General features: G+C 44.9%; 2 protein-coding genes and 1 long non-coding RNA gene across 8 annotated transcripts in view; 2 read left to right on the top strand and 1 right to left on the bottom strand.

Annotated features, from left to right (window-relative positions):
- Positions 1-17,194: 17,194 nt before the first annotated feature.
- LOC147103194 (uncharacterized) lies at positions 17,195-34,047 on the top strand. Its single transcript, XM_085962591.1, has 2 exons — positions 17,195-17,394; positions 29,234-34,047. Exon 2 carries the CDS (start codon positions 32,606-32,608, stop codon positions 33,821-33,823), a length of 1,218 nt encoding a protein of 405 aa, XP_085818717.1. The 5' UTR covers positions 17,195-17,394; positions 29,234-32,605; the 3' UTR covers positions 33,824-34,047.
- A 14,821-nt stretch (positions 34,048-48,868) lies between these two features.
- Positions 48,869-84,608, bottom strand: LOC147103195 (uncharacterized). Of its 4 annotated transcripts, none has more exons than XR_015072912.1 (3): positions 84,336-84,608; positions 49,949-51,054; positions 48,869-49,770 (listed from the first exon to the last, which is right to left on the bottom strand). It is a non-coding gene; the product is annotated as an uncharacterized LOC147103195 (long non-coding RNA). The 4 variants fall into 4 exon arrangements; XR_015072913.1 differs by lacking the exon at positions 84,336-84,608 and adding an exon at positions 52,166-52,685; XR_015072911.1 differs by lacking the exon at positions 84,336-84,608 and adding an exon at positions 51,570-52,159.
- Positions 84,609-100,703: 16,095 nt separating this feature from the next.
- adprs (ADP-ribosylserine hydrolase) overlaps positions 100,704-144,179 on the top strand; it is an 88,057-nt gene continuing 44,581 nt past the window's right edge. Inside the window, exons 1-3 of one of the 3 annotated variants that reach the window (XM_085962595.1) lie at positions 102,946-103,188; positions 104,557-104,649; positions 113,424-113,716. Coding sequence is in view for 1 of the 3 variants with exons in the window: in XM_085962594.1 (XP_085818720.1) it covers positions 104,640-104,649 (10 nt within the window). In the remaining 2 variants the exon portion in view is untranslated. Of the gene's footprint in view, positions 100,729-102,935; positions 103,189-104,556; positions 104,650-113,423; positions 113,717-144,179 lie in introns of those variants that run through there. The other 2 variants (XM_085962594.1, XM_085962596.1) reach the window with 2 other exon arrangements.

The raw sequence follows: 144,179 nt of genomic DNA on the forward strand, positions 1-144,179 counted from the left end.
CGGATGTTGCCTGACCTGCTGAGTTTTTCCAGCATTTTCTGTTGTTATTTCGGATTTCCAACATCTGCAGTATTTTGCTATCGTACTTGGATTTTAGAGTATTTATTTCTGAACCTTTTCCCCATTTTTCTCTTCTGAACTCCTCGGCCATGCACCACCTTTGGAGCAAGAGGATAAGCCAGTGGATGACTTGCCCTCAGCCCTCTGTCAGCGCTTCTCTGAACCAACCAGAGTGACTTGATGATGACTCTTTCCTTCACTGTTTTTCTCCCTCCTGAGGAGTGCCCGGCCTCTATTTGGTGCCTCTGACATTGCTCCGATCAGGAACTCAGCACAGTGAGAAAGTCAACCTGTGCCTCATTGCTTCTTGGTCCCACGTATTGGTGCTTCACTGCAATGTGCCGCCATGTTGCTATTTTGTCTTTGAGAAAGGACTGCTTTCTTTAACATTCTGATAATGGCACTGTTAATGGCTCCGTCACTCCCTGTCTGCCACTCCCGTTAACACTACTGTTTCAAATGGTTCCCTCACTCCCAATCCTGACATTACTATTGTAATAGAGCAATTTTGTAGCATATAGACAGGATGTTCTTTCTGCCTCACTGGCTTTCGGGTTAATACATGTTTTACATCAAGGAACATATTACAGGAAACTCTCGTTTAAATGGCACCTAAATATCCGGAATTCTCTATTAACCGGCAAAATTCTCACTAAGAAAACAACACCTCAATAACCGGCAATGTTGCCGAGTCCGAGTCTCCCGCGGTGGCCAAGTTAGTCAGTGGGGGTAGTTCTCCAAACTGCCACTACTCAGCTTCTTGGCGCTGTCGGAAGTCGGAACACCTCAATACCCTGTAACAGGAGTCTGACTCTCCCGCGCTGCCGGTAGTCTATTCTGATCTGCCATTTTACAGGGGTACTGTGTGTCTCCCACGCTGCTGGTAGTCATTGCATTGCATTACCCTCAACTGGCAGTACTGTACTTAATCAAGCATCTTCCACCATCCATTTAACACAATATTCTGTAGGTGAGTACCCAATTACTGTATACTGCACCTTTCTTGATTTTTAAATTTTTCTTTGTTAAAAATAGCCTCGGTAGATAACCCTCTCCGTCATCCGGAATTTTTGATCAACCAGCAACACGCCGGTCCCATCAGTGCCGGATACCAAAGAGTTTCCTGTATATAGTAAGTGTTTTTTATGGTTTCTCAATTTGTAAAGGTCATAACAATTGTGTTTTACTCAGGTTTGCGGTATATCGGGGGTGCTACAGTTAGGATTCTTTGTTAAATGAATGTAGATTTACAGCAAAGAAATACCCCAACTTTTCCCAACTGACTTTGATAAAAGTCCAGTCAGATTCTGTTTACAGTAACACCTGTGCCATTGTGTGCCGGGCTCTCCTCATCACATTTGGACTGCTTTTTGAATTAGTGCCAGCACAAACCCGCCTGCCGGGTACATCTGCTGCCATCTGGCACTCGCTTAACCTCCTTTAATCACAGGAGAGCGCTTTCAGAAATGCTGCTTGCTTTTTCGGCTTACATAACCAAATAAAAATGCCGGACGTTTTAATAATGATGGAATGCTTTGAAATTCCTTTGCAATGATTCGCTGTTAATTGCATGTTGTCATACATTTATCCACATCTAATGGTGATGTAATCATAATTGATATATGTTCAGCACTTACTTTCCAGAAACATCCATGCAACAGCAACAGCCAGACAATTAATCCTCTACGTGCAATCTCTTATCTGCTTCAGCGCCACGGTTTAAAAGTTCAAGTAAGAACTACTCCTTGACTATAACATCACTATCACTCCAGGTTAAAAACTTCACCCTTAATATTGGTTTGTATCTGAAAGAGTTAGATCCTGTAATTGAAATTGCAGATAAGATTATGGAGGGATTCTGACACAGTACAGGAAACCATCTGTGTGAATCAACGTTAACATCAAGCAGGGGCTAGCTCTTTAATCACAGTCAGCTACCTGCACTATACATTGGGCAGAAAGAGCTCGTAAGGCTGCAGTTATACTGTACAACTGGTCCAAGACCAGCAGATGGCAAGTGTGAAATTCGACTGGCACTGAAGTTATATTTGTAGCTATGAACTGCCTGGAGGGAACTCTGGGTTTGTATATCTGGGTTTGAACTCCACAGCTCTGGTGGGTGTTTTTTCATGTTAGGAGAGCATTGTTGCTAGACTCCACTGTCTCATTAAACTAAAAAGACTGCGCTGAATTTATAAAATCCACCTGAGACCACCTGATCACTTTTTAGACCCAGCATTACATCAGGTGCAGCAGGCGGTTAAGAAGGCAAATGGTAGCGAGAGGGTTTGAGTACAGGAACAAGAATGTCTTGTTGCAGTTGTACAGGGCCTTGGTGAGACCACACCTTGAGTATTGTGTGCAGTTTTGGTCACCTTATCTGAGGAAGGATGTTCTTGCCATGGAAGGAGTGCAGCGAAGATTCACCAGGCTGATACCTGGGATGGCAGGAATGACGTATGAGGAGAGATTGGGTCGATTGGGCTTGTACTCACTGGAGTTTAGAAGAATGAGAGGGGATCTCATCGAAACTTATAAAATTCTAACAGGACTAGACAGACTAGATGCTGGAAGGATGTTCCTGATGGTCGGGGAGTCCAGAACCAGGGGTCACAGTCTAAGGATAAGGGGTAAGCCATTTAGGACAGAGATGAGGAGGAATTTCTTCACCCAGAGAGTGGTGAACCTGTGGAATTCTCTACCAAAGAAGGCAGTAGAGGCCAATTCATTAAATATATTCAAGAAGGAGTTGGATATATTTCTTAAGGCTAAAGGGATCAAGGGGTATGGGGAGAAGGCAGGAACAGGGTACTGAATTTTGATGATCAGCCATGATCTCATTGAATGGTGGAGCAGGCTCGAGGGGCCGAATGGCCTACTCCTGCTCCTATCTTCTATGTTTCTGTGTTTCTATGTAGACCGGAGCTATGTTCCACATGGAGCGAGGCTGTTCAGGAGGCTGTCTCACACCGTTTGGTTTTAGTATATTCCAGTGTAAGATTGGGAACTGACTCCACAGTTATGCTACCACTTTTGCATCAATTTTGCATTCGAAATCCTTATGCATTAACGTGAAAGTGGCTGCAAAGCAGCGGCCTGAGAATATTTACTTTACATGAAAAAGAGCTGGGGCTTGAGGCTGTGTAGATCGCCAGTGCAGCATTCCCTCAGTTTTGTTTGATTGCTGCTTTTGTTCCTGAAGAAACCAAACTCCTGCTGAGATCGATTTTTAAAATGCAACTTGTTCTTATCAGTCGACCATGGGAGTTTAATTGCACGCATGGCACTTAGGACTCAGGTGACTCAAGGCTCCCCACAGATGTGTTCGTAAATACTGTGATACTCTGACCGGCTAGCAGTAATCTCCAGTCATTATCGTCACTAGTGAGCAGCATGTCATTAAATGGGGTGGAACAGGAAAAAGTTTGGGGTGTGTTAGTTGGCTAAATGTTGAAAGTGTCACCAAAATATATCAGAGTGATTGCTGAGACAAAGAGGACATTGGGTGTATAAGTAGATCCATCCATAGGGTATAAGTTCAGTGAGGACTGTTACTGACATTATCAAGTACTGCTAGACCACAGTTGATGTACTGTATCCAGTTTTGATCCCGATATTTACAAAAACACATAGATGTAGTGGAAAGGCTTCAAAGAAGGATAACATGGATGGTTCTGTATATTAGAATGTAGAAAGAGAGGCTAACGGGGAAAAAAAGAACTAGGTGGGCAGGAAATATGATTCATATCTTTAAATCATGTGGAGAAGTTTATGATGTAGAACCAGGAACCAATACTGTAACTTAAGGGAACCGCAACAAATTAAGAAGTAACTGCTTCGCATTTAAAGTAGTTGGCCTAGATTTTCCTGGGGATTTGCACATCTACGGTGTGGGGGCCCTTGAACAGCACAAAGGAAAGAGGAAATTATGGAGTGAGTGGCTTACGCCATTAATTATGCCACTCCACACTTTTGCACCACTCTGCCATTACCCTCGCCAAAAACAGTTAGAAAGTAATTATCATAGCTCCGCTCCCTCCCATTGAAATGCCGATCACCATTTTCCTGCATTTAAGCCAGATTTCATGCCATTGTCATTAAACCTAAAAACATCAACGCTGTAGGCCTTTTGCACAACAGTCTACCTTATGGCGGTGTCACCAGCATTGCCGATGTGGGAAACACTGGGCTATTAATTTACACAATAGAAAGTAAGTTTAAGCAGATTCATTTGAAATTTTCAAAGTGTGAATGAATAGAGTCCTGATTTAGGAAGTAGGAGGATACCAACTGGTACCAGGACAGAAGGGAGATAAAAACATCTATGTGGGCCCCGAGAAAGGATGTAACAGACAACGTGAACTGACCTTTTATCATTCCTACTTCCTTACGTTTTCTTGTTCTGAGTTACTCCACTGGATAAGTATGTAAGCAACGTATTTTTCCTAGGAAAGTGAAAAGTCTGGTTCATATCGTTAGAGATACGCAATTCTTTTAATGTTGATTTACCATGCCAACTAAGATTTAGCCAGACAATTGAAACAGACTGCTGTAATTCCACCATGATCCTTACCCTCAATTTAAATGTCCTGCACACTTCTTACCAGCACTTGCTTCAATCCCTGCCATTAATGAGTCATTGTGACCAGTCTGTGTAATCACACAGTGCTGAAACCTTTGTACATCAAGTTCCTAGTACTGCACAAATTCAAAACTATCTGTCAGTGACCTTGATATGCCTGAACTGTCTTAGGAATGAGACTAATAGAGGATTGCAATAGTCAAACTGAAGTAATTATCAAAAGGAAATATAAGTTCTAATTATGAACATTGCCATTGCAAAATCATGGTTAAAAGACCAAATTGTTTCAAGAACTGTCACTTTTTTTTCCCTTGGATTTACTGATGTGGAATGCTCTCCTGTTAAATTTTAAATGTTGGTAGCGTGTTAGCTTCTTTCACAACATTTTAACTTATTCAAAGCTATATTTAAAAAGAGCCAATGAATCGAAGTTGGTTGATGGGCAAGAAACAAGCTGTTAGGATTAAGGGTTGCTGCTCAGATTTGCAGAAGGGTTGGAATTGGCATTCCCCAGGAATCAGTGCTGGGTCCACTTTTGTTCTAAATATATATACTTGGTTTGGACTTGGGCACAGGGAGCACGGTATTGAGATTTGCTCATAGCACAAAAGTGGGGGGTTTGGCAAACAGTGAGGAGGACTGTAAAAGATTTCAGGAGGACATAAAGGATTGGGCAGACAGGTGGCAAATGCAATTTAATGTGGAGAAATGTGAAATAATACAATTTGGGAGAAAAAACAAGGAATGGGAAGGACAGGAAAATACATTGATATGAGGAGGCAGCAGGGCAGTGAGATTTGTTTTGGACTGCTCTAACAAAGAGGCAGCACAGACATGATGGGCTAAGTAGCCTCCTTTTGTGCTGTAAACATCTGTAGTTATGTGGTTCTATAGATTGCCTAGGAAGTTCTTAAATGTGGTTTTAATTGGCTGGAATTATACTACACCTGGTGCGCTGCCCAAATGATAATAAACTACCCACAAGTAGCGTTCTCACACCTCTTAGCTTTTTGATTTTCTTCTTAGGATGTGGGTGACTTTGGTAAACTTGCATTTATTGACTATCCCCAGTAGCCTGAGAAGGTGGTGGTGAACTTTCTTCTTGAACCGCTGCAGTCCTTGTGCTGGTGGTGCAGTAAAGATGATGTTAGTTAGGTTGTTGTATATATCAAACCAATTTGCCCTGATGTGAAAGTAAAGATAATGAGATGCCCCCCCCCCCGGCCTACATTTCCCCTTCTACCCAGTTTCCGATCATCCTCTATCCCCCAGCCTCCAATTGCCCTCCTCCATCCCTCGGCCCTCACTCACATGAGGGTTGCTGTGACACTAGCAGGAGCCCGATTGTCACTGACTCTTTATGCCATACCAGCTTGATGGAAATGAGGCCCGAGGCCCAATATCAGGGGTACCTCAGGCCTCACCATTCAGGCACAGGGAGTGTACCCTGAATCCCATACATGCTAAAAATGGCTGCGCCTGAATTTCTACTCCACAGAATTAATTTTGTTTATGTAATTGTTTATATTATTGTGTGCCATCAGCACAGGAGTGCAGTATTACACACTCTGAACATTCTTCAGTGTTCACATGGATTTAGTGACACTTGGAGTGGAATTTTAGAAATCACAGAAGAAAAATTATTACAATTGCACCAACTGGTTGCTTTGTTAGTTCAATATTTTATTAATCAATGGAAGATTAATTGACTGTTTCATTAGAGATGTCACTGCATGTAATAATTTTTAAGACCTATTGTAGTTATAATAATCCTTTTCCTATAGAATAATTGGGCTGACTATTGCATCAGTTATGCCCTGTGAGTGTCAGGTCACGGGGTGCATTGGATTAGAAAATGGGGCGGAGACTCAGAATGCAATGTCGCCACCCTCTTTGTGTATTTCCAGTGGGACTGGGGGTGGCAAGACACCAGAATAAGACCCAGTGAGCCAGATGTGATGTCATTACATCCTCTGTGTCTTTTTCTGGCCTTTACATTGCTGCAACATCACTGCCAAATCTCACCCTATGTAATGGACGCCCAGGGTTGCCAGGGGGTTAGCTGCAGGTAAAAGTTCATTTAAAGTGCCTAGGAAAGAAGATCCAGTTAACAGTTTTAAGGCCATTTCTGTACTGGTTTTCTCTTTTATTTTCTGCTGCATTTTCACTGAGCAGGCTGGGCCTCTTTTCTCTTGAAAAAAAGAAGGCTGAGGGGTGACCTAATAGAGGTCTTTAAAATTATGAAAGGTTTTGATAGAATAGATACAGAGAAAGTATTTCCACTTGTGGAGAAGAGCATAACTAGGGGCCATCAATATAAGAGAGTCACTAAGAAATCCAATAGGGAATTCAGAAGAAACTTCTTTACCCAGAGGGTGGTGAGAATGTGGAACTTGCTACCACAGAGAGTAGTTGAGGCGAATAATATGGATGCATTTAAGGGGAGGCTAGACAAGCATATGAGGGAGAAGGGAATAGAGGGTTATGCTGATAGATTTAGATGAGGAAAGACGGGAGGAGGCTCGAGTGGAGCATAAATGCTGGCATGGACTGGTTGGGCCGAATGGCCTGTTTCTGTGCCGTATATCCGATGTAATGTAATTTGTGGTAATAGTTGTGCTGCTTCTTTTTGCCTACAGCTCCATTGGTACCCAATGGGAGCACCATTACATGAACTTCTTGGAGGAGGAAGAGAAAGACCAGCAGAGGAATGCCAAGTAGGTCAGTAGGAATTCTGGCCTCACCCACTGGTACTCTCACACCCACATCTACAGAGAGAGCTGCACAATCCCTCATTTTGGCAGAGGATTAGTACATGCTGTGTTCCGGTTGTAATAGCAGCTCTGAAGCTACATCATGCCTAACCATATGCTGGGTGGTTCTTTATACGTCACAATTTCAGTGGTACTGCAAGAAAGAAGAAATTTCAGGTGATCAGCAGCCAACATAGCCTGATTGACCACACCAGCCAAGATGCCACTAACCAATCTGCAGGTATTGTCACAAGTACCTAGTAATGACCATCGGGAACTGTATTCCACAGGTTACAGATCAGCAGAGAGGCAAATGCAGAGCTGTGCCATCTGCTGCATGGATACCAGCAGCTAACATGCAGCATGGGACTGGCACAACAGATAATATTAATAGTCAGCTGCTGCTTCCATCTCCCTCCAGATATACTGCAATGCTGACCGATGGGGATGGTGTCAACAAATGGCAAACAGAACCACTTTCATCTCAAGCACATTATTCAACACCACCTCCAATTCAGCAGCCATCAAACAGGGAGTCAGGAGTTGGACTGTTGCATCATATGCCTACAGATTTCTGACTGTACCTCAGTTTTCATTTACCTTTATTTTTGATTGTCAGATCTTAGCCCTCTCCCTCTTCATCCTTGGTAAAGATTGCCAATGGGTTGAGATACCTTTAGAGCCTTTCCAAAGACTGCAAGAATTTTTGCCCCTGTATTCTACTGCTTCCCGTTAATTGTCTGTACCCCTTTAAATTTCACCTACATATGGCTTTCCAGCCCTATCATTAGTGTGCTTTGTGCACACATCTAAATCTACACCTGGAGCTGTAGTTTGCAAATGCATTGACCCATTACAATTGTGCGCTATTTGCACTTTATCATTTTTGCAAAATTAACACCAGTTCTTAACATAAGAACATAAGAACATAAGAAGTAGGAGCAGGAATAGGCCATATGGCCCCTCGGGCCTGCTCTGCCATTCAATAGGATCATGGCTGATCCGAACCTAGACTCACGTCCACTTCCCTGCCAGCTCCCCGTAACCCCTAATTCCCTTAACAGCTAGGAAACCAGTTAGAGCTGACTTATACCAGTACATGAAATTCAGCCCCATAGAATCAAAGAAGTTAAGAGTACAGAGGGAGGCCATTTGGCCCATTGGCCCATGTCAATGCCAACTCTTTAACTGGAGCTCTCCACTGTAATCCCATTTCGCTGCCTTTTTCCCATAATTATCTATTGTAATAACCATGGTTATTATGAGATGTCAGGAGAAAATGTAACCGTTTATCATTCTTAAAAGTACAATTTTATACCCAATATCATTTTTAGACAAAAAGATAGTTGAGTAAGTTGAGGAATAGAGGGAAAAATAAGAGGCAAATTAAGAGAAGTGGTTGTTAAACATAGAAATATAAGAAAATATTCTGGAAGTGCTGCTCCTGCTCTGCTCTGTGATTTTCACTCTGCTCCCAGTCTCCCCTGTGCTTGGTTAACTTGCCTTGTGGGGCTACATAACCTGACAGATTGGTCACATGACCGACTTCACCATCAGGGCTCGATACGAGAGTTTAAAGAGATAATGTACAACAAAGAATATCCTGTACTTTTTGGTGCCTTTCAAACCAACATCATTTTGTACTGAAAACCTTTTGTTGTTTGCTCCAGTTAACATGTAAAGTTCTTGTACGGAGGTACCCCTCAAAATTAAACCATCATAAAAACAGTACAGCTTTCAAGCTAAACGTAATTCTTTCCTAATACTTTTTATCTGCCACCCAAACAATGAAAACAGCAGTCGGGCTCAGTCAGATCATCAGCCTAGTAAACATGCTGATGAAAAGAGAATCATCCCAACAGCTCTACCATAATTCTGTTTCTTTGTCACATTGGGACCACCGCAATTATCATTAGAGGAGTAAGGTTAGTGAGTGAGTGCCATGTCCACTCTGATTGAATACATAATATTGGTTAGCGAGGAGTGGTATCACTCTAATTGCAGAAGTAATGTTAGTGACGAGTGGTAGTCCCTCTCTAATTGGAGCAGTAATGTTGGTTAGTGAGTATATATAAACAAGGCGAAAATATATTTATAAACTCAGGGATATACCTGTTTATACACTGTATGAATGGAACCGCGTTTATGTGTTCAACCATAAATGTATTTTGATGCTTTGGCAACATAAGATGTACCTTATCATGCCAATAAAGCGATTTGTATTGTATTATTGTATTATTATTGAGTGCCAGTCCCATTCTAATTACAGGAATGTTGGTTAGTGAGTGCCAGTCCACTGTAATGGGTTTTGCACAGTAACATAGACACCATACAGAATTAGCGCCACCTCAGTCAGATTGCATTTTAAAGCCAAGTCAGCAAAGTAATAAACTGAAGATCACAAATACAAATCACAAATACAAATCAATTGTTTTATTTTTGCAATATTGGCCTATGTTCAGAAGTGGGGCATTCCTGAAGTCTATTTTAATAAAAAAGTTGCCCAACTGATTAACAACGTAATGAACAGAAGAATTAACAGTCTTTTAACATTGATTATATCAAAAAAACTGCAAGTATCTGCAAGTGATTTCAAGGCAGGAGTTCAAGGCAGTAATCTCCTGAAGGGGTTCAGAAGGCATCATAAACCATGACAATGAATGTCAAGTACTCATATGACACATAATATGAAATGGTTGCCTTGAAATCATTATAGGGCATCAATTATTTTTTTACTGTTCATTTGATTGGTGGAATCAGATTCATTAGTAACTTTCAAAAAGGAATTGGGTATATACTTGAAAAGAAAAAACGTGCAGGGCTATGAGGAAAGAGCAGGGGAGTGGGACTCATTGGAGTGCTCTTTCAAAGGGCCGCACAGGCACGATGGGCCGAATGGCCTCCTTCTGTGCTGTAAGGCTCTATGATTGGGATTTGGGATTGATCAGTTTGGGCTATTGTGCCACCAGTTACTGTGAGTGCAGACATCGATTGTCAGTGTTCTCTGTGTCACTGGATAATGATGTGCTTGTCACGCCTTTAGTGGAACTTATCACAAAATGATTTCTACTCAATTACTTGGAAATTCTATATCTGATATATAATATAACCAATGAATTAGTACAGGTACGGATGGCCACTGGTATCATCAGTTTCATCAGGAATAAATTTACATTTAATACCAGGAACTCTAACTGGGCAAATATGTAAATAATATATATAGATTTGAAATTCAGCAACCAGAAAGGAAGTGTCGATTATAGTAAAATACAAAATTCAAAACAGCACTTTAGCTAATTTGAACAGTTAAAGATGCAAATTGAGAAGTGTGACAAATAATGTATGATTAGAGAGGGGATAGTGGACCACAATTTGCTGACAAAATAACGACGAGTTAAAACCCAGCAGTTTGTGGTGAGGAAGAGATATGCCGTGAGTTGTGAATCACCACAAATTGCCAGACAATTTGCGCCACTCCTCACAAAAACTGGAGCTCACCCTCAACCTCCCGTGAATGTCAAGAAATTGCTGCTGTCACACTCTACATACGAATTAAACTCACCGCAGAAAGTTAACGCTTTATGGGGGAGAAATTGGGTGAGTAGCACCACCTGTTAGCGCCTAAAGAGGCAGGCAGTGGCTGTAGCGCCACTGGCTGCGCCTCCCGCGATATTCAGGAGGGGCGCTAATGGTGGCGTTAGCCTGTTGCGCTGCGCCGCCACCGATGACATCATCGGTGTGCGCAGCGCCCCATTCGTGCCCCGTTCACGATATTTGGTAGCGAACGGCGCAGTTGCGCCGTTCACTACCCACGCCCGGTTCACGGGGCCTTACTGTGCTGGCAGTGGTGCAAGTTAAGGTGGAGGTGCGGGGCGGCTGCTTTTTCGGCGGCCGCCTGCCAGCACCTCCGTCCCCGGCCTCCTAACCTCCCCCCCCCGCGGCATTGCCAGCTGTTTCCCGAGAGCCTGGCACTTCTCCTTGGTGCCGGGCTCATTTGCCGGCACTCGCGAGCGGGGATCGCGCTGTTGCAGCCACCTCCCCCTTAACAGTGGGAGGAAGGCCTGCAGTACCGCAGCGTGCCGTGCCGCAGCGTGTGGCGCTGCGGCACGTTGCGCTGCGATAATCAGTTTCAGCGCCCTAAGAGGGACGCGGAGCGCCTCGAGCCTCGCCCTGTGTCCCTCGAGGGGCACTGAAACTGAATTTCTGGTGATCGGTATTACTCCGATCGCTGCGCTAAATCCTGCGCTCAGGCGACTTTTGCGTCACTTTGGCGCCCCAACCCAATTTCTAGGCCTATGTTCCTGCAATGCCACTCAACCTCTCTGGCCCAGAAAGGGAACAATTAAAACTGTGGAGTTTCACTCCTGCAGGTAGTAAATTGTTCCTAGAGGCTTTTGAAACGTTAAATTTTAAATTGTTTTTTCCTTTCTGTCTCTCTTAATCCAATCTTTCTTTCCCTCTCTTTATTGCAGTTTCTGTATCTAATTTGACTCTAATTCACCATCTTTAATTCTCCGTCATTCGCTCTGTTTCTTTCTCTATCCTTTAATATCATTGATAAAGGAGATAGACTATCGGTCCCATCATTCACCAAGTTCCCAGATGCCTTGTTGCCTTGCTGTGCTGTTATCAATTCGCACTTTCAGCAACTTGTGGCGGGAAAATTCATTGGAGCTGAACGGTGAGGAAAAAATCCAAATCACGGCACCAACTGCAAGATGCCCAGCTCCAGAAAATTCTGGGCCAATAAAGGCTTTTGTGCAGACACTCACTGGATCTGATTAAGTTACTTACAACACTGAAAAATATGTGAGCATTTCTTAAATTTGTAAGTTTCATACTGTAGTTCAACAGATTGGATTTTGTCTTCAGTGTTACATTGAACATAACCAGCACATCTCCAGAAATGGCTTCTCCTGTCTTCTTGCACTGTTACCTCCAGAGTCTCCCAAAGATCTTTGGAACCCTACTCTTCCTTATCAACATGCTGCCCCTGGGTGACATCATCCACAAGTATGGGATCAGCTTCCACATGTATAACAATGACCTCCAGCTCTACCTCACCACCACTTACCTCAACCTCACAACTGCCTCTGTGCTGCAGGGCTGGTTGTCTGACCTCTATTCTTGGATGAGTCTCAGCTTCCTGCAGCTCAGCGTGAGGAAGACCAAAGTCATCATCTTTGACCTCCATCGCAAACTCCCCTCTCTTGCCATCAATTCCGTTCCTGTCCTGGTCATCACCTTTGGCTCAACCAGATAGTCACTCAGTTTTGGATGCCAGATCCCTTCTGTCATCAAGATCTGCAGTGTTTCCTGCCTCCACCCCACCTCAGTGCTTTTGCTGTTGAAACATTCATACATGCCTTTGTCATAATCTGAACTTGATTACACCAATCATCTCCTTACAGGGCTACCATTGTTCACACTCCATAAATTCCAACTCGTCCAAAACTCTGCCACATGTCTCCTGCAATAGGTCGGGCTGATCTGGTAACCCTGTATTAATATTGGCTCCCAACCTCAGTGCACTAAATTTAAAATTCTCATCCCCATCTTTAAATCCCTCCATCGACTTGTTCCATCCTATCTTTGCAATGTCCTTTGGCCCTATATCTCCTGCCAAATACTCTATTCCTCGGACGCCTGCCTTTTCCCCTCCCTTTGATGCACAGCTGGCAGTGGGGCCTTCAGCCTCCAGTCCCACTCTCTAAACTTCTGACCTAAACTGTAATGATATCAGCAAATAGTGATGGTATTTGCCTGTTTGATTATTTATGCCTTACCAGCATATTTGCCTGATTGATTATTTATGCCTGACCAGCAGAGGGCATGTGAGAGACAAGCAGTTTAGTTTTAGTTTCGTTTTAGATGGATCTCTAAGATGGTGTCTCCTGTAATGCTGTTAAATTAGATGAACAGACTTTAGATTAAAAGACATTCTCTTTCAGGAATGTGTCGTCATTGAACCCACATACAAATCAATACACTAAACCTCTCCACCTCCCTCTCCTCCTTTAAAAACCTTCTAAAAATCATCCCCTCGACCAGGCTTTTGGTCACCTCTCCTAGTCTCTCCCTTCCTGGCTTGGTGTTAATTTTTCTTTTCTGCTATATGACTGCAAGTTGTTGTTGCAGGAAAAGGCTTGAACAGCCACAGGGAGTTAGACTAAGGATTACATTGTGGTCCGGCTGTGGTGAAATTAGAAACCCATTTATAAAGGACCCAATTATAAAGAACTGATTTATAAAGAACAGGTTTACGATTTCCCAAAACCTAGTGCACAGAGAAATATGTTGTCCATTGTCTCTTTGATCTTTCTTGCCATTTGAAATGCCCTTAGTTTTTAGAAAATGAGCAAGCTAACTTTCCTATCTTTTCATGAGGCTAAACTGAGTTGTCTATCGGTCAGTCATTAAATAAAATCCATGAAAGAAAGAACTTGCACTTATAAAGATCCTTTCACATCTCCAGGATATCCCAAAGCATTTCACACCTAGTGAATTACTTTTGAGTGCAGTCACTGATATTCTGTAGGCAAACACAGTGGCCAAAATGTGCTCAGCAAGGTCCCCCAAACAGTAAATGGGATGAATGACCAGTTAATCTGTTTTGGTGGTGTTCACTGAAGATAAATGTTGGTTCAGACACCCCTGCTCTTCTTCAGGTAGTACCATGGGATCTTTTACATTCATCTGAACAGGTAGATAGGGCCATGGCTTAATGTGTCATTCAAAAGATGACACATCTGGCAATACAGCTCTCCCTCGGTACTGGACTGAAGCGTCTGTCTAGATTATGTGCTCAAGTCCTGTAGTGGCTCAGAGGCATGAATTCTACCACTGAGCCAAGCTGACGCTGACTGGATAGCTAAATGTCCTAGCCCATGGAGTGGCACAACCTCCCTGTAACTGCTGGAGGTGGCATAGAGGTGAAATGCTTTTCTCAGAGAGGGAAAAGGACTGATTTTAGAAAGTGAAATCTCTTAATATCAAAGACTTCTTTCCAGAATATATTCCCACACAAGCCCTTCCTCAGAACTCAAACAGTTCCTAGCCCATCTATCTTGTCAGTTTAGTAAAAATATATGAACAGAGTTGTGCATCTTATACTGGATTCCCTGTATTTAATAAAAACAGAAAAGGCTGGAAACACACAGCAGCTCAGGCACCATCTGTGGAGAGAGAAGCCGATTTAAATGCCCCGATATTTACGGGGAGGCGGGGAGGGAGCGGGGGAGCGCAGTGGTGGTGGGGAAGTCCAGGCAAGGCCGGGGACATGGCAGTCCTGACGATATTAATGGCAGGTCCTCATTATAATTTTCTTTTTCCATTTCCTGCCAGGCAGCCAGCCAGATTGACAGGCTGGCCAGCTGCCGGGCTGGAAATCCAGTGGCCGGAGGCCGCTGCCGGGGACCACTGGGGATGGCCCCTGGCAATCGGGAAGGAGAAATCAGGGCTTGGTGGTGGGGGGAGGAGCCTGGCAATGGTGAGGGAGAGATTGGGGCTTGGGGAGGAGGGGAAGTCATGAGGAGAGGTCAAAATCAGCAGAATGGAGGCTGAAGGCTTCCCTGAAGTGGGCTCTAAAAAGCACTAACCAGCTGGAGTCGGCTGCTCTCGTCTCCATTTAGCTGCCAGGTTTCCCGAGCTCTGGGAACCCCGGGCGGCAGCTGTTAAATATGATAATGAAGTGTCCCGCCTCTACAAGACAGGACACACACATGCCATGGGACGCAACCCACCGGCGTAAAAATGGCGACAGGCGTGTACGCAACGGTTTGGAGACGCGTTCCCCCATTTTAAATTTTAAACCACCTCCATTGATCCTCTCCCGCCCATCATGAGGGTGGTTAATATCGAGGCCAACATTTCAGGTCGATAACCTTTCATCGGACAGCACGGTGGCATAGTGGTTAGCACTGTTGCCTCACAGCGCCAGGGACCCGGGTTCAAATCCGGCCTCGGGTGACTGTCTGTGTGGAGTTTGCACATTCTCCCCGTGTTTGCGTGGGTTTTCTCCGGGTGCTCTGGTTTCCTCCCACAGTCCAAAGATGTGTGGGTTAGGTTGATTGACCATGATAAAAAAATTGGCCCTTAGTGTTAGGGGGGATTAAATATGTGGGGTTACGGGGTTACGGGGATAGGGCTTGGGTGGGATGGCTGTCGGTGTAGGGATCGGGTGCTAGGGTTTGGATGATCAGCCATGATCTCGTTGAATGGCGGAGCAGGCTCGAAGGGCCAAATGGCCTACTCCTGCTCCTAGTTTCTATGTTTCTATGTAACCCTGTATGTAATGTTGGAGGTGGCCTTCCACAGATATTTTTAGTTATCTGCTAACACCACTGATGAAAAGCTGACCGGTTATGTACAGCACATGACATTTGGCCAGTTACCTTCCAAAAGTGCACAAGCTGGTGAGAAAAACCAAGTTCTGTGCTTGACTAAAAGTTTATGCAAGAGCGTTTTATGGCAATTGATGATCTCAAGATGAAGCCCCAGGTATCACATATCCTCCTAGGCTATTGAAAAGGCAGGTTAAATTAGTTTGATGGAAAATAGTTTCAGGAAATTACTTTAATCTCCAATTTTCTCCAATTTATGATTGTTGTTTTATTCACATTTGTGTCAACTTGCTTTTTATGTTTTGCTCATGGAATGACACATGGGAATGACACTTATTAGAAAGGATTGCTTTAGAGATAAAAGGCCAAGCTGCAGATATGTGGAATGCGATCTATTCAAACTTAAATTACATTACATGTTGGTAAAAGGGGATAAAATGTGCCCTATAATCTTACCACAGAAACACACATCCTGTAATGCATGCCTGCTACATAAGTACTTGAGACAGGTTAGTATGTTGTCCATTTTGACAATGTCCTGAAACAATCTTGACCAGTGCTCCTCATTCTTTGAAATACAGCCCATAAAGATGGCAACTCCATGCCCTCCCTCACTCACCATCCATCGGGTCTCACCCATAGCCGGCACAAGACCAGCATTTCATTAAATTACCTTGAAGATGATTTTCACTTAAAAGGCACTTACATTGTGCTAGTGTTTCAGAAGCCTTACCCTTGATCAAGCCTGCAGTATTTTGGAAAGAATGGAACATTTTTTAGTTGTATCCACCCAAGGTCAGCAAGCCGCACAACTCTGACGCACATCTAACTCCCCAGCATTCCAGTAACGTTATTTGGAACAATTCGGTCTGTCACTGGAGAAGATATATACAGCTGGCTCAGCTGTTACCTTGAATTCCAGAGGGAGTGGGTCTTTAACAGCCAAGGTTTTAACCCACCATGCCACCCAGATTCCTGAAGAATTTGTCAATTTAACAAAGTCTGAACTTCAACATTGAAGTATTTTACCGCAACACAATTTGGCTCGGTGTCTTGAATCTTGAGTCTGGAATGTCATATTTACTGTATGTCATTAAGGAGCCTGCAGTTACAAAGGGGCACCAGGACACAAGGAACCATAGGGCAGGACAACCGATTCAACTCCAACATTGGTAACATGAGCGTACTTGGCTTCAATTAAGCTAAATATGATGTGGAGGGGAGGAAGAAGAGATTTTGAAAATACATTTTAAACAGATTGCAAAGTCCAAACTGAAACCTGATAAAACAAATAAAATACATTGAAACTAATTGTTTTTAGAGAACAGTTCCCTGAGCAATACAATTCAGTAAAGTACTGAATTTCTCATTTTGTCACCTCCAGCTTTAAATCCCTCTTGTTGTCTTATAAGGCCCGTGGTTACCGTGCAACATTGCTACAGGGACACATCACCGGCCATTTTAAAAGAACAAGCATGTTGAAATCCTGCTGTTTATATTTATATCTTACAACAATACACAGTTAGCGCTGGAGTTACTGAGGTGCGTGCAATGGCCTCTCATTTTGCGCTGACTTTTCAGGCTTGTTGAAGATTCTGCTGCAGCTCGAGCGAGGAAAGAATACACTTTGTGGAGTAAGCAGAGAGGAGAAATTGAGGTGAGTGGTCAAAAATGTTGCAACCCGCAACGGTTTTTGTTTCAATATGGTAGCTTTGCAGTGAAACAGTAGTGCATTCATTACATGATAGGGCTTTGGAAAAAATTGTCTTACTTGTTCCCATTCAAAACAAAACCAGAAATTTTACTACTGAACAGGTGCAATTCTTCTTCAGTTTATATTCCCGATAAGCAAATATTCCCAAATGAATGGTTTCAATTTAGCAACTAATATGCCATTCTTTGAACAAGAACTGTGTATAGAAATTGTTTGCATTTCTAACAGAAATATTTTACATGTAATATGAGATAGTAGTAAAGTACAGTTTATGTTGTTATCTGTTAGATGTTCAAGGCAAAGTTATAGGTGTGGCCTTTAGCATAGTGAATTGAGTGTCCCTTTTTCCTGAACTCTCTGGAGGCATACATGCAAACATATTTCAGAATATAATGATACATTCATTGCAAATTAGTTAGATTTATTTCAGAAAATAACGTTTTGTGAAGCGTAGCATGTCTGGGATGTATGGTTCCCAAAGCTTTCTACTATTGGGGTTTTCCTTGCTTCATGTTTGGGCCTGTTGTAGACTTATTGATAGAGATTGATTGCTATGATTAGTCAGCAACTCCATTATAGTTGTATCATGTGATACCAGGATGGTGGAACGTGGATTAGATGGACCTTGGTGGTCTTTTATCATCTAATGACCCCTACGTTCCTACACAGCAGCAGGGAAGAAGCCTCGGCCTCTACTGCCCCCTTGGTCTCTGGTCCCTTTAGCAATGGGGGGTGTGAACATTTTAGTTTCATGCTTGTGGAATTTTGGTGTTTTGAATCTGATTTTGGTGATTAAACAAATAGACTGTAACTTAATAAAACATTAAATAAAACTTAACAAATTAAATTAAAATTTGATTGGCCGGGGTGATGATGCACTCTAGCCCACTGGTCATGGAAGGCCTCAAGCGTGCCGGCGGACACCGCGTGCTCCATCTCCAGGGCCACCCGGGCGCAAACATGGCCGCGGAAGAGAGGCAGGCAATCGGGCCGAACGACCCCCTCGACCGCCCGCTGCCTGGACCTGTTAATGGCTATTTTCGGCAGGCCCAGAAGCAGTCCTATGAGGAGGTCCTCCGATCTGCCCGCTCCCCTCCGCACCGAGTGACCAAAGGTCAGGAGCGTGGGACTGAAGTGCAGTCAAAAATCGAGGAGCAGCCCCTTCAAATAATGGAACAGGGGCTGCAACCTCTCACATTCTATATAAAAATGAAAAACAGACTCCTCCAGCCCGCAGAAAAGGCAGGCGGCCTGGGAGTCAGTGAACCTGTTTAAAACTTTATTGCACGGGACTGCTCAGTGCAACACCCTCCAGGCCAAGTCCCCAATAGATAAAGGGAGGATTCTCGCATAGAGAGCCCTCCATTGGGGACCTCCGCCTCCGCCAGATGGCAAGATGGTGTCCGGACGGCAGACGAAGATGGCAAAGTGGAGAGTGTGCAGAAGCAGCCCGTACAGGAAACCCCGCCGTGCAGAATGAAAAGGCACGGAGGGCATTTCCCCGAGACGGCTCAAGTTGTGAGGCACCGGTTCCCGAGAGGGGTTTCGGGGCCGGGCGCTAATGAGGAATTCCGTCTGAACGGGGGTCAGTTCGGACAAGATCGTCCCACGTGCTTGAGCCTCCTCGATACACCTAGTGGAGTCGGGACCCAGTGCCACTTTCAGCGACTCCATGACTTTGGTCGCGAGCCGGACGTTGGCCGTGTTTTGAGTCTGAATTGAAGATGAATGCCAGTGGGAAGAGAAAGAGTGGATACAAGCTCAGTGGATACAAGGGCAAGTAAGGTGGGCAAAGATTTTTAAAGTATTTTTAATACAATCCAAACACTGTGCGGCAGGCCTGGTCTACATGACTCGAGCCGTTTTGGGGAAGGAAGCTTTTCCTTAATTTAAAGGGTTCAAGAAAAAGAATCCAGAGTTAATAGAGCTTGTGTAAAACAGAACAATTACATTGAGCCTCTAATGACAGAGCAGCACAAGGCGAGCAGTGTAAATGCAGGCGGCTCGCATCACTTGGCCATTTTGTGTCAGGCGTGAAAGCACCTGGAGGAGACGATCTCGCACCGTTTCGCAATTTCACCCCCTGCAGAAACTGCAGCTGGTGCGAAGCAAAGCTGACTTTCTAAACTTTCAAGGTTAAATTAAAAAAGAGCTCGGGTGTCCCACTGAACAGCCTTTAGGTTTCTAATGTTAGAAAAGAGTCAATTCTTTTGTTTTAATCTCCCTCCTCTCCTGAAAGTGCTAACTCCAGCTGGCATATGATGCCCTGGGTGCAATGGACCTGTGGTGCCTCACTCCACTGGTCATTCTTCATATGTGAGTTTAGAATGAGGGTCAGCAGGCTGTTTGACCATGGAGGCCACCACAGCCAAGCCTGATCTTGTCCTCACCCAGGATGTACACGTGTAGCAGGAGTTACTGGATAACAATCAGGAGCAAGAACCCTGACTGATTGATTTTGTTCTTGTGTCCACTTCAAATTATTGAGGCCAACCATAGCACGCTGGCTGAGATGAACTCATGTAGCACAGGCCGGGGTTGAATCTGGGACCTTCTGGTCTGTTTCATTTTGTTCTGCTGGGCTTTTACCCATGAAACTGTAGTGATCAATAGCATGTCATTCTATAGTGGACACTAGGTGGAGCTGTAAATAGCTGTATGTTTAAGACTACATTACCCATGAGGCACTAGGCTACCCAGAAGGCAACAGTCAAGATGGCAGCCTGCACACAGGAGCACACATGGAAGCCTCTACAGATACTGTACCTAGAGAACGTGTACTGAATAAATAACTAGCTAGAAGCTAGCTGTGTTCATAATAAGAATGTCTAGTTATTAATGAACATAACATGGTACCAGGGTGGTGAAGATCTGCTGAAAATTATGAAAAGCGACATGGAGAATTTGAAGCCACCAGGAGGTTTGAATCTCGAGGGAAATGTCGACTACAATTGGCGGATTTTTAAACAACAATTCGAACTCTACATTGCAGCCATCAGATTCGGTACGAAGCCAGACGCAAGGAAGATAGCGTTGCTGCTACGGTTGCAGGCCCACAGGCGATAGAGGTATTTAATACATTTGTATTTAATCCAGCGGCGAACAGAGAAAAATTAGAAGATGTGCTAAAAAAATTTGATGCAGATTGCTCTCCCAAAAAGAATGAGACGTATGAAAGATACATCTTCCGTTCTCAGACACAGCAACAAAACGAGACTTTTGTTAGCTTTATAACTGATCTGAAACTGAAAGCACAGACATGTAATTTCTCTGAGCTCAAAGCATCCATGATTCGTGACCAGATTGTGTTTGGTATTCATGATAAAAAAGTCAGGGAACGTCTGTTGAGAGAAACCGAACTAAATTTGGAAAATGCAGTGAAAATATGCAAAGCCAGCGAGCTAGCTCGAAATCACGCGAAGACTTTCAGTGAAATCAATAATGATGCGAATGTAATGAGTGATAATGCTGCTGTCGGTGCTGTGTCCTACAAGGGGAAGAAACATGGGCAGAACAGAAATGAAAAGCAATCGGAGGATGAAATTTTTAATTGTAAACGCTATGGTTACAAACACCAGTTAAGACAATGCCCAGCGTTTGGAAAAATGTGCACAAAGTGTAATGGAAAGAATCACTTTGCCAAACAATGCTTTTCAAAAGTAAAAACGACGAAAGGGCAACAAGTTAATGTGATTGAGGACACTGATGTAAGTGAGACATTTTTTGTAGGAATGGTGTCATGTGACGATATCAAAAAAGATACAGAAAATGTGCAGCCCTCAGAAATAGACAATGCTGAACATAAAGTTAATGTAGTAAAAGAAGACAAATGGATGATCCCACTGCAGATAAATGGAGCATTAGTTACATTGAAACTGGACACTGGGGCAAAAGCAAACTTAATCAGTATGAGTGACATTAACAATATGAAAGAAAAGCCCAAAATACAGAAAAAGTCAGTACTACTGAAGGACTATAATGGACAGAAAATAGATAGCTTAGGTGTATGCAGACTTAAAGTGACAGCCAAAGACAAAGTGCATCATCTCATGTTTTCTGTTGTGGCTGAAAGGCTTGATTCACTACTGGGTGACAAAGCTTGTGAGGACTTAGAACTGGTCAAAAGAGTCTACCGTATAAACTGTGCCATAAGCAGACCAGATGACTTGGTGGATTCTGTAGTGAATAATTTCCAGGATGTGTTCAAAGGATTTGGAGTTCTACCATTCACTTACAAGATCCAGCTAAAGGAGGATGCTCAGCCAGTGGTACATGCTCCACGAAGAGTTCCAGCACCCCTGCGTGACCGGCTCAAGAATGAACTGGACAGAATGACCACACTAGGAGTCATCAGGAAAGTCGAAGAGCCAACAGACTGGGTTAACTCCATGGTATGTGTAAATAAAAAGAACAATGATCTAAGAATATGCATGTGGTAAACCACTGTTAACCTGTACATGCCTGTGTGGTAAACCACTGTTAACCCTGTTCAAGTCCAGGCATGTCTCAGCCCCTGGCTCCACCCCTAAGCCCGGGTATAAAGGTGACTCACCACCCTTCCCCCGGGAGCTCTTAGGATGGATTCACTAGCAGAGGCATGCTCTAGTTCTTAGTCAATAAAAGCTTACTTCATATAAGTCCATTTCGTAGTCTTTGGTATTGTTGATAGCGCATCAATTTTATTGACTAATTTTCAACATGGAGCAAATCTTGAAGCCGGAACGTTTAGACCTGGATCCTCAAGCAGCAGATGCAGCCAATAACTTTGAACACTGGCTGAGCTGTTTCGAAGCCTTCCTGGAGGCCTCCAGCACTACTGTCACTACAGATGACGCGAACGGCTTGTCTTGAACTCACGGGTGAGCCACCGAGTCTACTCGATCACCCGAGACGCCACTACTTACGCGGCCGCCATCGCGACGCTAAAGGAACAATACGTGAGGCCTGTTAACGAGGTCTACGCCAGACACCTCCTGGCTACCCGAAAACAGCGCCCCGGGGAATTGGGCGCTGAATATTTACTGGCACTGAGAGCCCTCGGCCGGGACTGTAATTGCAAAGCGGTGACGGCCAAGGAATGCACGGAAGACCTGATCCGAGACGCCTACGTAGCCGGCATCAGGTCCAACTATACTCGGCAGAGGCTGCTGGAACAGAGGGGGCTCGACCTGCAGAAGACGGTGGCCCTCGCTAACTCATTAGACGTGGCCCTCCAGAACATGGACGCCTACCCCCCTGACCGGATGGCCACGTGGATGCCACGGGAGCAGCCATCTTGGGACCCGGTAAGGCCACAAGCCGCCAGCAGCCCAACTACAGCTGCAATGACCAGAGGCCAGAAATGCTACTTCTGCAGCCAGGCCAAGCACCCCAGACAGCAATGCCCAGCAAAGGACGCGACCTGCTCCAAATGCGGTAAGAAAGGCCACTACGCGAGAGTGTGCAAGGCGAAATCGACCCCCAATTCCAGCAGCGCCGCGTGTGAACCGTACAGGCCGCCATTTTGGACCCCACCAACCACGTGTGAGCCGTGCGGGCCGCCATTTTGGACACCACCAGCCGAGGGGGAGCCGCCATCTTGGACACCATCTCGGGACCAGGCCCTCGGCGCGGGCGAATACTACAGTGACCCACCGACCTCGACGATGGCCTCCATCACCCTGAACCAATCTAGGCCCCATCAACTAGCCAGGTCCATGATGAACATAAAGGTAAATGGCCATGCCACAAATTGCCTTTTCGACTGCGGAAGCACGGAGAGCTTCATCCACCCCGACACGGTGCGACGCTACTCCCTATCGGTTATGCGCACACGCCACCAGGTCTTTATGGCCTCAAAGTCCCATACGGCGAACATCGGTGGCTACTGTGTAGCGACTCTGACAGTGAACGGCGTGGAGTACAGAGAGTTTAAATTCCTCGTCCTGCCACAGCTCTGCGCTCCCGTACTGCTAGGATTAGACTTCCAGTGCCATCTGGAGAGCGTCACGATGGCATATGGCGGGCCCCTGCCCCCACTTACAGTCTGCAGCCAGCAGAATTTAAACACGGCGCCGCGCAAAGTATGCAGCCTGTCCACCCTGAAGGTCAAACCCCCCCCGTTGTTCGCTAACCTCGCCAAAGACTGCAAGCCAATTGCTACTAAAAGCAGGCGGTACAGTGCCGGGGATAGGAGCTTTATTAAATCAGAAGTACAAAGACTCCTGAGGGAAGGGATTATCGAGGGCAGCACCAGCCCATGGCGAGCCCAAGTGGTGGTAGTAAAGACCGGCGAAAAACAGCGCCTGGTTATTGATTACAGCCAGACGATCAATCGATACACGCAATTAGACGCATACCCACTTCCCCGCATATCTGACATGGTCAACCAGATAGCACAATACCGGGTATTCTCGACGATTGATCTGAAGTCGGCATACCACCAGCTCCCCATCAGGCCTGAGGACCGCCAGTACATGGCCTTCGAGGCTGACGGTTGCCTCTACCACTTCCTCCGAGTCCCCTTCGGCGTCACCAACGGGGTCCCGGTCTTCCAAAGGGAGATGGACCGGATGGTTGACCAGAACGCGCTGCAGGCCACCTTCCCCTATCTAGACAAAGTCACCATCTGTGGCCATGACCGGCCGGACCACGACGCCAACCTAGAAAAATTCCTCCGTACGGCCCAACGGCTGAATCTGACATACAACAGAGAAAAATGTATGTTCCGCACCGCGCGCCTCGCTATTCTTGGCTGCGTGGTGGAAAACGGAGTCATCGGCCCCGACCCGACCGAATGCGCCCCCTCCTGGAACTACCCCCCCCCCACTGCCTAAAAGCCTTGAAGAGATGCCTAGGGTTCTTCTCTTACTACGCCCAGTGGGTGCCCAACTATGCGGACAAAGCCCGGCCCCTCATCAAGTCAACCTCCTTCCCCCTGACGGCAGAGGCCCGTGCGGCCTTCACCCTCATAAAAGAGGACATTGCGAAGGCCACAATGCACGCAGTGGATGAGTCCATCCCTTTCCAAGTGGAGAGCGATGCATCCGACTTCGCCCTAGCCGCAACCCTTAACCAGGCGGGGAGACCCGTGGCCTTCTTTTCACGGACCCTCCAGGGCCCCGAAATTCGACACTCCTCAGTCGAGAAGGAAGCCCAGGCGATAGTGGAGGCTGTACGGCACTGGAGGCATTACCTGGCCGGTAAACGTTTCACCCTGCTCACTGACCAACGGTCAGTAGCATTTATGTTTAACAACAGACAAAGGGGGAAAATCAAAAATGGTAAGATATTGCGGTGGAGGATCGAGTTATCCACCTACAACTACGATATCTTATACCGGCCCGGGAAACTTAATGAGCCCCCAGACGCCCTATCCCGTGGGACATGTGCCAACGTACAAGTCGATAGGCTACGGACCCTCCACAATGATCTCTGCCACCCGGGGGTCACCAGGTTCTTCCACTTTATTAAAGCTCGCAACCTGCCTTACTCCATCGAGGAGGTCAGGACCATGACCAGGAACTGCCAGGTCTGTGCCGAATGCAAACCGCATTTTTATAGGCCAGACAGGGCACACCTGATTAAAGCCACCTGCCCCTTCGAACGTCTCAGCGTCAATTTCAAGGGGCCCCTTCCCTCCTCTGACCGCAACACGTACTTCCTCAATATTATTGATGAGTACTCCCGTTTCCCCTTCGCCATCCCCTGCCCGGACATGACAAGCGCCACAGTCATCAGGTGCCTCCACGACCTGTTCGCCATATTTGGCTTCCCCAATTACATCCACAGCGACAGGGGCTCATCGTTCATGAGCGACGAGCTGTGCCAGTACCTGCTCGAGAAGGGCATAGCCACGAGCAGGACTACCAGCTACAACCCCCGGGGTAACGGACAGGTAGAGAGGGAGAACGCAACGGTGTGGAAGACCGCCATGCTCGCCCTAAAATCCAAGGGCTTCCCAATCTCCCACTGGCAAGATGTCCTCCCCGATGCGCTCCACTCCATACGATCACTGCTCTGTACTGCCACAAACGCCACCCCTCACGAGAAGATGTTCGTCTTCCCCAGGAAATCCACCTCGGGGACATCACTACCGCCATGGCTGACGTCTCCGGGACCAGTCCTGCTCAGGAAACACGTGAGGAGCCATAAGACGGACCCCCTGGTCGAAAAGGTTCACCTCCTCCACGCCAACCCACAGTACGCCTACGTGGCGTATCCTGACGGGCGGGAGGACACAGTCTCAATTCGAGACCTCGCACCCTCAGGTACCACCCGAAACACCATCGATCACCACCCACTACCTCCACCCACCACCACTACCCACGACGCACCACCGGGGTGTCTACCACGAACTGACGACATGCCGGTGCCATCCCTACCCCGAGAGGATGACACGCCAGTGCTCCGTCCCACGCGAGAAGCGGCCGCGGGCAAAGAACCGCCGCAACCGGCACCACGAAGATCATTACGGCAGACAAGACCCCCGGAGAGACTTTCGTATACGAACTTTTGAAACACTTCACCCCGCTGGACTCTTTTTTAAACGAGGGGTGAATGTGGTAAACCACTGTTAACCTGTACATGCCTGTGTGGTAAACCACTGTTAACCCTGTACAAGTCCAGGCATGTCTCAACCCCTGGCTCCACCCCTAAGCCTGGGTATAAAGGTGACTCACCACCCTTCCCCCGGGAGCTCTTAGGATGGATTCACTAGCAGAGGCATGCTCTAGTTCTTAGTCAATAAAAGCCTACTTCATATAAGTCCATTTCGTAGTCTTTGGTATTGTTGATAGCGCATTAATGCATGGATCCAAAGGACTTAAATGCAAACATAAAACGTGAACACTACCAGATTCCCAAGCGAGAAGAAATCACCAGTGAAATGTCAGGTGCCAGATACTTTACAAAGCTCGATGCCTCACAAGGATTTTGGCAACTAAAACTGGATGAAGAGAGCACCAAATACTGTACCTTCAACACACCATTTGGCAGGTATTGTTTCCTCAGAATGCCTTTCGGGATAATATCTGCATCTGAAATCTTTCATAGAGCGATGGAACACATAATTGAAGGTCTGGAAGGAGTTTGGGTCTATGTTGATGACATCATCATCTGGGACTCCACACTGAAAGAACACACTGAGAGACTGACTAAAGTGCTACAGAGCATACGCCAGAATGGACTGAAGCTCAACAAAGCCAAGTGTCAGTTTGGCGTCCAGGAAGTCACTTTCCTAGGAGATAATCTATCTGGTAAAGGAATAGAGCCAGATATGGAAAAAGTAAACGCCATACTCAAAATGCCCCGACCCACTGACAATAAAGGAGTGCTACGCATCATGGGGATGATAAACTTCATTGGAAAGTTCATTCCTAACTTGTCAGCCAAGACAGCCTGTCTGCGAGACCTGCTACATAAAACAAATGAGTTCGCATGGACAGAAAGACATGAACAAGAGTGGATAAACCTCAAAACAGTGCTGACAACCACACCTGTACTCACCTTCTTTGACCCAACCAAAAGAATCAAAGTGTCAACGGATGCATCAAAAGATAGCCTAGGTGCAGTCTTGCTACAAGCAGATGGTGAAGATTGGAAGCCTGTTGCCTATGCCTCCAGGTCTATGACTGATACTGAGTGTCGATACGCCCAGATTGAAAAGGAATGTCTAGGCTTGGTAGTTGGACTAGAAAAGTTTCATGGCTACATATATGGACTTCCCACCTTCACAGTTGAGACAGACCACAGCCCTCTGGTTGCCATCATAAAGAAAAACCTGAATGAGATGTCTCCAAGGATTCAACGACTCATGATAAAGCTGCAAAGATATGACTTTGAACTGTACTACACACCAGGCAAATACATAGTGTTAGCAGATGCACTATCCCGAGCACCCACAATAAGTCATGTGAGCTCTACTGAAGAAGACATGGATGTTCATGTGAGTATGGTCACTGCTGCGCTGCCCGTGTCAGACACAAAATCAAAGCAAATAGCAGAAGAAACAGTAAAGGATACAGTATTACAAACAGTAATAGAGAACATTCATCATGGTTGGCCAAAAGGTTCCTGTCCAAAATATTTTCACATAAGGTCAGAATTGAGTGTTGCAAGTGGACTATTACTAAAACAGAACAGAATAGTCATTCCACAGGCTCTACATCAAGACATGCTCAAAAGGATTCATGAGGGACACCTCGGAATTGAAAAATGCAAAAGGAGAGCAAGAGACACTGTTTATTGGCCTGGCATAAATAAGGACATTGAGAACATGATAGGCAAATGTGAGACATGTCAGAAACACCAAAGCAAACAAACAAAGGAACCAATGATAGTAGCTGACATACCAACAGCAGCATGGCAAAAGTTTGGTATGGACCTTTTTCATTTAAATGGTAAAGACTATCTAATAGTGATTGACTACTATTCTAACTATCCTGAGATGGCGCTGCTCTCAAGCACCACAGCAAGCAGTGTCATAATGCATGTGAAATTCATCTTCGCCAGACATGGAATTTCCAGGATTGCCGTTAGCGACAATGGTCCGTGCTTCAACTGTAAGGAGTGGCAACAGTTTGCAGCACATTATGACTTTCAGCACATCACATCCAGTCCTTTGTATGCTCAGTCAAATGGTAAGGCAGAGAAAGGTGTTCAAGTTTTCAAGCAGCTACTGAAGAAAGCGACAGAAAGCAAGTCTGATCCTTATCTCGCCCTGCTGAGCTACCGAGCCTCACCTTTAGACTGTGGTTCTTCACCTGCTGAACTACTAATGGGTCGCAAGTTGTGCACCACGCTACCCTGCTGTGCAAAAGAACAGCAAAGTGAGGAACTGAGACAGAGACTTCAACTGTTAAAGCTGAAACAGAAATCATACTATGACAAGTCATCCAAAACTCTAAAAGCATTGACAAAGGATGATATTGTCAGGATTGAGGATCCAGATGCATGGAACAGGAAAGCTACAGTTCTTGAGGAAGTCGGACCAAGGTCATACACTGTTAGAACTGAGGAAGGACAGATTCTCAGGAGGAACCGCCGTTCCCTCCTAAAAACACAAGAGACTATTCAAGACCAGATTGATGACAATGCCGCAACTGCATCTTGTCATTCACCGCCAGAACAATCTCATGAAGACACATCAGACTTACCCGTGTTGAGAAGATCCACACGTGAAGTAAAAGAGCCTGATAGACTTAATCTTTGAGTACAATGTAAAGCTTTGAAAATGTGTTGACTGTTTTGAAAATGTTTATGTTTATAGAGCACTAACAAAAGTGTTACTGATATTATCTTTATTGTTTTCTTGAAAGTTGATTGATATTGATTTTGTTAAACCTCAAAGAAAGGGGGATGTAGTGATCAATAGCATGTCATTCTATAGTGGACACTAGGTGGAGCTGTATATAGCTGTATGTTTAAGACTACATTACCCATGAGGCACTAGGCTACCCAGAAGGCAACAGTCAAGATGGCAGCCTGCACACAGGAGTACACATGGAAGCCTCTACAGATACTGTACCTGGAGAACGTGTACTGAATAAATAACTAGCTAGAAGCTAGCTGTGTTCATAATAAGAATGTCTAGTTATTAATGAACATAACAGAAACTAACAGGGGAACTGATCAGCTTTTTTCAAATATTAATTTCGCTGGCAGGCAGAGGCCAGTGAGTGGAAATCTGTGCGCACGTTTAAGAGCTGGCCACTCACGCAGCTCCAAGAACGGTACAGTAGTCCAAATGGAATTGCACTGTTAAAGGTAGATACTCATTGAACAGTTTTTGTTTTGTTCACAGAGTTTGGCTCAATTCCATGGCTGAAAGACACTCACACATCCTCAAGGCTCTATTAAGGAAGAGGAGATGGAGCACAGAACTGCGAAAATTGGCAAATACGGAAGATCAGGACAAGGACCCGGTCTTGTGTGGCTGCATGTTCCAAGTCAGGATTACAGGAAAGCGGGTTCTATATTAGATGCCAATCAGGAGCAAAAATCTTGGCCAATTCTCTTCCTTAGTCTAAGAACTCTGAGACCAGTTGTAATTGTCCGACTCCGAATGAGAGTGGCTCACTCAACACAGACCAGGGACTCTCCTGGCCCAAGTGGCTTAGTGCCACGACCCAGTACCTTTACCACCATGAGATCATTCACTCTTTTTCTCTCTCATCTCTTCCCCAAGTAAGCCATTGTCGCTCCCCTCCCACACAAGTACCGGAATGGATTGCATCAGTAAAGGGCATACCAGGCATGTTTATCAAGTCTCATTCATTTGAATTTTAAAATGTTATTTTAATATATGTCACTCTTTAAGAACATCATGTGGGTGATTTTTATCTGCTTACCATATTTTAACATGGAAAAACAGGCTGGGAGGCAGATGCAAATTTAAAAACCATTCTTACTGCCAACTGACTGCCTGAGGCTTGCCTGACTTGATTTTTGAGTTGGCCTTGAAATGGGCAAACAGCTCTCCTGTCCATACAGGCAGGAGCCTCAGTTCAATAGTTAACTCGGGGGTCCTATGCCGGTTGTAGAGCTCCAACACAATTTTCAGATATCTATGGCACGCTCTGGTATCATGCATAGAATGGCCTAACCAGTGGTCCTTAACGGGACCGCTGCAGATTGCTTTGAAAATGGGCTGAAAACCATGGTGCCACTGATAATTGTGGGGCCAGAAGGAGCAGGAATGCCCCACAGAAATCTTCCCACCTGCTGCGGCTGTTCAGTGACACACCTCTCCCTCTAAGGTTTAACTGTAGCTCGGCTCCACAGATGAATAACTGGATTCCTCCCACAAGCCTGTCAGAGCTTGTTGAGTGCCTGCAGCTCATTGAACAAGTTCCCATGTGGTCCGACCGTTTGAGCTGCTTACAAGCACCATCGGGCGGGAGATGTCATTGCATGTTCAAGTAGAAAGCAACCTGCTGGTCTCACTCTTAACCACCCAAGGGGCTCACTGCTGTGGCCAACAGTGGTGCCCCTACTGTCATCACAGCTGAGGTCAGATCATTTAGCATAGACAGGTGATCGAACCTGGGTAAGGACAGGTTTACTAACTCGCTGCCTATTCAAATGTAAAAGTACATCTAAATGTAAAAGCTTCTCTAAACTTTTCCATCCTTTCACATCGCGTTCTGTGAAATAGAAAGATCCGACAAGTGTCAAATTTAAACTGCATAAAATAATTTGCTGAGAGCAGCAGCACATGGTGACAGCAACCCTGCCGGAAACGCTGTGAAAATGGAGTCCCCACTGCTCCTTGAGAGTCTGTAACCATGAGGACCTTGTAGACAGAGTTAACATTTGCAGCAAATTCCACAGCAGTCAAATAGCAAAGTCCAAGAGCTATGACCTGTGGGGACAAGGGATCTCCCACTGTTTGAAATTGGGAGCACAAACACAGACAGCTGGATCTACCACTGGGCAGTTAAATCCATTGCGACAGAACTACCAACACTCAGGTGGGTCTTCTTTCTCTTCCGTGCCTAGTGGCACATGAAGCAACCCATCTCTTCCACATACTGCAGATCATACTTTGGATTGTTTCCGTAGCAAAGATACTTTCTAAGTGGACAGGTCATTAGCCTGTTTCACAAACCCCTCCCAGGAAGACTGGCTAGATACGATGGGGCCGGGGGTTGCGACTCCACTCCCATCAGACGTGAGTATCCCGCTGGAGACTGGGACACTCGTTTCCACTCGCCAAGGCTGTCTGGAGTGGGGCTCGAACCCATAACCTTCCGACTGTGAGGCAGAAATACTACCACTGAGCCAAGGCTCACTCCACTCAGGTGCTTCAGTGAAACCTAATTCACAGATTGGTGCTCACTAAAATCTCAGAATAGAATTAAATTCTTTCTGAGAAAAATTAACTGTAAGTATTAACATCAATACACTGAAGCAGAGCTTGAGATTAGCAATGAGTCATCAAATTAAGAACAGTAAATGTTAATACAGACCAGAGGTAGCTGGAAAGCCCAAACCAATAAATCGGCAAATAAAACAACTTGCATTAATATAAAGTGCTCCTCTATCAGAAAGATGTCCCAGAGCATTGCACTTATTGGAGATAAAATGGACACTGAGGGGGAGGGAAATGAATAGGCAAACTAGAGGTAAAGGAGTGAGGCCAAAAGATGGTTGAAGAGATTTTCTGGTACCCTTAGTAGATTTTGGAAGTAAAGAGAGAAGAAAGACATTTTGGGAAAGATGGCAAAAAATGGGTGCATAGTGACGAAAAAGCAATCGCCAATGTGGAGTGAAGAGCCGGGAACAAGGATTTGAACCATCAGGCAAGCAAGGGGTGTGAAAAGGAATGTACTGATAAAGATCAGTGAAGTTGGGTGGGGTAAGGCTGTGGAGGCATTTCAAGGTGAGGAGAAGGATCTTGAAATTGACCCACTGGAGTATCAATGAAGCTTTCAAAGCACCAAATGCAGAGTTATGAGCATGTAAGGACTTAGGCAGTGGCATTCCGAATGAGTTACAGTTTGGGGTGTGGAGACCAATTAGCAGAATATTAGAGAAATTGAGGCTTGAAGTAACAAAGTCCAAGAGCTTTGCCCTGCAGGGACAAGGGATCTCCCACTGTTTGAAGTTAGGAGCACAAACATAGACAGCTGGATCTACCAATGGGTGGCACAATGATTGGCGGTTAAATCCATTAAAGCTTCGGCGGGAGTGGGGGGAGAGTTTGGGGTGGGAGATGTCACAGAGGTGAATATGGACGGTCTCACAGATGAGCTGGATACGGGCGAGAGAAGCCAGCTCAGGATAAAGAAGGATGCCCAAGTTCCACACCAGCAGACTTAGTCTGAGGTAGCCTTTGGGAACCTTGACGCTGTTCAGGCCAGAATCACATAGGAGCTGATTGGAGCCAAAAAGGATGGATTCAGTATTGCCTACTGTGGTAAACCACTGTTATACCTGCCTGTGTGGGTGTTTGTATTCCACTGTGTACATGTCTGTACATGCCTCAGCTGACTCCTCCCACGAGTCCAGGTATAAAGGTGACTGCTCCACAGTCCCTCTGTATTCTGGACTGGTCGACCACTCGAGGCACACCTTCATTCTCTTGTTAATAAAAGCCTGTTAGTTACTCGCTTAACCTCAGTCTTTTGAGTAATTAATAGCGCATCAATTTTATTAACAAGATTTTTTTATAATGGAGAAGATCCTCACACCAGCATGCCTGGACTTAGACCATCGGGAGGCGGACGCATCCACCAAGTTTGCTCACTGGCTTAGGTGCTTTGAAAGATTCCTGATCGCCTCCGCTGCAACGGTCAAATCGGATGAGGATAAACTGGATGTCCTGACCTCCAAAGTGAACCACCGAGCGTACTCGGTCATCCAGGACGCGACCTCGTACACGGCTGCTCTCAAGCTCCTCAAGGACCAGTACACGCGCCCAGTGAACGAGGTGTACGCCAGGCACCTCCTGGGGAGTCGTAAACAACAACCTGGGGAATCGACCGAGGAATACCTTCAGGCACTGTCTGTGCTTGGCCGGGCCTGTGGTTGTAAGGATGTAAAGGCTGCCGTGTACACAGAGGAACTTATCCGGGACGCTTTTGTAGCGGGCCACAGGTCCAATTACACCCGACAGCGACTGTTGGAGCAGAGTGACCTCGACCTCAACAAGGCCTCTGAACTCGCATTATCATTGGACGCAGCCTACCGGGGCATGGATGCCTACTCCTCTGCACCGTGGACGCCGCGGGGAACGACAGCCTGGGACACGGTAGGACCGTCTCATAGCGCCGTGCCACCCCAGCCACATCCCAGCAACGGCCCAACTACCGCAGCAGTGTCCCAAGGCCAGAAATGCTACTTCTGTGGCCAGGCCAAACACCCCAGAGCGCGCTGCCCGGCGAAAAATGCGATCTGCTCGGGCTGCGGGAAGAAGGGACACTACGCCAGCGTCTGCAGGGCCAAAGCCACCCCGAACCCCAGCAGCGCCGTGTGTGGGCCGTGCGGGCCGCCATCTTGGGCCTCCCCAGCCATGTGCGAACCACCGGAACAGCAGCCATTTTGGGCGCCTCCAGCCACATGGGGATCATGGACGCCGCCATCTTGGACGCCAGCCGGGACGCAGCAGGCCCCCAACACCGCCTCATCTGATACCCGCAGCGACACACCGACCCCTACGCTGGCCTCCGTTACGCTGGACCAAGCGAGACCGCACCAACCGGCCCGGTCCACAATGGACATTAAGGTAAATGGTCACGAAACAACCTGCCTTTTTGACTCTGGGAGCACGGAGAGCTGCATCCACCCGACACGGTGCGGCGTTGCTCTCTCCCAGTCCTGCCTGCGCACCAGCGGATTTCTATGGCCTCCGAGTCCCAGTCGGCGGACATTGGCGGCTACTGCGTGGTGACACTCTTAGTAGACGGGACTGTGTACGATAATTTTAAACTTCTGGTCCTGCCCCACCTCTGCGCTGCCATTCTACTGGGGTTAGATTTTCAGTGCCACCTTAAAAGTGTTACGATGGCATACGGTGGACCCCTCCCCCACTCACAGTCCGCAGCCAGCAGCTTCCAAATTGCCCGCCGCGCACCAGGTGCAACCTCTCCACACTCAGAGTCACCCCCCCCCCACTGTTTGCTAACCTCACCCCCGACTGTAAGCCCATCGCCACAAAGAGCAGGCGATACAGTGCCGGGGACAGGGTTTTCATTAAAACCGAAGTGGAGCGGCTCCTGAAGGAGGGGATTATTGAGGGCAGCACCAGCCCCTGGCGAGCCCAGGTTGTGGTCGTTAAGACCGGCAAGAAGCAGCGCCTGGTCATCGACTACAGCCAGACAATAAATCGCTACACCCTGCTGGACGCTTACCCACTCCCCCGCATAGCTGATATGGTCAACCAGATCGCGCAGTACCGCGTCTTCGCGACCATTGACCTGAAATCAGCGTACCACCAGCTCCCTATCCGCCCTGAGGACCGCCAGTATACTGCCTTTGAGGCAAATGGCCGCCTCTATCACTTCCTTAGGGTTCCCTTTGGCGTCACCAACGGGGTCTCCGTCTTCCAAAGGGAGATGGACCGGATGGTCGATCAAAATGCGTTGCAGGCCACATTCCCATATCTGGACAATGTGACCATCTGCGGCCATGACTTGCAGGACCATGACGCAAACCTCGAAAAATTCCTCTGCACCGCCCAACTCCTGAACCTGACGTATAACAAGGAGAAGTGCATATTCCGCACAACCCGCCTCGCCATCCTTGGCTGTGTTGTGGAACACGGAGTCATCGGTCCCGACCCCGACTGGATGCGTCCCCTTATGGAACTCCCACTGCCCCACTGCCTCAAGGCCCTGAAGAGGTGCCTAGGGTTTTTCTCCTATTACGCCCAGTGGGTCCCCTACTATGCAGACAAGGCCCGTCCGCTGATCAAGTCCACCTCTTTTCCCTTGACGGCAGAGGCCCGCTTAGCCTTCCACCGTATCAAGGAAGACATTGCCAAAGCCACCATGCACGCAGTGGACGAATCCATCCCCTTCCAGGTGGAAAGTGACGCGTCCGACTTTGCCCTGGCCGCTACCCTTAATCAGGCGGGGAGACCCGTGGCCTTCTTTTCACGAACCCTCCAGGGCCCGGAGACCAGACACTCCGCTGTTGAGAAGGAGGCCCAGGCTATTGTGGAGGCTGTGCGTCATTGGAGGCACTACCTGGCCGGAAAACGATTTACCCTGCTCACTGACCAGCGTTCAGTTGCTTTTATGTTTAACAACAAGCAGAGGGGCAAAATCAAAAACGACAAGATCTTGAGGTGGAGAATCGAACTTTCCACCTACAATTACGAGATCTTGTACCGGCCCGGGAAGCTCAACGAACCCCCGGATGCTCTATCGCGTGGCACCTGCGCCAGCGCGCAGATCGATAGACTGTGGGCCCTCCACAATGACCTCTGCCACCCGGGGGTCACCAGGTTCTTCCACTTCATCAAGGCCCGCAACCTGCCTTACTCCATTGAGGAGGTCAGGACCATGACCAGGAACTGCCAAGTCTGCGCTGAGTGCAAACCGCACTTTTATAGACCAGACAGGGCTCACCTGATAAAAGCCACTCGCCCCTTCGAGCGCCTGAGCATTGATTTTAAAGGGCCTCTCCCCTCCTCCGACCGCAATGTGTACTTCCTCAACATTATTGATGAGTACTCCCGTTTCCCGTTCGCCATCCCCTGCCCGGACATGACCGGTGCCACGGTCATTAAATGTCTGAACGACCTCTTCACCCTGTTCGGTTTCCCCAGCTATATCCATAGCGACCGGGGCTCATCGTTTATGAGCAACGAACTCCACCAGTACCTGCTCGCTAGGGGTATTGCCACAAGCAGGACCACCAGTTACAACCCCCGGGGGAACGGACAGGTGGAAAGAGAGAATGCGGCAGTTTGGAAGGCCGCCCTGCTAGCCTTAAAGTCTAGGGGCCTTCCGACCTCCCGCTGGCAGGATGTGCTCCCCGATGCGCTCCACTCTATTCGGTCACTGCTCTGCACTGCCACTAACGCCACCCCTCATGAGAAAATGTTTGTCTTCCCAAGGAAGTCCACATCGGGGACATCGCTACCGCCATGGCTGATGTCCCCAGGGCCGGTCCTACTGAGAAGACACGTGAGGACCCATAAAATGGACCCCCTGGTCGAGAGGGTCGACCTCCTCCACGCCAACCCCCAGTATGCTTACATTGTGTACCCGGACGGGCGGGAGGACACAGTCTCCATACGAGACCTCGCACCCTCGGGGGCCCCAGTAACCCACTACCCACTACCACCCCCCCACGATCCAATATCCAACCCCAGCAGACGGCACGCCTGGGCCCCGCGACCCGCTCGACACCCACGAGGACTACACACCAGTGCCCCAGCCTACGCAGGACTCGACGCCAGAAGCTTCACTACCCCTGCCGTCACCACGTCGATCACAGCGGCAGACAAGACCTCCGGAGAGACTCCAATACACAAACTTTTAATACACTTCACCCCACTGGACTCATTTTTAAACAAGGGGTGAATGTGGTAAACCACTGTTATACCTGCCTGTGTGGGTGTTTGTATTCCACTGTGTACATGTCTGTACATGCCTCGGCTGATTCCTCCCACGAGTCCAGGTATAAAGGTGACTGCTCCACAGTCCCTCTGTATTCTGGACTGGTCGACCACTCGAGGCACACCTTCATTCTCTTGTTAATAAAAGCCTGTTAGTTACTCGCTTAACCTCAGCCTTTTGAGTAATTAATAGCGCATCACCTACATTAAGCTGGAGGAAAGGTTGACACTGTAGGAATCTACGTACTCCTAGCAAAAAATACTGAACTCGGAGAGGTTCAACAGAAAAGGTTTAATTGTTGAGGCTGCATGTTGAACACAAAATGGCGTCAGAGCCTACACCAAGTCCGACTGCCTTTCATCAGTCCACAGCTTCGACTGCTCCTCCCCCTCTCTGGGCTTAACTATGTTGCAGATCGAGTTTCTTAAAGGTGTGATCCTTCTTAAAGGCATGACGCCTGATTTATAGTCTACGGACCGAAAAGCGGATTGTGTCCTTTCTGTGATCGGTACGCCACACAGCTCCCCCAGAATCCGCTAGTAGGGAGTGTACGAACCAGCGTGGCGGCTTGATGGCACGGCCGGAACAGCTCTTGGCGGTTGGTGTCGGGAGCGGGGCGGTCGGACGCGTCGGGCTCTTAGGCGGTCTGCCCCGCGGTGGGGGTTGGCCCACTTGAATGGGTTCGTCGGGCTGTAGGTGCGCCAGCTTGAGCCGGTCGCCCGACACCTTGTCATGGTTACGCTTAGGAGTCGTCCTGAGCGTCGGGGTCACCAATGTAGGAGTCTACGTACTCCTAGCAAAAAATACTGAACTCGGAGAGGTTCAACAGAAAAGGTTTAATTGTTGAGACTGCATGTTGAACACAAAATGGCGTCAGAGCCTACACCAAGTCCGACTGCCTTTCATCAGTCCACAGCTTTGACTGCTCCTCCCCCGCTCTGGGCTTAACTATGTTGCAGATCGAGTTTCTTAAAGGTGTGATCCTTCTTAAAGGCATGACACCTGATTTATAGTCTACGGACCGAAAAGCGGAATGTGTCCTTTCTGTGATCGGTACGCCACACAACAACCTAATATCAGATAGTTTGAAGGGAACACAATCTAGAAAGGATTTACACTCACTGCACTGAGAGCGGGTATTTTACAAACTGCCTCTGTCAAAGATCTGTGTGGAAAAGTGAAGCAGAATGATGCTGTACAGGAGACTTTAACTACGACTTGTGGTGATGAGGACTTTATTTTAAATTGAGAAACCAAGGGCCAGGATTGAACAGAATAGAAGAAATAATAGTTAGGTGACACCTACGGTGTAGATTGCAGGACTGATGGTGATGAGGAGTTCCACAGTTTGGGCAATATGGGAAAGAATGGGGTAAAATGAGAGAGAAGATGATTTCAATACACTGAAGATGTATGGAGGATGAAGCGTGTGTAGGATGACATACTTGTGAAGAGATCGCAAAGTATCTGTTTGAAGAATGGACTCAGTCGAGAATATTTTTGTGGACTTTATGGGCTGAGGGTGTTTTCCCTGTGGTGGGATCGCCCTGTGCAAATGTGTGGGGGACTGGTTTGTTAAAACTCCAGAGAACGCATGGCAGTTGGCTGTGACAAAAGAACTGTCAGTCATCCAGAATGTATGGGTTCGCCCGACAGTCCTGGAAAAAGGAAGGGGGCCATTGAACTTGAAAAGGCCACTCTAATATGCAAAGCACTTCTCACCTCCATCTCAGAAGAGAAGCAGAACAATAAACCCACTGGCCTCAGCCAGCCGAAAAGGAGCCAGTTTTTTCCCCAACACAAAGACCGAAAGATATGTCCCAGACTTAGGGCCATTAATCCAATACGCATGGGTCCGAGGATGACCCATCACTGATTAAGCACCGGAGTGCTTAAAGAAAAAGCATTTTAAAAGATTGGCGGGAAAGATAGGGGAAGCCAGACTCCTACAAAAGATCGAGGGCTAGATTTTCAGTTGCTTGCGCCAGCAGTTAGCGCCTTAAGCGAAGTGATTTTCGGGCGCTATGCGTGTAGCGCCCGGGCGCAGCGCAGTTTGCGCCCCGCCCCAAATTAAGTTGCCCGTTAGCGCCGGCGCAAAGTTTAGCGGCCGCCCGGATGCGCGCGCAGAAAATGACGTCACATCCTCGTGCAACGCCCTTTGGCCGCCCGGAATCCAAACCGCCCCATTGTGCGGCTGGTGTCCAGAGCGTTTGTAAAATGGAACGCAACACACCCTGGGGAGCGCAAATTAAAGGGCACTCCTCCTGCACTATAAAAGGCAGTCTGCATGTGTTGTGTGGAAGGATCCAGTGTGTTGTTGTGAACGGTGTATTTATGTTTCCGGCCACCGCCACCGCCACCACCACCACCACCTCCACCTCCTCCTCCTCCTCCTCCTCGTCTTTTCCCCCCCCCCCCAGACTCTGCCTTTGAAAAAAACACATGCACCCTTCCCCTTTAAGAGCTCACTGGCACTAGAGTGTCTGCCGTGCGCTGCGCCCGAGCTCGGGTGTTGCGCTCTGCACCACCGGCTTAGCGCCTAAAGATAGTAGTGGAACGCCTCTTTTAGCACTCCACCAACCTCTTAGGGCGAAGCCACTGAATTTCCGACAACGGGGCGCTACTTTGGGGCGGGCGCTAACTTCGGGCGGGCGCTAAGGTTAGCGCCCCAAAACTGTCTATATTGAAAATCTAGCCCAGATTATTTTCCACCATTCTCTCTCTCTCTCTCTCGCTCCCTGCTCCAACAAGATCGAACTAACAAGAAGTACCAGAGAAGCCGACGAGCGGAGTGATCGAAACCGACTGCGTGAGGGCAAGCACAGTCTCGAGTGCCCCAAGCCGGTAACCCGTGAGCTGTAAGGGCTCAGAGTTTTCTCAGAAGTGAAGTTTTTGGGCTATTCCGAGGGTGGGAGCTTCATTTGGTTCAGCCAGGTGAAGGGGTTTATGTGACTGGGTAATTCGTTGGTAGGGGGGGAATTAGAGTCCACCATAGCAACATGGGAATTACTGCTTGTTATAGTCCCCAGTTTTGTACAGTATGTATGTTGTTTGTAACCTGGATGTTATTCTCCACAGAGACAGTGATTTTGTTTAGTAGTGCATGTTTTAGCCAGTGTATGTTAGACCAAATAAATATAAGTTTGATTTTTCACCGAAGCATTCCTGTCTGTGACTTATTTCATTTACACTCTGAATAATAATTCCCGGGTATAGAACTTTCGTAAGGCAGGGGCGATTCGAACCGTCCGTCTAGCAATTGGGCTAGGATCAAAAACCGCTTACACTTGGAGCGGAGGAGGAACAATTATTGTGGCTGCACTGGTCCAGGACTTGCTGTGCTGTTGCAGTACCTGATGTCATCCACTAGATGTTTTCAATGAGCAGTGGAAATACTCGAACGCCTTCTAGTGGCAGAAAGTTGGGCAATACAGTGAGGTGATGAGAGCCAAACAGAATGCAGGAGCTGAGGTGACTCAACTTTTGCTGCCTTTTCCAATATTTCAATTTCTTGGAATTTTGACCAATAGGGCAGGGCTGGCCCTTTACAAAGTACGTCAGGGCTGATTTCCTCTTTGTGCTTTGTGTAGCGAAAGCATACAAATTATTTTTTGTAAGCATGTTTATGATTTCACACACATAGTCCATAGCGGAAATCATCCCCCATACAGAACTTTGTACTTATCCAGCCGACATGACAGGTGGTAAACAAGAGCTGAGTTACAGCAAAAAGGTGGATCAGACTCGTCTCCTTTTATTCTTCCTTTACATTTTCAATTACACGCTAATGCTTAGGGGAAGGGGGAACAAGGGGAGCAGTGATTGGTGGAAGGTCAGCTGATCCCTGCCTATCCAGTGGGGAGTTCTCATATCCCTGTGTCATAATCAAAGGGTAGGTTTCATTTTCCCCAGTAATCTTAGTGTGTATATATAGATAGATATATATGTGTGTGTGTGTGTGTGTGTGTGTGTATATGTGATCGAGAGAGTGGGGAGAGTGTAGGGAGGGTCATTCCCTCACGGCCTACTGGAATAACACACACCTATTTTCTCTGCAGGTGCTGACTGGGCAGGAAGAGACCCAAACTCAATTCCCCAAGGTGCTGAGGTGAGCGGGTGGTGTAGTGGCGAGATACATCTCGTGTTCTCTGGTATCCTGGGGCAACCTTCAAAACGATTCTCCAAAATGGCCCTAAATGCTTTGTCCATATCCAACTCTAGAAAGAGACCTTAAGTCTCACTCTTACGACAAAGCAACAGAGTTCCCACTTGGGACTGGGTAGTGCATAGGTTAAAACTCTATCCTTTCACCTCTGGGATTTGGAGTTGAATCCAGCGCAGATTGATGGTATGAATGCTTCCTATTTGCTCACTGTAAAATTCCTAGATGGAATAAACATAGAAAATGCTGGAAATACACAGCAGGTCCATCAGCATCTGACAGAGAAAAGACAGGTTGGTGTTTTGGGTAGAGATTTTTTAGGATCGCATTGTAAAAATGCTCCAAGACTGCTAATCTCACCCAGAGAGGTCACAAAGGTGGCTGTTGTGAGAAATGGAAAATGGCACATTGGTGCATTAGGGGTGTTGCTGGGAAAGATTAAAGGGAACAGTGCTCTGGGTGTCTGGCTGTATCAGACCAGCCACAGGTGCCCACAATGGGATTGTGTTCCATTTCCCAGTATTACCATCTCTTCTTTTGTAAAGCATGAAGATTAACCAACCTAAAAAAATACAACTTTCTCATGCATTTCTGGGACTATAGTCTGATATTTTTGAAAGACAAGGATTCAGCCTTGGCTCAGTGGTAACACTCTTGCCTCTGAGTTAGAAGGTTGTGGGTACGAGCCCCACTCCACAGACCTAAACAGATTGGGGTAGAGTTTCCGCTTTGGACACAATCAGAAAATTGTGCGCAAAGTGCGCTAGAAATTGTGCTGGTTAGCTTACAGTTCAAGTTTCTGCTAACAATCATTTGCATAATCACAAAGGCAAAATCTTCCCTGAACCAATGCGATTGGGCAGCATAATCGTTTCTTTTTTTTTACTTTTCATTAAAAAGTATTCCTTGATGTATTTAAGAGTGGTAACCTGGTGCAGTTTTATTAACACAGCTGAAAATGGGTTTATCACCAAAAATAAGCATTTGAGTAGCCTGATTTAAAATCACTGAAAATGACTTAAAAACTATACTGCACTATTTAATAATTTCATTGGTATACACTGGTCAGTTTCTTAGTAAATTGAATATATTTTTTGATATGAAAAAACAATTAAAGCGTGCCTACAAGTGCCTGTGTGCCTAAGAAAATGAGCAGAATTTGAAGACCCCATGAAGACCCCAACCTCATGAGCCCTTATCTTGCGTAGCAACCTTTTATGTGGCACCTTATTGAATGCCTTTTGGAAGTCCAAATATATTACATCCATTTTCTAAGTGCCCCATTACCAAATCCATTATTAAGGAAGTGGTAACTTAGAAAATAATACAGGAAACTCTTTATTATCCGGCACCGACGGGACCGGCGTGGTGCCGGTTGTTCAAGAAGTCCGGATTACAGAGAGGTATACTTACCAAGGTACGAGAGCCCTGTACACAGCCACAGGTGCAGGAGTCCTGGTTACACGGCCACAGATCCAGGAGCCCTGGTTACATGGCCACAGATCCAGGAGCCCCGGTTACACGGCCACAGATCCAGGAGCCCCGGTTACACGGCCACAGATCCAGGAACCCCGGTTACACGGCCACAGATCCAGGAACCCCGGTTACACGGCCACAGATCCAGGAACCCCGGTTACACGGCCACAGATCCAGGAACCCCGGTTACACGGCCACAGATCCAGGAGCCCCGGTTACACGGCCACAGATCCAGGAACCCCGGTTACACGGCCACAGATCCAGGAACCCTGGTTACACGGCCACAGATCCAGGAGCCCCGGTTACATGGCCACAGATCCAGGAACCCCGGTTACACGGCCACAGATCCAGGGACCCCGGTTACACGGCCACAGATCCAGGAACCCCGGTTACACGGCCACAGATCCAGGAACCCCGGTTACACGGCCACAGATCCAGGAGCCCCGGTTACATGGCCACAGATCCAGGAACCCCGGTTACACGGCCACAGATCCAGGGACTCCGGTTACACGGCCACAGATCCAGGAACCCCGGTTACACGGCCACAGATCCAGGGACCCCGGTTACACGGCCACTAATATATAGTAAAATTACCTGAACCTACTCCTGAATTTTGCCGGTTAAGAGAGATTTCCAGAGATTGAGGCGCCGGTTAAAAGAGAGATTGGGCAGAGTCAACATGGTTTTATGAAAGGGAAATCATGTTTAACAAATTTATTGGAGTTCTTTGAGGGTGTAACTAGCAGAATAAATAAGGGGGAACCAGTGGAAATGTGAGGTTATTCACTTTGGGAGGAAGAATAGAAAAACTGAATATTTTTTAAATGGTGAGAAACTATTAAATGTTGGTGTTCAGAGAGATTTGGGTGTCCTCGTACAGGAAACACAGAAAGCTAGCCTGCAGGTACAGCAAGCAATAAGGAAGGCAAATGGCATGTTGGCCTTTATTGCAAGGGGGTTGGAGTATAAGAGTAAGGAAGTCTTGCTACAATTGTACAGGGCTTTGGTGAGACCACACCTGGAGCACTGTGCACAGTTCTGGTCTCCTTGTCTGAGAAAGGACATACTTGCCTTAGAGACGGTGCAACGAAGGTTCACTGGATTGATTCCTGGGATGAGAGGGCTGTCCTATGAGGAGAGATTGTGTAGAATGGGCCTATACTCTCTGGAGTTTAGAAGAATGAGAGGTGATCTCATTGAAACATACAAGATTCTGAGGGGGATTGACAGGGTAGATGCTGAGAGGTTGTTTCCCCTGGTTGGAGTGTCTAGAACCAGGGGGCATAGTCTTCGGATAAGGGGTCGGACATTTAAGACTGAGATGAGGAGGAATTTCCACTCAGAGAATTGTGAATCTTTGGCATTCTCTACTCTAAAGGACTGTGGATGCTGAATCATTGAGTATATTCAAGGCTGAGATCGATAGATTTTTGGACTCTAAGGGAATCAAGGGATATGGGGATCGGGCGAGAAAGTGGAGTTGAGGTCGAAGATCAGCCATGATCTTATTGAATGGCGGAGCAGGCTCGAGGGGCCGCATGGCCTACTCCTGCTCCCAATTCTTATGTTCTTAAGAGCCTTCCCGAACCAGCGCAATCGCCGGAATCTCACAATTCTGACCTGGGGACGTGGCCAGTTTTGTGGGCAGGGCCTGAATTGGGCAAATTGAACCTTGAACCAGCGCAAAAGGTCATGGAAAACTCATGGGCTTAACTCATGTATGTTCAAAACTCCCCGATCTTTTGCGCTGGTGCGGCTGATTCTGCTCGGATTGTGCTGATATAACTTATGGAAACAAAATGAAACTCGACCACATAATCTAGGCTGACAGTACTGAGGGAGTGCTGCATTGTTGGAGGCTCTATCTTTCAGGTGCGGGCCCTGTCTGCTCTCTGAGGTGGATGTTAAAGGTCCCATGGCACTATTTGAAGAACAGGGTAATTCTCCTGGTGTCCTGGCCAACAGTTATCCCTCAATCAACACCACTAAAACAGATAATCTGCTCATTTCTCTGATTGCTGTTCATGGGACCTTGCTGTGTGCAAATTAGCTGCTGAGTTTTACTACATTTCAACGGTGACTATATTTCAATTCATTGGCTGTGAAGTATTTTGGGACATCCTGATGTTGCAAAAGGTGCGATATAATCGCAAGTTCTTTCTTTAATTTATCCTAATATATAAATCTCAGTTCTTAAGTCATTTCAATCCTATGGTAATGTTCCAAATTTCATAATTCAATTTCTAAATATTGAGATTCTTTTCCCTACAGTTTTAATAGATTGATTCCTAAAATTCACCTAAACATAAAGAGAGTATGTGACTGCTAGCAGGGGAAAGCCCCCGTTTGTCTAATGGACCTTCCCTGGTCGTCTAATGGGCTTGAATTTTGAACTTGATTGTGTATCTATTCATGGTTTTCATTGAAGAGGAGAGGGCCACGAGTTGAATCCCAGGCCTGACATGCATTCTGCTTTCACAATGCACAAGTTTACCAGTTATCAGACCGGCCACTAGGTGGAGCACTGTTTGAAAACAGAGCGCTCCACCTCAGGATCAGGGTAAAAACACCAATACCAGTCCAGAGTGGCCAACCTGTAATGATGTCCAACAAGCCGATTGTTCATCATGTGCAAAGTAAGTCTTTAAGTTAATTACTTCCACTTGCTCTGTATAGTCACAGCTGCTGTGTATAAAGACAACCACACTGGAAACAAGCTGTTGAAGAGTTAAAAGGCTCAGTGGTGGAGTCTTGTGATAGCATTAGTCACATAAAAACAAAGTGATTCCTCTCTTTGTTGGAGCAGGGAGGTGGGAACATAGAAACATAGAAGATAGGAGCAGGAGTAGGCCATTCAAGCCTGTTCCACCATTTAATGAGATCATGGCTGATCATCCAAATTCAGTACCCTGTCCCTGCTTTCTCCCCATATCCCTTGATCCTTAAGAAATATATTTAACTCCTTCTTGAATATATTCAATGAATTGGCCTCAACGGCCTTCTGTGGTAGAGAATTCCACACGACTCTCTGGGTGAAGAAATTCCTCCTCATCTCAGTCCTAAATAGTAATGTAAAATTTGGTACATAAATCACTTCCTACATGTTTTGGTTGCTGCGATTAGGTGTGGGCGAGTGGTATGGCCTTTCTACGCATAGAACAGCGTTACAATCAAAACCTTCTGTATTGATCACAGTTTCAATGTCCCATCAATCGAAGCAAAGTCCTCAACAAAAAAAAATACTTGCTTTTGTGTTTAACACATAAAGGTTCATTTTCTGAGTGTGCGCTGGCTCTTGGGAACCTCACCCACTGCCTGTGTACATTGAAAAATCACGGGCAGCGGGCACTGAGGAATGTCACCCCGAAAGGCCTGCTCAACACGCCAGCAGCCATCCATTTTGATTTAGATGTCACCCTAACTTCTTGCACAACCTGGGCCTGAAATTATGATGCTTCTGGTTCACACTTCAAGTTAACTTTAATTTACTTTCCAAAGAAAATATTGACCTTATGCATCCCTTTAGGATGGTAATAAACCATCCTCTAGAGCTTTGCTGTGCTCTAGATAAGAAATACGCTACAGGTGAGTAGTGGTGATGGTCCAGGGACCTGTTATCAGTTCAGTTGTGAATGGAGATCTTGATGGCCACACATATTTGCCACAGTTTGATTAGTTTGGACATTAACAAATCAATAACCAGCTGTTCTGTTACTTACTGATCTTTTATATGGGTTATAGTGTAAACAACTGAATCCACAAGCCACTGTGTAATGGAAAGGAGGGCAGAGGATTCATGGGTCATTGCAGAGTGAGAAGAAGAGCAGGGATTACAATGTAAAGTAAGACTGGACCAAGAATTAAAGTACAATAAACTCTGAACATCATCAGCTCCGGCTCCCAGGTGTTGTAGAAATAGCTAAGTTCCTGTATAATCTATACATCCTCCATGTACAATGCACCATTGTTTGTAATTGCTTATTTAAAAAAAAGCTTGGTGGATTTCTGTCCTCAAGATGTGAAGGTATTGAGGAGTGAGTTGGCTATGATAGATTGGGGAGCTTCATTAAAAGGCATGATGGTGGATGGGCAATGGCTAACATTTAAGGAACGAATGCATGAATTGCAACAGTTATACATTCCTTTCTGGCACAAAAGCACAAAAGGAAAAGCGGCCCAATCATGGCTAACAAAAGAAATTAAGGATAGTATTAGATCCAAAGAGGAGTCATATAAAGTTGCCAGAAAAAGTAGCAAGCCTGAGGATTGGGAGCAATTTAGAGGTCAGCAAAAAAGGACCAAAAGATTGATTAAGAGGGGAAAAATAGAGTATGAGAGTAAACTTGCAAGGAACATAAAAGTGGATTGTAAAAGCTTCTACAAGTATGTAAAAAGAAAAAGATTAGTGAAGACAAATGTAGGTCCCTTACAGTCAGAAATGGGAGAATTTATAATGGGGAACAAGGAAATTGCAGAACAATTAAACAAATACTTTGGTTCTGTCTTCACGGAAGAGGACACAAATAACTTCCCAGAAATGCTAGGGAACCAAGGGTCTAGTGAGAAGGAGGAATTAAAGGAAATTAGTATTAGTAAAAAAATAGTGCTGGAGAAATTAATGAGACTGAAAGCCAATAAATTCCCAGGGCCTGATAATCTGTATCCCAGAGTACTAAAGGAGGTAGCCATGGAAATAGTGGATGCATTGGTTGTCATCTTCCAAAATTCTATAGATTATGGAACAGTTCCTGCAGATTGGAGGGTGGCAAATATAACCCCACTATTTAAAAAAGGAGGGAGAAAACAGGGAACTACAGATCGGTTAGCCTAACATCAGTAGTAGGGAAATTGCTAGAGTCTATTATAAAGGATGTGATAACAGGACACTTAGAAATTATCAACGGGATTAGACAAAGTCAACTTGGATTTATGAAAGGGAAATCGTGTTTGACAAACCTACTGGAGTTTTTTGAGGATGTAACTGGTAGAGTAGATAAGGGAGAACCAGTGGTGTATTTGGATTTTCAGAAGGCCTTTGATAAAGCCCCACATAAGAGGTTACTGTGCAAAATTAAAGCACATGTGATTGGGGGTAATATACTGGCATGGATTGAAAATTGGTTAACAGACAGGAAACAGAGAGTAGGAATAAATGGGTCTTTTTCGGGGTGGCAGGCGGTGACTAGTGGGGTACCGCAGGGATCAGTGCTTGGGCCCCAGCTATTCACAATATATATCAATGATTTGAATAAGGGAACCAAATGTAATATTTCCAAGTTTGCTGACGGCATGAAACTAGGTGGGATTGTGAGTTGTGAGGAGGATGCAAAGAGGCTTCAAGGCGATTTAGACAAGTTGAGTGAGTGGGCAAATACATGGCAGATGCAGTATAACGTGGATAAATGTGAAGTTATCCACTTCGGTAGGAAAAACAGAAAGGCAGAGTATTATTTAAATGGTGATAGATTGGGAAATACTAATGTACACCAGTCACTGAAAGCAAACATGCAGGTGTAGCAAGCAGTTAGGAAGGCAAATGGTATGTTGGCCTTCATTGCAAGAGGATTTGAGTACAGGAGCAAGGATGTCTTACTACAGTTATACAGGGCCTTGGTGAGACCACACCTGGAGTACTGTGTGCAGTTTTGGTCTCCTTACCTAAGAAAGGATATACTTGCCATAGAGGGAGTGCAGCGAAGGTTCACCAGACTGATTCCTGTGATGGCAGGACTGTCGTATGAGGAGAGATTGGGTCAACTAGGCCTGTATTCACTAGAGTTTAGAAGAATGAGAGGGGATCTCAATGAAACGTATAAAATTCTGACAGGGCTAGTCAGACTGGATGCAGGGAGGATGTTTCCCCTGGCTGGGGGGTCTAGAACGAGGGGCCACAGTCTCAGGATACGGGGTAGGACATTTAGGACTGAGATGAGGAGACATTTCTTCACTCAGAGGGTGGTGAACCTGTGGAATTCATTACCACAGAAGGCTATGGAGGCCAAGTCATTGAATATATTTAAGAAGGAGATAGATAGATTTCTAGACAAAAAAGGCATCAAGGGGTATGGGGAGAGAGCGGGAATATGGTATTGAGATAGAGGATCAGCCATGATCATATTGAATGGCGGAGCAGGCTCGAAGGGCCGAATGGCCAACTCCTGCTCCTATTTTTCTATGTTTCTATGATGGAGAATGGGACTCCTTTTTATTTCAGGGATTCACTGTCGACTCTTTGGTGCCTGCTACAGACTACACTCAGAAGAGCGTCCCTCCTGCACGAATCGCCTTCATGGCCTTTCAGAGTGAGGTTGCTGGTTTAACTTCAAGCTCATTTTATGTCGGACTCTCCCAACCAGCAGAGAGAGAACATTTCCATCACACCAGTCGAGGTTGGATTTGAGTTCAGATCCCAGACATGAAGGGAACTGTGCTAACGTACTGCACGGCCAGTGATTCTTTTATCTACTTTCATAACTGAAGTGACAAATGGAATATTGGGAGAGTTTACCGTGATTTTACATCAGCCCACTTTCTGAAATTGCCTGAACGCCCCGGGTCTTCCGACTCAGTGGTCCTTGATTAGGAGCAGAGTTCGATGGCACAGATATAAATGACATGGCAGCCAATGGCAACACCTTCAATACAAAAGGGTCTGATTTTGTTTGTTCATCTTAAAGCTGCACAACTCTCTGCTGTTTCTGAAATCACTTAAATATTTTAAAAATGAGTGAAAAACATTGTTAAAAGACTGTTACTAATATACTTTATTTGTTCCAAAACCTGGTTCCAATTCCACACAATTCTGTGTACAAGGGCTCAGTAATCTGCTGGAATATATGGGTTGCACTCAGAGTCTTGTATATTTTTGATGTATTTAATCCCTGATAATTACCCAATCCCGTCTGATCGCAGAAGCTAAACAGAGGCAGGCCTGGTTGGTGCTTGGATGGAGACTGCCTGGCTTTACCAGAACTACTTTGCCAAGAAATTTGCTTGATTTAGGAGTTCTATAGATGGTCTACCTCAGCCCATTTAATCACCTCGTGCAATATATTCCATATTTAAAAACAAACAGATTATACACAGGTAATGCATTCCAAATGATGATTGAGGTTTGTGCGATTGACAATATGAGTGCACAAAACAATTAAATTAGCAATAGGGCTATATGTGTAAATGATGGATCAATAAATAATGGGAAGCAACTTAAATGCTGAGGATTACATGTAGACAGGGCAATTACTACTCTGATACAGTAATCATGCTATACAGGGGCCTTTTAAGGCACTGTTAATGCCACTGACTCACACTATTGTGCTGGCACTCATAATTTATTTTTAATGTGCTAAAGTATAAGCCCTTTACGGGAAAGCATTCAGTTCTTGTGCTATTTCCTTCAATTAACATTTAATGAAGTTTTACTTTGTATTTTTGAATACAACTTCAGGATGTGAGTTTTAGAATTTGTATATTTAAACGCTGCGGTCAGTGGTGAACAGCAAATGCAGAATCCTTGTGTAACCACAAGGTGGCACCAAATCTTAAATTGTAAGTCTCGGGAAGGGAAGCCAATCCATCTCAGAGTAAACAAAAACAGAAAATGCTGGAAATACTCAGCAGACCAGGCGGCATCTGTGGAGAGAGAAACAGCGTTAACGTTTCAGGTCGATGACCCATCTAAGAGTAATATGGTTGTGGTTTAGTTTGCTTGTATTGCAACGTGCAGCAAAGCCTGTCCGAGTAGGCTACGTTCCAGCTACTCAATCATAATGTAAATTGTAAACAATAGGTGAGAGTATCATTTACTTACTGGTGTAATGTGGTCAGTCTCATTTCCTGGTACGACCAGTTGATTAGAATGCGTTTAATTCCCATTAATATACTGCATGTTATATAACACTTTGTAATTGAAGTTAATAAATAAAACATACACTTCTAAAACACTTCTTAGTTGTTCTGGCGTCTCCTGCGGAGGAGGAAGAGATAAACATAGTCAAATCAAACTGGGAGGTAACACGAATTGTACACGGAGATCCTGTATTTCATTCACAAGATAATTATGGAGGCCATTCAATCCATTTTAGGTTATCCATCCAGTGATACCCTACAGCCCCCCTCATTGCAGCATCGATTCCTTATTGACTGATTCTGGGGTTTTGCTTCCACTATTCTACCTGGAAATCCATTCTGTGTATCGAGCACTCGCTGTGTGAAGAAGAACTTTGTGATATCAGTCCTCAACCTACTCTTTACTAACCTGAACCTGTCACACAGTTTACCTTGAAGTAATTTTCCACATTTCATCTTTTTTTCCTCGCCAGTCACTGTCTTGTCTCTGTCTCTATAAGATCACCTCTCAGCCGCCTCCTTGCAAGGTTGAACAGTCCACGTGTCTCCCTTCGTTTCCTCATGATGGCATGTCAGTGCTGGGGGGAATCAAACATTTTCTACTCTTTTTTATTCAGTGTCGGCATCAAACAGTCCTAGGTGAGCTTTAGCAAAGAAGAGGTGCTGGCTAAGCCCCCCTCGACACCAGCCAGCAACATGTGCCGAGTTCAAGCTCAGAAAAACATCTCTGACTGCACCACTGTGACATTCCCATTCCCCAGTCCAGCTTTCTTTATAAGCAGCGTTCGATGGCTCGGAAATAAATGACCTTATTAATCTAGTGTTAGTTTGTGGTGAATTTTAGACAATTTTGTGCTGTGGACATACACCAATCAGGAACTTACTTGAGATCATCAGTGCTCGTTTCATTGAAGACCCTCAGCCACCACAGGCAGGAGACCTTTACAACAACAGACTGGCCTGGAGATCAATCTGTGCCGCCAGTTTCTTACCTGAGTCCTTTATTTTACTGGGAAAGTCCATTTTCTCGGGAACTACAGCAGCAGAAGCCAAAACCTTTGATCACATCTAGAAAATGAGAGGGTCGCAAAGTTATGTTTGTGATGGTGGAGAACATCTGGCAAAGGATTACGTCAGTGTGTCAACCCATTAAGATTCACTATATTAAAACGGGGACCCAGTTCTCCTTTAAAATTGAAGCAATAAAATGACAATAACTGTTACAAGGCCCAGTGACTAATTCGTTAGCTTTGAAAATATACACCTATAAAGCTTTTTAAATGGTTTAATTTCCAACGAGGAACACAACAAAATAGAAAGAACTAAAGAAATACACGGAGTGAATGTAAAATCCGTCCTTCAGACGAGACTTTAAAGTCCGGCCTGTTCGGGTCGATGTTAAAGATCCCATGGCGCTAGTCAAAGAGAATCAGAGTTCTCCCAGTGGGCAGACCAATGTTTCTCTGTCAACCAACACCGCCTAAACATAGATTGCTCTCCTGCCTGTTTGCAGGAATGTACTGATGCAGAATGCTCCCGGCTTTTGCTTTTTGTAACAGTCACTGCACTTCAGAATAACTCACCGCATGTAACGAGCTTTGGGCCATTTGTGAGAAATTTGCGAAGGCACAATATATATATACAATATATATATATAAGTGCATCTCTTTATTATTTTTATGCAGAAGTTCCGCCGCCTCCATTCACGCAAGCTTTTTTTTCCCGCGTCTTTGTTGAAGTGTTCAAACTCATTGATTTCACAGATTTAGTTGACTATTTAAAAAAAATTAACTGTGTTCTGTTGTAGAAAGATCAAACGTGTCCCTCCTGTGTTTCCTGCATTCAGGGGCCCGATGTGCCATTTCAAATCGAAGGCTTTTTGAGCAAAGGAGAAAAGGACCAGAAATATTGCAGACAGAACAGCACTTCTCCCCAAACCCAGTAATAAGGGGCAGATACTCCGGCCTCCAAAATAGTCTCTGGTGTGTGGAGTTGTTTCCTAAAATGTGCACATTACAAATGACAGGCTTTATTTTTTTTTAAAGGAAAATAAAAGATGGTTACGACAAATTAAAAGTAGAGCGCGTCTCTTAACATGGCAGTGGGAGCTTTTAGTTTTTTTGAAAATCCGCAATGCACTGCACGTAGCTCTTTCTGATAATACGCTGCAAAAACTCACTGCGGGGCATTCACGCAAAACACGTCTGCTCTGGTGCAGAAATACCACCGAGGGAATGTTAATTGCTTATTAAAATATGAAATGACGGCACAAATCAGGTGACAAAGCCATATAAAGGAATAGCTTTCTCCCGGCTATCTCTGCCCGGACCAACTCCCTGCATTTCAATCAGCCCGGGGAGTCGTTTTATAACACGGTTTGGAGGGACCTAACTTTGAAACTTACTGTAAAATCAATTCCTTTTATTGTGCCAGCAATTACTCTCTCTGACCTGTTCTTATCGAGTTGGCTTTAATAAATTGTGCGCACAATATCCTGAAGTTTGAAAGGAAACATGCCCTTTCCTCAGTGTTGATTTAATGGTTCAACCGCCGTCTGTCTTTGTGCAGAAAAACTCCACTCACCAGTTTGCCAGGGAGTTATTTTGGCAAGCTGACAAGCAAAGCAACTGGTCCACCCCGATGAGCGGCTGCAACTGCGAGGTTGTCTGTGTCCCCCCCTGTCTGCGTCTGTCCCTCTGTCTGTCTCTGCCTGACTCTGTCCCTCTGTCTATCCGTCTGTCAGTCTCTGGCTCTGTTTCTGTCTCTTTCCCCTTCCTGCTTCCCTGTTGCCTATTATCCTTAGTGACTTGCTGCTTCTCTTCCGAACACCTTGTCCATACCAAACATGCACTATTTTATGATTCATTCTCTTGCATCACATTTTCGAACAAATGAGATTTTAAAAATTCTACTTCTTAGAGGGCAGGCACTTTTGAAAATAATAAATTTCAGGGGTATTTTTGTAATCATTTGTCTCAACTTTACATATTTATCTCTGAATCTCAAGTGTAGGCATTTTCATATTTCTGTCTGTTAACAATCCATTGAATAGTAAAATGGTTAAGATTGTGTTGGACCAGTACTTTTAAAAATTCATCCTTGGGATGTGGATGTCGCTGGCAAGGCCGGCAATTATTGCCCATCCCTAGTTGCCCTTGAGAAGGTGCTGGTGAGCCGCCGCCTTCTTGAACCGCTGCAGTCCGTGTGGTGAAGGTGCTCCCACAGTGCTGTTAGGGAGGGAGTTCCAGGATTTTGACCCAGTGACAATGGAGGAACACGATATATGTCCAAGTCAGGTTGATATGTGACTTGGAGGGGAAGCTGGAGGTGATGGTGTTCCCATGCACCTAATTCCCTTATCCTTCTAGGTGGTGGAGGTCGTGGGTTTGGGACGAATTGTCAAAGAAGCCTTGGCGAGTTGTTGCAATGCATCCTGTTGAAAGGATTCGCAAATTTCATGTCTCCCCTGAAGATTTACTTCTGGCTTATTGGAGAAACCCTGGCTGGACTGAGTTTAAAATCCAGGGCTCCAGGGCCCAACAAGATGGTTACGGTCAACCTCATGGCCAAGGCCTGCAAAGTTCAGGTTTGGACTGACAAAGAAGGAATGTTCCAGAAGTTAGAAGGCAGACAGGCTTTCTGCATTTATGTATGAGAAGCAAACAGTGGCATTCGGGCCTCTGATTAAAACCCATCAAGGCCGTTTGCACAGATAATCAACGGGGAATAGCTGCATTCAGACCTTCGTTAGCTGACTTCAACACTGTTTGGAAACGATCAACGGGGCATTAAAACTGGAATGGCCCCATCACAAGACCAGTTACACAAAGGAAAACACTTATGGGACGTTTAAAGACTGATTAACCGGCCATCCAGGTCGATGGGCCCAGATTGGTTTCCTTTGTATCATCTTCAACACGTTCAGGTCAGACAAAGAAACAAGCTGATCTGGCAAGTGATAAGGGCTACCAGAAAGGGGTATAAGTAGTCCCTCAGGAAGCCACATCTCTCTCTCTCTCGCCTGGACTCCGGTGCCCTGCCTTACCATCAAGAAGATCGACGACGAAGAGCCCGTCCAGGGAAGCAGGATACCGACAGTTACGTTTGAATCACTGGGGTATCTCTGCTCTGGGCAGTGAAAACCCTAAAGACATCGGCAGGCAACGGGCCACGGAGCAGGTGTTCTACCATCCGAGACTGGTGAACATAAACTTTCTGGCCCATCGCAAGACAAATTAGATAGGTGTAAAGGGTGGAAGTTAAGAGGATTGCTAAAATTGTCATTTTAGTCATTTTCCCTCGATGTGTCCGTTTCTCCTCCCCCGCTAAGTGTAATTGTGTTACATACATAGTGATTTTCTCTGCATAGTGTTTATTTTTCTCTATTTTTAATAAACATTGGTTTTCTTTGCACCAAACCACTGGTCTCATTTTGTTTATATCGCTGCTCGTAATAAGTCTGGTGGTCAGAACCAGAGGGGAAGCGATTCGAACCGCACGGGGCTGGAGCAGCTCAGATACGCCTGACTGGCCAGACACAAACCCCAAACCAAAACCCCCAGCACGGTGGCATAGTGGTTAGCACTGTTGCCTCACAGCGCCAGGGACTCGGGTTCGAATCCGGCCTCGGGTGACTGTCTGTGTGGAGTTTGCACATTCTCCCCGTGTTTGCGTGGGTTTCCTCCGGGTGCTCCGGTTTCCTCCCACAGTCCAAAGATGTGCGGGTTAGGTTGATTGGCTATGATAAATTGACCCTTAGTGTTAGGGGGATTAAATACGTGGGGTTACGGGGATAGGGTGGGATATGTGTTGGTGTAGGGGTTATGGGGATCGGGTGGGATATGTGTCGGTGCAGGCTCGATGGGCCGAAATGGCCTCTATCTGCACTGTGGGGTTTCTGGGATTTCTGTGAAACAAAAAAAAGACTTGCATTTCTATAGCACCTTTCACAACCACCGGATGTCTCAAAGCGCTTTACAGCCAATGAAGTACTTTTTCAAGTGTAGTCAGTGTTGTAATGTAGGAAACGCAACAGCCAATTCGTGCTCAGCAAGCTCCCACAAACAGCAATGTGATAATGACCAGATAATCTGTTTTTGTTATGTTGCTTGAGGAATAAATATTGGCCAGGACACCGGGGATAGGCTCCCTGCTCTTCTTCGAAATAGTGCCATGGGATCTTTTACATCCACCTGAGAGGGCAGACGGGGCCTCGGTTTAATGTCTCATCCAAAAGATAGTATACACTGCAGCCATGGTACGCCGATGCTAAAGGGAGTGGATGTTTATGTCAGTGGATGGGATGCCGATCAAGCGGACTGTTTTGTCCTGGATAGAGTCGAGCTTCTGACTGTTGTTGGAACTGCACCTGTCCAGTTATTTGTGAGCTAGCTTTGAATGACTTAGACACCTGGATCCCGAAATCCCTTTCTTTTTCTATGCACCCTAATACTTCATCATTAGATTATATTCCGCTCTGCTATTCTTGTTTTCAGAGTGTACCATGGCACACTTTGTTATGTGAAGTTGTATCTGCCATTGTTCTAGCCATTCATTTAATAAATTTACATCCTTTTGCAGTTTGCTGGCCTCTTCTCCTAGCTTAGTATCTTCTGAAAACTTGCATATGCTCCCCTCTATTTCAAAATCTAGGTTACTTTTATATGCAATCACAAACTGGGGCCCATTACCAATCCTTGGGGATACCACTTGTCCCTGCTTGGCAATCTAACACACAGACCCCTAACTCCCAACCAATGTCCTATCCATTCCAAGAAGTACCTGCTTTTCTGTACCTATCTGGTCATGATTCTCCAGGCACCATGAATGTGGACCAGACTTGATGGACCAGCTGGTCTTTTCCTGCCTATCATGTTTATCTGCTCGTATGTAGTGTACTCCAATTCCGTGGGCCTCAATTTTAGCTACTAAACTCTTGTGCAGAACCTTATCAAATACTTTCTTAATATCCATGAATATGGCTTCCACTGATTCTCCCTTATCCACTGATTCTATCAAAGTGCTCTATTAGAAAGACTTGCATTTCTATAGCACCTTTCACGACCACTGAACGTCCCAAAGCACTTTACAGCCAATGAAGTACATTTTTTGAAGTGCAGTCACTGTTGTAATGTAGGAAACGCGGCAGCGATAATGTGATAATGCCCAGATAATCTGTTTTAGTTGTAGATTGAGGGATAAATATTGTCCAGGACACCGGCAATAACTCCTCAGCTCTTCTTCGAAATAGTGCCATGGCATCTTATACATCCACCTGAGAGAGCAGACAGGACCTTGGTTTAACATCTCATCCAAAAGGCAGCACCCCTGACAGTCTCTGGAGTGGGATTTGAACCCATAACTTCCTGACTCAGAGGCGAGTGTGCTACCAACAGAGCCACAACTGACACTGGTTAGATATGACTTATCTTTCACAAGATCCTACCGACTCTCCTAAATCCCAAGTGCTCACTTACTTTGTCCCTGATGATGAATTCTAGAATCTTTCGACTGCCAGTGTTAAACTCGTTGGCCAATAGTTACTTGATTTGTCCCTTACTCCTTTTCTGAACAACTGAGATTGATAGATTTGGTGCAGATAAAGTGAAAACATTGTGGATTAAGATATTCTCCCTCTCCCACCTTTGGCCGGACTTGTGCCCAATTGGAAAATCTATGCTGAATCTAGGTGAAAACTTAACAAGTGGGATTTGCTATAAGCCACTCGGTCAAAATGAGGGATTAGACTGGGATTTTATACTTGGCTAAGGGAAGCATGTGACGAATCAAAACACAACTGTTATGGATAACTTCAATTTATCAGGGATCAATTGGGATGAATATGATGGGAGATACTAGCCTAGATTTTCCAATTGGACATGAACATGACCGGAGGTTGGATGGGGAGCATGATTCACACCTGCCTTACATAATGAGTGCTGACCCATCATAATTTCCAGGAGCAGCTTCATTTGAATTATTATGGCAATCTCCATTTTAGAAACACCTCTGATTGGGACTTTGTCCAATTGGGGGTTGGGGAGGAGGCGGGGTGGAGGAGGAGGCTGGGGGGTGGGGAGGAGGAGGGAGGAGGAGGAAGAGGGGATGGCATTTGAATAATATGCTGCTGCACGATTTAAAGGGCTGCAGCATCTTAACAGGTTGGCCAGCAACTCAGTTCTTTTGCTGCACTAAGAAAATCACTAATTGCAAAAAAATGTCTGTGAGCTCTGATGCTTTTGGATTCTGCTGTACGATATAGACAGGTTGGTCAGATGGACAGAACAGTAGCAAATGGCATTTAACCCTGAAAAGTGTGAGGTGATGCATTTTGGGAGGACTAACAAGACAAGGGAATACACAATGAATGGTAGGGCTCTAGGAAGGACAGAGGATCAGAGGGACCTTGGTGTGCGTGTACATAGATCCCCGAAGGCAGCAGGACAGGTAGATAAGGTGGTTAAAAAGGCATATAGGATACTTGCCTTCATTAGCCGAGGCATAGAAGATAAGAGCAGGGAGGTTATGATGGAGCTGTACAAAACGCTAGTTAGGCCACAGCTGGAATACTGTGTGCTGTTCTGGTCGCCACACTATAGGAAGGATGTGATTGCATTGGAGAGGGTGCAGAGGAGATTCACCAGGATGTTACCTGGGCTGGAGCATTTCAGCTATGAAGAGAAACTGGACAGGCTGGGGTTGTTTTCCTTAGAGCAGAGGAGGCTGAGGGGGGACCTGATTGAGGTGTACACATTTATGAGGGGCATAGATAGGTAAGATAGAAAGGAACTTTTCCCCTTAGTAGAGGGGTCAATAACCAGGGGGCATAGATTCAAGGTAAGGGGCAGGAGGTTTAGAGGGGATTTGAGGAAAAACTTTTTCACTCAGAGGGTGGTTGGAATCTGGACCTCACTGCCTGAAAGGGTGGTAGAGGCAGGAACTCTCACAACATTCAAAAAGCATTTAGACGAGCACTTGAAACGTCATAGCATACAAGGCTACGGACCAAGTGCTGGAAAATGGGATTACAATAGACAGGGCTTGATGGCCGGCGCGGACATGATGGACCGAAGGGCCTCTTTCTGTGCTGTATAACTCTATGGCCCCGATTTTCGGCTTGTGTGGGAAATGGTCGGGTTTCCCCGAATGTGGGGTTTCTGACACACGTAAAAAAGTGTCAGCCAGCTCCACGCAATTTTCCCTCAAGTGGCCAATTAATTCCCAGCATGTGCAAAGCCTTGCTAATTGTCCAATTCGAGTCAGAAATCTCCACAGTATGATGTCATCATTCGTGGTGCTTTCAAGGTCCATAGCAAGCACTGCATCCTCTGAAGGCTTCCAAACGAACCATACAGGATGGCAGAGGAGCCTGCAGCAGCTGTGGCCAGTGCCAGACCCCGAGCTGCCTTCAAATTCGATGAGGCTTCACTGCAGGCATTATTGGATGGGGTAAGGGCCCACAGGGAGGTCCTCTTCCCTAGGTCAGGGAGGAAGAGGCCTCCCCCACAGTACCATCCAGAGCCCCCGTCCTCACTGTGGAGGAGGAAGAGGCTGTGCAGCCAGACTCCTCAGAGGAAGCTCCAACCTCTGAGGGTGCAGCGTCAGCAGAAGTAAGCGCACCCAGCACCAGCGCAGACACTCACACCTTGGGGGGACCTTCGGGACATAGAGTAGTGTTGTCACCTGGTGTTTCACAGCTCACAAGTGAGCCTCAGCAGATTCTGGAGACAGGGACAGCAGTGGAGAGTCCTCGTCGGAGGGCGCAGGACTCTGCCAGCTCAGCTCAGCTGCGCTGCATGTCGACCCTCTGCCTCTGGGTCCATCCGTAAGAGAAGAGGTGATGGATCTCCATGCACAGATGCAGGAGTCTCTGGCAGGTTTTGTTTCCAGGGTCGCTGCGAGTGTGGAGCGAATGGAGGAGTCCATAGCAACCATGAGCAGAGCCTTTGTGGAGTCATTGGCGCATGAACGCATCACCATGGAAAGGTTGGCAACCTCCATGCAGGAGATAACTCGCCAGGGTACGGAAAACATGGTGAGTGCTCATAAGAGAATGACATCTCTTGAGGAGCGTTGGCCATCTGTTGAACAGAGAAACCAGATCTTCATGGAAGTCCTTCTGAGTAGGACTGCCAGTGCAGAAACAGGTCCCACTGGCCCCCTAAAGCGCAGCAAGGTGCTCTCAAGCCACTTCCAAATGCTGGCCCCTTCTGGCCTGTGCAGCTTCAGGTGAGTGAGCAGCAGCCTGGTGCTCCTGGTGCTCATCCTGCTGTTCCTGTTTCTGCTGCTGCCACCTCTGCTGTTGGAGATCCTCTAATGCCAGGAAGGGAAGGTACCAAAGGCCTCCCATGCTTCTGGAAGATGCCTCCGTTAAGGGGGCGCTGAGTTAGGGTGGTGAGAGGGGCTTCCCAGGAGCTCACACTGGAGGTGTGTGAGGCTCCAACTTCCTACAGCTGTTCCTAAGCCTTCAAAAAGTTCCCCCAAGCCTTCATCAACAAGGTCCTGCAGCCTGCAAATGCTGCCTCTTTAAATCTCTTCAGCCCTCATTGACCTGCAGCTGACAGCAAGCAAGCCAACTGTTTTCACGCCAGCTCTCATCAGCGGGGTTCCCCGCAGGCATGTTTGATGTGGGGAAAGTCCCAAAGTCGCATCGGCCCCGGAAAATCTACCTCAACAAGGAGATAATTGCTCATTACTGCTCCGATGACCAGTCCCGCCAGCGGCGGCCGGGACTGAGGCGGTTCGCATAGAAACGGCGGTCTGAAAGTCAGACGGGGCGGGGAGTCAGGTGGGGGGGGGTCCCAACCCGGGGAGTCAGGTGGGGGGGGGGTCCCAACCCGCTTTTTCGCCAATTTTCGGCCCCCGGCCGCCTGAAAAGCTGCCTGACGGCGGCCAGAAAATTGACCCCTATGACTTTACGACTCTATGACAAGGGCTGTTGTTGAAAGTTAGGTAGCAGAGGGCAGCCCTCTCTGAAACAGAGGGTCACTCCCCCAGGAGATCCACTCAGGCCAGGGCTGTCAGTGCTAACTTCAAAACTCCACACCGGGTCACTCATTACTACAAAAAATTTCATGGCCTTATGGCCTCGCCCCTCCCTATCTCTGTAATCTCCTCTGGCCCCACAACCCTCCGAGATCTCTGCTCTCCTCTTATTCTGGCCTGTTGAGCATCCCCAATTTTAATCGCTCCACCATTGGTGGCTGTGCCTTCAGCTGCCTAGGCCCTAAGCTCTGGAATTCTCTCCCTAAACTTCGCTGCCTCTCTACTTTTATTTCCTCCTTTAAGATGCTCCTTAAAATCTATCTCTTTGACTAAGCTTTTCATCATCTGCCCTAATATCTCCTTATGTGGCTCGGTGTCAAATTTTGTTTGATAACGCTCCTGTGAAGTGCCATGGGACGTTTTACTACGTTAAAGGCGCTATATAATTACAAGTTGTTGTTGTTGTCATATGTTGAGTGTTTTGACCATTTTTCCACAGAAAAGTTCTTGGTATGATTTATATTAAAACATGTCACTTTTAAATTAAATTCAAATGATCATGGCAGCTAGAGGATAGGGGACTGTTGGAATGGAAGTGTATTAATGCTAGGCAGATCAGTTTGTAAAATGTTGCTGCTCGCTTAGCATTTTAAACTGTGACAATAAACTCATAATGTTAAGATGGTCCTATTCATCTTAAGAGTAGCAGGACATAGTTTCTCGGGACCCACACCTGGGGGTGGCAGTTCTGCTGACCAATGCCCTGACAGGGAGAGAGTCAGAGGTCATTCACTAGTTTCCTGCCCTGGAGGAAAAGAGAGGTCAAAGGGGAACACGTTTTTAAGGGAGAGCCAATGAATGCTGGAGAGAACTGGTCAAAAAAAGTTGTGAAACTGCTAATAATGTGATGTGGTGTGTTTTATTATCTTTCTTATCTCAAGTTGGGGATTGAATTTATTTTGATTACGCTGTTCACTTTCTGTCTGTAAAATAAAGCAACTTAATGATTTGTACCTGGCCTTGTCTCGCTAAGGTGTTATCAGTCTGTCTACCAAAAGATTGGAGAAGCATGCATGAGAACGTGCACAAGATATCCAGTTCAAAGCACAGGGGGGTGCTGTTGTTATGGCTCCGGGTTGTGTTAGATGATTAGATATTGGGTAATATGGGCACACTTTGAATGTAAGACCTGGGCGCCACATGCAGGGTGACCAGCGTAGCTGAACCTGAGAGAATTTCCAAAATTTGTAACACTTTACCAGATTAGGGCAGGTAAGGTGAGTCAAAGGTATCTTCCAGCATAGCACTGTACTAAGTATGTCTGCCACTTACAATGACCCCCCCTTCACACTGCATTAATGTCCCTGAATTGCTTACCATCAATGCCCATGCAGTATTATGATGCCCTTTATACCCCAAGCCTTCACCTGGAAATGTCCCTTCAATCATATCCGCATTCAATGCCTTGCTTGGTTCATTCACCTGCATGCTGACACCTAGATTTTATTACATGTCATAGGAACAATAGCTAATTCTCACTTTTTGCATTCATTTTCAAGGGGATGACAGCTCATAATAGTTGAGGGAGAGCTGCGACAGGTGGAGACCCGCCCCCAACCCTCTATTATGAGGATGCATTGCAAATTCTGGAGAGGGCTTTAGGTAGGAGGACATGCATCACTGAGGATTTGTCATAGCATTCTGTTTCTCTTCCTTCTCTTCCAGTTGTAGCCTACATTAATATGAGTGAATCATATCGCCAAACCCTCGTGTTTCTCCTTGTACTAAAAATGATGTGAGGTGTATTCTCAGGAATCCATTCTAATCCCTGTTCCTCGTTTCCTTCTTTAGATGTGCTGCAACAAGAAGACACAAGCATCTCAGCCTTTGGCGATATAAGTGCTTCGCATCTCACGCCATCACTCACTCTATCCCTCCCAAGCCCCATCTCAGAGACATCCAGCCTGGGACCGCTGGAGAGTGAGCCAGAGGGCAGCGCACTGGGTGACACAGCATGAGTGAGAAGGGGCAGCTGGCAGTGGCAAATGAGGAGGAAGACATTGTTGTCTGGAGGGTCAGGAGCCATTATCTCTGAGCTGAAGAGTCTGGGTATCTGGAGCATACAAGCCCTGCATTTAAGAGAACGACGCTTTGATCGGGCTTTGATGTAGGCATTGGGGACTGCAGAGGACTGCTGTGGTGAGGAGTCCATTAGCAGTATGCACTGTACGCTGAAGAACAGTTTATCAATGTTTCAGAGCATTTGCAGTGCATCTGTGTCAGTGGCCCCCATGACTCAGGTCCTAAGGGCAGTTTGTGCTTCATTCATGGAGGCTTAGATCTCTGCTGTAGAGACCTGGGTGCCAGATGGAGAAGGCTGTCTCTTCAGGCTTCAGTAGGCTTGGCAACTGATTACAGGCATGTACCACATGAGGTTTCACTCATCTCATTGGCTTATTGGTACCATTAGGTACCCTTTCCATCAGTGGCCATGTAAAGTCAGTGCCCAGTACTAGCACATTAGAAATACACACAGATGTCGTCGAGTCTCTCCGATCAGCACCGTGTGAGTGGCATTGTGCCACCCCCCACCCCCCTCCCTCTGATACCTGTACATGTGGCAGAAAGGAGGCAGGGCCATGCTGCCAATGCAGCCTAACAAGAGATACAACCTACAACACGTCCATCTCATGACTTAGTTGCAGTGACAAGGGTCACTTTCATCTGAAGAGGCCCCTATTGGACTACCGTAGCCAGCCACCTCACACACACACACACACACACACACACTCGTCACTCAGGTAGCACCTCGGAGAAACATAGATGCCAGCTATTCGTGTTTTATACAAATAGTTTGCGCCTGAGGCCACTGTGTTCATGTTTGCCTCTGAAGGTCCTCGGGATTCAACCTGTACAGAGATTGCCCCAAAAAGCACATCCTCTGGCCTCACGGGGCTGCATCGATGGCTCGCAGGAGAAGGTCAACAAGGTCATCAAGGTCAGAAAGTGGCAGTAGAGACGGTCCTGGTGATAGGTGGAGCTGGTTACATCGGCACTGGTACATCGGTAGTTACTGTGTGACACAGTCGTGGCCAAATGTAAAATAGTGCTGAACAACAGACGTGATCTTTTCTTGCCAAATTAGAGAATGCAATCATTTAAAATTCCTGTTAGAATTTGCTCCCTATGAGAATCAAAAAGAATTTATATAATGAATTGAAATCTTATCCTGTTTTAGAGATTGGGATCACACTGGAAAAATGTTGATTAGTAAAGAGCTGAATATAATTCAGATGGGTAACAGAAATGAGTACCTGGAAAGACTCAGCGCCTTGAAAAACCTCTCTTCAGTAGCGTTGACTTTCTACCTCCTTGCAAAAAGGGAAGGTATGAATGGAGAGTATGTGGCACCATAAATTCGCTATAGTCCAGGCAACGAGAGATTGAGGACTTGGTCAATAGCCTCATTAAAGCTGTTTTATCTTGTCCTTTTAGTTTACATTCTGGCACTAATGTTGTGCGTACACATATTGTTTGAAAAGGTCTGAATGTTGCTTTTGTGAGGTTACATGATTTAAAGCTTTGAGTTGCTGTGCACAGAGAAGGAATCGTAGATGATGAAATATCCGTGCAGAGAAGGAGGAAGATGTAGTTAATGCAGTAACCAGATGTGGAAGCCTGGAGAAGGGCCCCTGTGTAAGAATAGCATGAATATCTTTTGCAGACAGCAATGGGATATCCTCTGCATCCTGTTCAACTGTTCCTCTAACTGATCCCCTTGCTAACCTTGGGGCCCTTCCTCCTCAGGGGCCCCCATGACAAAGGCTTTTTGTAAGTGCAGAAGGCAGTACACGACCACAAAACTTGAGACCTTTATCAGGGAACCCCCAGATCGATCCAGAGTCTTGAAGCATGCTTTCAACATGCCAGTGGTGTGCTCAGTTTCCACACTGGTGGCTGCATGGATCTCATTGTAGTAGTGCTCAGCTCACCTCCTTGGATCCCGCACAAGTATCACGAGGCACGGCAGCAGAGGATAGTATTGATCTCTCAGGAGCCACTGGAGACTAGCCTTTCAGGTTCAAAGAGTAATGGCATGCTGATTTGTCTTAAAAGGAATGCGTTGTGGAAGGTATCATTAAAACAAGTATTAGCATGAGTGACACAGTGCTGCTTGTTGTAAATAGTGAGAGTGGAATCCTTTCCTGTTGATGTAGGAAGTGGCATTGAGCAAGAAAGCATAGAAAATATATGGGTGCAATCTCCGACTTCTTCGTCCTTTGAGAGGTCTGCCACTCTGTAAAGTTGTGGTGCCCTGTCATGGTGCTTCTGGTTGTCTATGGGGAAGCGGATGAACTGGTTGGCTTCAATGCATCTCTGACTTACTTAATGCAGATTGGCTAATGTTAGTGATATTCCCCAGTGGCAACCTGATAGCATAAAAATTCACTGCAACTGTGACCTTTGCAGCCATTATCACGTAGTGACTATGGTGGAAGCGGGCAGTATGTCAGGTTATCTCATTGGTGGCTTCCTTTGCAAACACTGCTTCCGGGGCAACTGCAGGTAGGAGGACCTCTGCTAGCAGGTGGTGCCTAATCAGCCTGGTATCTCTCTATTGCTCCTGCTCTTCTTCCAAGAAGTAAAGATACAGGAGAATTGCCAATGGGAAACCTATAGCACTCTGTCTGAAATGTCAGCCCTACCATAAACGGCACAGAGACAGATATAATAGTAGATGGCAGCAGCCAAACAAGCAAGCAAAATTAAAGCAGAAATGAGCTTTCTTGCAAATCCTTTCAATCTTTCAATTGTCATCTACCTGATCTGTAACACATAGCAGCCTAGACAACCCTTTTATCTTAATGAAAAGGAAAAAACTGAATTTATGTAGCATCTTGAATGAACTCAGGACCTCCCAAAGCATTTCACAGCTGATAAAATACTTTTGAACTGTAGCCATTGCTGTAATGGTGGAAAACACTGCTCAACAACCAGTCCATTCATAATTTTTTACCTGAGATTGAAGAAAGCTTAAACAACCTGAACTATCAACAAGGTTCTCACTATATGAAATTTACAACAAAATAAAACCAGACTCTTGAGTGTGAATGTTTGTGCACAGCAAGTTGTTTTTATAATATTGGCTGAAGGATAAACGTTGGTCAGAAGAAATCTTCTCTTCTTTGAATCGTGCCGTGGGATCTTTTACGTTCACCTGAGAGCATAGACCAGTTGAGCCAAATGGTCTGTTTCTGTGCTGTAGATTCGATGTAACTATGTAGCAGACGGGGCCTCGGTTTAATGTCTCATCTGAAAGATGGCACCTCTGACAGTGTAGCACTCCCTCAGAAGTGCCAGCCTAGATTATGTGCTCAAGTCTCTAGAGCAGGGCTTGAACCCACAACCTTCTGACTCAGAGGTGAGAGTGCGGCCAACTGAGCCAAGACAAGATCATGGTAGGGTGGAAATGATAGAAAATTGGACGTATGGTATCGTTACCATCACATTTGCATGCACCTGCCCAAAAGTGGACACCAGAAAATGGGGCAGGTGCCAATATGGGCAGAATTCCAAAAGAATGGTCATCCTGCCTACTTCCTGCTTCAAGTTGCCCAATTTATGCCAGTTAACTGGGCAGCCCAGAGTGTAAAATCCAGGCTTATATCTTGAAATAATATTGGACTGCTATGTGACTTAAGTTGTTGAGGAATTTACGAGGCGTGGGTGATACCACATCTGATACTGTAAAACAACGAGGGGATGGCAGAGGAAATGATAGTAAGAGGCAAGTGGGAAATAATGACTACAATCTGAATAAGTTTAAAATGAGGCCAACAATGTAGACAGGAGAAGTACAACAGAGACTCAGGACGGTAAGTTCTAGAGGAACTAAAGAGGTCTGTATTGGATCTAGTTGTTATAGGAGAGAGGAATGGAAGAAAAATGGAACATCTTCAAGAATACATTACAGAAAATCAAAAGGAGCAATACACTCTTGGGATGGAAGTGCAGCAGAGAAAGGGTTGTGATGTGGACAACTGGGGAAGAGATATGAGGGTAAAGGTCAAAAAAGGAGAACTTTGCTTAAATGTTTTTTTGGGTGGGATAGAGGACAAAGGAGTAAAGGGTAAGAATAAAGTAAATGAGATGAAGAAACTGGTCAGGAGAGTGAAGATAGGAAACAAGATTGGGAGAAATATATAATGCAATGGGAAAGCCCTTTAGAAATATATTAATTGCAATCAGACACTCCAAGGGTGATGGAATATTAAGGGACCAAACAATGACATATACTCACTGGCTTTTTGTGTCTGTATTCACAGAGGAAATCGAGGCCTCCTTTCCTAATATAGTGGTAGAGTTTTCTGGGTGAGATGAGGAAATTTTAAGAATGATGGGACTTACAAACAAAGAGGTGGTGAGTAGGCTGAGAACAATAAAAGAGAGCAAGACTCCTGCCCCATATGGTCTGCATAGTAAAGAGAGCAGACTTTGGATCAGGGGAGAAGTTGTGCAAAATTTTCCTCCAGAAGATTAAGCAAATGGTTCAGAGCTCATAACAGGGTAGATTATGCACAGTGTGTGGAAGGGGTGGGCCTGATGGATTGAATGGCCTGTTCTCATTCCACACTAAGTGGCACTAAAGTCAGGGGCATTTGCTGGTAGTTTTTGGGTGTGATTGTGTTCTGCAACATGTCACTTATTCCTGGTGAGTAGACAGTTCCTCATCTTACATAGAATTTACAACACAGAAACAGCTCATTTGGCCCAACTGGTCTACGTTGGTGTTTATGCTCCATATGAGCCTCCTCCCACCCTACTTCATCTCACCCTATCAACAGATACATCTATTCTTTTCTCCCTCATGTGTTTATCTAGCTTCCCCTTAAATGCATCTATACCATTTGCCTCAACTACTCCATGTGGTAGCAAGTTCCACATTGTAACCTCTCTCTGGGTAAAAAAGTTTCTCCTGAATTCCTTATTGGATTTATTTATGACTCCCTTATATTTATGGCCCCTAGTTTTGGGCTCCCCACAAGTGGAAACATCTTCTCTATGTCTACCCTGTCAACCCCCTTCATAATTTTGAAGACCTCTATTAGATCACCTCTCAGCCTTCTCTCTTCTGAGATGACAATGGCATCCAGTTGAGCCTGAATGCACTAGATGTGATAGAGCCATCTGTGGAAATATGAGGGCAAGAACAATCTTAATTCATGTTAGATTATAAACAAACTGAAGGTGACGTCACCAGACTTTGTTAAAAAAATTAACATTAATCACAGCTGTGTCGAATTTATGAAGGAGGAAAATGATTGTGGTCTGGCAACATTTACACAGGCTTTAAATGAACTATACATCTACCTGGTTATTAGTAAAATCTTTCATAGCGCACACACTTCCTGAACATTTCCAATTCAGGATATGGTAGTGTAGTGATTATGATACTAAACCAGCAACCCAGAGGTTGGAGTTCAAATCACAACGTGACAAGTGGAGAAATTAAATTCAATAAATTTGTGGGATGGCGCCGGAAAAAAATTGACCAAGAAAGTGGCCAGATTGTCGTACAAACCCATTTGGTTCACGAATGTCCAGCAGGGTAAGGGAAACTACCACCTCTGACCTACATGTGACTCCAGTCCCACAGCATGTAGTTGACTGTTAGTGCTCTCTCAAGTGGCCTGAGGAGCCATTCAATCGGTTGGGAAATAAATGTGCATTGCCCACATCCTGGGAAAACATTTTTTGTTTGCTATGTCAATGATTACAATGTAGGCGCAATCTCTGCAAAGTGAGTTTCTGCAGTTTCTCCCAAATGTCACCATCTTGTATATAAAAAAAACCTTATATTCATCAACTGACCACAGGGAATTTACAAGTATGCTGTGGTATATTGCAAGATGCGATGATAATAGATGTTTTATGTAATGTAATAGAACATGGTTTCTGTTAGGTCCGTGTATCTTAATGTTGTGTCCTGCAATAATCAGACAACAGACTGCAGGGAACGATTCAACAGGTGTTTACTCAACGTGGTTCAAACTGCAACTGAAACAACAGATTACTACTCAGCGTTATATACAGGTGTGGTCACTGTCGGTACTACAGTATACATGAGCTGTAGAAAGTAGTTCCCCCCCTTAAAGGTACATACATTACAATTCCTCCCCTTTTAGATTAACAGTATCATAACACTCATTTAACAAGTAAATATCAAACTAATTACAATTAACACTTTTAACATGCAACATTAGCTGAAAATAGTCTATTTATAAATTCAGTCTTTGGAGAGGCTTCCTGATCCTTTCTGGATAGTGCCTTTCCCGAGTGTCTTGCTCTTGGTGCGGAGGCGATTCTGGCCCCCTGTCGTCGGTTGGTTCATCAGCTTCCGATGCTACTGTTTCTGGGGTAGATGCTACCTGTACATCGGGTTCATCACCAGGTACGTATGGGCGAGGCATGGGGTTGACTTGTTCCTGTGACTCTAGGATCTGGTCAGCATGGCGTCTCACGATGCTCTCCCCAACGTCCACTGTGTACATTAGTGGGCTCTGCCATGTGCATATCGTTCCTGGCTGCCATTTTTCTGTTCGGTAGTCGCGGGCCAAGACTGGTTGCCCTACATTGAAGCTCCTTGTTGGCTTCTCATGGATGTGCTGGAATTGCTTACTCTCAACATCTCTTCGTACGTTTGGTCTGAGCAAATCCAGGCGAGATCTTAACCTTCGGTTAAAGAACATCATGGCTGGGGCCTGGTTGGTGACTGCATGTGTCGCATTCCGGTAGGCGAACAGGAAATTGTCCACCTTGTGCTGCAGCGGAATGTTGTCATTGTACATAGCCTTTATTGCCTTCTTAAAGGTTTGTACGAACCTCTCAGCCAATCCATTTGTGGCTGGATGATACGGGGCGGATGTGTAATGCCTTACCCCATTCTTTTTCAAGAACCTCCGGAACTCTTCGGACACAAACTGTGGTCCGTTGTCGGAGCAAATCTGTTCTGGCAAGCCATTCCTGGCAAAAATGGTCCGTAGGACTGCAATAGTTTTCTCCGTGGTGGTGGAGGACATTTTGATGACCTCAGGCCATTTCGAGTGCGCATCCACGGCTATTAAAAACATTGAGTCCATGAATGGACCAGCAAAATCAATATGCACCCGTTGCCATGGAGATGAGGGCCACTCCCATGGGTGTAGAGGGGCCTGTGGTGGTGCATTTTGGACTTTCTGGCATCCTGAGCAGCTCTTGGTCAGGTCCTCAATTTGTTTATCGATTCCCGGCCACCACACATAAGTCCTGGCAAGGATTTTCATTTTTACCCCTCCCAGATGACCCTCATGAAGCTCATTGAGCACTCTATCCATTAACTTGGGTGGAATTACCACTCGGGATCCACACATCAAGATCCCCAGGCACACTGACAGCTGTTCTCTCCTTGTCGAGAATGCTGGCAACAGTGAGTCGCCATGTGCTGGCCATCCCTTCACCGTCAAATCATATACCCGAGACAGTGTCGGGTCACTTCGGGTTTCCTTTTCGATACAAGCGTTAGTTACCGGTAGGTATTCAACTATAGTCGAATGGAATATTTCGACAGGATCCACTGCTGGTGCTTCCTCCGCAGTAGGCAGTGGCAGGCGTGATAGCCCATCAGCATTTCCATGCTGTTTCGTGCCCTTATATTCAATCTCATAGTGGTGTGCCCCTAGAAAAAGTGACCATCTTTGTAGTCGTTGCGCAGTCATCACCGGAACGCCCTTCTTTGGATTAAAAATGGAGACAAGAGGCTGGTGATCAGTCAGCAAGGTGAATTTCTGCCCGTGCAGATAGTGATTGAACTTTTTCACTCCCCACACTAGGCTGAGGGCCTCCCTGTCAATCTGGGCGTAGTTACGCTCAGCTGAGGTTAGTGATCGTGACGCAAAGGCTATTGGCCTCTCTGAGCCGTCCGAGAATTTGTGCGACAGCACCGCTCCAATGCCGTAAGGCGACGCATCACATGCCAACCGAATTGGTAATGCTGGGTTGTAATGGGCCAATACCTCTTTCGATGTGATTAGTGTTTTGCTCTTCTGGAAAGCTCGTCTACATTCGTCACTCCACTTCCATGGCACCCCAGTTTGCAGTAGGGTGTTCAGTGGGTGTAGTATTGTAGACAAATTTGGCAAGAACTTATGGTAGTAGTTTACCAGCCCGAGGAACGACCTCAGTTGTGACACATTTTCCGGTGCTGGAGCCTTGACTACTGCCTCAATCTTCTCTGGGGACTTTTGTAACCCCTCTTTATCGATAACGTGGCCACAATACGAGATCTGTTTTCTAAAAAACTCGCATTTGGGGCGGTTAGCTCGGAGCCCATATTCCTGCAATCTAGTGAGCACCTGCTCCAGGTTGGCAAGGTGATCACTGCCATTTTCGCCCGTGACCAGGATATTGTCCAAATAACACTGGGTCCCTGGGATCCCTTGCAGGACTTGTTCCATTGCCCTCTGCCAAATAGCCGGAGCTGATGCTACCCCGAATACCAGCCGGTTGTATTGGTAGAGGCCTTTATGGGTGTTGATTGTGAGGTATTTTTTTGATGCTTCTTCTACCTCCATTTGCAGATACGCCTGGGCCAGATCAATCTTAGTGAAGCGTTTCCCTCCAGATAGCGAGGCGAAAATATCTTCAATCCGCGGAAGTGGATATTATACGGTGTGAAGGACCGGGTTCACTGTTACCTTAAAGTCCCCACAGATGCGAACCTTCCTTGGTTCCCCAGGCATGCTGCTCAATGACTTTTTCATCACAGGGACGATGGGTGTAGCCCACTTGCTCCAGTCTACCTTGGACAGTACACCTGAACATTCCAGACTCTCCAGCTCTGCTTCGACGGCTGGGCAGATCGCATAAGGTACCGGTCTGGCCTTAAAAAATTTTGGGCTTGCGTTTTCTTCCATTTTAATCATCGCTGTCATGCCTTTTAGTGTTCTGAGTCCTTGCTGGAACACTTCTTTCGCGTCAGTTAGGATCTTTGACAGTCGCCCAGGTGTGACGTCGTCATCCTTTTTGTCAGCCACAGTCAGTGCCTGTATGGAATGCCAATCCAGTTGTATTTTCCGGATCCATTCACATCCCAGTAATGGTGGTCCTCCATCTTGCAATACATACAGGTCTAGTTTTGGTGTTTATTTACCGTTATATATAACGGTCACCCTTATTTTTCCTTTGGGGTAGACTTTTTGCCCCGTGTACGTCTTCAAAATAATTTTTGTGTCTCTCAAGGGCATGTGTGAGAATAGCCGCTCATAGTCCCGTCGGTTTATGACTGTTAGAGCTGATCCTGTGTCTAATTCCATCTTTACCTGGACTCCTGCTATCTTGAGAGTGACCCAAATGGTTCGGTGATCCTCCGTTGTGATCACATTATGTAGTTTCAGACAACTCAGTTCCCTGCTTTCGGAGTCGTTATCACTCTTTTGTTCGTCTGAACTATTCTCCATTATCTTATGTACCTTCTTGTACTTCCCTTTGGTCGGTTTCTTATTGCTGGTTTTCTTTCCCGACCTGCAGACTCGTGCTATGTGTCCAACTTTTCCACACTGTCTGCACACTTTGTCTTTGAACCAGCAATCATTCTGGTCATGTGTTGTTCTGCCGCAGCGATAGCACTTCTCTGTTCCATATGACATTTCGTTTGTGCCATATTCTTGTGGTCTCTGTTGTATCTCTGCAGCGCCCCGTGCTGCTGCTTCATATGATACCGCAATGCTGAAAGCCTTTTCCAGCGTAAGGTCCTTTTCAGATAAAAGCCGTTTCTGGGTTCCTTCACTTTGAAGCCCACACACAAACTTGTCCCTTAAGGTATCTGCTAGTCCCGTTCCAAACTGGCAGTGTTTCGATAGCTTGCGCAGTTCCGTTAAATACTCAGCATTACTTTCATCTTTATGCTGGTTCCTTTTGTGAAACTTAAATCTTTCTGCTATCAGCAGCGGTGTGGGGTTTAAGTGGTCCTGTAGGATTGACACTATGTTTTCAAAATCCTTTTCTACTGGCTTCTCTGGGGTTACTAGGTTTTGTAGTAAGCCATACGTTTTTGCACCCATTGAATTCAACAATACCAGCGCTTTCTTGTCATCTGGCACTTCATTCGCCTTGCAGTATACTTCTATGCGTTCGACATATGTCGTCCAATCTTCGACTTCATTGTCGAACGCTGTGATACTGCCACTCTTCAGCATTTTTGGGTGTGGTTAGACTGGCTTAAAATGGCGTCTCCTGCTCTTTCCTTTCTTCCCCGCTGCAGCTTAAAATGGCGTCTCCCGCGCTGCTGCCAACGCCGCTCTCGGCGGTCCTCGTGGCAAATGGCGATGCCCTGTGGGTTTCGTGCGCTGCTCCTGCGCTGCTGCCAACGCCGCTCTCTGCGGTCCTCGTGGCAATGGCAGCGCCTCGCATTTTCCTGCGCGCCTCTCCCCCCCGTTGACGCTGCTCGGCCCTTGAACACCGGCTGCGCTCTGCTCTCTCTCGTCTCTCTCCCCCGTTGACACCGCTCGGTCCTGAACACCGGCTGTGCCCTGTGCGCTCTGCCCTCTCTCTCTCCCCCGTCGACGCTGCTCGGCCTTTTTCTGTGCCGCCCGGTCGGGCTCTAGCCCACCGCTGTCCGGGAAGGGTCTGCGCAGTACCTGTTGCCAGCCCGTTTTGCTGGACCACCGTGACTGGAAAGCCAAGCCTGGCTCTCGACAGCCTCCCCTGTGATGATCAAATCTCCGCTGGATGACTGGGTGGTTGCCCGTGGTCGACGCCCGTGCTTCTGGACTCGACCTTCTTCCACTGTTCTCCAGGAGCGAATCCCTGGGAGGTGATGCAGAGTTGCAGGTAGGTTCGAATCTGCCTCGTCGCCAATGTTAGGTCCGTGTATCTTAATGTTGTGTCCTGCAATAATTAGACAACAGACAACGATTCAACAGGTGTTTACTCAACGTGGTTTAAACTGCAACTGAAACAACAGATTACTACTCAGCGTTATATACAGGTGTGGTCACTGCCGGTACTACAGTGTACATGAGCTGTAGAAAGTAGTTCCCCCCCTTAAAGGTACATACATTACAGTTTCATAAAATGATAGGAAATGTAATAACAGTATCATTGGAATCAGAGCTTCCTGTTACAAAAGTAGCATGTAATAGCCACCCTTTTTATCAGCCCACATTAAGGTCTTTCAATTGGATGAACCACTGGTGTCTGACATTGTGGATGTTTGTATTTCTAGTGAATTTTTTTCTCCTTGCAACACACCAACGATCAGTCCCTAGATACCTCACCCAATTGGCCTTTCTTCAGTGTACATTGGCAGGTTATTCGGCCAAGTGAGCCGAACTCTGTCCTTATCTGATGCCTGCAAGTGCACTTCCCAGCAGGGGTCATTGGAGAGTGACCAGGCGTGGAAACCCCAGTGGATTGCTCCGTCCCCTAGCTCAGACTCCAATTGTAACACACTCTTGCCACCGCTTTACCGGAGATCAGCAAACACCAGATCGAGTCTGAGGCTTTCCTGCTCGGTACGGCCACAATGTCACACCAATCAGCGCACTAACTAGGCCATCAGGGGAGCTTTCAGTGTGTTTCATTTTTCAGAAAATTAGGTAGAAAATCCTGAGCGGATTGAGTGGATTTGGAGGGAAAACAAAGTGCTTTTCTGTCAAACACTTAACCTTTGTAATTTGCACTGTCTGATTTAGTTTATCAACACACTGTTAGCTGCTTTTGCTGGGAGTCTGTTTCACATACCCAGTACTCTAGGGGAAAAATTCTAATCTCCAGTCTTGCTTGAGACTTGTTAATTCTGTACCCCTAATAAATTATATATTAGTTTGCACGCAGATTAAATAGGATCAATGGTGTTTTTACTTCTAACTTAACTCTCTTGAATCTACTACGTGTCTGAATTTGGTGATTTTACCAAATTGGTGAGTATTGGTATTTAAAATATGGGGAGTATTGGTGATTGAAATATATGCTCACAAATGACAGAGCTGCTAAAGTAAAAAGAACTTATAAAAGGGATGTGAGTGGTGAGATGACAACATCAGGTAATTCCCTTCCCAGACCATTCCAATCCAGTTGCTTCTCATTCTCGAGATTTTCTTTCTACAGATTTGCTAGGATAAAAAAAAACACCCTTGTGTTTCAAATTATTAACTCACTGCTAAAAATGGTGGCTTCCTCAGCAGTTTCCAAGGAGAGACGAGGGTATCGATCAGCACAAGCAGCAGCATAGAAGCAGGGAAAATGCAATTGACAAACGATTACTCACCAGATTTGTCAAACAAACCTCCAGCTGAAATGCGGATTAAACTCTATTGGTGCTTTTTTAAAGGGGAAGTCTGTCTGTCAGTGCTCCTTTTTAAAATATCAAATGGTTAGAATTATGAGTGCTTCTAATATCCTTGTGTTTTACTGTTCTGTCTATTCTATTGATTTATGAATATTTTTGTTTAAACACTGAGAGCTGATGACATCATTGGAGAACTGGCTTGCAGAGGTTACCGAGACTGACAGTGCGGGGAGGAGGAGGGGCAGCGGAATTAACACGCACGGTTGAAATGACAGGATTGCTGAAGCACTTCTGGGTTAATGAATGTACCTCTACAGATGTTAATTCATCATCACGCTGTTGGGCTCAGTAGTCAGTTGATAAATAACTCACCAATTCAAAGATAATATTAAAAAAAAATCAGAAAACAAAAATGTCAAATGTTAAAGTTAATGATAATCCTTTGTAACTGTTTAATTTTTGAAAGGGATCTGAATGGATAGGTTTCCCTCTTTAAATACAGCTCCAGTCTGATATGATCACAGTGGGTTCTATCCGAATGGGTTTATAATATGAGTCTAAGAACTCCTGCATTATTGATTAATTTGGTTCAATGGTAGACGGAGATAGCTGCTAAGGTCACATCTTGCTTTGGATCAAATGTTTCCCATTCACTATGAAAAGACACTTCTCTGGGAGCGCCCCTTCCTGTTTTGTTGAGTTTTTAACACATTAAAGATTGACCTGGGAATGACTTATAACGTGACCATACCAGTCTTTACATCCTCCCCATTTGATTGTTGGTTTTTAGCGATTTTTTTTCTGTTGAAGTTTTCCAACCTTCATAATGATGGTAGAGCTATTCCTATTAGCTGCACTCTATGGCTTATAGCCACAGATAGGACAAACATGGGATTGCGTCCCTATTCTCAGATTGGCCAGAGCCCATTGAGTCCAGGACTCAGAAGCAGTGAGTGACAGGACTGAGTACACTGGATGAATTGAAATGCAAACCTAGGAATTCCTTTCTGATTATTTTCAAGGACTACAAAGTCACAGCAAAAACACTTCCAAATTTAGAAAGAAATTCCCAAAGCGCCATCAGGGCCCGACTGCAATTTTAACCTCAGGCCTGTGCAGTGAAGCCATAGTGGCCAACCTAGCGGGAAGAGAAGCCAGGGTCAGAAGAGCCCCCAAAAAAGTAACTGGCTTTCCTTTTCTTTTACTCCTCTGGGCCCACAAGGAAAGATTAGGCCTCCCCTGCCCCAGCATTACCCCTCCTCCAACCGTGAGGCCTTCCCAAACCCCCTCCGAACCACTTAACTGAGTGCGGGGAACCGGCCTCCTGCTGCCCGACATTCTGATCTCGCCTGCCAGCAGCCCCCTCCTTGCGGTTTTGGGGTGGGGGGGAGACTGACTGGACCTATACAGATGGGGCAGGGAGTTAAAGTCTCACAGGCCTCGCACTGCAGAGATCTGAACGGTTTGCCGTCCACCTCGACCCCTGCCCACACAATTCCCGCCCTGAGTTAAAAATCGGAGCACTGTTCAAAGAAGAGCGAGGGAGTTCTCCAAGTGCCCCTGTCAATGTTTATCACTTAAAACAATACCACCAAAACAGATGAACTAGTTGTTTCTCTCATTGCTGTTTGTGGGGCTTTGCTGTACGCAAAATGGCTGCTGCATTAGTCTGCATGTCAAAATAATCCATTGCCTGTGAAGCACATTAGAATATTAAGACATGAAAGACGCTACAGTATATAGATGTAAGTTCTTCTTTCTTTACTACAATTATATCAAAGGTTATTTAGGACACTAAACATAACTACAGGAAAAAGAAAATCTGTCCAATTGGGGACAAAAAATTATGAATAAGTACAATAAAAAAAGGGCACCGGTTGGAGTTATGAATTATCGTCTGAATTTTTTTTAAAGTGCAAATTTTCAGTCTCTGCAAAACCTCCTGACGTGGCTTTGCAATCTCTACACTGCCGATTCTATATTATTCTTTATCTCATTTGGTAAGTAGGCACTTGAGAATGATATCTCTGATTCTGGTTCTTGTCACCTTTGACTCTGTGCTTGCATTGTTTAGCAGTCACTTTGCCCAGTGTTTCGGGAACAAGTTTCATTCCTGAATTGATGGGTATATTTAGCTGTGAATAGCATCTTCATTACCTTATATAGCAGGGTCCAATTGAATTTCACACTCTCATTATTAATAGCCTGGGAGGACTTCATTCAACGCTGCCAAAAATAGCAGGCAAATACTGAACCAGAGAGAGTGAGTTTAACCCACTCACAGACCCAAGCCAATCTTTGCTTTGAGCAATCTCCTCCTGCATGAAAATACCTCTGTTGCTTCTTTGTCGAATAAATGACATTTCCTTTCTGAAGCTGACATTTCATTGTGTAAACTACATTTGAAACTGCAGTGATTTGTCATGATTTTAGCAAAATTATAGGGAATATGAGCACAAACCTGGAACTGAAATTGGACTCTGTCCGAAATTGATCAGCTCAACCAGGGTGTATCAAAATCCGGTTTGAGGACCCAAGAGAAAACCATTGTTCAGTGTTTTGTGAGGAAACAGTCTCGGGGTCAGCGCGCCTCAAACCAATATGAGACTGATTCGCGAAATTACAAAGATCTGATGTGAAAGTCCAATGCCAGTTCCCCCAACATCTTGGACACAGTACTATAAAGAAGCTGTTCTGTCTTGTGTTGGGTCCTTTTTGGCAATTTAAAAATATAGAGGAAGAGCACAGAAGCCACAAAACACATCCGTGACTCAGGTCCTAGATGCTGTAAAGGTGGCAGCAGCCAATTCGTGTCTGCATTATTCTATAAGAGACAGAAAGTAAACCCCGACCAATTTCGGGGTGCAATATCCCACGCTCGTTCTGCGCCTGCATTAGGGGCGTCGCCATTTTGGTAAGAGCGGCTTTGGAGGCGTTCCTGGCAGCCACCTAAAGCAGCCATTAGGCCCCATACTTATGTAAATGAGGGGCTTAATGCCTGCTTTAGGTCCCCTCGCAGAGATTGGTTGGTGATACACGAGGCAGGTGGCGGAGCTGCTCTGCTTCCCATTCTTCAGCAACCCCTGCAGCTGCCAACAAAACCAAAGTCATTTTTCAGAAAAAAAATCTATCAGTCATCATTGATGCGGAGCCAGGAGGAGCAGGAGTGCTCCACCGACTTCACGACACTCACGATCGGACCCCACCCATTGCCGCCTCAGAATACCTACCAGCCGCTGCCGGCGAGGCAAGTGGTTCGATATTCATGTCGTCACAAGAGTGAGCTGCCTGTTGAGGCACGACAAGCATCAGCAGCTCACCTAAGTTATTGAAATGAAGCCTGAGGCCCAATCTCTGGCCAGTCTTGGGCCTTCTGGTAGGGGTGAGCACCAATTCTGGGTCCACAGATGGGCCCAGACCAATTTCTACCTTATAATCTCTTTTGTCCCATTCCATTTAAAAATCAATCTTATTATTTCCCACACTCATTCCCTGTCCATGTTGGCACAAGGCAACCTACTCTGTCACTGCTCTTCCTGAACCCGCTGCCTGGAGGGTGATCTGGGGTGAATTTTTCTTTGATATTTCTCTTTTTCCTCAGGGACACACTTGTCCTTTATGACTCACTGTGATAGCATGGTGGAAAACTGACAACTGTCCAAGTGGGACTTTTCACCACATCCCAGCGTTCAGTGCCACCGCATATTTAAAAAGTGTCTGTGTACCAGGATCTTTGTCGGAAGTAAAATTATTTAAATTATAAAATCACTGCTCTCATTTCTGTAACAACATGCATTGCTGTGTCATCAGAAGGGACCTAACACATGACTGCGTGTATGTGCAAAAAGAAAGACTTACATTTATACAGCACCTTTCATGACCTCGGGACCTCCTAAAGTGGTTTACAGCCATTGAAGTACTTTAGAAGTGGAGTCACTGTTGTAATGTAGGAAACGTGGCAGCTAATTTGCGCACAGCAAGCTCCCACAAACAGCAGTGTGATAATGACCAAATAATTTGCTTTAGTGATGTTGGTTGAGGGATAAATATTGGCCTGCTCTTCTTCAAAAATAGCGCCGTGGGATCTTTTACGTCCGCCTGAGACAGCAGACGGGGCCTCGGTTTAATGTCTCATCTGAAAGACGGCACCTCCGACAGTGCAGCACTCCCTCAGTACTGCACTGGAGTGTCAGCCTAGATTTTGTGCTCAAGTCTCTGGAGTCAGACTTTAACCCACAACCTTCTGATTTAGAGGCAAGAATTCTAAAACGGAGCCACGGCTGACTATAATGCAGGCACGTGTCTATAAGTGTGTGTTTATATGTGTATACGTGCGTGTGTGTATACGCGGACATGTACACGCATGTGTGCTGGTTCTCATAAGAACACACACTAATGCTTTAATAAACTGATTTCAACATTCTACTATTGAATTCATTCCATTAAATCCCCAAATTACCAATTTATTTGCGTCATACTACAAGTACACTGTGGACCCAGCTTATCAGTGCAGTACACAAATTACAGTATTACACAAATAAAATGGAGCTTATTCCCCCCCCCCCTATAATAATCAGTCATAGCAATGAGTAGAAGTTTAGCTCAGAGGAATTTGTAATGCAGTTCACGTCAACAAAGTTTGCGAAATGTAGAGAATTCAGCAGTGCCGGAGTTAATGGAACGATGGCCTGGAGATGAAAATAAACAGGTTGACGCTGGCAGCTGGAGGAGATGCTCGTGCCCTTACTGGTGCATTGAGTCGGAGTTAGTCAAATTGCTTTTTGTCATTGGTTAAAAGTGAATGAAGATCTGTTGTTTTTTTTCTCTCCCAATTATGCAACAGCCCCAGAAACATTCTCCGGACAAAACTGAATAAGGTAATATCAGCTTCGCGGAGGAGTTGCAACTTTCCTTCTCCCTTTCTGTGTTTAACACTGTGACTGTGCACTGCACAGTTTAGTCTGGTGCGGTTAAAGTTGCGTGTATACATTCTGCCACTTGCGTTCAGACGGTAGCAGTGCAGATGAGTGTTTAACTTGGGATTGCTTTAAAAAAAAATGATTGTGTCGTTGAACTGTGCAGTTGCAGGTTGCAGTTCTCTGGCATCGCTGCTGTATCTGTTGCCACCGGCCACACGACAACCAAAGTAAGTTCAAAATGAGTTGAATGTCTTCATAAATGATTTGACATATATTGAAAAGAGAGCGCAGTTGAATTGGAATTTGCTGCGGGCAGAAAGCCAATGAAGGGCTTAGATGTTCTAAAATGGCAGTGAGTGGGTTACGAGCGTTGATTGAACTCCAAGATTGTGGTCCAGCCTGTAACTCCCAGTAAAACCACTGCTACCCCTCCGTAGAGTACAAAGGTAAGGCTTTGACACTAATCGCGGATAGTGAACGCGTTGTAACAGTCACTTCAGCTGTGTTGTCTGCCACCATCTTACACGAGAACGTTTTGGAGATGGTGGTGGTTGTGTCACATGACAAGATGAAGGGAGTAAAACTGTAGTTAAGTTGAAGATTGTAATGGTATGTTAGAGCACATGGCAGCAAGGGCCAGCAGTAATGGGATATTTACTGCTGTTGAGATACTGGGGAATTCTACAGTCACTATCCATTATATAAATGAACCCCTCCATATATAGACTAACTGACCATTCATCTCATTGCTCTTTGTGTGATCATGCTGTGCACAAACAGCTGCTGTATTTGCCCCAGACATTGCACTTCAAAATAATTAGTATGTGAAGTGCTTTGAGGTCTTTCTGAGAGAAGTGATCAGGTGCTATTGAAGTGCAAGTCACTTTTAATATAGAATTTCCACAGTCACTATCCATTACATAGAAACTTCAGACACTATCCATTATTCGGAAATGTCTTCGGAGTTTTTGGAAGTCAAGGAGCTGAACCAAGTAAATTAACTTGATTACAGAGAATCATTTAGCTTCTGGTGAGCAAGTAATTGTGAAATTTGGCCTCCAAGTTCTTTCAAGTGAGAGCTACTGCGCAGGTATGATTGGGAAGACTCATTACTGGGGAGGAATAACAATTACACAATTTGCCAAAAGTTTAATCCAGGTAAAAAGAACAGTATCAACAGCCTGGCACACTGTTCCTGTTTAGTGCCCATTTAAGCACCAGGTTGACGTTACTATAAAAACCTGCATAACTTGGGAAAAGGATCTGGGCATAACCCCAAAATGGAAAAAGTTGGAGACATACCTGGAAAGTTAGCACACGGCGTGACTTCAATGCCAGACTAACTCTGATATCATGAAAGAAACTTTCATTGCCTCAAATGCGCTTGCAATGCATGGGACACCCAGAATGGAGGTTCACTGCATTAAAATAGTGCACAAAGAGATTTAGCATGGCCTGAAATGATAGGGATTCCCCATATTCCACCAGAGTTCATCAGTGGAAAACTCACAGCAAGACACAAGCTAGGCTCGAAAGCCCTGAATACGGATATCAAGGAAGAATAGATGAGAGGAGTGTAAGTAAATCTACCAAGAGAGGCAATGGAAAATTGCTAATAAGAAGTGTGATTTCATTTTAGTTATTAGAAGATAGACATGGCTCTGCAGCTTTTGGGGCTATTTAGTTTAAGGGCTGTAACATGGGAAAGGAATGCATGTCCACTTTTTCATTGGGGTGTATTTTCTTCTGTTCGATTCAGATACTTGTTCCAGGAGAGGAGGGAAGGAAGTTGTTGAGTTTAACAAAGCTTTATATTAGTATTGTGTTGCAATCATATTTACCTTTATGTGTATTGCAAACTGTTTATTTTCTCTGGAAACCAATAAAAAATCAAATAGTGAGTTCAGTGAAGTTACATAACAATAAAATATAGAGAAATGTATTTCCTCTATATATGTTACAGAAATCACATAGAGACTATATATCGTGTATATTACGGACATTGTTTCGACGCTATAGGACAGATTTTCTTGGGTCCCCTATGCCCAGCTGCTAAACAGGAAGAGTGCACTGAAGTGGGCTGCACCTGTTGAGCTCTGGGATCACCATTATTTATGGTCCCAGGCCACAAAATGGCCCTGGAGCAGCCCCATTGCATGCCTGTCTCCTTGGAAGTGCCCAGTGCCAGCAGCAGGGCCTGGAAATTCAGAGGCAGCTCTAGGCCTCTCAGGACTATGCGACTGAAACCTTCTGGTCCAGACTGAAATGCAAACTTCTGAAGGGGGGCAAATCTGAAATAAGTCCAACCGTGATCTCTTCAGCCTGCCCCTGAGGACCCTCTAGTAATCAGGTGATTGAAGACAGGCCCAGCGCCAATTTTTTCTGGGTTCCCTGTACATTGCAAATGGAAACAGAAGCAGGAGGCAGGGAATGCAGCCTCCTGTCTCATTTACATCGCTCTGTCTGGCTTGTGGCTTCTGCAGGCACAGGCCAGGCTCTGTTCCTACAAGAAAGCTCTGGGAATCCCAGGACAGTATTAAAGGGGCAGAGACCCAATGACCTGGTTTTCTGGCCATTATATATCTACACATATATATTTAGTGTTTCTGAGAGAAGTGATAAGGTACTACTCAGGGAAGCATTGAGGAGTCAAACAGAACCTGAGTGCATAACTGATCACTAATGTAGATTTGCAGGTTTTTATCATTAATACAGTCTCATTCTGCAGCTTCTCTTGAGATTCAGAACCAGGCTACTGCCAATTACACAACAGAAACGTGTTCAGGGAAAAGCTCCACATCGCAGTAGAGCTGGAAAATATTTCAAGCAATCTTTATTTGCTTCCCCAATTGGTAAATTCACTGCCCAGTGCGATGGTGAGCCATGCGGACCAGGCAGATCTCGGGTTCAGTCCCTGGGCTGTACTGAGTTAGCTGTTGTGAGCCAGGCTATTCTTACAGTTGCTACATTTTGGCCATCAGAACAAAACAAGCCAACCAACTTCTAACTGTGATGCAGTGATTTCTGCTGCAGAGTGTGCATATTGGATGAAGACTTCCCCCAAACGCGCGTTGGTTAAAGCACCTCCCGAACCCGCGACCTCTACCACCTAGAAGGACAAGGGTAGCAAACGCATGGGAACGCCACCTCCTGCAAGTTCCCCTCCAAGTCACACACCATCCTGACTTGGAAATATATCGCCGTTCCTTCATCGTTGCTGGGTCAAAATCCTGGAACTCCCTCCCTAACAGCACTGTGGGAGTACCTTCACCACACGGACTGCAGCGGTTCAAGAAGGCGGCTCACCACCACCTTCTTGAGGGCAATTAGGGATGGGCAATAAAAGCTGGCCTTGCCAGCGATGCCCACATCCCATGAATGAATTAATTTAAAAACAACATCATTGAGCATGAGATGTCCCCCATGTTGAATACCCTGCTGTAACTCATTGACTATGCTCACAGATGAAAAATGGCTCCTCAGATGAGATACCAGCGCAGCTGGAAGCAGTGGAGCTGTACTCCAGTGTTAGTCAGTGCCTTCAAGAGAGGACAGGCGACAATTGGAGAGACATAAAAATCTCTAACTAGTAGAAAACTGAAGTCGGACGGAATTGGTCTCTTTTTGTAAACAATTGGTCTCTTGTTGCTAGGTTAGTGACAGATATCCAGGAAATATATACAAGATCTTGTTGTACAATAAACATACGCTCCCAGTTGGTCATGAATGACAGAATTATTTACTAAACCATACATTAGATCATAGAAATTAGATCAGGTGGGGCCCACCAGGAGCCAAACTGCTAATTAGCTCAGGATTAAACACTTGCAGTGTAAAGCACTGAATGTGCTTAGCCAGTTTGATAAATCCTCTACTTGATTTATAGAAAGAAGATAAAAAAAGGTGTAAATACCACATCCTGCCAAGTGTTACCTCTTTAAAACTGCAGTGTGTTGTATTACATCATCAAGACAATGTTCCAGTCCTAATTAGGAAATTGCTTTAAATCATCAACAACTGAAAAAGATATTTATTAAGAAGGAAAAAGAAGAATCAAGACACATGGCCTTGACAAGGTTGTCCTTTGCATAGTGAAAAAATCACAAAATATGAATGTTTTGTGGAATGCTTTCTTTTTTCTCCACATAACCAGCTGTGCAGTGCCCCTGATTCTCACAAACAGTGCAGCGGAGGCTCTGAAGGATTTTTTACTTCCGGCCGACAGACAGCAGCATCAAAGGTCTCCCATTTCTCCAGGTAAAGGATACTGTGGATGGCCAGTTTAAGGTTATGCATTATTTCAGATCTTTATCTTTCTGCTTGTCGCAGCCATTCCAAACACCGTTAACCCTGTCAGTATTCCAACGATCTTTGCAGTATCTGAGAGAATTGGGCTTCTTGCATTGCGCCGCCCCCCCCCCACCCCAACCCCCCACCCGGTGCGAGATAATACATTCAGATGAAAGATTTCATCAACTTATAGAACAACAGAACCTTTCTTAATCCAAATCAACTTGATAAATGTAAATACATTGTTTCTAATTGTTTTGCAGTGGGTAGGCCCCTGCTTCAACAAAGAGTTAATTTGTGAAGCGCTCCAAAAATAGTTTTGCACCACAGCAGGAAAAAAAGGCATGAAAACAGTTTTCATCAGTCAGAGATGAGACTCTCTACCTCTGCGTGGTATAATAAGTCCTATAGAATCTCATTGGACTCTTTAAGATAGAAGCAAAAATCCTGCAGCCTTCATCATTTGCCCTGGAGGGTTCAACGGAACGACATTGTGCACAACTTGCACTTCACTTGCTGTCAATCCATAAAGGTTTATATGATTTCTGAATAGAATATCCTATAAATGCCTTCAACCATCACAAAACTCTGCACAAAATGTATTCACTGTGGAATATAGGATGGCTGCGGGTGTGATGTGCTGTTGCTACAACAAATGCAACCAACTGTCTGTCATACGACTGACAAACCCATATTATGTCGGGTTCACACTCTACATAAAATATTGTATCACGTTGTTTACAGAACAAAAGCTGAGCAATATAAGCACTTGCATTGTCTAAAAGCAGCTTTTTGTAACTTCTAAAGTAAATTGTAGCGTGGATACTCACTGCTGAGGACACCATGCAGTGCCCGAGGCAGTGATGTGGTCAGGGTCGTGCTGTTGTTAACATTCTTTTGAGGTTTCTTAACATCTGGTATCGTGTCTGTCACAGTATAAACCTGAATGTGAATCTGCTCTGCCGTCTTCATCGTGTACTCATCGACCCATCATTTACGCAAGGTGTTCTTTAACTATTGGACACAAAGAACAGATACAATTCAATAGGTACATCGCGTCTCTCATGATATCACAGTTCCAAATGAGACCTGCAGCTATTGTCACATTGCCATTCATTTCAATAAGGGAAGTATGGGGTCAGATTTCTTTAGTGGAAATCTATATGTATTACACTGATTGGAGGAAGGTGAATAATGTATTACACCAATCAGTTCTTCCCCTATTTCACTGGTGAATGAGTCATGGTACATATTAGGAGTGGTTTGGCACTGTTGTGTGAAGCTAAAGGACATCACGTAGTAAAAGTATCCATCTATATAACAAGTGGAAGGACATGGTCGTGGAGGTTGTTGAATAGGGTGAATGTAACATTTGCCTGATCTCCAGCGCTTTACTTCAAGGTATGTCTTAGTGCTTCCTTGTACCTTGTTGCTATGTTTGTGTTTGATTCCTGTGTTCGCATTCCCTGGTGTCTTAGTGCTGTGCTTGCATCTGATCCCCAACAATCGAGCACAGGACATGCCTGAGTGCTGTCTGATGTCTTAATGCTGTGTTTACTTCTGATTGCTGAGTGCTTCATTGTTCATTTATGCAAGCTCTTGTGTGGCTTCAAAGGATAGTTTGCTTCAGTTTCATGAAGCCTGACGCAGCATCGGAGAAGAGAGACAGTTTGAGGAAACACTTTAGATTGGAAGTCTTTCACCAGAGTTAAGTTACTGACGATTTATTTTCTGCTCAAATCATTTTATCTGTGTTGTGGCTGATGTCTCATCCTTTGACTCTTTATCCATCAACTCAGGCATTCTTTCATTTAGTCGTCTTGCAGAGATGTCTCATCTTGCAATGCAATGGCTAAATTACCACCTCTTGATCTCCTTGATGCCCTTTGATGGGCAATAAAGATGTCCACTAGTAATTACCGTTGGGGTTCTTCCAATCTCCTGCTGTAACTTTGGCATAAATGGCCGTTTACACCGTTTCTTCGCAGTTTCCACCGATGTCCCGCGGAAGTTACGGCAGACGATTGGGGAGCCCCGCTGAAATTGTATTCCTTGAAGGACACAGGTAAATTTTCATCTTTAATGCCTTGTGTGCTGGGAGCACAGAATAGGAATTCAGGCCATCGATCTACTAGGACTTGGGGGACCACATAAGGAGCATAACCATAGTTTGGACACCCCCGCACAAACGGATTTGACAGCAAGGTGCCTACCCTACCACCATTTTAGTGCTTCCCTTTATTTTGATCAGTTGAAAATGTGGAAAGAATGGGATTTCACTGAAAATTAATGGTTTCAGAATAAGGGAAGGGAAGGGATGGCAATAAATAAAAATTGTTATCCATTAACCTAGTAGTTTTAGAAACAGAGGATATTATGAGGTGCATTATGGGAGTTAAGAAGCCAGATATAAAAACTGAATCCACTTATCTTCAAAAGAGCTTAGCACACCCCCCCACAGCTTTGCAACATGTCCTTATCGCTTTAATAAATAACACAATATTTTGGAAAACTTTAATTAACGACATTGTTTCAAAATCAATTTCCTTGTTCTGCAGGGCTCTAATGGACTCTAAAGAGTCACCAAATGACCATGGAATCATCACCGACATATAAAATGGCACATAGTTGTAATAATTGGGAGTTTAAAGATTAATAGAATTTTAAATATTGACACCCTACAACTTCCTCACCAGTTCTGACTCCCATAATGATCATTTTAATGGTGTGAATGAAGCACAATTGCCTCTATTCCATCACCAGCTATTCATTAACATTGAACAGTTCTTTAATAATGAAGAACATTACCATTTTTAAAAAAAGTAACTGGTTCTTACAATGGGTCACCAACTATATTCAGTGAATAGCTCACTGGATGCGGATATGGAAGGTCCCAAGTTCGATCTCCAACCTGTGCTGAATTAAATGATCTCGACTGCTGCAGTCGTAGCAATGCTTCAATTTGCCTCTGCAACTCTGGGTTAGGAGGGGAATATCGGCCAGGACGCCTGGTCCTGACCACTAACCAGCGACTCCTGCTGGATGTACACGTGTGGACTTTAGGCGAAGACTCCGCTGTGCCACTTGCGGCTGAATAGCCTTCCAGCAATCACTGTCAATGCTCACGCATGAGAAATGGCTCTTCGGGTGCAACGCAGCCTTTGGGAAGAGATTGGGAAAATTGGTGAGAAAAAGGGGAGAAATGTAGCTGACGTGAATGTGTGACAGGAGTGCGGCCTGTGCTTGAAAAATTAAGTTTCCGATTTGATAAGATTTTTTTAATAGAGGCAAATTGCAATACTGTATTTGTTGCCTCGCTGTTCAGCAGAACTTGACTGGAAAACTGCTGAAATGTCAGAAACTCCTAGCACTACTGTGCCATTCTGAGAGTATATATAATAGCTCCAAATGTGCATTATACGTATCCCTGCATATAACTCTCCCTGTGACCTCCAGTACGAGTGCTGTTCAGCTGGTCGGAGCTCACCTTGCTTGGGGCTGAAAGGAGCTGAAGAAACTTCCACTGACACCATGGGGTGCATTTTGCCGGCGCTCTGGGGGTGGGTTTGGAGGCGGGACATCTGGCAAAGATTGACAGCGGGTTGGAAACTCACTGTCAACCCGCCTCCAATCAACCTTCCTAGGTGTCGGGTCCCTGATTTGCGCAGGGACCCAACACCGAGCGGCAGGAAGAAGATTATAGGCACTTAACTGCTTGTTAACAGGCAGTTAAGAGGCTTTTTGCAATTTTGACAGGTCTATGGTGGGCTTCCCGACATCCGGACACCACGCTAGGTAAGTGTGGCATGCTGTGGGTCTACTGTAATGTTTGTGTATTGAGGACAGCTGCAGAAGTGGTGTGAAAGATCCAATGATACACTGGTGAGTTTCAGAGGTAAGGAAAATGTTGGGAAAATCATTTTTAATGTATTTAGATTTTTCAGTAGGTGACAAGTTTTGAATTGTGTGTGTAGTCCCACCTCATTGGGAGAACCTCTCTCACCAGTGACAGATCACTTCTGTAACCTCACCTGCAGCTGCCATCTGTTCTAGCTTAATGAGGGAGTCACTGGAGAGCCTAGGTGCAAGGGCTCACCTTTGTACAGTGATTGTCAGTATTTGCAGCACCTCAATGCTGTCAAACACTGAAAAATCAGCTGTCAAAAAAAAATTATGCCTGGCCCCTTTAAGAAAACCGGCAGATGATGCGTCATCAACTGACGTCACCTGACACCGGCTTTCTCTTAATTGGCCGGCAAGCCCGCAGGGCAGGCTTAACAAGGCCAATTGACACAAAATCGCGTCTGTGCATCGGACGTCGTTGGGGGCGGGATTGGAACCCTGAAGGCAGCTGTCCCGCCCCCAAGCTGCATCGAGAGGAAAAATCGCGGCCCATGTTTCCAGATGTTTTATTAGTGAGGCTGTAAATTCAAGGCCTGTAGCCTAAGGCCTGTGTGGAGACTGGCCATCCATTGATGGAACTACTTGGACCATCCCAAATTTCATGTCTTGGTCTAGCCTATGGGCTGGCCTAATATGTTTGTTGCAGGGATTCAGTGGGAGGAAATTTAGACCCCACTCCCACTCCCGCCTAGATTCCGGACACCAAAATAAAAGTAATTCCACCTGCAACCTGTCTGGTTGCTGTATCAATCATCAATGTGGATGAAATGAGAAGAAGTATTTGCTGTATCTCTTTAATTTGTTTCCAAAGCACAGTCGTAATTCTGGCATTGGGTCCGGTAAAATTAAAATGTCACATCTTTTCCCATTGACCCATGTTGGTTTTCAGCCAAATTATGACCTCACTGGCGTCACGTATAAAGAAAGGTGCTTTCTGGCAGCTGGCAATGGGCAGCTCGTCCCAGCAGAAGGCTGGTTGCAGATAGGCAGCTTGTTTTAAGACTGGAAAGTGACAGGCCTGGTCTAAATGGATTGAAGGTGGAACGTGTGTGCAGGAATTTCCTATGCTAAAATGTTGCACTTGAAGTAACCAATCAAAAGACAAAGCCCCACCCCCCCCCCCACCCCACCACAAGCTGCCTGACTGAAACCTTACAAAAGTAACACATGTTGGTTAGAACGTTTAATTATCCAGCTATGCTGACACTCAGCCTATTACCATAGTGCTGTGAAGCACAGACTGTCGAGAGAACTGTGCGGGACTGGGGTAGAAAATTGAAATTTCCCTTCCCAGCACCATTCGACATAAAAATTCTCAGTTTATTATTGGGTTTGTCATCATTCTCTAGCCTAGAGTTTTGTTTTATCCCCCCACCCCCCTCACACATTACCGGGCACTCCTTGCTGCTTGCTGCAGTCTAGGCCTCTGAGCTGACCATTAGCAGTAATTGATACAGTCCTCATAGCTAATACAGTCATCTGTGTCATTGCTGTTTCCTGCTGATCAGCACTTTTCTTCCTAGAGTCCCATTTCTATTCAATAGAGCTCCATTTATTTTCTATCTGATGTTATCCTTTATTGCCTGTTCCTTTACGTTGACTACATTAAAAAAAAATACATAGCTATGTGCATATGCACTTCATTATCATTTTCTCCTTACTCGGATGCAAATGATCAGAGTTCTCCCTGCATGTAAATCTCCGTCAAACTGCAGCAAAGAGTGACTGAGTTGTTTATAGGGAATTTATTGCAAATGGGACAGTCTTGAATGTTTCTCTGAGGAGAACTGCACCAGACTGGGGTAAAACCCTGTCACTGTCACTTTTCTTGAGAGATCGAGAGTGGCAATATCTGGAATCCTTTGCGCACAGTTTACTGAATATCACACTCACACACACAATCAGCAGCAAGGATGAGTTGATAGATTTTGTATATAAATAATGAATTTACAAATGAGTGGGAAGATCATTTGAAAAGGGGGTGCTTTCCCCTAGTTTTCTTTTTATTCAAGTTACCGTTGTTACTGTTGTAAAACTCCAGCTTTTGATTTCTAGTCTATCGCTGAAAATCACGAGATACTAAAGAGTTATTACCTGCAGCACTTTCAGTAATGGCTGAAGCGTAGGCGACGCAGCCTCAGCACGTAATCCATTACTTATTCAGGGTCCTGGGACCATTAACTGTCATCCCAATATAACCAGCCCTTGCTTAAAGATTAAGCAGTTGAGGGGGGTGGGGAGATAAACAGGCTAGGTGCCACATGCAGCAGACCGAACTTGCCTGGACTTTGCAACTGCTTGTGAAGGTTAGATTGTCATAATTTTCACCAATGTGGCAGTATTATTTGCTAATTGAGAGAAGAGAAAATTCATTATCATATAGCTGTTCAGGTCAGGGCTTTTTTCTTGCTGCTCGTGAGTTGGTATTGATCTAGGGAAGGGTGTGGGGGTAGGGAAAGCTGATACAGCTTTTGCATTCTATGAATGAGCAGCAGTAGAATGCAATGATAAGGAAAGGAGAGCTGCCTTGAGTGTATCCTGAGATTCTGCCTCGCACTATCCCGTGTCTCCGTGGCCTATAACATCAGCATATTCATCACTGCTGTCAGTATTAGTGGACTGTTTGCAGCCTTCAGCCTTAATTGGGGGATGCAGCACTTTGCAGGGAGAGAAAAAAAAGGAGGATATTTCCAAGTCAGCGAAAGGATGATGAAGGCATTCCATAAGGACAGTTGGGAAGGGGAGAGGTAACGTTCATGCAAAATATGATTGACACAGTGTCCGAGCAGGCTGTGGTTGGTCCGCTGCCTCCAGCTAATGACAGGTGCTGAATCAGGTTCACTGGGAACATTTCCATGAATGGGAGAGGGGGAGTTGCAGCAAGGCCCCTCCCAAGCCAACAGAATGCAGAAAATCGAAGGAGCGTTCTGCCCCTCTGCCTCTCTTTTCCTCTTTCTCTCTCTCTCTCTCTCGACCCCTGCTCACCGATGACACAGCAGAAATCGACTGGCAGCACACAACAGGACCGGGTGACTTTAAAAATGGCCTCAAGAAGTCACCCTCTGAAACTTCTGCTGCTAGCCTCCCGCTGAGGACGTGGTTGGGCTGTCCTGTTTCTCACGAGCAGGGCAATTAAAGGCTATTGCAATGTTGGAGGTGTATTTAATGAGAGCAGTGAGGAGATGCAAAGGTAACATTTGCCATATTGTAGCGCTGTCTCTTTCAACTTGATCTTATCTGTCATTTGAATTAGTTGTGCCTGTAACATATGTTGGGTGGGGGTGGGGGTGAGGGGGAGCAGTTATTAACTGTTTAAATAATTTTTGCTAAGTGTAGGGAATGCTGTACTGAGATCAGTTGAGAGTCATGTATGCTGACATGCTTCCGAATGAAAGACATTTTTTGATGCCGATTCAAATCTTGCAGGTTTTTTTTTATTCCAAGTCTCAACATTTTGAGGGTGGGGCTGATTCAGGATAAAAAGGGGCCATTTTTTCATTTTGTAAAAATGTGAAATCCCCATAAGCGGTTTGCTTCCTAGCTTCTTGTTTTGTCAAGGAATGTGGTGTGTGCAGTTTTTCACCAAACAGCTGCATTTAGCCGCAGTTTAAGGTCGCTTGGAACTGGGAGTCGGTTTAGTCCCTTTAACAATGTGGCTGCTTCTTTAGGTTTGGTCTACATGTTCAGCTGTTTTGAATTAAAACAGACGGCCTGAACGGTGCAAATTTTCTTCCCTGAAGTAAAAACTTTCACCTCCCAGATGTTAGTTTAAAAGCAGCTTTTGAGTCATGCCACATGTGTTACACAGACGAGAGTCTGGGCTAAATGACTATTACTGTATTAGGAAATGAAAACGGTTCCAACTTGTTATGTCCTTTTTGAGAGGCACTTGCAGTCAGCAGGAGCTTGTAACATATCCTGCCATTTCCATGTACTTTGTCATATGCATGATTTTTCAATTTTTACAAGACTGGGTTACAGACTGAGTTAGCACAATGTTCCTTCTCCTCTGGGACCTGGGTTTGAATCCAGGCCAGACAGAGCAGATGAAGGACTTTTCTCTAACAGAGGAGGGGGGTGAGGGCGAGAGAGCCTGGGTATCACTGTGTGATAAAACTCTGCCCTTTCACCTCTATAATCTACAGATGCAAGCTAGACAAGGAGGCTGGCACCATTGAGTGAATCTTCATTGTCTGATAGCTATTAAGGGTTTTAAGTTACAATTAAAGTTTCGGAGCAGTCTCAGACCGGGTATCAGTGAATTGAGTCATTATAATGACACTTGCAGCAGACTTAATAACTGTCACCATCTTAGAATCTCCAGGCTGGCTCTGTAGAATTTTTATCTTCCGAGGCATTTTTGCATGATGATCTACCTCTTTAAAAGAGACATGCCAATTCCCAGCCTCGTAATCATCCTTAACTGTTATAGCACAATCTTGGTTAGAATCATAGAATGGTTACAGCACAGAAGGAGGCCATTCAGCCCGTTGAGCCCGTGCCGGCTCTCTGCAAGAGCATTTCAGCTAGTCCCACTCCCCCGCCCTTTGCCAGTAGCCCTGCAAGTTTCTTTCCTTCAGGTACTTACCCAATTCCCTTTTGAAAGCTACAATTGAGTCGGCCGCCACCACCCCACCAGGCAGTGCATTCCAGACCCTAACCACTCGCTGAGTAAAAAAGTTTTTCCTCCTGTCGCCTTTGGTTCTTCTGCCAATCACCTTAAATCCGTGTCCTCTGGTTCTCGACCCTTCCGCCAATGGGAACAGTTTCTCTCTAGCTACTCTGTCTAGACCCCTCATGATTTTGAACACCTCTATCAAGTCTCCTCTCAACCTTCTCTGCTCCAAGGAGAACAACCCCAGCTTCTCCAGCCTATCCACATTGTGGTCATTTTATGTAAAAGAATTTAAACATTGTTAGATAGTTATTACATATCTGTTTATCGCATTATGCAATTCTACAGTGCAGATTTTTTCTGTGTTTTCCTCCTCTAAGGTTACTTTCACTTTTGGCACATGTTCGCCCTTCTTCCATTTTGGTTGGTGATTCCTGGCCTCTTCAATGGACACCACTCAAAATGCTCTATGATTGGTCAGTAGGAGGTGCTGTTGTGCAGCGCAGGACTGAGATGGACTATTCGACTGTACCATATGCAGGCCATCTGAGAACTGCCAAAACATGCTGAATCAGGCTATGTGTTTGCATGATTTTTAAGGCTGGGATCCCATCATACGAGTTCTCTACACCTAGAGCTGTCAGGCAGGTACGGTGCAATATCATTATGTAGATGTGCCGAATGTTTATATTTGAAAATTCGCTGTTTGCCGTATCCAGTTGTGCTTGCTCCTTACATGTATCTTCTGAATGTGGATTAGGATGTTCTAACGTTGTGTTTTCTGTGTGTATTTGTAGTGTAAGGTTCTCTGCTGGTTTGTCTGCAGATGCGACATAAGAGATTCAAATTAAAGGGTCAATTTTTTTTAATTGTGCACTGACGCAAAGACACTGCATCTTTCTAACCAGTCACAAGTTGACCATGTGCCAATTTTTCCCTGTAGTTTTATTTACACACAGTTAGTTTGCATCTTTGGAAGGCGTGTGGATAGGACTCTGAGCTTTATTGCCAGCTTCCTGGCTTGCTTACAACTGGTTAAAATGCGGCAAATGACAGAACTGTTTTCAATTGTTCTAAGTGATTTTTTTTTATTGCGCAGCCAACTTTTCTTCCCCTCTCCCCAGGTTGAAACCTCAAAGAATTCCTCCTGATATTGTGATGCTCGCGTAACAGTGTGCAGCACTTAAACTAATTTGAAATTAATTTTTTTGTTGATAGCCCACCTTTCGCCTTTCCACAACGCTTCGCCCTCCTGACGTGGTAGTTAGTGGTAATGCAGGGAATGTTGCCCTTCCAGCAACTTGCCAAAGAAATAATATTCGCCGGCTATATTTTTGTATCATAGCCTTGAGGGTTTCAAAAGTAGCACATCTGCAGCTCATCAGAAATTAGCATTCATTAGAAAAATTACTTCTCCTTGGACATGACTGTTTGACCAGCTTTAAGATGGGTCTTTGAAGTTGGCCAACCTTACCATAGGAATTTCAGAAGGCAACCCAATACAAAATCCACTTTTCTTATAGACCAGCTTTTGGGTATGTGTCTTTGCCAAACTACTGTTCTTTTAAACCCTGTTTCTATGTGTATTTGTTGTCTGTTGACTTGCTGTTCTGTAGCCTTAGTGCTGGGGTTGCCTCCACAGTGCAGAGTCCTTTCCACTAAAAACTAATTGACAGAATTCTTGATACAGTTTCATGTAGTTATGAGATGTTTCCAGGATATCTTATGTCCAAGTCACAAAGCAAGAAACCGCCAGGCCTTGGTGTCTGACTCCGCCCAGAGTTACGTACTTCTTCATATGCCCATATGAAATGCCTGGCTATGGAATGTAAAGAAGTATGTATTTGTGGTGTGGAACATCTTCAACCATAAAGAAACCACGCTCAGTGAAAAGACAGGATCCACGTTTCTCTGATTCCAACAAAAGGCCTAGTTGCTTTCTTGTGAGGTAGTAGTAGGATTTACAATGGCAGCTCAGCATCTTGCAGTTGCAGCTCCCATTAGTTGTGAGGTAGTACACTGCACTTATGAAATCCCAACTGCCCAGCCTTTGGCCCTCCATTCACCATGACATTTCTGCAACTACCAATCTGCTCAACCACACTCTCACCACCACCTGTGATGCCCTAGTCCCTACTAAAACAATTACTCTCTCTCACCCTGGCTGTTTCCCCTGGTACGGCCCTCATCTTCACTCCCTTAAGTCCAAGGGACGCTGATGTGAACGTATATGGCGGACAACTGGTTTAGCCATTCACCGCCAGATCTGGCTGGACCACAAAGCATTATCGGGTCCTGCTCTCGCCTGCCAAAATTGCTCATTACTCCAGAATCATTCTGGAATGCAAAGATAAACCCTGGCTTCGATACTCCACTGCTAACTGTCTTCTTAAACCCCTCTCCCCTGTCTTCTCCACCCTCACCTCCGACAACAAGTGTGAGGAGTTCATGGACTTTTTTGTCTCTAAGTCAGTTGCCTCTGCCACTTCCCTTCCTTTTCCTAGCCCACCAGGCCAAACTTCCACTAAGGTTTCCGCCCTGCCCCAGCCCTGAACTCGCATCTTTCTCCAGTTTCTCACCGACCTCCCCTCATGACCTCTCCATGCTCATCTTGTCCATGAGACCCACTTCCTGCCCCCTCAACCCTTTCCCACCAAACTGCTGACCACCCAACTTCCTTTTCTGGCTCCCATGTTAGCTGACATTGTTAACAGTTCTCTTTCCTCAGGTACTGTCCCCCTCTCCCTCAATTCTGCCGTCATCACCCCGCTCAAAAAACTAACCCTTGACCCCTCCATCCTTGCAAACTATTGCCCCATCATCCAACCTCCCTTTCCTCTCAAGTCCTTGAATGTGTTGTCACCTTCCAAATCCGTGCCCATCTTTCCCGCAACTCCATACAGTATTTGATTTCCTCCAATCAGGTTTCCGCCCCGCCACAGTACTGAAACGGCTCTCGTCAAAGTCACAAATGACATCCTATGTGACTGTGACAAAGGTAAACTATCCCTCCTCATCCTTCTTGACTTGTTTGCATGCTTGACCACTCCATCCTTCTTCAATGCCTCTCCACCGATGTCCAGCTGGGTGAGACTGCACTCGCCTGGTTCCATTCTTATCTAATCGTAGCCAGAGAATCCACCTGCAACGGCTTCTCTTCCCGCTCCTGCATCATTACTTCTGGTGTCCCCAAAGGATCTATCCTTGGCCCCCTCCTATTTCTCATCTACATGCTGCCCATTGGCGACATCATCCGAAAACACAGCATCAGTTTCCACATGTATGCTAACGACACCCAGCTCTACTCACCAGCATTTCTTTTGACCCCTCCATGGTCTCTAAATTGTCAGACTGCTTGTCCGACATCCAGTTCTGGATGAGCAGAAATTTTCTCCAATTAAATATTGGGAAGACTGAAGCCATTGTTTTCAGTCCCCGCCACAAACTCACTCCGTTCCCTAGCCACTGACTCCATCCCTCTCCCTAACATCTGTCTGAGGCTGAACCACACTGCTCGCAACCTTGGTGTCATATTTGACCCTGAAATGAGCTTCCGACCACATATCCGCAGCATAACTAAGACCGCCTATTTCCACCTCTGTAACATCACCCGTCTCTGCCTTTGCCTCAGCTCATCTGCTGTTGAAACCCTCATCCATGCCTTTGTTACCTCTAGGCTTGACTATTCCAATGCACTCCTGGCTGGCCTCCCACATTCTACCCTACAAAACTCTGCTGCCTGTGTCCTATCTTGCACCAAGTCCCGTTCACCCATCACCCCTGTGCTCGCTGAACTACATTGGATCCCGGTTAAGCAACGCTTCAGTTTCAAAATTCTCATCCTTGTTTTCAAATCCCTCCATAGCCTCGCTGCTCCCTATCTCTGTAATCTCCTCCAGCCCCACAACCCTCCGAGATATCTGCGCTCCTCTAATTCTGCCCTCTTGAGCATCCCTGCTTATAATCGTTCAACCTTTGGTGGCCGTGCCTTCTGTTGCCAAGGCCCTAAGCTCTAGAATTCGCTGCCTAAACCTCTCCGTCTCTCGACCTGTCTTTCCTCCTTTGACGCTCCTTAAAACCTACCTCTTTGACCAAGCTTTTGGTCACCTGCCCTAATTTCTCCTTATGTGGCTTGGTGTCAAATTTTTTGTCTTATAATGCTCCTGTGCAGCACCTTGGGATGTTTTACTACGTTAAAGGTGCTATAGAAATACAAGTTGTTGTTATAGTAGTAGGATTTTCCAACAAAGAACTTGCTCATGCTTCAAAATGCGCTAATGAGAATTTTACCTCTAAACTGCAGCTGGTTGAGGTAAAAAGCTGCCATGTACTGAAAGTGGGCACATGATTCCAATGTGGTAGAAATCACAGTACCTAAAATAGAGAGTCATAACTTAAAAAAATACATGGTCTACATAATCAGCAGGGGTTGAGGGCTCTATGATCTGTCTCCATTTCTTGGACAATAGAAGGTTAAGGAGCATTATTATTGATAGACTTTATTCGCCCCATCCCACTTTCTAGTCGTTTTCTCTCCTCGTTGACTCTGAGGGACTTACCATTCTCCGGCAAAGAGGGCTGCGCAGACAACTTCCTCTCAGTCCTCTACCAGCGCAGTGTAAGTGGCCACTAGTGATTTTCCAAGTGGTTCCCGTTCTGCACCAAATGCACAGCATCTTCTGGAAGGTTGCTGGTTAAATTTATCTACTTTGCATTTGCCATTGAACTTGATTCTCGGCTGATCATCCCACCTGGTTTCTGAATATTTTTTAAGACTGAGTGGAGGAGGGTAGCTGGATTAATTGGCGGTATACCGTCTTACAATTGTTTTCAGTTCTCCTCTGAGCTGCCCAGAATTCTGACCCCGCTCTCCAGAGTCCACTGCCTTTCAGGTGCTGCAACGCTAGGTTTGTACCCGAGGAACCTGAAATGAAACCAGTTTCTTTTGTCCTGCAGGCGCGGGAACAAGGGCCCCCTTTTCACGACTGCGTCTGGTGCAGAAAACAGTTGTGTTGAATAAAGGTGTGGCACTTGAAGCATATATGTTCTTTCGCTCGTTCAAATTTGTATCAAAAATATTGGGGAAAAGGGAAAATAAATCCGTATGGTATGTAGAAACATTCCAACATGCAGAACGGGGAAGGGGTCACACGGCTGGAGATTCCAGTAACATCCTTGAGGATACTTGGCAGGTATAGATTTTCCCATCTGATGGTTTTGAACAACAGGCGTAGGTAGGACAGAGCAGAAGCAGTAAAGCTATCCTGTGTCTCACAAATCCACAGTGATTTAGGTCGAGCAACACTTGCTCGTTGCCACAGTGGGACCCAGTGATTTTAGGCAGCAACAGCTGTAAGATTTTATTATCCTATGTTGTCGTGTGATTGCTCAAAGCAGGTGCCAGATGCTAAACTGCGGATCCTGTTTCTTGGAGAGTTTGGCTAAAAGCTGTCAGCCGCACACTGCTGTCAGAAATAGGACAGCTACTGTTGTGTTCAAGCATTTTCTTTCAAATCTCCAAAGGATTAAATCATGTCCAAAGGACTTTTTCAAACTCTGGTGACACCGTAAGTTTCCATTCCACTGCTGTAAAGAAAGTTTACTCATCATTGCTGCATAAGAATTGCCATTGTCACACTCTCCCCTTTTTTCTACTATCAAATATCATAACAAATTATATATGTTGCATTTTGAATAGTTTGGGTAAAAACATCTAATAAACACTAAGGGCTGGATATTGCACAGGGACCCCACTCCTAGTGGTGGGAAGAGGATTATAGCCACTTAACTGCCTGTTAACAGATAGTTAACAGGCAGTTAAGAGGCTTTTTCCAATTTTTTGACTACTGCTGCAGGCTTCCCGACGCCGGGGAACCCCGTCAGGGTAAGTGAGGCCTGCTGTGGGTCTGTTGTCATGTTGGTGTATAGATGACAGCTGCAGAAGTGGTGTGAAGGATGCACTGGGTCACTGGTTAGTATCAGAGGTAAGGAAATGTTGGAAAAGTAATTTTTAATGTGTTTAGATTTTCCTGTAGGTGACAAGCTTTGAAGTGTTTGTGTGGCCTCACCTCATTGGGAGAAGTGACAGATCGCTTCTGCACCCTCACCTGTAGCTGCCATCTGTTTCATCCTAAGGAGAGAGTCACTGGAGAGCCTGGGTGCAAGGGCTCACCTTTGTACAGTGATTGTCAGTGTTTGATAGCACCTCAGTGCTGTCAAACACTGTCAAATCATCTGTCAAAAAGTTATGGTTCATGTACCTTTAAGAAAACTGGCAGATGAAGCATCATCCACTGACGTCATCTGACACCGGCTTTTCCTTAATTGGCCAGCAAGCCCGCAGGACGGGTTTAACAAGGCCAATCAGGGCAAAATAGAATCTGTTCATCAGACGTCGCTGGGGGTGGGACTAGAACCCGGAAGCCAGCATTCCCTTCCCCAACGCGTCTCAGTGAGTAAAATCCAGCCCTAAATGTACATTTGCCACAATGCTGGTGCAAACATGGATCACTTCTGTTAACGCAGAGCGGGAGTCTGTGACTCCATTTTTAAATTCTGAATGTTCATTTTGTCATTCTCAGTTTTGAACACAAAATGGTCAATTCTCAGCCTGTCTTCCAGCAGCAACTGAGTGTTAAATTTAATGATAATTATGTGGTGCTGTGGTAAATAAGAAAGAAGGGGGCAAACCGGGCGAGTGGGCAGTTAAAATCGCCCAGGTTACTTACCCACCCTGGAGCGGCCGGAAGTTGACCGTTCCCAATTTGAACCTGCTCTATCGAGCAGGCAGCAAAGACATAATAACATAGGAACAAGAGTAGGCCATTCAGCCCCTCGAGCTCGTTCCGATTAGATCATGACTGATCTGTACCTAAACCCCATTTACCTGCCTTTGATCCATATCCCCTGATACCCTTATCTGTCCACAGTCTTTTGGGAAGGAGAGTTCCGGATTTTCACTACCCTTGAAAAAGTATTTACTAATTTCACTCCTTAATGGCCTATCTTTAATCTTAAAATGGGGCCCCCTCATTCTGGATTCCCCACTAGAGGAATAGTTTCTCTGTATCTATCTTAACGAATCCCTTTATCATTTTAAACACCTCGATTAGATCACCCCTCAACCTTCGAAACTCAAGGGATACAAGCCAACCTGTCCTCATAGTTTAACCCTGTTAGCCCCGGTATCATTCTGGTGAATTTGTGCTGAACCCCCTCCAAGGCCAGGATATCCTTCCTGAGGTGCAGTGTCCAAACCTGAATGTAATATTCCAGGAGGGGTCTGACTAAGGATCAGTACAACGGAAGCGTAACTTCTTCCCCTTTATATAAAGATCATTAGCCTTTGCGATTACTTTTTGTACCTGTGCACTTTTAGTGATTTGTGTACCTGGACACCTAAATCCCTTTGCTCCTTCACATTTCCTAGTCTCTCGCCATTAAGAATACCGATTTGTCTTTGTTGGATCCAAAGTGGATGACCTCGTACTTCCCCACATTGGAACTCCCCCATGAGAACTCCCTACGGCGGGCATGGAGCCTTTTTTACATATGTAGGTTGAGTCCCAATAGCGTCACTGGGACCTGATTGCAATTTTAACTGGAACGGTTCTGAGCGAGAAGCCGCATTGGCTTTCGCGCCAGTTGAAGACAGAGCGGAAGAGGATCGGGGCCAGAAGTTGCCAAACAGTCATGTCAGGCAAGAGTGCTCTGCCGAGCCTCACAACAAAAACTAAGCCTCCCCTGTCGCAGATTCTCCCTCCTTCCTGATGGCCAGTCCTCCGCGAGATGGGCCCCAACAGCCGATCCCACCACCTACTTGGGGCTCGACGGGCAGCTTCTAGGCCGCGCGATTTTTTCGCCACTTGCTGCCGATTCCCGCCCAAGTAACAAGAGGAAAGTTGGCCGGCAGGGATTTAAATGAGGACCATGAGTTAAAACCGCCTCATTTCTGGAGCAGTGGTTAGTTTTCTAACTCTCACTGCTCTCCACCCACCCAAAACCCAACTGCTGTAGAGCATTCAAGACTGACTGACAGAATCTTCACACTATAAACTGGTAACGTTTTTAACATGTTAAAAATCACTGATTAGAGATTTGTGCCAAAGCACAATATATTGCAACAACAAAAAAAATCCAGCATTTATCCAGTATCAGGGTTAGAGCAGGGGTTTGTTCCATCTTTAAAACAAGCTTTTTGGAGCAGGGTAGCTTTACTGATAACGCACCGTACTCCCAACTCACGCCTCATTAGTTCCAGTCCCAGTGAATGATCTTCGAACTCTTCGACCCTCACAGTGCTATGGTCACCTGTTCTTGTCTAAACTACGTGACGGACCATTGCATGTGTTTCAAATATGACAAAACGAAAGCTTTCAGAGTCAGTCCGGCTCAGCAGAGTGCACCTTCTGTTCACTGATCACTGGCAGCTGTGGAGGAGCCAGTGGCCTATCTGACTAAACGAAGAACCGGGGGCCATGAGCCATAAGTTTAGGGAGCCTACAAAAATGGAAACTAAACCTTCATGACATTATAGAAAAAAAACAGCTGAAATTTGGGTTTCGGAACTAAAGCCTCAGAGACAATGTGGTCACACGTGCTTGCAGCAAGCTATTAGGTTTTCTGAAAGCTTACTTTAAACTTTTTTTATTATTATTTGTTCACAGATCGCCTTTGCTATCAAGATAGAGCTAGATGAAGACAATGTAAGTATAGGTCGGTAACAACAACAACTTGTATTTATATAGCACCTTTAACGTCGTAAAACTTCCCAAGGCACTTCACAGGAGCGTTATCAAACAAAATTTACGCCGAGCCACATGAGATATTAGAACGGATTGGTCAAAGAGGTAGGTTTTAAGGAGCGTCTTAAAGGAGGAAAAAGAGGTAGAGAGACGGAGAGGTTTAGGGAGGGAATTCCAGAGCTTAGGGCCTTGGCAGCTGAAGGCACGGCCAACAATGGTGGAGCAATGAAAATCAGGGATGCTCAAGAGATTAGAATTGGAGGAGCGCAGATATCTCGGAGGGTTGTAGCATTGGAGGGGATTACAGAGATAGGGAGGGGCGAGGCCATGGAGGGATTTGAAAACAAGGATGAGAATTTTAAAATCGAGGTGTTGCTTAACTGGGAGCCAATGTTGGTCAAAGAGGTAGGTTTTAAGGAGCGTCTTAAAGGAGAAAAGAGAGGTAGAGAGACGGAAATGTTTAGGCAGGGAATTCGAGCGCTTACAGCTTAGCCAACAGAAGGCACGGCCACTGATGGTTGAGTGATTATAATCAGGGATGCTCAAGAGGGCAGAATTAGAGGAGCGCAGATATCTCGGAGGGTTGTGGGGCTGGAGGAGATTACAGAGATAGGGAGCGGCGAGGCTATGGAGGGATTTGAAAGCAAGGATGAGAATTTTAAAATCGAGGTCAGCGAGCACAGGGGTGATGGATGAACTGGAATTGGTGCGAGTTAGGACACAGGCAGCAGGGTTTTGGTTGACCTCAAGTTTACGGAGGGTAGAACGTGGGAGGCCGGCCAGAAGTGTGTTGGAATAGTCAAGTCTAGAGTTAATGAAGGCATGGATGATGGTTTCATCAGCAGAAGAGCTGAGGCAGAGGCGTAGTTGGGCGATGTTACAGAGGTGGAAATAGGCGGTCTTAGGGATGGCGTGGATATGTGGTCAGAAGCTCATCATGGGGTCAAATATGACACCCAGGTGGGGAACAATGTTCCCTTTTAAGCTGCGCAGTTGCATAGTGGCACGGCCATGTGGCCACACAGTGCTCTGCAGTTCCCGTGCAGCCGGCTTAACGGCTTCTAAATAGGAAAAACCGCGCATGCACGATATTTTGAATCAGCTGTGCACCCAAAAAATAAAATTAAAGGGAACATTGGTTGTGAACAATCTGGTTCAGCCTCAGACAGTTGCCAGAGAGAGGGATGGAATCGGTGGCTAGGGAACAGAGTTTGTGGAGGGGACTGAAGACAATGGCTTCGGTCTTCCCAATATTGGCCCAGAAATTCGGGTCGGGGGCTTCCCGCGGGTGCAAGCCCCCGACCTGCACTTAACTAGCGCGCCGGCCGTTGTGCTGTAGGCCCGTGTGGGATTCCGATCTTGGGCCTGCTCCAACTGCTGGCGCGCAATGCTTGCGTATCCCAGGGGCGCAGTTAGTTCGAAGCGTCCCCTGGGATCACGTGGGCCATGGAGAGCCAATGGTAGCAGGGAATGCTTCATTCATAAGTTTGACAGGAAGAGCTGTCAAGCCCCAAAACATCACTAAAGCTTCAAATAATTTTTTTTTTTAAATCAAATTTTAAAAATAACTATAAATTACATGAAATAACTATTTTAAACAATTTAAATTTTTGAAAAAATTAATTACATTTTCTAACGGGGCTAAAAATAAACTTACCTTTCTTTAAAGTATTTAAAAGTAATAAACCTGTGGAAAAAATGTTTTAATTTTAATTAATTCACCACTTACCTTGTTAAAAGCAGGCCTTGCGCCTGCTTTTTAAAAGTGTAACTCCTGGAGACTTACCCTCCCGGAAAAACCTGCAAAAAAAATGTAAGTTCAATGCGCACGCGCTGCCTCTCCGGCGCACGCGTTCGACCACTGAACCCCTTCTTTCAGGGGAACGGAAGTGCCGGTTTCCTGCGCATGTGCAGTGCATGCATGAAACCGGCACTTTCGTTGGGTGTACTCACGCGTTGGGACCCGAGTTTCTGGGCCATTATGTTGATTACAAAATGTGTAACCAGTTAACAGTTTCATCTGTAACTATTTGTTAAGTGGTTGCTGCATGAACCAGATTTAACACACATTCCCCTCGCAGCAATGCACATATGCGTACTGGCTGGCCAAATTCAGGATATAGACATGACAGCTGAAGGACCAGCTCAAAGGTCAGATCAGTCAGTCTTCTGGCCTATCCTCTATTTGGAAATTCAGTAATGCATACAGGGTGTCTTTTTCTAAACATGTGTTGTGCTTTCCTTCTACATTACTGTGAAATGAATGCTGAGAGAGGTAGAAATGCATTTGCAGTGTAAGTTGTCTCACTTAAAGTACCCACCAACGAGAAAGAAAAATATGACACGAATTCCTGGTCTAAGAATAAAATATTTTGAAGCAACCCTCACGACTAGAACTGGAACATTTAGGGAGAGTGGAAGGTAAGATTTATGTTTTCCTTATAAATCAATATTTTCAAAACTGTGTTTTCCACTGTTTTTTCTGGATGCCCATTCAAACTAGCATCAGGAAAATGGAGCAAGACAAAGAGGCTCTGAGTCCACGGCAGTTTTGAGAATAGCTTTAATAAAGCTCATGTTTCAAAGTGCCATGACAGCCTTGTGAGTCCTCAGTAAAGAGGATTGAAAATACCCTGTACAGGTCAAACTGCAGGAAAAAAACTAAACGTGCAAAAGATATTTGCATCCCTGGAGGATTTTGAGGGTAAACCCCAATGACTACACTATTTAATCACACCTCTAAGATTTTTATATTTGAGTTCCCCCCTTTTCCTGTACAAAATAATGGCCTGGAATTTGCGGTGGGTATGGCGGAAATAATACGGTTGATGCAAATAGGCTCCGGGCCTGTTTGCATCAGCGTAAGGGGCTATCTCAGGCATGTTTTAAACATTTTCATCTCGGAAATCATAGGCCTAGAAATTCAGTGGGCTGCGCCACCCGTTAGCACCCAAAGAGGGCACTTAGTGGGTTTTGCGCCACTGGCCACGCCTTCCGCTAAATTTAGCAAGGCGCTAATGGCGGCGCTAGCCATTAGCGCTGCGCCACCACCGATGACATCATCGGTGTGCGCAGCGCCCCGCTACCACCCCGATCGCCAAATTTGGTAGCGCCCCCTGCTGTAACGCCGGTCGCAATTTGCGACCGGTTCAGATGAGCCTACCTGCGGCGGTAGAGGCGCTGAGGTGCGGGGCGGCCATTTTTTTTGCTGGCCCCCTGCCAGCACCTCTTCACGCCGCCGTCCCCGGCCTCCTGAGCCCCCCCCACCCCCCGCGTTGTGCCGGCTGTGTCCCAAGAGCCCGGCACTTCTCCTCGGTGCTGGGCTCTTTTGCCGGCACTCGCGATCTCTGATCGCGCTGCAGCAGGCCCCTCCCCTTTAAGAAGGGGAGGAAGGCCTGTAGTACCGCAGCGCGCCGTGCCGCAGCGTGTGGCGCTGCGGCACGTTGCGCTGCGATTTTCAGTTGCAGCGCCCCAAGAGGGATGCGGGGCGCCTCGAGTAGCGCCGCGCTTCCATTTGGGGCGCTGAAACTGAATTTCTGGTGGGCGCTCGTGACTCCTTCCAGGGCGGTACTTCCGGCGCCCTGGCGAGACTGGCGCCCCAAACGGGGCACCAGTGAATTTCTAGGCCATACTGTTTAACTTTATTAAATGAGTTTTTCTGCAAATATAAGAGTTTTACTGATGTCGAAATTTATTATCAAAAATTTAAATTATTAGTGATGTTGGTGGAATGGAGCTAATTAAGAATTAAATTCCAATCCTGCAAATTGTAATTAAATCTAATTACAGGATTCCATTAAATCTGATTATGGGATTTCCTTCGGAAATGATTAAGATCTAATTCTGTTTAGTGATTGGAGGACCAGGCCCACATGATCCCAGGTACGTTCCTAAGAATGAATTAAAAAAAGATGTTTTATTGCCAATTTCCTCCTTTTCCCTCCTCCTCCTTTCTTGAAGTCCTTGATTCCTTGTTATGGTACATTCCCATTGGCACCAGTCAACTTCCAATACTCCACCCAAGTGGCCATTACCCTTGTGTGTGCATTGACAATGAGGTATTTTGACTGTGGGAGATATTATAGTCCAGAGTCAGGTTTGTCCTTATCTGACACCGACACACATGCGTTCCAGTGTGGGTTGCTTGATAGCAATTATGAACAGGCAGCCTGGTTGGCTTTCCTCTCCCGAGCCCAGGGCATGAAGCTAATTGCAGCCCCTCTGTTGCTGCCATAGTTGAGATCAGTTAACTCAACACAGGTTTGGTATCAAACCTGAGATTTCCTAAATAAACTTTGCTGAGCCATTGGGGGAGCCCCTAAGCAGCAGTTTGAAACATTAATAAGACTGACTCAACTAATTTATCCTCAATTTTAATTGGTAGTTTTTTCAAACAGGTTTAATTTTTTCTGTTTCATATTAACGTGAAACAGAAATATAATTAAAAAAGGACACACATCAGAAAAAGAGCCATTTGCTGATAAAATCTTGGCATGCATTTTCCCTGAAACAATGACTATATATTATTACAACTCCAACGTGCAGTGGGGATTTCTACTTGACTTTTTGATCTAACAGTTTGGGTTGTGCTGCATCTTCACCATTGGGCTTTGTTCTGGAGTTACGACTTTGCTGCAAATGCATGTTTTTGCCTCTAATGAGACGTGGCAGTGTACATATAAACCTCCAGTGCTTTCTCCCTTTTCAGTTGATGCAAATTTCTTCTACAATGTATATCACTTTCTACCTAGTATTAACAATAATAATGCAGAAGATCTCATCCACGGCCATTAATTGATCCTTAATAATGAACCTGGTTAACAACTAAAAACAAAGACAGCATATACTATTTTTTTATTGCTGAACTTTAATTAATATTCCCATCTAGAGCCCTAATGCCTGTGTGCCAGGTATAGCTTATACATTAATGCTACGTCTAATTGTTCCCCAGCTCAGGTTGCCAGCTAAATGGCTTCCATGAGTAACGGACACCACAGAGAATTTGTGTTCTAATTTCGCTTGATCATACCATTTTAAGTTAATTTATTACTTTTGTTAATTTTTGTTGAAATATCAGTTTGAGTGGGCCAGATTTTTAGTAGTCCTTTTAAAGGGAGGCACTTAGATATGTCCATGTGGGGCTGGGCTTGCCTGGCCCTACATTTTGATGGACCTCCCTCAAAATAGAAGCAACTGAGTAGCTGCAGCTGCTGACTGGCAGGCACAATATAAAATTTTTCCCCAGCCACTGAAGGTCAACGATTATCATTCAAACAGACCTGAGAGACTGCAGCATTAGTTGTTTTAAACCAGGGTTATTGCTAAGTCTCGTACATTGAGAAATGAATCAATGTGCTGGCTTACTTCAGTCATTCAACAGGCTGCTAAGCATAGATCTGGTCCAGTCTGAATGACTCCCTGCATCCACTCCAAGAGCTCTGTGGATAGAATGTTCGCAGCCACGCAGATAACAACAATAACTTACATCTATATAGCACCTTTAATGTAGTAAAATATCCCAAGGGGCCTCACAGGAGTGTAATCGGACACACATTGACAACTATGTATTGCTTCATACTCTGTCGGAATTAAAGTACTTTTCAAAGAGAGAGGTTCTTGTGAGCTTGCTTTTATGAAGTGGACTGTGCGCTTGACAATGCCTTGATTGTACTCCAGCACACAGGAGACTTCTGAATGTGCTTTGGTGATGTCCTGCAGGTGCACAAGAGCCCACTTCTTTCTCCCTGATAGTGAACTACAATATTGGGACTTGCATGCATCTCCTGAACAATGGAGTCCAGCTGAAAATAACCTCAAATAACCCCCGAAAATAAATTTCAAGAGGATTATATACTGTGGTCTCAGTTGGTTCTGTTCCAGTTAACAGAAACTGGAGTTTGTTAATCCAGACATTTGTCAGGATGCCCTGTAGATTGTTTTACTGTTTTAGAAATGATAGTTATAAAGGTATTGTTAAGTAATTAATGAAGTCCACTGAGAGACATTTGATTATTGCAGTTTGGCATATTGTCAGTGCAAGGATAATAGGCCATTCCATTCATGATTTGTAATGCGGAGATATGATGAAAATATATAGGACTTATGGCATATCTACACTGCGTTTGTAGTGTGTTTCTGTTGCACATGAGTATATTATCCAATTGGCGATTCTGAGATCTTACTAAATCAATTTCCATATGTTCTACACCTTCACTATCTTCCCGAAAACACGCCAGGTTCCACATGTACGCCGACGACACCCAGCTCTACCTCACCACCACCTCTCTCAACCCCTCCACTGTCTCTGATTTGTTATGCTGCTTGTCCGATATCCAGTCCTGGATGAGCAGAAATTTCCTCCAGCTAAATATTGGGAAGACCTTTGGTCCCTGCCACAAACTCCGTTCCCTAGCCATCGACTCCAACCATCTCCCTGGTCACTGTCTGAGGCTGAACCAGACCGTTCGCAACCTTGCCGTCCTATTTGACCCTGAAATGAGCTTCCAACCACACATCTGTGCCGTCACCAAGACCGCCTACTTCCAACTCCGCAACATCGCCTGTCTCAGCCCCTGCCTCAGCTCATCTGCTGCTTAAACCCTCATGCATACCTTTGTTACCGCTAGACTTGACTATTCCAACGCTGTCCTGGCCAGAATCCCATCTTCCACCCTCCATAAACTTGAACACATCCAAAAGTCTTCTGCCCGTAACCTAACTCGCACCAAGTCCAGTTCACCCATCACCCCTGTACTCGCTGACCTATATTGGCTCCTGGTCCAGCAATGCCTCAATTTTAAAATTTTCATCCATGTTTTCAAATCCATCCATAACCTCACCCATCCCTATCTCTGTAACCTCCTCCAGCCCTACAACCATCCGAGATCTCTGCGCTCCTCCAATTCCAGCCTCTTGTGCATCCCTGATTTTAATCGCTCCACCATTGGTGGCCATGCTTCAGCTGCCTAGGCCCTAAACTCTGGAATTCCCTCCCTAAGCTTCTCTGCCTATCTACCTCTCTCTCCACTTTTAAGACGCTCCTTAAAACCTACCACTTCGACCAAGTTTCTGGACACCTGTCCTAATGTCTCCTTATGTGGCTCAGTGTCAAATTTTGTTTGATAACGCTCCTGTAAAGGGCCTTGGGACATTTAACTACATTAAAGGCGCTATATAAATGCAAGTTATTGTTGTTGTAAGTGAATAGTTCTGCTAATTTGTTCTATGTTCAGCTAACTTGAGTTTCTCACTAATTTTTCTTTCGCTTGTTATTCAGCTTTTCTTTGGCACGTGTTAAGCAATGAATATCATTATATTTCCGCTGACTCTCACCAATGACCTCTTGATCTGGTAAACTTTTTTTTAGTAATCTGTGGCAAAAATATTTTTGCATGTTTTAACACCACATCAGTAAGATGGCTCAATTCTGTGTTTTCTATGGTCTCTCAGCAATTGGTTGTGTTCCCTCTGTTACTTTGACTTGATTCAAGCAGAAAAAAATGCTTGGTGTGCAATAGAATTCGGCATGTGCCTCATTAACGTGTAATTATTATCCATTCACCTGAAACTTACAAGAGGAAACGGACTGAAACGCACAATTTGCTATGTAGCAAATTGCATCTGTTGGGAGGGAAAATGACAATTTGCTGATACAGATTCAATGTCAGGTGAAAATATTATCACAGTGCTCTTAATACTTTCCGCATTCTCTCTCCTTTAGTATCTCAGAAGTGAGACTGCCAATTCAAGTATCAAATTAGGCATGTTTTTTGTTCCAGATTTGGAGCTACACTGAGTAAAATTGCTCAAATGGTTTTACATGGGATTTGTGACAAGGGACTGGGCTGAACTCCACAGGGATTGAAAACTGTCCAAACCCATCTTACATGGGTTTGATAATGGTCATCATACAGTGGTCCTCTATCCACTGGGATCGAGGCTATTCGAATTCATTTTGCTAGGGATATGTGTTAGTCATCACGGAATGAACCTATGCCCATTGGAATTGTGACATCCCACTCCAGGGACTTGAGCACATAAAGCTAGGCTGACACTCCAGTGCAGTGCTGAGGGAGTGCAGCACTGTTGGAGGTGCCGTCTTTCGGATGAGACGTTAAACTGAGGCCCCATCTGCTCTCTCAGGTGGACATAAAAGATCCCATGGCACTATTTTGAAGAAGAGCAGGGGAGTTATCCCCGGTGTCCTGGCCAATATTTATCCCTCAACCAACATAACAAAAACAGTTTATCTGATCATTATCACATTGCTGTTTGTGGGAGCTTGCTGTGCGCAAATTGGCTGCCGCGTTTCCCACATTACAACAGTGACTCCACTTCAAAAAGTACTTCATTGGCTGTAAAGCGCTTTGAGACATCCGGTGGTCGTGAAAGGCGCTATATAATTGCAAGTCTTTCTTTCTATTCAAACTCATTTCAATTTTGACTGATCACAGCTGTCGGGCAAATGGGAACTTCATTTACTTTCACTATTGACCCAAGGTGAACCAAGTGTTAGAACTGACACTGGTGTGCTCAGGCCATGTTAACCCTTTAAGAAGATAAAAACAAGAAAAGTTGTGAATGCGGGAAATCTGAACTAAAACAGAAAATGCGCAGCGGGTCAGTCAGTGTCTGAAAGAGAGAACGGCAGGCTAATATTTCAGGTGTGATGTTTCATTGGACTTCTAGAACTTTGCACTCTTTATATGAATCATTTTGTTTTCTTGGCTATTTTTGAGTTCTGCGAATAATATAAATAAAAAGTACAGCTGGTGCAACCATTGAGAATATATTACTAAATATAAAAATCCACTTCAAGCCATTTGAATGTTTCCCCCAATTGCTGGTTTTCTCCTATCTTGCTGACCATAGTTGTGGGCGAGATAGCGACATCATCTTTGTTTTCAGAATTGTCCCCCCCCCCCACCAAAATTGAATAATTTACCCTCGTTTTAATGTTTTACTGATCCTAAAAATGTTTTTGGTGCTAGTTCTTACCTGCATAATTTTGCATGGATACACAGGAGTGGAAGAGGGTTGGGTTTACAAGCAGCAGGTATTGGCTTGCTCTGTGACTGGCTAGTCAATCTGTAAAAGAAATATTACAGGTGCCGTCTGCACAAATGCTGAGAGCTGTCGCGTGCTATCTTGTTGAGTCTCTTCAGCTGCGAGTGATAGTTCTGGGAACCCCTATAAACTCAAGACAGACTTCTCGGGCACAAATCTCCAAGGAAAAACATAGGAACAGCATTTTGAACACATAACATTATATGACTTTTATAATTTTAATACTTTTCTCAGAATGTTGTATTTTTTTTGATGTTTTTGTTATATAACAAACTTATTTCCAGTAATAAGTCCTTAGCTTAGTGGAGAAGCCAAATGGCAGCTTTAAAGTCTTGCAAATAATATTTTGAGTATTTACATTGGTTGCCTTTTTTCTTGGTGGCTTTTGTTCACTGCTCATTCTGGATTGGTTGTCTTTATATGTTGTTTTTTCATTAGAAGCTAATCTGCCTGTTTTTCCCATGTGCAGTTTATTCATTGCCACCTCTTCAGTCATGATTTGTCATTGTTTCAGGGATATGAAATTTCAGGTTATTGAAACATAGAAACTAGGAGCAGGAGTAGGCCATCCTGCCCTTCGAACCTGCTTCGCCATTCAACGAGATCATGGCTGATCATCCAAACCCTAGCACCCGGTCTCTACACCGACAGCCATCCCACCCAAGCCCTATCCCCATAACCCCACGTATTTAATCCCCCCTAACACTAAGGGCCAATTTTTATCATGGCCAATCAACCTAACCCGCACATCTTTGGACTGTGGGAGGAAACCGGAGCACCCGGAGGAAACCCACGCAAACACGGGGAGAATGTGCAAACTCCACACAGACAGTCACCCGAGGCAGGATTTGAACCCGGGTCCCTGGCGCTGTGAGGCAACAGTGCTAACCACTATGCCACCGTGCCACCTGCAGTTATTAGGCTGAAGTGCAATGCAAAACTTACATATAGGAAAATGTAACAATCATATGGCCCCCTGAAGTGTGAGAGACAAAATGCGCACTAGACACAAGACGATTTAAATCTAGATCAGTGGGCGGATGTATAATTGTTCTCTTCCCATTTTGGAAAGTAGGACTGGGTAGAGAAGTACATCCTTAATCTCAGTTCGCTCCTTATGCTGCTCTTAAACTGGTCATTAGCTGCTGTACGTCAGTACCCCTGATTTACACGGCCTCCATTTTTCTGTCTTTCCCAAAGTCCCAAGATAACATGCGATTTCTTTCCAATATATTTACACTTAGCTTTCAACAGCAGTGTATGACACAACAAATGCATGGCCTGGAGCTTCCGCTTGGTTCCGCTAGTTTTTTCGGCGCAATCCGCCTGAAATTGGCGTAACCAGCGCAAAAGAACGCAGATTATTAAACGCAAATTACGTTCCGCGCAACTCAAGTTTCCGTGATCTCTTGCACTAGTTTAAAAAACATCATGCTAGAAGCAGGCCCTGCCCCCAAAACTGGCCACGCCCCCAGGATGAATTAATCACCACTAATTGCACTCAGTAGCAGGCCTTTGAGGAGGCTCTAAAGGTTAAGCTGGTTCTTTTGGGTGTAAGGGTACTATTAAGAATGTTTTAAAAGCTTTTGAATATAATGTTTTTGTAAATTTACTAAGAAACTGACTACTGTACCCCAATATAACTAGAAAATAGTTTGGTATTTTTTTTAAAGTTATTTTCAGTAATTTAAAATCAGCTTACTCACAGATGGTGGATTGACACTGTGATTTTAAGATGCTTATGTTTGGGTGATAAACCCATTTTCAGCTGTATTAATCAAACTGCACCTAGTTACCACTCTTAAATACACCAAGGAATATTTTTTAAAGCAAATGCGTTTAAAAAAAAATTGAGTTTTAAAACGCTGCCCGATTGTGCTGGTTCATGGTGTTCGGCGATATGCAAATGAGTTTGAGCGGAAACTTGAGGAAAAAAACCCACTTCTCAAAACTAGCGCGATTTTGGACGCAGTTTGCACCCGTTTTGCCGATTGGACCCAAGCGGAAACGCTGAAGGCAGAGCTGTACAATGGATTTATTGTGGGTTTTCATATTACCTTGTGACGGGGTTCTGCTAATCAGAATCCTTTTCTATAATTACTCCTATTCTAACTGTGTTGGTGTGTGTTTATTATGGTATTCATTTTGCTTCAAGCATTACAAACTCCAGTCCATTTCTTCACTTGAGTCTTTTTCTTGGCAGCTTAATTAATCTCACTGCTGGAGGAAGGCTGTGAACACCTACTGCACAGTGGGATCAATAACTGCTCTCTGTAATAGAAAAGGGTGTCATAGGGTAAATATTTATATGCTTAAATCTCTTTAGATCAATAGGAAAGGAATTGGTGGGAAAAAAAAGGTCATGATTGAGTCTTAATTGGAGATCGCTCGATGGGTACAGAGGTCGGATGCAAGAGTGGCTAGTGAGTGACAGCCTCTAAAACAAAAATGGATCATGCACCCAGAAAGGAGTTTGTCACTCAGCTTGTCTCTACAAAATAGCACTTCAGGAGAATAGGTAAAATTTGTCAGGAATTTATCGGTGTTAAAATGGCTCTGCTGAGGGATCCAGGTAACCGAGTGCATTGGAAATTGTTATTCTACCTCTGGTATCAAGATTTGAATCCAGACAAATCACGGGGGATGATAGGCTTCAGTCTGTCGTAGCTGCAAACGGTCCTGAATGAACCAAGTTTGGCCATTCTCAATCTAGTTCATAAAAAGGTCCTCATTGACTTCAGTGGAGAGTAAAATTGGATGAGGTGTAAAACCGGCGTTTGACCCGATTCCGTCAGTTTCCTGCTGAGCAGCTTAGGTTGAAATTAACACCGTGGATTCATCAATACAAGACAACAGTTTAGACTAACTGAAAAGTTGTGTTATATAAAGGACATGCTTGGAGTTGCAAATGGCTCAAGGAACAAATTAGGTGATGTATTGCATTGAAACATTGGGATTTAATTTTTGAACAGGTTCTCCTGGTCATCCATTTATGCCGTCTCTCTGGGCTTTCCATGGATCTTCTGCCAAAGTGAAAGTGGAAGATCAGGAGAACCCCTGTGGACATTCAACCTCAACGTCCTTTTACACCTTCAACCTAAGTTTGATCCAGCCCAGTCACTTGGGATAATGGCTAAGAGTGTTGGGAGGGCTATAAAATAATCTTGGGGTTTAATCTTTGCTTCACAGTTTCTGATATTAGAACCCCTTGCATATAATGTGATATATCCTTACCCATAACTTAATTCCATATCATTTGTAGCTAGGTGTTATATTATTGTAGGAAGAGCAAACTCTTTTGGATGAACATGTCTCTCTAGGGTGTCTTCTGATCTATCCTCCTTTAGCTGTTGTATTTCCGCAGTGTTTTCATCAGATGGTCTAATCCTTTATCTGAGATCTGACAGAATACTTGGGAGTGAAAATGATTAGAGGGAGTTATCTGAAGAATAACATAAGATAAAGCTCTCCAAAAGGGATCTTATGTGATGCAAATCAAGCTTCATCTCATCTTATGTTTTCATCGTAATGTAGGACTGTTAATTTACAGATGTAGTGTAATATGTGAAACACTTCATGTTTTTTATCAGCAAAACGCTTCCTCATCCTCACCAGAAGCAGATGCTTTGCTGAAGCTGGTAAAAGAGAACCAGATCGACTCTTGCATGGATTTGGTCCCCTTCAACCAGCTGCAGCTGTGCATTCATCACCCCACCGAATGTCACAGCCAACACGTGAGAATTGTCGGCCATACTGGAATAAACATCATGCCTGGATATTGGAAAGTGAGCAGAGAAGCTGGGTAGAGTAAAACCCAGATGAAGCCATCAACTTCTGGACTGAATTGGTTCTTTATAACAAGAAGGTGTAAATCCAGATCCAGGTACGCCCAATCACAATGGCGATTTTAAACTGTGACGATAAGGGAAGCCATTGCACCAAGATAGAGTTTCCACTTGTATTGCTTGATGTGTTGTACTTACATGCAGCTGTGACAACAGTAATATGCAGCTGCTTACCTTTTAAACACTGACTGCCCTTTATTAATTTAAACAACTGCATCAGTTTGGAATGAACACCAAATTTGCTTTGAAAGAAATAAAATTTTGACTCATTTCAGAAAATTAAAATATCCCTTTTTGGTAAATGGTGCTGGGCAGCCACATGGGTCAATTTGCCCATTCTACACATGCTGATAGTTATATGCCTGACTTCTGTGTGTCTGCTGATGCAGCACGACAAGGAATGATTGATGAATCTTTAGTGCCTCTATTCCACGGTAGCCTAGGAATTATTCATCCATGACGTCCACTTCTTTCCTGTGACAAGAGGAATTTAATCTTATTGTCATACATTGAAAATAGCTTTCTTTTACATTTTAAATAATCTGTACTTTTCACTTTAGGGTATTCTTTGAATACAAAGTCTGAGGCCCCAATATTTACTGAGGTGTGAGTTTGGAGCAGTGTGGGGAAGGTGAGGGGGAGAATTTATGGTCGGGCTGGGTTTCCCTGAATGGTGCAGTGTTTTAACTCCAGGGTGTGTTTCTCTCCGGGGGGAGATCTGGGTTGGATAGATTGGGGATGGGGTGGTTTTACAGGGTAGCTTGTTGGGCCTGGAGGAAACACTCCTGCTCCTCCTGGCCCACAAGCAGTGCTGTAAAAACACTTACCTGATGGATGAAGCCCTTCTCGCCTCCATTTATTGCTGGGTTTCTCAATTCCCGGGAAACCCGGCTGACATTAGTCAAAAATAGAAATCTTTTTAAAATGGAGGCACACAGCCTCTATGAAAGGTTTATCGACCGACCTGCCTCCTGACAGTGGATTGGCCGCCCACCCCTCATCCCGCCTCCATTAAAAGCTGAAGTGGGCAGGCTCGAGGCAGGTTGGGTTCGATTTGAAATTTTTAGCATTTTGACTTCCCACCCGCTTTTGAGGGTTAAAAATGTCCCCTGAATGTCAGTTTTATTGGATAGTGTTTATATATATATATATATATATATATATATATATATTCATTTATTTGGATTTCAATTTTATATAAATGCTTGGTTGTATTTCTGACTATATGTAAATATATATTTGGATATTTCTAGTCTGTATATGCAAATGTCTGTAAAGGGCTATATATACATGTATTTGTGCACAGGTGTGTAGAGTGTTTATGTGCACATCTATTTTATATATGTGTGTGTATATACATATATCTCTGAGTAATTTTCTAACTTCACACTTCTGCCGGGAACCTTAACTGCTGAGAGCCAATATTACGCAGTCCACGCCAGAATTTCCAATATACACGAAGAGGGCAAGGCTCTCCACCAGAACGGTGAAGGTGGAATATTACCTGTAGAGTGTTTACGCACATGTTTATTTGTGTATACATTGCATGTACTAGAATGTTTGCTTCTTCCATTTTAAAACTATTAGTTTAAACAGGAACACAAGTTAATTTTTCTCCACGTACTCTGTAAATTTGTTCCAAATGCACAAGTACAAGGCTCCTTCTGAGAGGACAGCTCAGCAGCTGAAATCACTGACGCTGTGTAGTAGAGAAAGTAGTCATCAATGAGGATCTTTTGAACACTTGACAGGTAAGGTGCAACTGTGACTGTTAGCCTGGTCCACTTGTGCTGGGACTTCAGTACTGCCGACAGAATCCATAGTGTCTATATTTTTAGACGGTGATTATGCGGAGCGTTTGCCATCTGGGACTCCCTAATAAGCTGGTATATTAAAAAAGATTCTGTCATAGCTTCAGCTTTTTTAATGTGAGAAATTGCTATTTTGTTATAGTGTGCTTTTAAGTATAAGAGGTATTTGGAACATATTTGGGGTTAACGTCGCACATGAATTAATACAATAAGTTGCTATTAAAAGTTACATTCACATATCAGGAACACAATGCTCGACTTACAATGAAACATCGGCAAATTTTCCTGTTGCACAGTTTCCCTGCCTGCTGGAATGGATAATTTTCTGCCATCTGAACTGTTTCATTCTGGTTTTATTTCTAGTTGTAGTTTAACTGAGGATAGCAGTCGTGCATCACCTTACACAGAAGGCTCGCTCTCATATGTCCTATAAGTTGGTAAAAATGGATAATCTGTATAAAGATAAGGCACTTATATCAGTAATTTAAGCTAAAGTTGATTCGTTTTCAATAGTGAATATAATGTGTATTCACAGAAAACAGATTTCCAACTTCAACTTATAGTCGAAAGGCAAATTAAAACGTTAGGTGAAAAAAGATTTGGAAATGAGTGTTTTATGGATGAAATCTCAATATGCAGGCTGCATCAAGGCGTGAGTTGTTTGCCTGCGAGTGCTATCATTGTGATAAAAAAGAAAGTCGCATTTCCCTGGAGACACCAGCTTCCGAGCAAAGAGAAAAATACAACATCAGCATTGTCACAAATCACATCATTAGAGTTATGATTAATGGTTCTTTAAGCCTCATTGGAGGAGACAGTGGAAATGACTTTGCCTTGGCTGCTCATTAAAGAGGCTGTATCATCAATGGTTTGTTGCTTCAAAGCAGAAACTCCTGTTTACGCAACATTCCAAGGTTGTGACGTTGATGATGTCACCTCACCACCAGCACTGCCATCCAAGCTATAGGTTGTAAAATGAAAAATACCGTAAGTAGTAAATCTACTGAGAATTTTACAATGAACATGTTTTAAGAGCTTCAGAAGTGAAATCTTCAAACTTTTTTTTTTAAAAAGCTACTGTATTAAGTGTTTTAAATCCAGTGTTGTAAATGACATCACAGCGCTGCATCACTGTGGAGGTTATGTTAAGCTGCTATTATCCGCTTCACCTTTCCTGTTAAAATAATGCAGCCACATCAAAATAGGGGTTACCTGTTCTTTCAACATATGCCCTACATCAGGAATGGCATAAAATGTGTCTTCAACATATAGAATCCTTATATTCAAAAATCAGGAGGCATAGATTGAAAGTAATGGGTAGAAGGATTAGAGGGGATTTGAGAATTTTTTTCACCCAGAGGGTGGTGGGGGTCTGGAACTCACTGCCTGAAAGGGTGGTAGAGGCAGAAACACTCATCACATTTAAGAATTATTTGGATATGCACTTGAAGTGCCGTAACCTACAGGGCTACGGACCAAGAGCTGGAAAGTGGGATTAGTCTGGATTGCACTTTTTCATCCGGCACAGACACGATGGGCCGAATGGCCTCCTTCTGTGCCGTAAACTTCTAGGATTCTATGAAATTTTGTATAAGGGAGCAGTGAAGTTCTCTTCTCTCTGGTGAGGCAATAAGTGTCAATCCAATTTCAGGCAGACACAAATTCACTGTGTAAAACTGCCCGTGAATTCATATTTCTCAAAGAGATTGTAAGGAGCCACAGTGTAAAAAAACTATTAACTCTCCCAATAGTAAAAGGGTGCTCTTTGAAACTGGTGTTAAAGCACAGTGTTAGAGCTAAGCAGTAAGAGATTAGCGCCGTCTTTGACCCATGCTCTACCCAACTTAATTAGGTAACGTCTCTAGGTGCAACGTGGAAGCAATTTATGCTGCAGTCATACTGCAGTTACTGGTTTTGACACTGCTCTGCTCTGAGAGTAGTGCAGGCTAGCAACACAAAATGATACTGCCCCACTCTCATTTTTCTCTGCACAGGCAAAACAGAGTTTTGAAATCTGTTATTTACAACATGGTTTTTGAAGGAGGGCAAAATATTTTCATTTGGGATTGTTTCGGCATGTTGAACCGGTGTCATTGATATGTGATGATGTTCATTCAAGCAGATTATGGATTGTGAAATCAACACTAAACACTACAGGCTTATAAAGAAATAATACGCAATTATTTACTGAGGGACTCTAGGACCTGTATCCATTATAACACAGGAACATCTCACTGCAACACTTTACGGCATTCTGAGGTCTCTGATGTAAAACATACTATTCACAAGGCACCATGGTTAATAAAGATCAAAAATCCCCTCTCAAGAACACACTCTGCGTCATGATGTGATGTTGTATAGCTTCAAAAGGCAGCATGAAAGTCAGAGAAGGAGTATGCAAATTTTCTGAACCACAAAATGAAGATAATTTTTAACATAATGAATTCTTAAAAACAATCAACTTCAGATAAGTCTGTAGCTTAGCCACACAATTGAGATTCAAGCATAACATTTTAGCGAAGCAAATCTCTCCCCATTCACTCCAATAATATGGAATTTCTAATCCAAGCATCACACATCATCGGATCCGAGCATAACGCACCATCTAAATCCAGATGTGAGCATCGAGTACCCTGCACGCTATTCTCAACCCTCTGTCATATTTCCTCCAGAAAGAGTAGCACACTTTAGGAGTCTAATCACCTTTGTGTAAAATCCATTATTGTTAAGGATATGTTTTGAAAGAATTGTGACATGATGATTAAGTAGCCTGTGGTACAAAGATTTGCAAATTGGCTATTTTTATCTGCACTTTGCACTTTACAGAAATCCTGATTGATGCTCAAAATGTCCTGGGGAAATAGTTCCGCATTTATCAGGATTCCACTCTAATATTAAATGGAAATGGAGAAATTCATGGAACTAAATGGCAGAACTAAATACATTTTCCAATTAATATTCTTAATTTTGCTCGATTTATATTTTTGATGGTGAGAAAGACTACTCATTCTCAAAGGTTTGAAATTAAAATATCCCTTTCATTTTTATTTGTGAGAAAAGGTCACGCAACAAACTAGATGACAAGAAACAACAAATGGTCCTTCTGTGTGACTCATCTTTTATTTCACTCAAGAAATAAATGGATGACTTGGATTTGGAATAAAAGGAAAGGGCATCATACTGTTCAGCTGCATGTTAACCCTTTCAATGTCAATCGCAGCTTTCTGAGGACATGTTGCTTTCCTACACTATGATAATTTGATGCAAATTTCCATTGCTGAAGATCTCATTCCCTAAATAATCAGTAAAAATCTTTAATACAAAAACAAAACACTGCAGATGCTGGAAATCTGAAATAAAAACAGAAAATGCTGGAAATACTCAGCAGGTCAGGCAGCATCTGTGGAGAGAGAAACAGAGTTAACGTTTCAACATCAGCATTTTCTCTTTATATTAAAAATCTTTAAGTTGTTATACAGTTAATTACTGGCAACTAGATAAAATTTTTGCAAAGAAATATTCTGACCAGAATTTTTATACACTGCACATAAATAACAGGCAATCAGCAAATTTTAGTTCCAAAATCATTTTAATAATTGATTCAATTCTACACTCAGAACAAAAATGGGGAAAGAGTTACACAAAATATGTTATAGAAAATGGATTAGACTCTAAAATGTGCTGGTGTTTCTGGGTAAAATTTGACAATGGGATGATTATTTAATGGATTCAGTATTTAAAACTGGAGAATGAAGCACTGGATTAGTATACATATTTTTTTCTCTTGCCAATTCTTACCTTCTCCTCTTCTCCTGAAGGCAATAACTCCCGACTGCAGTATAGTTCAACACATACCTCTGGTACCCTACCCCCCATTATACATGTGCAAGTTTTGACAGTGAGTGTTGACCATGCAGGGCATCAGAGGTGAGTTCCGTGGTATCTTCACCTGACATCCACACGCGGATAGTGATCAGGAGCAGGAACCCTTGCTAGTTTTCCCCCTTCATAACCCAAGGACACTGAGAGGGTTGTAGTCTGCTGTGCTACCACTTTGGTTTAAGATCAGATATTGCAGCACAGATCTGGAATCATACCTCTATACCTGCCAAAAGCAGGCAAGTCAAAAATGGCCCTGATGATAAGATAAGCCTAGGCTATGTGAAAGCAATTCTTACACTACAAGAGCAGTAACACATGAAGTTGTAAGTGCACCCATTATTCCTTCATTTGTTCTGAAGGAAAAACATAAGCACATCAAAATGTTCTTTCACCTAAAAAGGAACAAACTCTTTCATTCATTTTATTGAAGACTACTCTTTAATTTCCTACATTACAACAGCGCTTTGAGACGTCCTGAGATCATGAAAGGTGCTACATAAATGCAACTCTTCCTTTATTTGCCATGTTAGGAATTTATTACTTTTCTTTATATTTTAAAACTTCTCCCTCCCAGATGACCTATTAGTGAGAAAAAAGTTTTAGTTAATTCTCTTTTTTTAAAATATTGCCTAATAGCAAATAGGGAATTTGAATCCAGGTCTTACTGATCAGAGGATAATTCCGGTCGGGGCTATAGGCAGCAAATTTAGAATTGGAAACTGTGCCCCCAAATGAAGCCCCCTCCAGCCACACCTGCTGTGGTACAAAAACAAAGTGACATTTTGGCTTTCAAAAGATCAGCGAGAACTACCTTCCTTGATTTCTATCTTGGGAGTCACTTTTCCCCTCCAAACCCTACTCCCAGTTCACAGAAGCACTCATCCCACCCCCACCTCCCCCCATCCAGTTCACAGAGACAATTTTCTTCCTCTATTTCCTCAGCCAAGCATTTCTTCCCCCCTCCCTCCCCCTGTTTAAGTTGGCTCTCTTCTTCCTCCCCACCCTCAGGTCAAGATAGGTCTCTGCTAGTCCTGCAACTCTGTTCCACTAGTTCATGCTGACATTCTCCTCCCTTCACTCTCTCAGTTAATACCGGCACTCTCCTCCCTGCTGCCCACCAATTCATTCCAGTATTTCCCTTTCTCCTTCCACCAATGAAAGTTGGCATTTCCTCCCTTTCCTCCCACAATTAATGCTGACACACCCCATACCAATGTATTGCTCCCTGCCAGCCCCCATCCAAAGTGATGCATCTGGCTTCTTTTTCCTTCCCCTTCCCCAAAGCAAAGTACTACTATCGGTCTCTCCTCACTCCTACTAGTAGGGGACTTCAATTACCCTAAAATAGACTGGAGGGAAAACAGAGTAAAGGGCAAAGATGGCAAAGAGTTCCTAAAATGTATACAGGAGAACTTTCTTAATCAGTATGTTTCTAGCCCAATGAGAAAGGAAGCAGTGTTGGATCTAATTCTGGGGAATGAGGTAGGACAAGTGGAGTGTGTTGCATCTGGGTAATAGTGGTCATAATACAATTAGGTTTAAAGGTTAAGGAAAGGGACAAAGAAAAATTAATGGTGAATATGCCCAACTGGAAGAGAGCCAATTTCACTGATTTGAGAAGGGATCTGGCACAGGTGAACTGGAAACAAAGATTGGCCAGGAAAACAGTCAATGAGCAATGGCAGGCCTTCAAGGTGGAGATAATTCTAGTACAAACCAAGCATATTCACATAAGGAGGGAAGATGGGGCATCCAAAGCTAGAGCTCCCTGGATGACAAAGGAAATAGAAGTTGAAATAAAATAGAAAAAGGAGGTTTCTGATAAATGTCAAGTACAGAATACAGTCGAAAACCAGGCAGAATACAGAGAGTGCAGGGGGAATTGAAAACAGGATATAAGAAAGGCAAAGAGAGAGTATGAGAAAAGATTAGTGGGTAACATAAAAGGGAACCCAAAAATCTTTTTTAAACATATGAAATATAAAAGGATAGTTAAGGGAATGGTGGGGCCGATTAGGGACAAAAAAGGAAATCTTCTTGTGGAGGCAAAGGGCATGACCGAGGTATTGAATGAACACTTTGCTTCTGTCTTCACAAAAGAAGAGGATGAAGTTAATGTCGCAGTAGAGATGGGGGGAGTACAGATATTGGATAGGATAAAAATAGATAGAAAAGAGGTGCTAAATAGGTTGGCATCACTCAAAGTTAACGTCCAGATAGGATGTATCCTAAGTTGTTGAGGGAAGCTAGGGTGGAGATAACAGAAGCTCTAACCACAATCTTTCAATCCTCCTTGGATATGGGAGTGGTTCCAGAGAACTGGGGGATTGCAAATGTTACACCCCTGTTCAAAAAAGGGGAAAGGGATAAACCTGATAACTACAGGCCAATCAGTCTAACATCAGTGGTGGAAAACTAAAAGAGACCATTTTCAAGGACAAAAGTCATTCTCACTTGGAGAAGCATGGTTTAATAAGAGGCAGTCTGCATGGATTTGTTAAAGGTAAATTGTGTCTCACTAACCTGATTGAGTTCTTTGATGAAGTAACAGAGAACAGAGAGGGTTGATGAAGGTAGTGCAGTAGATCTATATATGGACTTTCATATTTTGTAAAGCACCACATAACAGACTTATTCAGAAAATAGAAGCACATGGGATTAAAGGGACAGTGGTAACTTGGTATGTAATTGGCTAAGGGATAGGAGGCAAAGAATAGTGGTAAACAAATGTTTTTCGGACTGGAGAGAAGTATGCAGTGGGGTCCCCAAGGGATTGGTATTAGGACCATTGCTTTTCTTGTTATATATAAATGACCTGGACTTGGGTATAGGGAGAACATAGTAAATAGTGAGAAGGATAATAGCAGACTTCAGGAGGACATAGACAGACTGGTGAAATAGGCAGACACATGGCAGATACAATATAATGCGGATAAGTGTAAAGTAATACATTTTGGGAGGAACAACATTGAGAGGCAGTATAATCTCAATGGTACTAATTTGAAGGAGGGTGCAAGAACAGAAGGAACTGGGGGTGCATATTTATAAATCTTTGAAGGTGGCAGGGAAGGTGAAAATGCAGGTAAGAAAGCGTATGGGATATTTGGCTTTGTAAACAGAGGCATTGAATACAAAAATAAGGAAGTCATGCTAAACCTTTACAAATCACTGTTTAGGCCTCAGCTGGAATATTGTGTGCAATTCTGGGCACCACACTTTAGGAAGGATGTCAAGGTCTTGGTACAGAGGAGGTTTACCAGGATGATACCAGGGATGAGAGACTTTAGTTATGTAGAGAGATTGGAGAAGCTGGGATTGTTCTCCTTAGAGCAGGGATGAGGGGTTTTAATAGAACAAGTAGGGAGAAACTGTTTCCTCTGGCAAGTGGGTCAGTAACCAGATTAAGATTATAGATTTAAAATAATTGGCAAAAGGACTTGGGAAATAAGGAGGGTTGTTAAGATCAGGAGTGTTATAAAACAAAATTTGACACCAAGCCACATAAGGAGATATTAGGGCAGATGACCAAAAGCTTGGTCAAAGAGATAGGTTTTAAGGAGTGTCTTAAAGGAGGAAAGGGAGTTAGAAAGACAGAAAGGTTTAGGCAGGGAATTCCAGAGCTTAGGGCCTTGGCAGCTGAAGGCACAACCTCCAATGATTGAGTGATTAAAATCAGGGATGCTGAAGAGGCCAGAATTAGAGGAGTGCAGAGATTTCGGGGAGGGGGATTATGGAACTATAGGAGATTACAGAGATAGGGATGGACGAGGCCATGGAGGGATTTGAACATAAGGATGAGGATTTTAAAATTGAGGCGTTGCTTAACCAAAAGCCAATGCAGGTCTTCGAGCACCGGAGTAATGGATGAACGGGGCTTGGTGCGAGTTAAGACATGGGCAGCCGAGTTTTGGATGACCTCAAGTTTACGGAAGTTAGAACATGGGAGGTTGGCCAGGAGTGCATGAGAATAATCAAGTCTAAAGGTAACAAAGGCATAGATGAAGGTTTCAGCAGCAGATGAGCTGAGGCAGGGGCGGAGTCAGGTGATTTTCTGGAGGTGGAAATAGGCAGTCTTAGTGATGGCACAGATATGTGGTCAGAAGCTCATCTTGAGGTCAAATATGACACCAAGGTTGTGAACAGTCTGGTTCAGCCTCAGACAGTTGTCAGGGAGCGGGATGGAGCCGCTGGCGAGGGAACAGAGTTTGTGGCAGGGACCAAAGACAATGGCATCGGTCTTCCCAATATTTAGTTGGAAGAAATTTATGCTCATCCAGTACTGGATGTCAGACAAGTAGTCTGACAATTTAGAGACAGTGCAGGGGTAGAGAGAGGTGGTGGTGAGGTAGAGCTGGGTGTCGTCTGTGTACATGTGGAAACTGACACTATGGCCAGAATTTTCTCAAGGGAGGCGGGTTGGGGGCAGGGAGCCTCCGAGGTGGGCGGGAAACCCGGAAGGCCGACTTTAACGGCAGGGCCTGATTTGAATACGAGGCCTTGGATTCCCGCCTACAGCCAGCCAGATTGAGAGGCTGGCTGGTTGCGGGCGGGTTGGCCTCAGAAGCGAGGGTCCGCTTCGGCGGAGAGATTGCGTGAGGGGGGTTGGCAATCGTCCAAAGTTGGGGATCGCGGGGGGTGGGGGGGGAGTGGGGGGCGTCGGGGGAGAGGATCAGCCGGGGTCAGGGATCGGGGAGCAGGGGAAGAGAGGATCGGGGCTGGCCACCAGGGGATCATGGCCGACCTCATCATCATCGTTGTTGGGGGGGGGTGGGGGCGGGGGGTGATCAGAGGCCTCATTGGAGAGGTCTCTGATCGCAGGGGGTGGGTTAGGCAGCGACCCTGGATCCAGGAGGTAGGTATAAAGCCACTTACCTCTTGGATGCAGCAGTCGACGCCTCTGTTTAACTGCCGGGTTTTACAAATTATGTGAAACCCGTCCACAGGCAGTTAAACACAAAATGGACAGGGAAAAAGAGACTTCCAGCCTCATTACAATATTTAAATGAAGGTACCATCCCCTGGCAGCGTGTTGGTTGACCGCCCCCCGTCCCACCTCCGGTAAAACCAAAAGTGGGCGGGTTGGAGGCTGGATCAGGTTGGGAATCCCATTTTTTACACTTTAACTGTCCCCACACTCCAAACACACCTGTTTTTTTAGGGAAAAATTCTGGCCTATATTTTCAGATGGTGTCGCCAAGCGGCAGCATATAGATGAGAAATAGATCAGACATTTTAAGTAATTAGTGTAGCTGTGAAGTGACTTATTAGATTGAATTTCTATGCTTGTATCAGATCATTTTTGTTTGCTAATGTACGTGCTTATCTGCCGATAACTGCAGAAATGCTACTGCAGCCTTTAGTTTAATTACATTAATTATACTTGCATGGGCACTAGAACAGTGACTTTGAGATCAAATAAATTTACAAAAGTGTAACATTACTGAGATTGTCACTTACAAAAATATCAGTTCATACTTTGCAGTGGTGCAATTAAATGGCTCAATGACACTTAGTGTGAAAAATCTCTCTATGCATTATAGGTGAGCAAGACCAAAATGTGCTTTAAAGTGAAGCAACTTGGTGCATTGTTAAGAAGCTGTTGCTGTTCTTCTGAAAGTAATCATGTATAATGCGTATTAATACAATGACTATGTGTTAACGGTCTTTTACCTGCTAAGGGCTCGAAGAAGCAACTGGAGGGTTTCTTTCAAAATTCCCAAGGCTATTCTTTTAACACAAAATCATACAGGAAACTTTCGATTTACTGGCACCTAAATAACCGGAAATCTCGTTTAACCGGCAAAATTCAGGAGTAGGTTCATACTTCATATTACTTGCCTTCCTCCATCTGTTGCTGTGCAAGGGTGTGGCTGCAGCTGTTGCTAAGCTACAGAGACGCTTATAACTTGTGGCCATTGTTCTGAAGCTGTTGCTAAGCAACAGGGTTTGTTGCTTTATACGGAGCTCTCAGCTCTCGTATCTTTTACTATAGCGCTCGGTGATCCGGAATTTTTGATGAACCGGCACCACGTCGGTCCCGTCGGTGCTGGATAAAAAAAATGTTTCCTGTATATAACACCTGTTCAAACCTGGCATTAGAGCAACGGAAGGAATGGGAAAATGCTTCGTGACAAAACAGACCAAACTAGCATGTAGGAGCAGTCGGAAGCTGAGGCAAATGCACAGAAGGGTGAGGAGGGAGCAGAAGCCCATGATGGATGATCAGGCTGTCCTGATGGAAAAGTGGTCCACATACCACAAACTCCAATCAGGGGTGCCTATGGCAATGTGTTACCATCGATGTCAAGGACATCTATTATGTTTCTATGATACAGCATATCGTCCTGAGAAAACAGAGCTGAAGAGTAGTATTAAACAATTCCATACGCATATCAACATTGCACTGTAAATGGTGTACACACATTTTTAAAAAGTCTGTAAATGCTGGTAATTTGAGGTAAAAACTTAATATGCTTAAATACACAGCAGGTCCATCAGCATCTGAAAAGAGATCATGCAGATTATCTTCTCTGAGCCTGTTACTAATGGATTACTGAAATTTACTGTTGAAAGCTTCATCTCTACAACCAGAGAGTCGGGATAAATGGGTCATTTTCAGGTTGGCAAACTGTAACTAGTGGGGAGCCACAGGGATCAGTGTTGAGGCCTCAACTATTTACAATCTATATGAATTACTTGGATGAAGTGTAATGTAGCCAAATTTGCCGATGATACAAAGATAGGTGGGAAAGCAAGTTGTGAGGAGGACACAAAGAATCTGCAAAGGGATATAGATAGGTTAAGTGAGTGGGCAAAAATTTGGCAGATGGAGTATAATGTGGGAAAATGTGAGGTTATCCACTTTGGTAGGAATAATAAAAAAGCTAATTATTATTTAAATAGAGGGAGACTACAAAATGCTGTGGTACAGAGGAAGATGGGGGTCCTTGTATATGAAACACAAAAAGTTAGCATGCAGAGTGCGAGTCAGCAGAGAGTGCTGTGAGTTTGGGTAAGTGTGTGAGTTATTTAATTGTTATTTCTCTTTAAATCATTCTTGATAAGATTACTTAAGCAGTTTAAGTAAAGGGGAAAAGTTAAATATTTGGGATTCTGTTGGTTTAAGAAGAGTAAAACAAGGTTACACTGCAGTAGGAGTAAATTGGCACATCAGGCAGTGGAAACCAGTTTTCTAACCAATCAGCAGGGGTGACTCATTTGGCTGTAAACAAACAAACAGTATAAAAAGACCAGTCCTAGTGCGAGCAAGCACTGAGTGCGAGTCATCAAAGAGTGCTGTGAGTTAGGGTAAGTGGGGTGTTAGGTGCTCTTTTCAAACTTTAACTCTGTGGGTTGTAGTTAATAAGGCCTTTCTGGTGCAGAGTGACTGTTGGTAAACCATTTAACTGGTGTAATTAGAGGGATTGATTTAAATTAAATCCAATTAGTTAAAGGGGATACTAGCATCTATAATCGGGCAGAGGGTGTCCATAACTAACAATAAAAAATTTAATTAATTACATAGAATGGAGCAGGTGATGTGTTACTGTTGCAAGATGTGGGAGCCGGTGAACCCCATTGAGGCTCACGGTGATTACGTCTGTGACAAGTGTCTGCTGCTACAGGAACTCCAGCTCCATGTTGATGAGCTGGAGTCTGCGCTTCAGACACTGCGACACATCAGGGAGGGGGAGAAGTACCTGGACTCTGTGTATCAGGAGGTGGTCACACCTATGAAGTTAATTAATTCAGATGTAGCCCATGGTCAGGGACAGGACAGTGTGACTATGAGTGAGGCAGGTACGGGGATCCAGGAGGTAGAGCTGGAGGAGCCGCAGCCCTTGCTCTTGTCCAGCAGGTTCGAGGTTCTTACTCCCTGTGGGGATGGGAGCAGGGACTGCAGGGAGGATGAGCAACCTGGCCACAGCACCGTGGAACGGGGGGCCATTCAAGAGGGGGGAGTAACTAGAAATGTTGTAGTGGTAGGGGATAGTATTATTAGGGGGATAGATAGAGTTCTCTGCAGCCGAGAGCGAGAGTCCCGAAGGCTGTGTTGCCTACCCGGTGCCAGGGTTAAGGACATCTCCTCTGGGCTGGAAAGAAACTTGCAGTGGGAGGGGGTGGATCCAGTTGTCGTGGTCCATGTTGGTACAAATGACGTAGATAGGACTAGGAAGCCGGTTCTGTTAAAGGAGTATGAACAGCTAGGGGTCAAATTAAAAAACAGAACCTCAAGGGTAATAATCTCTGGATTATTACCTGAGCCACGAGCGAATTTAGCTAGGACAAATAAAATTAGAGAGTTAAATGCGTGGCTCAAAGACTGGTGTGGGAGAAATGGGTTTTGCTTCCTGGGACACTGGCACCAGTACTGGGGCAGGAGGGAGTTGTTCCGTTGGGACGGGCTTCACTTGGCCAGTGCTGGGACTAGAGTCCTGGCGGATCATATAACTAGGGCTGTAGAGAGGGCTTTAAACTAACTAGTGGGGGGGAGGTTCCTAGAGAGCAAATAATAAAAATGACAACAGAGAAGGTCATAGACTTAGGTAGCAGTGGGGAAATTAAAAACCAGAGCATGTCAGGAAGGGGCAGAAGGTATGGAGTAAAAGGTAAAGTAATAAAAAGGGCAAAAGCAGGAACTAAGTGTCACAAAACATATTTGAAAGTTCTCTATCTGAATGTACGTAGCATTCGTAACAAAATAGACGAGTTAATGGCACAAATAACTACATATGGGTATGATCTTGTGGCCATTACAGAAACATGGCTGCAGGGTGACAATGCCTGGGAATTAAACATACCAGGTTATTTAACGATCAGGAAGGACAGGCAGGAAGGAAGGGGAGGTGGGGTGGCTATGTTAATAAAGGAAGGAATCACTGTAATACAGAGAAATGATATTGGGTCAAAAGATCAGGATAATGAAACAGTTTAGGTGGAGATAAGGAATAATAAGGGGAAAAAAACACTAGTGGGCGTAGTCTACAGGCCTCCGAACAGTTGCAACTCTGTTGGACGGAGTATCAATCAGGAAATAGTTGAGGCTTGTAATAAGGGAGCATCTATAATTATGGGGGATTTTAACTATCATATTAATTGGACAAATCAAATTGGGCAGAGCTGCCTTGAGGATGAGTTCATTGAGTGTATTAGGGAAGGGTTTCTTGAGCAGTATGTAACTGAACCGACCAGGGAGCAAGCAACTTTAGATCTGGTCCTGTGTAACGAGACAGGATTAATTAAAAATGTCCTAGTAAAGGATCCCCTTGGAATGAGTGACCATAACATGGTTGAATTCCATATTCAATTAGAGGGTGAGAAGGTTGGATCTCAAACAAGTGTGCTAAGCTTGAATAAAGGAGACTATGAAGGTATGAGAGCGGAATTGAGTATAGTGGATTGGGAAAATAGATTAAAAGGTAAGATGATACATGATCAGTGGTGTACATTTAAGGAGTTATTTTACAACTTCCAAAAAAAATATATTCCACTGAGAAGAAAAGGGTGTAAAAGAAAAGACAGCCATCCGTGGCTAAGTAAAGAAATTAAGGATAGTATTCGACTAAAAACAAGGGCATATAAGGTAGCCAAATCTAGTGGGAGGATAGAGGATTGGGAAAACTTTAACAGACAGCAAAAAGTAACAAAAAGATTGATTAAGAAAGGGAAGATAGATTATGAAAGTAAATTAGCAAAAAATATAAAAACAGATAGTAAGAGTTTTTATAGTTATATAAAAAGAAAAAGGGTGGCTAAAGTAAATGTTGGTCCCTTAGAGGATGAGACCGGGAAATTAATGGTGGGAAATATGGAGATGGCAAAAACACTGAATAAATATTTTACATCAGTCTTTACAGTAGAAGACACTAAGAATATCCCAACACTGGACAAACAGGGGGCTATAGGGGGGGAGGAGCTAAACACGATCAAAATCACTAAGGAAGTGGTACTCGGTAAAATAATGGGACTCAAGGCGGATAAATCACCTGGACCTGATGGCTTACATCCTAGGGTCTTGAGGGAAGTGGCGGTAGGGATTGTGGATGCATTGGTAATAATTTTCCAAAACTCTCAGCAAAGGTCCCGGCAGACTGGAAAACTGCTAATGTAACACCCTTATTTAAAAAGGGCAGTAGACAGAAGGCTGCAAACTATAGACTGGTTAGCCTAACATCTGTGGTAGGTAAAATTTTGTAGTCCATTATTAAGGAGACAGTAACAGGACATTTGGATAATCATCATTTAATAGGACAAAGTCAGCATGGTTTTATGAAGGGGAAGCCATGTTTGACAAATTTGCTGGAGTTCTTTGAGGAAGTAACATATAGGGTGGATAAAGGGGAACCAGTGGACGTAGTGTATTTAGACTTCCAAAAGGCATTTGACAAGGTGCCACACAAAAGATTATTGCTTAAGATAAAAAATCACGGGATTAGGGGTAATATTCTGGCATGGATAGAGGATTGGCTATCTAACAGAAGGCAGAGAGTTGGGATAAATGGTTCATTCTCAGACTGGCAATCAGTAACTAGTGGTGTTCCGCAGGGGTTGGTGCTGGGTTCCCAACTCTTTACAATCTATATTAATGATTTGGAGGAGGGGACCGAGTGTAACATATCAAAGTTTGCAGATGATACTAAGATGGGAGGGAAAGTAGTGAGTGAGGAGGACATAAAAAACCTGCAAAGGGACATAGACAGGCTAAGTAAGTGGGCAGAGATTTGGCAGATGGAATACAATACTGGAAAGTGTGAGGTTATGTACTTCGGCAGGAAAAATCGTAGAGCAAGCTATTATCTTAATGGCAAGAAACTGGAAAGTACTGAAGTACAAAGGGATCTGGGGGTCCTGGTGCACGAAACTCAAAAGGTTAGTATGCAGGTGCAGCAAGTGATTAAGAAGGCCAATGGAATGTTGGCTTTCATTGCTAGGGGGATAGAATATAAAAATAGGGAGGTATTGTTTCAGTTGTACAAGGTATTGGTGAGACCGCACCTGGAATACTGCATACAGTTTTGGTGTCCATACTTAAGAAAAGACATACTTGCTCTCGAGTCAGTACAAAGAAGGTTCACTCGGTTAATCCCGGGGATGAGGGGATGGACATATGAGGAGAGGTTGAGTAGATTGGGACTCTACTCATTGGAGTTCAGAAGAATGAGAGGCGATCTTATTGAAACATATAAGATTGTGAAGGGGTTGGATCGGGTGGATGCGAGGAGGATGTTCCCGATGATGGGTGAAACTAGAACTAGGGGGCATAGTCTTAGAATAAGGGGCTGCTCTTTCAAAACTGAGATGAGGAGGAACTACTTCACTCAGAGGGTGGTAGGTCCATGGAATATGCTGCCCCAAAAAGCTGTCGAAGCTACATCATTACATAAATTTAAAACAGAAATAGACAGTTTCCTAGAAGTAAAGGGAATTAAGGGTTACGGGGAGCGGGCAGGAATTTGGACATGAGTCTAGGTTCGGATCGGACATGGCCCTGTGGGTAGTGGAGCGGGCCCAGGGGCCGTGTAGCCTGATCCTGCTCCTATTTCGTGTGTCTAATTCTGTTAGATTCAGGAGATGGTTCTGTGATAGTAGATTGGCGGTTAGGATCAGATCAGCCATGATCTTATTAAATGGCGGAGCAGGCTCGAGGGGCTGATTGGCCTACTCCTGCTCCTATTTCTTATGTTCTTATGTACAGCAAATAATTAGGAAGGCAAATGGAATGTTGGCCTTTATTGCAAAGGGATGGAATATAAAAGTAGGGAAGTCTTGCTACAACTGTACAGGGCATTGGTGAGACCACACCTGGAGTACTGCGTACAGTTTTAGTCTCCTTATTTAAGGAGGGATATACTTGCATTGGAGGCAGTTCAGAGAAGGTTCACTAGGTTGATTCCTGAGATGAGGAGGTTGTCTTATGAGGAAAGGTTGAGCAGGTTGGGCCTATACTCATTGGAGTTTAGAAGAATGAGAGGTGATCTTATTGAAACATATAAGATTCTGAGGGGCTTGACAGGGTAGATGCAGGGAGGATGTTTCCCCTCGTGGGGGAATCTAGAACTAGGGGGCATAGTTTCAGAATAAGGGGTCGGCCATTTAAAGTGGAGATGAGGAGGAATTTCTTCTCTGCGGGTCGTGAATCTTTGGAATTCTCTGCCCCAGAGAGCTGTGGAAGCTGGGGTCATTGAATATATTTAGGGAGATAGATTTTTGAACTGCAGGGGAGTCAAGGGTTATGGGGAGCGGGCAGGAAAGTGGAGTTGAGGCCAAGGTCAGATCAGCCATGATCTTATTGAATGGCGGAACAGGCTCGAGGGGCCGAATGGCCTACTCCTGCTCCTATTTCTTATTATTATGCATTTTAATTTTCAAAAGAATACAAGCAATCAAATTATGGTCCACAAAAAGGATCCCCAAGCATCAGGCGTTGTACCAGAACCGTAACAGTACAGAATTGCAGAATTGTTCAGCTTCTCTTCTCTTCTTCTTAGGCAGTCCCTCGGAACTGAAGATGACTTGCTTCCACATCAAAAATGTAGCATTGCACTGCAATGTTAACAACATCTTGTATTTATATAGTGCCATTAACAGAAAACACCTTCCAAGGTACTTCACAGAAGGGTGATAGAAAAGTGGACAGTCAGGAATGGAGATGTGGGACGGGTGTCTGAAAGCTTGGTCGAAGAGATGGGCTCTGAGAAGGTTTTCAAAGAGAGAGAGGTGGAGAGGCAGAGAGTTTTAGGGAGAGAATTCCAGAAAGTGTGACCTAGGTGGCTGAAGGCTCTGCCACCAATACTGAGGCAAAGAATGCGGTAATGCACAAAAAAAGTGTCAGTGGAAAGATTTAAAGATGAGGATAATGATTTTAAGTTTAATTGTTGAGAAATGGTGAACCAATGTAGGTTGGCAAGGATGGGAGTAATGGGCAAGTGTGGGATACGATACGTGTGGCAGAGTTTTAGACAACTTGGAGAGTAAGGCAGGTGGAGAACGTGGCCAGCAACGAGAGAATTCAAGTAATGGAGTCTGAAGGCAAAAAAATATGGGTTCCAGTGGCAGATGGGCTAAGTTAGAGGCAGAAGTGGGCAATGTTGCTGAGGTGAAAGTAAATAATCTTGATGATAGATGGGGTTTAAAGCTCAGCTCAGGGTTGACAGCATGCGAATGGTCTGGATCACCCGTAGATTGCCCTGAAACAGTGGCCAGGAGGGGGATGGAATCAGTCAAGGCAGCAGAGTTGGTGGAGCCATCAAAGATGATGGGCTGGATTTTGCCAGCCCTGGGGAGGCGGGTTTGGAGGCGGGACTGCCGGGGAAATGGCAGAATCTGGGGGTGGGTGCCCAACCTGCCCCCAACCCACCTCCGTGCCATCTTGCCAGGAGGTGGGTAGCTGTCCTGCACTGGGTCCCATCTCCTTGGAGGCGGGAAGAGATTACAGTCACTTAACTACCTGTTAACAGGCAGATAAGAGGATTATCCCCATTTTGCCCGAAGGCTCCGAACCCCACTAGCATCATCGAGGCGAGTAGTGGGTCTGCGGGGTGCAAAAGTGCGCTGTGAAGGTAAGTGATGGGTGCAAGTGTGGAGAGGTGAGTATGTGAGGTAAGTGGAAAGTGTTAGAAAAAGTTTACTTACCTTTGTTTCTTCCTGCAGGCTTCAATCGGTGGGTATGCAGAGAGTCTCGCACCTCCGCGGCAGAGATGACAGATGGCTGTTGCATTCTCCAATGCAACAACCATCTCATTTCTGCAAAAGAAAGAGGTTTGATGAGGTCTTGAATTCAAGAACTCATCAAACTACAGAGAATGTCAGTGTTTGACAGCTTCACAGAACTGTCAAACGATGACAATTCATCTGTCAAAAATTTTTGACTTTAGTCTTCGGTCTTTCCAATGTCAAGCTGGATGAAGTTATGATTCATCCAAGACTAAATGTTGGGCAAGCAGTCTGAAATAAGAGAAGCAGTCAAGTGCTTGAGAAAGGTGGTGGACAGATAGAGCTGGCTGCAAAATAATGTATATTTTTAGGATCGTGAATGATTATGCACCTGAAATTTTAAGACGTGCCCAATCTCGAGACACAACTGAAATATTTTTTTCTGTACTGCATTGTGAAAACTTCCACTGCTAATATATGATGCCTCTCGAGACATGAGATGTGATTGCTTTTCACAGTTCTAAACAATTACTAACCTGTTCCAGAAGTAGATGAAATGGAGCTGATAATATGTCTTGTCAAATAGACAGCAAGGAGAAACCCGACAAAGAATAATTTTAAAACCAACTACAATTTTTAATTTACAAATAGCAGAAGGGTTGCCTCTGAAGGATTCAAACAAATATGGCATATAATGGGCACTTTGGGGTAAAAATTGGGTAGCGCCCCCATGGCCGACTTTCCTAGGTAGCGTCCCGAGAGGGAGGAGGGGCGCTACTGGAAGTACTCCCCCTCCCTCTTGGGGCGCTGCGAGCCAATATTTTGGCGCTATGTGCCGCAGCACCACACTCTGCGGCACGTCGCGCCGCGGTACTGCAGGCCTTCCTCCCCTTAAAGGTTGAATTTCGCGGGAGGCGTTAGGCACCGCGCCCAGGCGCTAGTTCATTTGCATCCCGTTAGTGTCCTCTTAGGGTGCTAACGGGAGGTGCAAATCAACCGAATTTAGCCCCCTTTGAGTTTCCCACTTTCATCCTAGCACGCAGAATGAAAAGGATGGAATACGAATGGACTGCACAACAGTATCAGCATCAAGGGTTGCAGATTCCAGCTCACTAGGTGCATGGCAAACAGATTATTGCAGATGCATTCTAATTGACTCTTCAGTTGAGCGTTAGTTTTAACACATTCCATTTTGCAGAAAGTGCACAGAGTAAAAAAGTGTGTTAAAAAAAGAACATTTTAACTCTCATTCACAGCATCCTCAATGAGCTGAGTTATTTCATACCCTTGGGTTTCTCCACTGAGCTCTAATATGATACTATCGCTTTATTGATTTCAGTACTAAAAATGTACCAACATTTTTTTAAGCAATAGCATGATTCTCACCAACTTCTACCGGTGCACCATTTGAGAGTATCCTGTCCGGCTGCATCACTACCTGGTATAGCAACTGCACCGCCATAGACCGCAAAGCTCTACAGATGGTGGTGAAAGCTGCACAACATACTATAGGAATTAAACTACCTGCTGTGCAGGATATCTACCCCGAGAGGTGCCGGGGGAAGGCCCTGAGAATCATTAAAGACGCAAACCACCCCAGCCACAACCTCTTCGCCCTGCTCCCGTCCGGTAAGAGATACTGAAGCATAGGGTCTCGTACCAGCAGGTTTCGAAACAGCTTCTACCCCCAGGCCATAAGACTCATGAACAAATAATTTATTATTATTTATTACTGTTTTATTTATTAATACTGTCTATTAGTATTTTTATCATTGTTATGGTGTATTTATTCCAATGTTGGGAGGACTCGTAAAAATCAACATTACACTGTGCAGTACACATGTCTGCTGCATATATGACAAATAAAATAAAATTGAATTGAATTGAATTGAGTCTGCTCTGCACAACTGACGATAGGCTAGAAGATTAAAAGGCGAGATGCTGGTCTGGGCCTTTAGTCTACCATAGGGTGACCATATTTTCTAAACCGAATCCGGGGACATACAGGGTTGGAGCACAGCAAAGTAGTCAGGACGGAAAAGGTAGGTTGTGCAGCATAGCGAGGCATCATTTTTTTGTTGCTTTGATGCAAACTGAATCTGCAAAAAGCCAGAACTTTCTGCCTGATTAATGCTGGCCACAATCACCGGCTCCTCCCCCTCCTCACAGCCCAACACTCACCCACACCATCCGAGGCCGCGGAGCGCGCTCTGATCTGGCTCCCGGGACATCCACACGGCCCGGCATCAGCCACCACTCATTTGTCCAGTTACCAGCGGCCCCCGTTATTCGGACATTTTGGCTCCAGAGCCGATTTCTCTTCAACTGGACTATCGGGGGTTTCGGTGGTGGCGGGGGGGGAGGGGTTGGTGGGGGTTGCAGGTTGGGGATGGGGACGCGGAGCATGTGTACTGCGGCCACAGAACGCGTTCTCTGCATAAATTAAAGTCCCTCAGTGAGTCCATTTCTTCTATTGATTGAAAACAGGAGATTGACATCCCTCCCACCACTCGGAACCTGCCCCGCTGCACAGCCCCGCCCACTTTATTGACCGACTGCAGGGCAGCTCAGGGTCACATGGCTCCAGATTTGAACCCACGTGTATTCAGGGAAGAGTTTCCTGAACCAGAGATGTTTGCCCGGGGACACAGTCCCTCATCCGGGGCTGTCCCTGGAAAATGGGGACGTATAACAACCCTCATTTACCAGTTTATCCTCATTTTAGCATGCACATACATATGGTATTATTTGGTTATATTATCAAAATATTAAGCAAATGACTTTCAGTGAGGAATCCAAATCTGCTTGTACATTTCAAATAATGATAGTGTCATCATGGATTAGGAAGAGTCATAGTGATAGCATATGCAAAATATCCCTCAATCATATTGAGATACCTTCAATGAAAAGTGAAAGGCTGGGGGAAAAAAACCAAACAGAAGATGGGGTTTTTGCAAGTATGATTTAAATCACTTCATGCCCTCAACCCTTCCGATCCCTGTAAACTTCTACAGCCCTACAACCCTCTATGAACTTTGCTTTCCTCCAACTCTGGCCTCTTGTGAATCCACCACTCCCTTCGCCCCACCATTGGTGGTCATACCTTCAGCCATCTAGGCTCTAAGCTCTGGAATGCCCTCTCTGAACTTCTGCCCCTCCCTCTCCTCCTTTCTGAACCTCCTTAAAACCTACCCCTTTGACCAATCTTTCAGTCACTTCCTCCTAACATCTCCTCCTTTGGCTCAGTGTTTCTTGTCTGATTACGTTTCTGTGAAGCACCTTGGGATGGTTTTCTATGTTAAAGCCACTATATAAATGCAAGTTTTTGATGTTGACTGTGTCTTCGGAAAAGATGATTAAATCAACATCTCCTTTCATTAGTTATTATCCTCCATTTATATTAGAACTGGAAAAGAATAATGAGAACAACATGTAGGATACAGGATGATATTGAACTTTATCTAATCGAATTGGATAGATTAGATTCCCCTGCCACACTCTGGTACTTTGCTACAATCGCTGCTGACCCTAATATGCAAATTCAATCATTAGTCTGATTTATTGCTGATTAACCTCAGGCTGACATTGACAGATCGGTGCTCATTTCTGAGAAATTACTGAACCACAAATTCATCAATAAAGTGTTTTTTAATCCAGCACAACTGCACTTCAAATTTTAGTTCATTTCCTTTTTTGTGTCTTTTTATATTAAAGGACTGTTCCAACAGGTTGCATAAACATTCAGATCTGTAGTTAACCCGGGGGGTTGAGGACACCAACTTTCTGCCAGGAGTATGCAGATTTGCTACTGTAATTCTCTTTGCCCTGAGTTTCTGATCTCAACTGGATTACTGGAGGGAGCTGGCAAGTAGAGCTAAGGCTTTAACCACAAAAAAGTGGGGGAAATATAAGAGAATGAGTCACCCCGGGCCACTCTCCTATATCTCCTAGTGGGCAGCTCAAGAGCAAAACTGGCAGTGTCAGCTGCCCATTCTGTAGGTCAGAGAATGGCCTGTGTCACAAGAATACTGAAAGAAAGCGATGAAGTGGGGTTTTTTCAATCGTCCCTTAACTAGCCGAGAAAGTAGGAATAGCACACTCTTAACTTAATCAGTGCCAAATTCAAGGTCTCAAGCTGAATCCATATTGAGCCACAACACAAACTTTATGTGTACTAATGAGTACTCATCGCATTCTGGTCCTGTCATTGTCTGCTTACAAAGTTGGTAAAGCACCCTGTAACATGATTTATTCGGGAAGCACCTTCCTTTCACACTGAGTTCCTCTACTGGAAGAAAATAATCTAAACACTCCCTTTGCTATTACTCAACTGAACGCAACCCTACTTCATGTTTGGTGATGGGTTCGAATGAAGGGTTTTACACTCAAGACATCAGTAACCTGTCTTTTCTCTTTACAGATGCTGACAGTTGTATATTTCTAGCATTTTCTGTATTTATTTCATATTTCCAGCATTTGTAGCTTTTTTTATATATGACTTCACTTTGCTGCTTCTACTAACTGGATCCCAGCTGCTCCTTTGTACCAGATACCCGCACTCTAAAACATATTTATTGTTTTCAAGGTTAAAAGTTACTGCAAGAACTGACTCTATAAATGACTTCCATGTTGGTGTAAAATGCTGTGAGATGTAAGCACCATAAAAATGCCCTGAACATGATTCATTCAATCCCTGTTGTAACTGTCCTTTACCGAATAAATCAGAGATATTGTGAAGAAAAAGTTAATTCTGCAGGGCTGAGTGATATTTACAATGCCCGGTAGAGTGTCAATTCACAAAAGTGAAAATAAAACTGATAATATATATACGTGTGAGTAATCACTTAACAGATGGCAGTTGCCTGCAGCATTCTAGAATTAATTTAACAGCCTCTGTAGGATCCAAGGATCGTTCAGGCCTACAGAACAATATCTCTGGAGACAGGGAGTTCCAGATATACGCTCACTCAATGTAAGACCATTGTAACTATTCAGGTCTAATAACTCACAATGGCTAAAGTAAGATTTTCTCAATTTATGTAGGGAGAACACATCTTAGTTTTAGCTTTAGTCATGCAGCCTATTAACCAGTCCAATACCTTGTGCATCGAAGCGCATACTGATATTTAGATTATACTATTTCTATTGATTACTTTGTCGGCTAATATAAACTTCCTAAATAAACAGGTTATAAAGGGGCTGTAGATCCCATGACTGCAATTATGTGATTGAATGAGAATGCTTACCTGCCATTTGCCAGAGGGTGGTAGGATACAGATTTGCAATTGTGATTCCATACTGGATGACTTCCCAATCTTAAGTCAGACCGTCGGGGGATGGTGCTACCAACCTGTACTCGGAGTGATGACCAAGCAATAGTGGCAGCGGCTGGCGTTAAAGATGCCTTCCTGCCCCCTCAACCAATTTATGGCCATGGCACAAACTATTCCAAAGAGGCCAAAGAGGAGGAAAATATAATTTACCCTAAAAAGATTAATAGTGTTGTGAGAAATATTAAATGAAATGAACAAAGTTATTGAGGTGATCCCAATGGGAAAAAGAACCATTTGAATGTTTATTATAGTTTATTGATTCTCTTCCTGGATGTTTGTTGGCTTTTCTTAAAATATTTTATGAGATTTTCAATAAGTAATACAACTTTCATAGAGTACAAAATATAATTGTAACATTTATTACACCCATCCATACCTGTAAATGCCTCTTAAACCTGCCACCCCACCAGCACATCAGCCAAGTCTGTTTCATATCTATTCCATCATTTGCTCACATTCTTCTTAAACTTCCTTAAGGCTGCAGTTTTGCTGACCCCGGGGGGGTGGGGCGGGGGGGGGGGTCCGTGGTGGGCGATGTCAGTGGTGGGTCCAGACCCCACTGCTGGCTCCATCCTGCTGCCTGAAATGAATTTACCTTGATGGGGCTTATTAAGCCCATCCAGCGTGGTTCCCGGCCAATTAGAGAAAGCTGGTCTGGTGACATCACATGCCATCAGCTGGTTTCCTTAAAGGGATTTAAGGCAATCCCTTATTTTGACATTTGTGCTATCAGTGCTCTACAGCATTGAGGTGTGGCAAATACTGACAATCACTCCACAGAGGTGCAGGACTGCACCCAGACTGCCTATGGAGGGAGTCACAGCACACAGGGAGGTCCACTTCCCTTCCCATGGGTGGAAGAGACCTCCCCAGGAGATCAACACAGCCTGGTTGTACATTGCAGAGGAGGGCACAAGCAGAGATGTGGTCAATGATTCAATGTTTCAATGATCTCAGTAGATCACAAAACGTTAGTACAAAGCCACACTCAACTTCATCCTGCTGTGTCTTTCATCACATCCCCATCACTCTGCCTTCCCTACCCTACTCCTGCACATCCTTACTCACACCAACTTACCTTGCACCTCCACCCATCCCTCTCTATCTATATTATCACATCCCCATCTCACTAGCCACCCCTCACCCTCACTCTCATCCTAGTCCAATCATACCAACTAACAACACACAAAGGTGGGCACTTGGGTGTTTTATGCAATGTTCATGTAACGTTTCTGTTAATATGCTGTCAAACATTGAAACCTTTATTTTCAACACTTTGCGTTCTTGGACAGATTTGTGTGCACATTTGCAAGTGGCTTAGTGAGTTGCAGTGAATGGTGAGACATAACGGTACCCCCCGCAATGGTGATGAGTGTGGAAGGAATGGCTTGGGCATTGTAGGGATGCTTTATGTTGTTGGTGTGGGATGGTGCCAACCTGGCACATCATGTGGCAGCCAGGGTGTACAGCATCAGGAGAAGTAAATCTGACCATGGTGAGGCCCTCCCTGGCCTCCCAGGCAGCAATGTCATCGAGTGCTGATGCCCTGTGTCTAATGGTGAGAGAGGTAATGAGGTCAGACTGGATGGAAACTTGTGTAAAGACTTGCAGCATGGTGAATATGCTGTGGAAATGCAGTGAGGAAGAGCTTGTGGCTGAGGGAAGATATCGCTGTAAGGTGGGAGCTTTTACTTTACATTTGAAGCTGTCAACTCAACAGCTGATTCAATGGCCACTGAATTCCTGCCTCAGCTTAATAGATGTGATCAGCGAGGATCCCGTGGGCGAGCACGTAAAATCAAATGCTATGTTGCCCCCCTGATGCCAGGGTTAAGGATGTCACCAAGTGGCTGCAGAACATTCTGAGTGGGGAGGGTGAACAGCCAGAGGCTGTGGTCCATATCGGTACCAACAACATAGGTAGAAAGAGGGCTGAGGTCCTGCAGGCAGATTTCAGGAAGCTAGGAAAGAGATTCAAAAGTGGGACCTCAAAGGTAGTGATCTCTAGATTACTTCCAGTGCCATGCGTGAGTGAGTATAGAAATAGGAGGATAGAGCAGATGCATGCGTGGCTGGAGAGATAGAGCAGGAGGGAGGGTGTCAGATTCCTGGGGCATTGGGGCCGGTTCTAGGGGAGGTGGGACCTGTACAGCCAGAGCTGATACCAATATCCTCGCGGGGAGATTTGCTAGTGCTTTTGGGAAGGGTTTAAACTAAGTTGGCAGGGGTTGGGCACAAGGATGTCGCATAAGAAAGGAGAAACAAAGGGCACAGTAGATTGAGAGAGACAGATAGCACTAAAGTAAGAAATGGTAAGTTATTAGGCGGGGTCAGACTAAGAGAGAACACAGGATGGTCTAAGATAGGTTTACAGTGTATGTATGTGAACGCACGAAGCATAGTAAACAAGGTTAGTGAGCTGCAGGCGCAAATAGCCACATGGGAATATGAGGCTAAAAATTTAGCAGCGCCCCCTTTGCTGGGGAAAATTTAGTGCCCCCGCGATGGAAATTGAGTGGTAGCGCCCCAAGAGGGAAGCGGGGCACTGCTGGAAGCATCCTGCCTCCCTCTTGGGGCACTGCGAGGGAATATCGCGGTGCTACGTGCCGCGCCGTGGTATTGCAGGCCTTCCTCCCCTTCTTAAAGGGGAGGGGCCTTGCACAGCGCGACCTGGGGCCCAGCTGGGCCCTGGGGATCAGGAGTGCCGGCAAAAGAGCCCGGCACTCGAGAAGTGCCAGGCTCTTGGAGCGCAGCTGGCACTCCGCGGGGCGGCCAACAACAAAAATGGCCGACCCGCACTTCATCTTTAAATAGCACCTCCCCGGCCGCAGGTAGGCCCCCCTGACCTCGTCGGACATAGTGTCCGGCGGTAAGTCAGGGGGTGCTCCCGAAGATCGCGAGTGGGGCGTTGCGCATGGCGATGATGTCCTCGCCGGTGGCGCAGCGCCGTGGGGTGCTACCGGTTACTGCCACCGCTAACTTCCCGCTGAATTTCGCAGGAGGTGTTGGCGGTGCCGCGCCCGGGCGCTAGTTGCTTTGCACCCCGTTAGCACCCTCTTAGGGCGCTAACGGGAGGCGCAAAGCAACCAAATTTTTCCCCCATGATGTCATGGCAATAACGGAGACCTGGCTCAAAAAAGGGCAGGATTAGGTATTAGATATTCTTGGATATAAGGTGTTCAGGAAAGATAGGGAAGGAAAGAAAGGAGGTGGTGTGGCAGTATTGGTTAAGGAGAATGCTACAGTGCTGGAGAGAGAGGATGTCCTGGAGGGGTCAAGGACAGAATCTATATGGCTAGAGTTAAGAAATAATAGAGGTGCCATTACATTATTAAGTACTAGCTGGGGGTGCCCGGCGTTGCCAGGGCAATTTTGGGCCGCGCGGTCTCCCTGCCCCTGTCTGTCCCCTCTCTTTCTCCCTCCCTCTCCCCCTCTCCTCTCCCTCCCTCCCGTCCCTCCCCCTCTCTCTGTCCCTCCCTCCCCTCTCCCCACCTCAGGCCTGGTGCCGTTGTGATACCGGCCGTGCGGGGCCTAGCGGTTGAGGGCCGGCCGGGATCTCGGGCCGAGACGGACCCGAGCTGAGCTCCCCAGGGGATCGCGTGGTTGACGGCCGGCAGCTGCTGCTGAGCTCCCCCGCGGGTGGCGCGGTTGACGGGCAGCCGGTGCCGATGACCTGCCCGCTGTGTGTAAACTCACCTGCCACTCCTGGAGTCGCAATGTGGGGGTTTGTTTGGCTGGTGCTGTCCCTGTGGGGATGAAAAAAATGGCGGCAAAGTTGAGGGAGACTGGAGGATTAGGTCCCACTCGTGACGCACTGATTGGTCAACCATCAGGTCACTGAACTGTAGGATTGGTCAAGCAGCACGTCACTCAACGCTAATGAGAGGTAGGCTTGGATGAGTGGATTTTTGAGGATTTTTGAACGTTTTTTGTATACTGTCCGAACAATTTTTGTCTGACCAAAAAGTAAATACGCCTATTAGAGTCCCCAAATGATAAGCTTTATTTTGATATAACATATGTGTAGGTACGCTCTATAACTTTTGATTGTGTAGCCGGACAGACGGAAAGACAGATGGAAAGACGGAAAGACGGAAAGAGAGACGGACCGTTTTATATCTATAGATATTCTATAGGCCACCAACTAGTGGGAAAAATATGGAGGATCAAATTTGCAGAGAAATTACAGAGAGATGCTAAAACTATAGAGTAGGGATAATGGGGGACTTCAACTATCCTAATATAGACTGGGATAGTAATAGTGTAAAGGGCAGAGAGGGGCAAGAGTGTGTTCAGGAGAACTTTCTTGGATCAGTATGTTTCCGGCCCAATGAGGAACGAGGCATTGCTGGATCTGGTCAAGTGGAGCAAGTGTCAGTAGGTGAACATTTAGGGAACAATGATCATAGTATCATGAGGTTTAGATTAGCTATGGAAAAGGACAGGGAGCAATCTAGAGTAAAAATACTTAATTGGAGGAAGGCCAATTTCAGTGGGATGAGAACAGATCTGGCCTGGGTAAATTGCAATCAAAGATTGGCAGGCAAAACTGTAATGGAACAATGGGCTGCCTTTAAAGAGGAAATAGTTCGGGTACAGTCAAGGTACATTCCCACCAGAGAGAAAGGTAGGGCAACTAAAGTCAGAGCTCCCTGGATGACGAAGGAGATAGAGAGTAAGATGAAGCAGAAAAAGAGTGTGTAGGACAGATGTCAGGTTGAGAATACATCTGAGAATCAGGCTAAATATAACAAGTTCAGAGGAGAAGTGAAAAAGAAAATAAGCTGGGCAAAGAGAGGGTATGAGAATAGAATGGCAGCTAACATAAAAGGTAATCCAAAAGTCTTCTATAGGCATATAAATAGTAAATGGGTAGTAAGAGGAGGGGTGGGCCACTTAGGGACCAAAAAGGAGACCTACACATGGAGGCAGAGGGTATGGCTGAGGTGCTAAATGAGTACTTTGCATCTGTCTTCACCAAGGAAGAAGATGCTGCCATAGACATAGTGAAGGAGGAGGTAGAGGAGATACTAGATGGGATAACAATTGATAAAGAGGAGGTACTAGAAAGGCTGGCTGTACTTAAAGTAGCTAAGTCACCAGGACCAGATGGGATGCATCCTAGAATGCTGAGGGAAGTGAAGGAAGAAATCATGGGGGTACTGGTAATCTTCCAATCCTCCTTAGAAATGGGGGTGGTGCCAGAGGACTGGAGAATTGCAAATGTTACAACATTGTTCAAAAAAAAGTGTAAAGATAAAACCAGCAACTACAGGCCAGTCAGTTTAACCTCGGTACTGTAGTGGGGAAGCTTTTAGAAACAATAATCAGGGTCAAATTAACAGTCACTTGGACAAGAGTGGAATAATTAAGGAAAGTCAGCATGGATTTGCTAAAGGCAAATCGTGTTTAACCAACTTGATTGAGTTTTTTGATGAGGTGTGGTGTACATGGAATTCCAAATGGCATTCGACAAAGTGCCACATAATAGGCTTGCCAGCAAAGTTGAAGCCCATGGAATAAAAGGGACAGTGGCAGCATGGATACAAAATTGGCTAAGTGACAGGAAACAGAGAGTAGCGGTGAACAGTTGTTTTTCAGACAGGAGGAAGGTATACAGTGGTGTTCCCCAGGGGTCGGTTCTAGGACCACTGCTTTTCATGATATATATTAATGACTTGGATGTGGGTGTACAGGTCACAATTTCAAAATTTGTAGATGACACAAAACTTGGAAGTTTAGTGAAGTGAGGAGGATAGTGATAGTGAAGAGGACATAGACAGACTGGTGAAATGGGCGGCCATGTGGCAGATGAAATTTAA

The sequence above is a fragment of the Somniosus microcephalus genome, chromosome 20 (genome assembly GCF_052327205.1).
Source record: "Somniosus microcephalus isolate GS21.2 chromosome 20, FLI_Smic_1.0, whole genome shotgun sequence".
NCBI classification, from domain to species: domain Eukaryota; kingdom Metazoa; phylum Chordata; class Chondrichthyes; order Squaliformes; family Somniosidae; genus Somniosus; species Somniosus microcephalus.

Excerpts from the sequence above, each read along its gene's own strand:
- LOC147103194 (XM_085962591.1), top strand. The coding sequence starts at position 32,606 with ATGGAGAAGATCCTCACACCAGCATGCCTGGACTTAGACCATCGGGAG.